Consider the following 123582-nt stretch of genomic DNA (forward strand, 5'->3'; position numbering starts at 1 on the left):
TGTAGCAGAGTACAGCATTGCAGTAATTGTTAATACAGCTGGAATCAGGTAGGCTTGAAAGGTCAAGTTGAATTTTCCTCCAATTAAAATCATGTCAAAACATGTCAAGCATAAAAAAGATATTGTACTGAGTTTTAAATGACAACTAATGGCACAATCTCACATTGGTGCATCCCTAAATGGGAGCCAAACCAGAAGAGTGATCTACAGATGCGTTGTTGTAACCTCCTGTAATCTCCTCCAGCTCTCCCATCAACACAATTAAACCAATACCCACATATATGTAAATACTTTGTTTCCAAAATGAGATATCCACCATCTGAAATACAGCAAAACCACATTTTACTTTTCAACTGAGAATCCCTGGTTTACAAAATCACACCACATTGGCATTTTGGATGAGAATACTTCATGGGTACCATATCTGTACACTCTTTTTTCCACTTTTTTCTTTCATGTTGACATGTGTTTTGTATTTGAACTGAATATAATCATCTATAGATCTATAGAAATATACAGAGGTTATAAACGCACCTACAATAATTAGGCACCTGAGACCCCCACACTTCAGTCAGGAAATGTGTGTTTAGCTTTTTGTGTATGTTTCAGACTCTGTGTGTGTGTGTGTGTGTGTGTGTGTGTGTGTGTGTGTGTGTGTGTGTGTGTGTGTGTGTGTGTGTGTGTGTGTGTGTGTGTGTGTGAGGACCCTGAGACAGCAGGAGGCTGGAGAGAGACACAGGTGTTTCTGCACTCTCTGAGTGTGCAGATACTCTTTAAGGCTTATTCCTCAGTGCCACTCAGTAAAGTCACGTCCACTCCACGACGCCCAGGGAGAGCCAGTGAGATGCGCTCTGGATCCTCCCATCCATGATGATAGCCGGTCTTACTCGTTCACAGAACATTCCAGGCTTTCTCATTCCTGAGTGGAAGAGAGCCATGTGCGACACAGTGGGAATAGCCTCCTTCAGTCCACTTCCATCTGCTTGGTTAAATTAAATCTTTCTTTTCTTTCCTATAGGACAGGAAGGAAAACCCAGAGGAAAATATGGTTGCAATGCCAGAGAATGCATACCCATATACAGTACTCTACCACTAAAAATATACTGTATATGTATACTGTATATACACACGAGACAACGCATTCAAATTACCTATAAAAACTTTTCAAGGAAGAGAAAGGAATCCGATAATGAGGTGCATAAAAATAATCCTTAGGGATTCTTCCTGGGTACATAAAAGAAAGAAGATCAGTCTGATGTCTGTATGTGTGTGTCAGGATCACTGCCTGACATGAGAGGCTACGGGCACAGATAACTGTGAGCTGCTGAGGTAGAGTGGACAAGGCCGGAGCTGACAAAGGGGGTAGGGGGCAGCCCGGCAGAGATGGCCTTCCCTGGTGCTGAAGGGCAGTGTCTCGACTCCCTGTTCTCCAGATGCTCTGACCTCAGCACAGAATGCACGGTCTTTGGGGAGTGGAAGCCATTGGTAAGCCCCATGTCCTGCTGTGGCTCTAAGTCTACGTTCAGCTGGTCTCCCATGCCTTCCAGCTCCCCGTTGTGATTAGCCACCAACTTTATTGAGGGAAGACTCAAGGGGCTTTGGGCCAGTTTTTCTAGCGTGTCCTCCTCTCCTGCTGGGTTTGGCTGGCTCAAAGGGGAATATCTATCCTCTGATAATGAGGGTCCTCTGGTGGTGTTAGAATCATTCTCCCTTTCGCTGCCCTCCTCCTCCTTCCCCCTCCCGGGGTCTGACAGCTCTGAGTGAACAATGACTTCTGCCTCGACCTGATTACTGCACAGGGATGTACACAGACGATCTTCTACGTCCTGCAACAAAGCAATGTCAATGTTATGTCATCTTGTCCTATTAGTTTGTCTACTCAGGCAAAACTAACATTCTACGATTTAAGATTAAGTACATGTACTGTGCTCAGTTGATAATGGCAGCTCCTTAGCAGACATCAGAGAGCATGATGAACACATAGATATCAGCAATAATCACAGTGGACTGTTTGCTAAACCCCTCCCCTGAACAGTTATGTAACTGCTCTGTCAACTTTGGGAATTTTCTAGATGCCCATGGTTGGTGGTGTATTTTTTTCCAAAACCAAGCCAAACTGGGTTGACAGAAAGACATAAGATCTTGATCTCACATTTTTCCTCATCATACTTTTTAATACTTGAACTCACTAGATCTACAGGAAGCTAGAAAACCTGCAAGAGGCATGCTGCTGACTGCTTGCTTGTGACCATCAACTTTAGTCTCAGTCTTAAGCACAGTGTCATTGATGCAGCTGTCACGTGCATATTTAAGAACCAATCACATTTTATTTGTTTTAACCAGTCATCTAGAAACATTAAACAGTCAGCCAGAGACAGCTTTTTCAATCAATTCAGGGAGTGAACATTAACTTAATTAGCTGGCTAGCTGCTAAAATTCGCCAATCACAGCTTTCATTTCAGAATCCAGAAATGAGAATCCTGCTTTTCTTGAACTCATTTGGAAATCAAGGACCCAGTTGTTCCACTTCAAGTGGTAAATCTTACCCAATATCACTGTAAACTCCAAATGTGCCATGCAAGAACAGAAAGCTTGACAAGCATAGCAAGGGGAGTGTGGTCTAGCAATCAGTCAATGAGCATTGCCATTTGAGGCAGTGATGCTAAAGCTAAAGTAGCTCGTCAGACACAGGTTGATGGCTAAAATAGATTAATCCTTGAATTTAGCTCATTCAATTACCGTGCCGCTATCAGTAATTAGCATGTTGAGCGCTCCATTAATGAGTGTTGGAGAGTCTTCTGTCATGGTGTCTCTGTATCTAGTGATTCTGTTGGCCCAGTTATGACTCACAGAGCCATTCCAAGCAGCCTGCAAGAATAACAGCACAGCAGATACACCAAAATTACAACTATTGTCCCTCTATCAACACATGAAAAATGGCATATCCAAGTCCCATCTGGAATAGACCCCCCCCTTGCAGGTTTTGACCTTGGGTTCAGGTGCAGGGGCATCCTCCCCTTCCCCTGGATTAGCACTTTCCATCAGGCTCTGCTCCTCTGTGGCCTCTTCTAGCAGCAGACCAGACTCTTGGCTGCCTGGGGGCATCAGTGTCTCCAGCTCGTGGCTATCGCTGCACTCTGGCACATCGGAGGGAACGGGGCTACCTCCTCTCCTGTACTGAGGGGTCACAGCTGTAGAGTCCAAGCCCCCAGACATCTCCCTATTCAGAGCAGAGAAGAGAAGGATAGTATAGGAGTTGGGCTCTATAGAAGACCGAGCGTTGCCTTTGTAACATAACAGTTGTTCAAAATAAGTAAAAGATGTAAGATGTGCATAGGTAATGACATAGGTAAGGACTGGCACTCTGCAGTTACATCACCTAGATTTGCCGTTACGAAAGCTGAAACACATGCAGAGGAGGATGCATATCAGTCCCAGACACACACCGACAATGATGCCTGTCACTGCATGGATGTCCAGCTCTGTTAAAATATCAGACACAATGGAAAAGGGAAAAAAAAGTGGATGAACTAATGTCAACAACCATCAGGACAACACAGATCTTTCAGATATATACCATATTATATACCATATTGATTTTCATATTTGATCTATTACCAGTATATATACGTGGCTCATATCTAGAATATCTTCAAAAATAAAGCATTATAATAACATATCTAGTTTGAAATACTATTTGGCTCAGGTCTGACTCTGCAAGAATGTATCGATTCCTTCATTTAGGACAAAATAATAGCAGTGAAGAGATATGAGATAAAATTCAACTCAGGAGAGCGGACCTTCATTGATATTCATTTATGCTGGGTATCTCTAGCAGACTGGACATAGAGAGGAGAGGAAACAGATGGCAGGAGCTCTCACCCACCCACCAGTCACCTCAGTCTCATTCACACGGCATACTGGCAGCACTATTACAGCCTATATGAACAAAATAAACCTGTTACTCTGTTTTTTTATTAAGGGTTTGGATAAAACAGCAAAAAAAATAAATAAATAAAAAGGTACTGCATTTGGGAAGTTTAATGTTCACATTTTCCAAATAAATGATCCTTTTGACAATCAATTCCCAAAAATTACAAATGTGAAGGGAAAAAAGAAAATTCCCACCTCGTGGTTTGTATGCCAACCAAGTTGGACTTACATCCATGTCTATCCAGACTCACATAATATATATAGGGAAGACTTGGAAGGAATAATAATAATAGTAAATGCCATGAAGTGTATTTTTTGGTGAAATGGAAGTATCACTATATTGACATGTTTAATTCCAGTGGATAATTTGAAACATGCTGTCTTCACTTAGAGACTATTTTTCCAGAGGAGTACAGAGGACTGATAGAACGCTGCATCACATGGAGCAACAACAATCACCTGAAGCTCAATATCAGCAGAATGAATAAGCTTGTGGTGAACTACAATGCTTCAAATATGGATGTTGCTGCAAAGAAGCTACAAATTCTACATGGATGCTTCACACACATCTTCACCCCAGCACCACAGATGATCTAAACTATCAGAACAGTTTTCAAGGAAACCCAAGATTACAGTCACCAATTCAGCATCCAAATTTGCATTAACTTTTTCAGAATTAGCCTATAAATAATAGAGTTATGAAAAAAAGGCCATGTGAGGTCCCAGTGACCTTTGACCAAGCAGAACGTTTATGCCAGATGTCAGGAAATTTCCCCCAGATGTTCCTGAAAGTACGTGATCACCAGAATGGGACGGACTCCAGATCACAGTCGCCTTGATCTGAAATGAATCAGTTCATCCTTGCGATCAAGTGAACGTTAGTACCAAATTTGAAGAAACACCCTCAAGGCGTTCCTGAAACACTGTTTTCACGAGAATGGGACGCCGGACAGACAATCTGTAAATGTAATGATTTTGTCCACAGCTTTCACCGACACACAGAGTGTGTAAAAGTACTCTAGGTTGGTGGATAGCATGTACACAACAATATTCCTCTTTGGTATGCATGGGAGAGAAATAAAATGCTCATGAGTATTTTCATTGATGATGGAACTGTTTGTAAGGTCGTTGTAAGGACAATACGTTTGACGGGCATGTTGGATAATACTTCACACGGAGTTAATAGCTCTAGCTGTATTTACGACTCCCTATGTTTAATGTAGTGCTGTCCAAAATATCACGTTATTAACGCATTAATGCAAATCAATTTTAATGGCGTAATTTTTTTTATAGCGCGATTAACGTTCTTTGTGACCTAATGAATTTGTAGTTTTTTATAAGCTGTGGCCACTGCTAGTACCGATTGTAAAACGGAAACAAAACAATAGGCACGCCCCACACGTGTTTGGCCTTGCTTGCTTGCTAGCTGTAAAAAAAAAAAGGCTACCGGTTTGTGTGGATGTCAAGTGCGAAACGCCGAAATGGATGCGAACAAGATTCTGAATGGAAAGTTTAGTTTCAAAAAGTTGCCAGGTGGGTCGACTGACAAGACCAAAGTTATCTGTCTATTGTCGGTGTGAATTGAGTTATCACAGTAGCTCGTCCAGTCTGAAATACCACTTGATGGCCAAACACACGGCGAATGCGAATTCTCCGCCGCCTCCTTGTCAAAACCAGGCAACTATGGATGGCTTTCAACAGAGACATATGGATACCGCAACTAAGAACAAGCTTACTGCAGCCATAGCCAAGTGATGTTCATTCTTTCTGGAGAGAAATAAGAGGCTGGGTTGATAAGCCTCTGGTGAATAAACAGAAGAGCATCATAGTCTGACTGCTTGTATGTTCAAAGGAAACTTAAGAAAGGAAAGTTTAAGCCATGGTTATAGCCATGGCTTAAACTTATACTATAGCCTGAGTCCTAGTTTACAATAATGTGCACTTCGTAACTTTATTTTGAATCACTGTGTTTTGATCCCTTAGAAAGGGTTGTTGAAGGGGCTTTTTTGTGACGAAGTATTTATTTTTTTTTGTCATCTGTTTATTGACAGTGTTAAATTGTGTGAGATTTGATTCATTCAAATATGAATGACTGCTCAAAGTGAGAATGTTAGTGTGAAATAACACTACACCTTGTTGTTTTCAATAAAAAACATTTGCACAAAGCAAGCCTATCCACTTTTCCATGTTGATTAGAGTATTAAAATGATAATTAATGGGACATTTGGAGTAGATAAAAATGTGTGATTAATTTGCGTTTAATCGCGAGTTAACTATGACATTCATGAGCTTAATCACGATTAAATATTTTAATCGATTGACAGCACTAGTTTAAAGACAAAAGGGTCATTTAATAATTACAGGTAAAGCTAAAATGCTGACCGATTGTAAAAAAAAGTGTATAATGAGAATGCATGCTTGAACCCAAAGTGGCATGAGAGTAAAAAAAGTGCTTTTCACAGCAGTTCTGCTGGGCACAGAGAGCAGTAATTCAAAGCTATCCCCTGGGGGTCGCTGATGAGGCTGCCCCTTTGATATCCACACTTAATATTATCCTCAAAATGCACCAGAATAGGAGAAGCGAAGTAACTGTGTCCTGCCGAGCTACACTTTCCCTGCTGGCAGGCACAAATTACCCAATTTAATAGGAAAAGACTGTACGTGTATGTGTGTGTGCGTGAGTATGTGTGTCTGCTTATGGAAGCAAAAATGGCCGAGATATTTTGTGGTGAAATTTAGCCACTACTGAATACTTAATGTTGAGCTATAAATACCACAGAATTTATTGCACAAACCGTCATCTATCTGAATTTATGTGGTTTGAATTCTTCTCTATGAAACTAAGCGCATACATGAATCTTAAAAAGTGGCACAATTTCAAAAACTTTTTAAAATATCTTTGTTTGGAGATTCAGATAGTTCATTCAAGTGTGATGGACTGTAATCTAAAAATATAATTTATTCTAGTCTTCTAGTTGTTTGGATGCAGCTGGTCAAATTCTGATCTGAAAAATTCAAGTCACGTTTCACCAGCTGATTGCTGAAATTCAAATTCCCAAAGTCAAGATAAAAAATCCAAACTTGAACATCTGGACAACCAGCTGATGAGACTTCAGGTTATGTTCTGTCACTTACACGATTTACATCTCATTAACCTGGAATGTGCGACCAACAGGTATCCTGGGGAGTTCCATGTTTAATTTAGATTTTTGCTATAGATCGAAATTTGATCAAGTTGAATTTGAAAAAAGGAAAGGGAGAAAAAATTCAGATAGGTGGTTAAACATTTCAGGGCTGTACTGTCAGCGTTACATCAAATTCAGAATTACATATTCAGTCATGATTAAATCTCACAAATCACTATTTGCAACCATATCTGCTTGTAAAAACATTATTGTGCAATAACAGGATGAAAATAAGAGAGAGAAAAAAAACATATTGTGTTACTTCTGTTTTCTGTACCCTAAAAGTCAAAAATAACAACTAGCAATCATGTTGCTGGAATAATAATCATCTATGAATTATGTGGTATCAATAAGTATTCATTTTAATGATTATAAAGACAAAAAAACATTAAATAATTCAAAATAAATAAGAGAGATTTTACATTTCGTCTTCATTCTGCTAGTGGTGGATTTCTCCTCTCTGAGCCCTCAGCCACAGAAATAACTCACAGTGAATTGATAAGCACTGTTTCTGTCTCATTCAGCATTTTGCAGCCTTCAACGCCCCTGACACTGTGACAGCAACTCGCCTCCTTCTCACTCCCTCTGTTGTCAGTTTCAACTCACCAAAACATACTTTCCCATACTGCCAAACTCATCTCATTATTTCTCATTTTACGTGACCCTATATCTAACCAATGATCTTACCTTCGTTAAATAAGAGTCTCTATCTTTTAGGTTTGGTAAATCTCAACTAAATCACAAAACCACAATTGCTTATTATTGCTGTCACCTATACATGTGCTGCATGACACGCACCGTATTTTGGAAGGGGGATGTGAACATCCTTTATAGGTGAATAAGGCCCTGGTCCCACCTCAGTGGACGCCCCTAACTTAAAAAAGTAACGGCTGCCACTGGACAAACCCTGGACCTCCACACTGGTAATGCTCCCTGAGAAAGAGAGAAACATTGTCAAGGCTTATTGTTAATCACACACTTTCACCCAAGCCAGAAATTTTATGAAAGCTCTTGAAAAACAGAAGATAAAGAGGTAAATTGCACATAAACTAACTAAAAATATGAGGCAAAAGTTCAGTGATTAACAGTTTTCAGTGCAGTGAGGTGACGCCAGCTAACACCCACCATCCTGAGAGAGGTTTTCCCACATGTGCTCAGACTGGCTCAGGTTGCTACTGAACATGATCCTGTAGCTGGTGATTACTCCGTTAGGCTCCAGAGGAGGGCGCCAGCTCACCAGCACAGAGGACGAGTCCAGAGCGCTCAGCTGCAGCTCCTCTGGAGGTGTGGTGGGCCCTGAAGGAGAGAGGAGGACTGGGTCAGTAATTAGAGCCCAGAAATGAGGCCTCACAGCTGCGGAATGCATATTGTCTTGGTGGGGGATTTGACACGTTGTGTGACGACCATCTGCGTCCTCCTGTCCCCGCCACCTGGGTACAGGAGAGAGCGGACAAGCAGGGCAATGGGCGAATGGGCCGGGGCTCAGGTGATGATACATGGCAGTGGAGAGCGTGACAGGGTGACTGGTGATGATAATGTCATTAAAAGCAGCCCACTCTACACTCAACATCTCTTACTTGGCTGACAGCTGCTGGCCAACATGAGAGCCACTACTACACCTGGGTATTTCATTACAGCCAGTTATCAGCTATCAGTGCCAAACCACTAATTCCCCTGTCCGCTGGCCACTGGCCAACACAATGATCCACACGAGTGAGCACGCACTCACTCGCATGCACTCAAGTGCACCTCGACATGCATACATTACAGCATCTGCAGGCGTCAGAAAGCAAAAGGCTAACACCTTTACCTCACTAGCTGGACATGAAAATAATGAAATAAAACTGGCATAATCAGCCTATCAAGAGCAGCTAATCAGACAAAAACTCTGAAAGTCTGCACTTCAAGAACAAGCTGAAATCAATTATTTATAAGGGGCATGAGGTAAAATATTCTACCAAACATAAAAAAAACATGACATATTTCAGGATCAACTGTAAATCTAAGAGCAGGGTAAAAATCATCTCATAACTGTATTTTCAGCTGAATGAATTTGAAAGGACCAAAACCATGAAATTTAAGCTCTGACTTTCTTTAACCTTTATTCAAACAGAAAAATCTTCACTGACACTGCCTCCTCCTCTGCTCAGCCTAACTCTTCAATTTCTTCCATAACTCTTCTGCTTTTTGTTTTTTTTGCCACATTGTAGTTCCCCTTGAAGTGACATGCTCGAGTGCACTGCCAGGAAAGCGAAAGGAAAGTTTTCATTCATCATTATCTACTGAGTGAAAAAAGACTGCACACCTCAGTAAGCTGAAATGTTTTCATCTTATGTCAAATTAATAATAACTTTATAAATCTGGTTTTTAACAATGCTAAATAAATAAAGTTCTTTTCACGAAACAACAAAGAATAAATGAAGAAAAATGAATAAAACATTAACGCTGACTTCAGAGCATGTTTTAAAGGCCACAAAATACTGCAGGAAAGTCTTCAGGCACTTTGATGGCCGGGTTTTTAAAAGCTACGACAGCATACAAACTGAGCTGACTACACTGATAGGAGGGACTCACGGTCAGACAGAGTCGACTCCTCCACTGTGCTGCTGAAGGGTCCCACCACGTCCTCTCCATTAGACTGCACCGCCAGCTCATAGCGGGTGAAGGGCTTCAGCGCCCCGAGCAGAATCTCCTGAGCAGAGCTGTAACACACAAACACGGCAGAGTCCTGAGTGTGTGCTGTGTGTTTTCTCTTCTGCACTGACATTATTGACTTGGTTTAATTCAGCTGGACCACTCCCGGCTACGATATGTATCACCTTTACATTGTTAACTCTGAATACCTGCCATGTCATTTACTTTATTATGCTTGCAAGACTTCATGCACCTCTTTAGCCCAAGAACTCATATCCTTACTGGAGATAACTCTTGAATAAATATGATACACCGAGAGCAGTACAGACAGGAGGGACAAAGAGTTTATTCCTTGACAAAGAGTAGTAGTAAAATCAATTCAAGGACAAAAATATGTGCTGCTGGTTGGTGGGCTCATTGACACATCATTATAAATGATGGTTAATAATGGAGCTCCTCAGAGCTGTGTGCCAACGCATTGGCTTGTTGTGTTGGACAAAAAAAGAAGTAAAGAAACGCAGAGGCCAGGGTGCTCTTAAAAAGGAAAAACTGTGCACCTAAAGAAACGCTCTACTAGGCAGAGAAAGTAGACAAGGTATGCTAAAAGCATTTGTTTAGAGGAGGAATGTAATGATTTCACACGCAAAGTGATTTTGACCTCTCTGGGATGTCTTTAGAGAAGTCCTGGTAAGAAAAAAATTATTGAATAAAAAGATATTGACCAATTGAAATAAAAAAGATAATTAACATACCATTTCTACTCGCTCTGAAAAAGGGAATGTTTCTTTTTGGTGTCTATAAGTAATTTTATGCTACTTCTAAAGGTGTACAGTACGCTGCTGATGGCCTTTCTGATATAACCATGAATCATGATGCGCTTTCAAGGCCAGTATCTCTTAGACATCATAAACATGATTAAGTTTCATATCTCCACCTCGGCTTCTGACCTGGTGTGATAGGAGACCAAGGAGGCGTTGGTGGTTCCTGTTGGGCTGCAGCGCACGGTGTAGTTGATGATCCGTACGTTGCTGAACCGTGGCTTCTCCCAGCGTAGCCAGATGGATGTGGAGCTGTTGGCCATGGCCTGGATGCTGCTTGGGGGCAATGGAGGGGGGCGCACAGGCAGTAACAATGCTGTAACATACAAACATGTTATTTTAATGCATTATTACTTTGGTTTTTCACCCATTCATTCATTTCTGCTAACACGCACACATACAAAGAGAGATCTTACTTATGTTGTGGGTCTTCTCTGTCCTTCCTTTCCATACTGCAGCTGCTCCATCTATCTGCTTGTTGAATGCCCAAACCCTCACCTCGTACTGCCGGTCAGGGACTGACACACACAAACAATGAGAGAGAGAGGGAAAAAGATGTAAATGCAACAATCAACGTGTCACTCTGCAGGGCGTGTGTGTATCCAGGAACCCACATATGACATGTTGCATTTAAATGCATTAACCTGTAAGGCAGCTTTTGAAGGGAATGTTGAAGCATTAATGAGTTTCTATCACTTATTTTCAAAAGTAGGATTGCTGTTTTGAATGAAATACAACACTGCCAGCCAAGGACAGAAAAACAGCTTTTTCCTTGCTCAGAATTGAACAAAACTGACATTTTTCTAAAGCAAAGTGGGGCATCAATTGACTTAATATTTGGTCATATTTGGCAGCTAAAGCAGGGTTAGAAAAAAGACAGAATACACTTAAAGGCACATGGCATCTGGGTTGCATTTGGAGAATCCTGAGCCAACAACTTACCTAGCCCAGTGAGGAGATGATACCTGGCCTTCTTACGGAGCCTGATGGTGTGGGTCTGTGTTGTCCTTTCTCCATCTCGACAGGACAGCTTGTAGCCAGAGACCACTGTGTGGTTGGGTGAGGGATGCCACGTCACATTGAGCGTGTTCAGTCTGGCTCTGACCTTCAGGTCAGTCGGGGCAAATATCACTGAGAAAGTTTGGAAAGGGAGAAAAAAATATGACATGACCAAGAGCTACAGTCCTGTGGTGAATATAAGGCTGACAAAATTTAGATTAGCAACCAGCAAACTATTTAGAAAACCAACTGAAGTACGAGACAGAAAGATCTGACACTGACAAAGTAATGATGTTCATGCAGCAAATGTTCACTGGAGTTCACAGACACAGTAGCAGCAAAGATGTGTGTGTTTTGTTTCTTGTGGAAAGGTTTAAGCAGCATTTCTCTTTTTCGGAACAGACGCTGACGAGAAAACAAAAGAAATGCTATTCCCTTGATGATTTTATTTCAATAGAACTGAACTTGGTGCCTTTGCTATAATGTTCCACCATGTTTCACATTTCATTTCACCTTATTGTATAGATGACTGTTAGTGACCTGTTATGTTTCCTGTATGGATTATAGCTCTCTAAAACAAAACAGGAACTTTAGGAATGAAAAGCTGCTCAGACAGCCAGTGTCTTTCCTACCCATGTTGTGGTCGCTGTGGTTGTAGTGGGCTAATGTTTGGTGCTGGGCCCACTCAGAGGGAACCCCGAAACCAACACCAGTCCCAGCTGCTATCCTCAGCCGGTAGACCTGGTTGGGCTGCAGCTCTCTTAGTGTGAACTGAGTCTCATTACCCCCCACTTCCACTGAGAACACAGTGTCTACTGTGGGAACACACAATACACACACTCACAATAAAGGACGCAAAGGACAATCTATCATGAACTCAGTTCTATACAGAGTGAAGTTCATCTCCTGTGTACTTAATGAAGTTCTTAAGAAAGAGAACAGAAACAAAATTCCATAAAGCAGACCATACTATACTTAACCTATGTGAAACCAAGTTACATGAAACTGAAAGTGATAAATCTCCTGAACAGAGGTCAACTTGCTGACCAGCAGAGGTTACTCACTCTGATCCATAGTGCTGTACTCAATGCGGTAGCGGGTGACAGCTCCTCGACTGTGCTGCAAGGACAACGGATGCCACATCAGCCTGATGTCTGTTGGGGAGGTGCTGGCTATAGACAGCTGAGGAGGAGCACTCGGCACTGCAGGAGAGAATGAAAAGACATAATGACATGTATGATGACACACATTTAAGGAAAATCCTATAGAGGGAATGTAATCTACACTTTTTAAACATTTACGTCGGCATCAAACCAACCTAAATTTCCTAAAGAAGGAGTGATGATGATGATTCTGAGCTGAATCTCCAGTGAACTTTTCAAATGACTACATAAACTGACTTGTCATAAATAAATAATACGGAGAGTTATGAGGTTGGCAAGCTAGCTGGCAAGTTTGCTGTGGCAGTTGCTGAAGCAAGACTGGCCTTATTTTAAATGTGTATTTCTGTGATTACCCACCGTCCTCCAGCATCTCCACAGTAACAGACAGGGACCGGCGACTGGCACCCATAGGAGAGTACGCTACCACAAAGAATGTGTAGGCAGTATTGGGGAGAAGCTCTTTGACATGATACTCTGTGGTGTCATTGTTCATCGCAAACTGGTACTCCACGTTATCTGAGCCTGAAAAAGATGGAAATATTCAAATCTCAGAAGTCTTTTTAAGGAAGTGTGGACATGCACACACACGAATAGAGACACACCTGCAGCACGTTGGCAGTGCACAGAGTAGCCAATGATTTGGTCTGAGTTGTACTCAGGTTTCTCCCAGGTGAGCAGGGCAGTTGTGCTGGAGTAGGGCGTGGCGGACAGGTGGCGAGGAGGGCTGGGCAGACCCTCCCTCACAATGACCGTCAGCTTGGCAGTGGCACAGGCTGTGCCCAGCCCGTTGTCCGCTATGCACTGGTAGTAGCCCGCATCCTCCAGAGCCAGCTGGTTAATGAGCAGGACTCCAGGGCTCTGACTCTTCACCCGCCTGAACGACTTGATGGGCTGGCCGTTCTTCAGCCAGTGCAACACAGGAGGAGGCTCCCCAGAGCTGTTGCACACGAATCTGGCTGTGTTTCCCCGGGAGAGGGACACTGTCTCTGGGGGCTGGAGGATCACTGGAGGGGCTGATGTAAGTAGGAAACGAAACTCTGACTTACAGGTGACACTGATTACATGTGTGCTATGAAATTAACACTCCAAAGATTTAGCATTGAGCTTCTGTACAGCTGAGGGTCTTACAAGAGAACAATTTAAAAAGGAAAGGTAAAAACCAATGCAGCACAGACCAAGATAGCCTAGTTTAATCCTACACCTCCCATAATGCAACTCGATATTGTCTTTCTTTAAAGTTTGAACTCTCAAATAATTAAAAGTCCTATCAACTATTCTAGTGAATTTCAAGAAGATAGAAGCTCAACAGTTCACTATCTGTATTCAAATTTAGCATTTTGTCACTGAGTGGCAATTATTAATGGAATCTGAAAGGATAATTCTGATTAATGCACATCGATTTATCCAATCAAATGTGACTGGGGTCACTAGCTAAACCCACCCATAAAACTGCACTTAAATGTTAGCTTATGGGTCACAGTAGCGAGCAGATCAGTTTCACAGTAAGGTGTATGTTTGGGACAAATGTTGCTGTTTTCAAAGAGGTAGGTAAGGTCTAATTTACTCCCTCATCCTCCTACTCCTGAAATACCAACAGAGGGTGGTGAAGGCTAATAATCCTCTCAGTTTCTTCAGCCAGATTCAAACAAGGGTTACAGTTGATGGTTGCTGCCTTCAAATGCCATAAAAAAGTAGCTACGTGCAGCTGAACTGGACTTTAAACTAATGATTTATCTTCTCCTTCTACTATTAAAGTAATAACACCTTCAATTACTTGGTGACTTATGGGAAGTTGGCCACAGAGACTAGTATCAGTGTAACATCTCTCACAAATGTTAAATCTGCCTTTTATATACATGACTCCTACCAGGCACATGCAGCTCAGCAGCAGCAATGACAAACTCTCTGGTTCTGGGCTTGTTGGCCCGGCAGACATAGACTCCAGCATGGTGACGCCTCGTGTCCCTAATCACCAGGTTTGTTGCGAGGACCACCACATCTGTGGAAATGGGCTTTCCATCTGATCAAAGAAGAAAGCAGCAAAGAACAACAGGACAGCCTCACATCATACAGATGAAAAAAGAGATTGGCATTGAGGAAAGTGGAGATAATTTCTCAGGGCTTTCAGTTGCTGAGAAACAGCACAAAAGAGAGAGGCTGCTCTTTGAGCTGCAGGGGATTTGACATGTAATCCCGCAAGCTGGCCAACAGGTGGCTCTGTGACTTTTCAGGCGTCTGCATTAGCACACTCCTAGGCTGTGTGTAGAATCATTCTCTGTTCACTATATAGACCATTATTTAGTTTGTCCACCATTTTGTACTGTTGCCAGATCCTCTACAGACAATGTTCATCATCTACATAGTGAGTTTCTCTCACAATGCCACATGGAAAAGTAGTGACAAAGGTACGGCTACTAACTAAGCACCTACTACTAATTTGCATTCCTGGGCTACAACTTCTGAAATACATGAAGTTGGACTATATTTCCCAGATTCCATCTCTGTAGCATGTGAGTTGTGTCCTCGGTGAGTCTATAGTGGCTGATTATAGGCCATTTCTATGACAGATGCTTTGTAAGTAATACAGTGTACTCAACAGAATAAAAGGTTGAACAGTGTAACCAGACTGTGTTTACCAGTCCAAGTGAAGCAACCAGCCAGAGCAGATTTAGAGTCTTACAAGCATTTAGCTAATAGCACAGCTGTGCATTCCCCTGCATTCAGAGGCATCCCTGTAAGTTAGAAAGATATCTACACCCTTGTTTGCATCACCCACCTAAATAGTGTAGTGCAATTTTTGACAATTGACACAACGTATAGTCATCACTAGAGTTCCCTGCGTGAGTGAAATGTTAATTGTAAGCGAAGGAAGAATTTCAGATGCAGCACTCGACTTTTTCCAAAATGTTTCACATGACATCATTCACACCGACACTACTGTGTGTGTGTTTGTGTGTGTGCGCACGTGTGTGTCAAAGCTATGGAGGTGTGAATTAATCAATGTGACAAATCATCCTATGTAAACCATGGCTCAGTGCACAATAGAACAACAGAGGAATAGTGGAGAAGAGACAGCTTTTATCAGTGAAACAACAACTTTACAGCGACAGGTACGCGAGTCTGATCCTGACACGTTGATGTTTGTTCTTGTTCGCGGTGAGTTAGAAAGCGAGACGCGGATGATAGAAAGTGCGATTGAAGCAGTAAAAAAGAAAGACAAACAGGATGAGAAGCACAGACAGAAAAGGGCACTTCCCAGTGTTACCTTGCCTGCTCCAGGACACCAGTGGCTTTGGCTGGCCTTGTGCCATACACTCCATCACAGCTGGACGGCCGAGCACGACTGTTGCATTCTGAGGTGGTGCAACAATTGCAACTCTATTCAGGGTTTCTGTAGATCCTGAAACAACAAAAGAAGTGTATACTTTGGTATCATGGGCCAGTGAATATTAGAGAAGTTTGTGATTGGAGCTGGGAAGTTTCCAGTTTGAAGCCACTGACTAGATGAGAAATGCTATTTGGCCGGTCCCGACTTCTGAACCGCTGCCCACATCTACAGTTTTTTCAGCAATCCAAATACTTCATCATTCACCAATGAAGTGAAACAAAATAGCAATTCAGTCAGATTATTGCGGTACAGTGCAATCCCATTTCTTACCAATTACTGTTGAAGTTTCTCTAACTCTTCCTGCCGTGCCAACACTACAGAAAGGGGGTTGCTAAAAGGCCTCTAGGCCCTGTTGGATGTATCTACAGAATATTTATGTGTACTAAGAGCTTATGTTGTGAACAAACACTGATCATTGTTTAGGTCAAAGAAGGGAGGTTGTCAGCCTTTCAATATTAGCCCACAACTCTTGCTTATCTCACTGAGATCTGATGATGGCTTTCAGCTATTTGAGGACAAGTTGTCAGAATTTTCCCTCTTCACACCCTTTCTGCACACTTGAAGTGAAACCCCATAACAAGACAACGGCATTAGTCGCCCAGTGTGTGGCAGCATGCACATTTTGTGCCGGCTACTGATGGCCAACGTGATGTAGTCAAAGAATATGTTTACTATTTTCTATATGGACAATGGATAAAGGAGATGCATCCCCTTTTGCGCTTTCATTTTAGTTGCTAAAAATCCTCAAAAATCGTAATCAAGTTGAAATCGTAATTAGAGATGTGTGATGTGACATAATTTGCCAGGAAACAGGGTGGAAGCCTGTAGAGGACTTATTATTTACACACAGAGGAGTACTCAGAGGATGTACAAAGAAATAACTGACAAAAGACGCTGTTAGTTTAAGGGGCTTCAGGGCACAGGAACAAGAGAAATTTCAAAAATGTGTTCGAGAAATGGCAGACCATAGAATAGTCTCAATTGTTGAACTGAAGGACTAAGGCTGCTATTCGAAGCATATTGTACATGGGTTTGAGGGGACATCTTGAGTGTCTATCAGTCTTCAAGGTGCTCCTAGTGTGAAAGGGCCTGATTTCCCTGCAGTTTCGCTCAGCCCAGGCAGTTTCTGCAGCACACAATGCTAGTGAACGCCAGAGAGAGGTCTGGCATTCAGTAAACAGTATAAATTAATCATTGAGATTACATACAGCAATCCTTGGTTATGCATAAGGCTTTAAGTGGGTCAGTCTGCCTTTGCGAGGACTGCACTGCAGGGTGCGCCTTCACAGGAGTAGGTTTGATGGGTGTGGGTGCAGTGAGAATGTAAAATACAGAAAAAGACAGAAGAAACTAGAAACTGGAGCTTGAAAGCAGCTGTTTCATATTGTCGACATCCACTCAAGTTGAGCACACAGACTTAATCAGCTCAACATCAAGCTGTCAAAGCTTGAACATGGATGCTGAGGTGTTCTAGATTCATAGAACTCTGAAGTGCAAAAAGTGAAGTGATGGCATTAGATCTGATATCTGTTCTCTTTGTCATTACAGGTGGGAAAATATTCTGAATATATTTCTACAACTCATTTCCAAAATGCTCAAATTACAATAGAAGCATGAGAACATACAAATGATTCAAATAATCAAATTTCAACATAACGGTAATGACTAAAAAATAAACTGAGGACTGAAAATGGTACAAATGCTGTATGTGACACACTTGCTTTGGCCTCATCTGTGTGGTACTCGCTCTCTCTTTCTTTTTGTCTTTCTCTCAGAGGACACAAAGCCTGGGACTCAAAAAAGGACACAATGGTTTCCACAGAGCAGCCAATTACAGTTGACTGATCTCTAGCTAGCCACGCAGGCTGATAATACGACAGGGCTTTAATGTTGGCTGCCTAATGGTGAAATCACACCTCACAATACTATTCACTGAGTCACTGCACCACATAATCCACTAATGCAAGTCCTGGTAGGTTACAGTCACCCTGTGATTTTGATCAAAGTGAGAAGGGCATATGCTGATATCAGAACAGTCAAATAAAGTACATACAATTCTGCAAAGATATGAATTTATTTTGTAAAAGGCATTACTTCTTTCACTTAATTCTAAATTTCACTAATTGAACGATAATTACACCATATTGTACACTTATCCTGTTTGTTGCCACATTATTCTGAATTGATGTACTTTATATTTAGAGAATTTGTTTTTTTCTTGTCTGTGGTGTCAACATGTGTAATAACTTTAAGCAGACTAAGTTAAGGTAAATTACAGAAAACATAAGCTATGAAGAGTCAGCCTTCTGACACAATACCCTGCTGTTTGAACAACATGATCAGTGATGCAGTGTAAGATGAACATTACCGGCAGACAATAATGTAATTCCTACATAAATACATCAGTCAGCATTTTCCCACAGCAATTAATTACAACTCTGATGCCAAAAAAGTTGGGACGCTGTGTAAAACAGAATAAAAACAGAATATGATCATTTGCTAATCCTTTCTGACATATACTCAATTATAAACAGTACAAAGACACTATGTTCAGTGTTCTACTATTTCGTTGATTTGCGCAAATACATGCTTATTCTGACGCCAGCATTGGGACAGGAGCAACAAAAGACATTTCACAGGTAATCAGGTTCATCGTTAACAGGTGATAGTATCATGATTCGGTATGAAAGGGGCAGTCATTCACAAGCGAGGTTCACCACTTTGTGAACACATGATTGTATAAAAGACATTACTACATGGGCTCAGGAACACTTTGTAAAATCATTTTTGATAAACATGGTTAATTTCTCCAATGACTGCATTCTGTTTTTCTTTGCGTTTTACACAGCGTCTTGTACTTAAATAAAGGGCTGAATTACATATTTGTCATGCTCATGTTTAGTCATTGCATTGAAACAGTTGCACCAAATGTGGATGAAAGAGAGAAACAAACAGAAAGTGCCGGACACTTAAAGGACGCTAAATTAAAAGTGTGAGCTCAGTGCCAGCAACCATATAAAAGAGACTGCTGTAAGTCAACACTCACAGAATGAACGTTTCTTGATACATGCATGTGTGGCAGCAAAGGAAATCTGAAGGACAGCCGAGGTAAATGTACAGTGTAAGTGTATAGAATGCGTGAGAGAAATGCTTTTAATGTGAAATGCAGAGGGAAAGCATAGAAATTCTGCTGCATAACAGGCAAATGGCAATGGTCACTGAATTTTTAATAGGCATATTAAATAGGCTCTTGAAAACATTAATCAAACATAAGAAAAATCTAAGACCTTCAGAAAATGTGTTGCAATTACATAACTGAATGCTGGTTTGACTGTGCTTGGTTTTAATTAAGGGAGCAATTAGCGGGGTGGCCCCCCAGTGACCTCAGTGTCAGGTTTCAATTCAAGCAAGCAATTCAGCTCTAAACCGCTGAACCTTTTCCTGGCTGTTCTCTATGAATTGAGCTGAAAAATGTTAAACAGCACTCCAAGGTCCCTATGAGCCACATCATGATACACAATGACAGCGATGACCAAGGTGCTCAAGTAGCGCTATGGGGTCATATTAATGTATTTTTTTTGATCACACTGAACCTATTCTATCCCCTTCCTCAATCTTCTATATTACAGTATAAGGGAACAAGATTGGTCTAGATGCAGCACTGGATATTCCCCTTTCACTGACGACATCTATGTGTGCAGCATCAGCTATTCCTGCAGCTGAATTGACCACAGTCCGAGGAAATTCAACTTTCACAAATGTACCATCAATGACAGCAGATCGACTGCATCCTACTGTAATTCATTCAATTATGAGGCTTCACTAAACGTTCCCCTCCACTCAAAAAATCTGTTTTGCTCATTGTTGCTCCCCTCGGATACTTGAGTTTGACTGCAGAAAACAGTGTGTGTGCAGAGTTTGACACTGGTTTACACATTCATCTCCTGAAGCTGAAACCTCCAGTGCACATGCACTGACAATGGGCTTTTCAGTGTCTAGTAATTAAGCTTTCAAATGAAAAATCAGTATCAGTGTTTTCATATTCTGCATTTTGAAATAAGGGAGAAGGAGTAGATGTTATTTGTACAAAGTTTTAACAAGGTAATCTCACTTCTTGTGGAAAAACCACATCATAAATGAATTATCAGTGAAAGCGAGTATTTCATATGTCTTAAAAACATATCTGGAGGGGATCTCTCCAGAGATTTGGAGATTGGTTTGGCAGCTCTCAGCAGGGCCTGGCTGCCTATTTTAACACCACGCAGCACTCCAGCAGACCTTACCTGTGATGACAGTGAGTCTGGCTTCATGACTGATGTCTTTTCTGGCAGAGTTCGATGCAACACAGCGGTAGGCACCCTCATCCTCCTTGGTCACCTCAAGAATCTGGAGCACCCCATTAGGAAGGGAAATGAACCTGTTGCACACAGGGCAAAACAGAGGCGAGGTGGCAGAGGGAGAGAGCGTAAGAAGGCGAACGGGCGAGACAGAAACACAAATGATAAATGGCTTAGTGCCCTGTAGCATGAAACATCCAGCTGATAAACTCTGCAGGGATCCTGCTGAGTCCTCACAGGGCTCCATCCTTCTTTATTCAGGGGAGAGGCTATTGTGTACAGCCACTACAAAGAGGCATTTACGAGTCATGCACCTCAAAAAGTGGCTTAAAGAGAAGGATATCAAGATGGAAGTTGTTTTCTGGGGTTTCACAACAAAGCAGAATACCCCAAAAAGCTGCATATATGAACATGATTCAATTTGTGTATGTGCTTTGTTTGTCTGTTTGTACTGTTGATATTTACCATTTCTATTTTAATTCTGGTCTACTTGTCTATCCCTCACGGAGGTCAGGTTGCAGACATATTGCTGCTGGCCTGCAACCAGGCCCCCTAGGACCTGGCGATGTAATGCCATCCCACAACCTCTTATCGCCTTTATCATAGACTATTAATCCCACCAAAATGTGAGCAGTAGTCTGTTAGGAGGACGAGATGGGAAGGCAGTGGAGAGAACTTAGAAAAAAAGGGAGGCAGGGAGGATAACAAGGCAGTGGATGAGGAAGAAACAAAGTACAAAAAAGAAATATAATGAGAGGAAGACATGGAGCCATGAGTGAAGAGAAAACAGGGAACTGAAATAAAGACGGAAGAGAAGTAACAGCAAACGGAAAGAGCAGGAGATGGCAGAGGGGCCAATAAGGAGCAAAAGACACATTAGAGCCGGAGAGAACAGAGAGAGAAAAAGCAAGTGATGTATCAGCCATCCCTTAGCCCATCTTTGTGAGAGGCCATTAACAGCGCCTGAGGTGGCAGAACCACATCCCACCCATAAGACCTTATAAGCAGTGAGCTGTTTATGGGTCATGCAGGGCTACAGCAGCCATTAGCACTTAGCTCTGTGCAATAAGTCTGAAAACAAATTCCAAGGCGCCGGGGCCAGAAGAGCGACAGAGAAATGTCAATATCGTTATGTGGCTCAGTTAATGAGACTATTTGTGAGGGACAGCTGACAGACACAGAGACATGGCGGGGATGTGGCAGCTTTCTGAAAATGAGCACAGAAGGTTCACAATGAAGTTTGTTTTAAACTGTGATTCTTCAATGCTCCTCTGAATGTGTCCTCTGAATATACTGTAGTTCTGCATCTAGACTTGTCATCTACACCACTCCTATACAAGTACATCACATGACAATTCAAAAAAGAGGAAACACACTCACAGTGTGAGTGCATGTTTTCTTGATTGTTACTATTATTAGTAAGGTTTACAATGTATTGCAAGGTCAAAGCAGAGTGCTTAACAATGACCGACCCCTTTGCTGAAGCTTGTAATTGAATGCTCCAGAGGAATGTACGTAGGAATAATGAGGTAATGGTGAGGCTGTAATTAAACTAAAATGATTGTATGAGAAGAAGAGCTGATCTGGATCATTTACAACTCGAAGGACTCAAAGGAAGCTTGCATTTTTCATATATTTAGGAACATTTAAACATCGAACTTCAGTCATTCTGAAATAATTTTCTACATTATGGAAGCATAAAGTTTATGAAAACTACTATTACTGAGTGAGTGACAGCTTCATGCTTGCACTGTACAACATCAATGTAGTGCTAAGCAATGAAAGGAAATTATACAAGAACACTTTTCACTTTGAAAATCACCTTGAAAATCCAGAGCAACTTATCCCCATAAAAAAGCATTTATGCAGCATACTCCGTTTGCATAGCATATGAAACTACACAAAATGATTTTGACCCACAGCCACCCTGTTATTGTTATTGACCAGTTTTTAACTGTTCTGGGACTGAATCTTTTGAAACCATGACTTTTAATTTAACCCATTTAACTAACATGTCAGTCTTACTCTTAGCACTTTGAAACATCATGAATACAGCTTCAGTTTCGAAATCCAAATGGAGGGCCACAGCCAGCCTGAGTTATATAGAACTGTAGTCACACATTATATTCATTGACTTGTGTAAAATGCACACTTGTACATATGTGTGTGTTTCACTTAAATCTGGTTTTGTTTACTTTTATAGGAAATAGTTAATCTAAAAAGTCATGTTCCACATGACAGCATCATCCATTTTAAGGACTTGATGTCATTATGTAATGGACAGTATGAGGATATTAATAGAGATGGAAAGACAAGTTTCAGGTAAGAAAGGAACATTGAATGTGAACTGAAATAATTGGGTAATCCAGAAAGAAACCTGAGAAATCACATCTTTCATTCATTGAACACTGCAAGAAAATGAGAAGAAAGACAGAAAATGACAACAGCACATAAAAGGTCACCTTGTCTCCTCCGGGACAACCACTTTGTCCTTTTCCCAGGAAATAACAGGTGTGGGTACTCCCTCAATCTGGCACTCGAACCGGGCAGCTCCCCCAGCAGGCACTGTTTGGGGTGATGGCTCCTGATAGAACTTAGACAGACCTGGGGAGTACCGAGGTGGGTATTTATCAAAGCAGAAACTGATTTCCTCATGGACAGACAGAAATAATAGCCTACATATAAAACAATGCTTGAATTGAGTACCTATTTCAATGATCTGAAACCTGTGTGGCATGTTGTCTACCTCTGGAATGATGAAAATGACCTAGTTTGTTTGATGTAGGTCACACGTGATGTGACTGACTGTACAATTATCTTGAAGTCCCTGGCCACAACTGGTCTACGGCTCCCTTTCCACATGGACACTATTATAACACATACCAACTACAATATACTGCAAAGCCAATGTGCTCACCAGGGGAAGAGCTCTATTCACCAATTGTGGGATCAAGCCTTAACACAAACCTATAAAATAAAACTGACCCTACCCCTGACCCCTTTCGCAATTTTTGTTTAAAATATCCACTTTATCACAATTTCTTTTATTTCGCTTGGTTTAATCCTAAAAGTCATCTAAAGTGAGTGCAGAATCTGTACACTAATGCAGTCTCTATTTCAGACTTCTAATTATGGCATTCAGGCCATTTTAGGGAATTTAAAGGTACTGTTTTAAATGTTGTAATTTAATTAAAGACTTGTTCAGACCATTTAAATACCCTTGAATGTCCTGATTAGGAGAAATTTGGGGATTTAATCAGGCTTGGCTAGATTATTTCTCTCTCCAGGTCTAGTCTTGGCAGGGCTCCAGGTTTCACAGCCTCAACACATTCGCGCACACATGCACAAGTGCGTGCACACACACACACACACACACACACACACACACACACACACACACACACACACACACACACACACACACACACACACACCTTCCTACTGTGCATAACACTGAGCACCAGGGGGCAGGAATGAGCACTGTCTGAGGGCCTCTAACCTCTGACTCTAACAGGCTGTTGGAGAACAGAACAAAAGTGGTTGGCTGTCCCAGCCACTTCGCCTGTAGCTCTCACTGAGGAGCAGAGAGTGGAGGGTGGATCAAAGGAGAGAGCAGAGAAAGAAGACAGAGAAGGCAGCCAAAGGCAGAAAGAAAGCAGTAAGATAACAGAAAAGAAGGAGACTCAAAACCCCAACTGTGCAAAAAAATACAAGATACATGTAGTAATGACAGAAAGCCAGCAATAGCCACATAAGAAATTGTAAATCACTGTCGGTTTCATGTGACAAAACAAAGTGAGGCATCTTAATAAATACATGCATCTTAACACAAAAACAGCCGGTAATCAGTCATTCTTTCTGGTTTCTGTATCCTCTTCCTTAAAACACTTTCTCCACATGGAGCTAATTGCAGAACTGATTCAGACCAGATCTGCACAGCATGAAAACATGTAAAGATCATGTGGCAGTGTTGCATCCATAAATCAAACTTGCAAGGAGGACAAAGTTGATTCACACATTTCAGAGAGCTGTTGGTAGAAGAGATAAAAAAAAAAAAATACTTTTTACTAAACGAGTGATTAAGTGTTTTATTTTTGCTGTTACCTCCTTTTACTAGGAGGTAACATGCAATCACAACTGCAGTTAAATTTTGCATCAGCATGGTGCTACTCATCACATTTTAAACTTTACCTTTGGCTTTTTTTTGTACCAGCAAGTCAGTTTGTGCTCAGGCTTGATCCTTAAGACAAATAACTGAGTATTTGAGAGACAGCTGTTTTCAAGTTCACTCATCTGGTGAAGTAATTTATGGCCGATTTTCATTGTCAGACCTTGACAAGCTGTGCTGCAATGAATCCATCTGACTCTGAAAGTGCTTCTACTGCCAGTGATTCTGGATGCTTTATTTTGTGTTACTCCAGTTTGGACCAAGCCAAGCACACAGCAAAATAATACCGTTCAACAAGCTACATGTCACACACCAACACCAACAACTGTAACTCTAATCTTGATTTGCTCAACTTCAGTGATGAAACAATCACACAGTCTGATGAAACTTAAAGTAAGCAAAGCTAAGAGTCTACAAAGTTTATGTATGTGAAACTGGCGTTATGTACTAAATGCTAACATCAGTATCCTATGAGGCTCCCACTGACAATGCTAACATTGCAGACGTTTAGCAGGTATTATGTTTACCATGTCCACCATCCGATTTTGGCATGCTGACATTTGCTAATTCACACTGAACAAAAAGTACAGCAGAAGTTGAGGGTAGGGCTGGGAGATATGGCTGAAAACTGTATCATGATATAAGTGTTTTATATCGGTCGATATCGATAATTATTGATATTTTTTATGACCTATTTCAAAATAAAGGCCAAGGAGAAAAATACATTAAATTTAAACATTTTTATTTTAAATTTAACCCTCCTCTGATCAGAATCCCCTCAGCTATCAAGGCAGAAAGGAAAGGAAATGTCAACACAACCAATGGAAAACACTCAAATAATAAATGTAAATTAAAGTGTAAAAATGTAAACAGAGAGAAACCTGAGAACTTTTTTTTCTGCAGGTTTAGTGCAGGAAGTTCACAAGCTGATTCACCTTCAAATATGTGCAGTGTTTTGTAAACATAGCAGAAACTGAGGTAGACTGGACATCTGTAACATACATACATACATACATACAAACAAACAAACAAACAAACAAACAAACAAACAAACAAACAAACATAATAGACAGTACAGTAAGATTGATTGAACTATAAAACCAGCCTAGACATATGAATAACCTTAGTCACTCTTCTTACTCTAAACATACATGAACTATTCAATTATATTTTTATTGCAAGTGTGTTAAAAAAAAAATAAAAAGCACGTGTAATTTTATAACCTGGCCTCTCCACAGTGCTCAGTGGAAGCATGTCTTTAGCTATATGATATGCCACTGCCTCCGTTATGTCTTTGTGCCTTTTAGATGATTTGTCATCAGGCACTGAAGCAGATACCTCTGCATGGTGGTCATCTGCTTGTGCGGTGGTGCTGTGGTTGCAGATGTTGTTGGACGTTGGCAAATACGGCTGCGCTCCAAAGAGTGAGCGCGGCTAAGGTGGTTAAATAAGTTTGTGGTATTACCGGTCTTGGTGGGGACGACAGTCTTGCATAAGTTACAGACCACATTGGTCTGACTAAGGTCCGACTTATAAAGTCCAAAAAACTCCATACTGGCGAGCTGACTTGCCCTGTTTTATCGACAATTTCTTCGCTCACTGCAGTGCTCACTTTCTATTTCTCATCTCACTCCTCGCGAAGAATCAAACACGAGACAACAAGATGGCGCAACCGAACTTGATACTGTTTCATGATTGGCGTGTTAACGTGTCGCTCCCACTGATCACTCCCTACGTTGCTTGGTAACCTGAGAGCGAGTGCCTTTGTTCATGCAACCAATCTTGCTTCACAACTTCTGCTTTCTTCTGATGAAGAAAAAAAATTATTGAATGTTTTATCGAACGCATTTTTTATTGATATTGATTACGTGTCTACCACGAGACATATCGTTATCGTTTTATCGCCCAGCCCTAGTTGAGGGAATTAAATAGTTTTTTAGGTGAAAAAACCAAAACACTGGACAAAATTTCAAATTAAGGGATATATCAATTCATCCAGAGTTGGATATGAATGTATGTACCAAATGTCATGGCAATGCGTCCAATAGTTGCTGCATGAAACACAGATGTGTGTCCCCTGGTAAAACCAGTCCTGTGCAAATAGTGCTTTGGAGGTTAAGTCAGGGAATCACCAAAGTCAGTAGCTTTCATCCTCTGGGGACCAGGAATGTCTGTACAACATTTCATGGCAATCCATGCAATAGTTGTCAAGATATTTCTGTCAGGACCAGAGTAGTGGAGCCATGTGGCTGGCTAACAAACCAATCTGGCTATCCATACAGCTGCTGCTAGCATGGCTAAAAAGCTGTCCAAGAGTGGAGACACAGCAGGATATCATCTGACTTTAGACAAACAAAAATATGGAAGAGAGGACTGAGCAGAGGCCTGAAGCTTAAAACTAACAAGAGGAGCCATTTTCTGAGATGGGTGTTTCCAAACTTGCAGCCAATCACATGGCAGCCTCAAGATTTCCAAACTCATATCCAAATTTTTGGGACTTTAGAGATTTCCTCCAAACTACTGTAAGCTCACAGACTATCGGAGATTACCCTAACGCCTAACACACCAACTGTTAGTCATGGCAACAAACTGGCCATCTGTGTTTTCCTACTGCGCTGAAGGAACAAAGTTTCTCAATGAGTACACAGAGGCTGACACCATAGCTTGGCCATAGTAGCAGAAAGCATGTGATTCATCTCAGAAAAACTCTCCATGACTGTTGCATAGCAAGCTTTGCAGGAGGAGTTGATGATTAACCCTTGCCGCTTCCAGCCATTACGCAGCATGATGCCCTCATGTAAACACACCACCTGTAACACAGCCAGAGAGTGCCTGACAGGGTGCCAGACTCACTGTGAGTGTGTGTGTGAGTGCTGCTATTTGTACTCGTGTGTGTGTGGATGCCTGTACGTGGACTGCTTGGACTGGCTCACTGTGTGCATCTATGTGCACGGGGCGGGGCGGGACAGGGGGGAGGTCTATATGTCAGTGGTGAACAACAGCTGATTAGTGAGAGTGCACATTAGCAGCCGTTAATGCAAAGCAGGGCGGGGGGTTAGTGCTCGTAGATGACACTTTGCCCATGCTGTGATGGAAGAATGGCGACTGGCTGAGTTTCCGCCTCCGCTCTGTCACAGCATAATCATGTTAGTCTTTTCCCAGGATTCCATGAGTGTCTCCTGCAATGAAATTCTACAGCGCATCCATCCGGCATCGTGCCGAATACACACTCAGAAATTTTTCTGCTCAGGTTTGTGATGATACACTTGGCAACTTTTCTGAGTAACAATCCCAGCACATGGTGACACACCAAGCCACAGGGTGAAAATGTGCGATTGCTTTCTAGTAACACGCTCTTTCTATGTTTTAAAAAAACATTTTCAGACTGCTCCTTTGGGTGTTGTTCTGTGTAATGTGTGTAACCTCTCGATGGGCAGCATAAAAAGACTCTCTCTCTCTCTCTCTCCTGCCTCTGACTTTACCCCGACTCTTTCTCTCTCTTTGTCTGTCCCTCTATCGATGCCCCACTCTGTGGCCCCACAGCTATCAGATTGCAGCGTTTTTCCCCTCCCCTTGTGCAAGCAGATAATTCCACCCATGACCTCTTTGCTACCCAGCTTTCAGACTACAAACAGTATGAAAACCCATCAAGCATGGCCACAGCTTCTAGAGATATTCATAATAGTGATTGTAAAATGTGTGCAACATGAATATATTTGTTTCCAATTTACACTCCACTGCTACTTTAAACAACTTTAGAAACATGCTCAATTCATCCAGTTGTAGGAAAGACCTGCCTGACACTTTTTTTAAAGTAAAACATTTCAGCATGGAAATTTTCTTAGAACGTTAGATGTACTTCAACTGCCATTTCTCATCGTGAAAATGATTTTCCTCACCCTCCTTTCATCTTTTCATAGGCATGCGGTGCAGAGTTGTACATTTGTTTGCATGCATTCATTTTAGGCTGCCTCAAGATAAGAATGCATTAAAACATTGTGACTCTCAGTTGAAAATAAAGAGGCAGGGGTAGCCTCCACTGAGATGAAAACAACTACTGTAAAGTAAAAAAAAAAAAAAAAACGTGCACCAGAAAATGCATTATCCACAAGTATCCATCTCTAAAGTTTGATATGAAAAGAAAATGCATTGTTCTACAGTGGCCTTTGTAAATGAAGGCCAAAAAGTAAAACTATAAGCAGCCTGTTTGTATGGAGGAGAGAGCACTCATTTCATGGTTATGACATGAGCTAAAGCTGGTGGGAATTAGGAAATATTGACATTCACCTCAGCAGTCTCATAACGAGAAAGGTTAATTGCTCTAATTAAAATTAAAAGCTGCTTTTTTTCCAGCATCATCATTTACCCATGGATGTGTTTGGGAAGTATAATGTGCACACTAATGTGTGCCGCCTCTGGCATTTTGCCAAGAGAAGAGTGAGTTTGACAATGAAATACCGTAGACCTATTTACATGTTTCATCTGCGGTTAAATAGGGAGCAGGTCTCTTTCACTGTCTCTCTCCCTCTCTGACACATTCACATGCTTTCAGACAAGGCCACATGCATCACATACTGCGACAGGGAAAGTGGAGCAGGTGGGTTTCGTAATGTGTTTTCACAGATGTGATCTCTGCTACGTTCTTTCTTCCGTCTTCTTCCTGCTGCTGAAGACACACTCGGAAATGGGAATGTCCGCTCAATGCCGAGGCAAGCTCGGCTACGACCTCCTGTGCGCCGGTCGCTTCCATCTCATAGCCACTCGTCGCCGATTTAATTCAAAAACCGCACACACACACATACAGTATATACGCATTGGCACACACGCAAACTGAGGGTCTAGCCTTTCCTTTCACCATCACCACAAAATCTCTTGAGTCTTTTCCGCCTTCCCACCATTCATCCAATACCCCCCCTCCCCTTTACTCCTTATTGTCCCTCAAACAAGAGATCCTCATAAATAAGCATGTGACAGCTGACAAAAGCGGGGGCATCCACAAAGGATACTGTCTCATTTTACACAAAGCTAATGACTAAATAAAGACTACCACTTACGAGTGTGAGAGAAAGAGGCCTCCTTGGAGGGGCGATTAAATAGCTACAGCCTGTCCTCTCATCCCTTACGCACGCATCTTCCTGTTCATTTCTTTCTTTTCCACCCACTCTTCCTCCTTTCCTCTGTGCCTTTTGGCAGACTGTTGTTTAAGAGTGCACCTGTTCCCAGGACACTTGTTAGCGTTCCACCAGAGGATAAGTCTCCAATCTGAGACCGCAAGTTCATCTCCATCCATGCAAGGAAATTCCCTTGACAAATCTGACAAATAACATTGCTCAGCATGCGTTTGTGTGTGTGGGCCTGAATACTTAACTGAATGCTTTAAAAAGAGGAATTAATCAAATCAGTACTCTTTCCATTACATCAATGATGCTGCAAAAATCCTCTTCCTGCAATTTCACAAATTTGACGAACGCACAAACTGAACTTCTAAACTTTCAATACAATGTGAAAAAATGGTGAAACATGTCCTTCACCATAACCCAAGGTGAAATCCATGAGTGTCTTTTTTCACCCGACCAAGAGTTTAAAAACCCGAAGACATGCAATTTACTATTACAGAAGCTTTGCGAATATTAACGTGAAGAGACAGGGTCGAAATGTCCAACTCCCCAGACACAAGCTCGTTCTATGTTATTTTTTTAATTTAATTTTGTTATATTCAGCTAAGCAGACTCATAATGACAAAGGTTAATTGGTCTACATTTCTCTGGAAAAACCTTAAGATATTTATGATCACATAAGACAACAAAAACCAACAAATATCCACATCGGAGAAGCTGGAACCAGTAAATTAATCACAATCTTTTTGGATCCTTTTCAGTTGATCAGCTAATTGATTAATGTACTAATAGTTTCAGCTGTACTCCATACATTGCATTATTTCTGATTCCACAGCAGCTCTACTAATAAGAAATATGTCTATCCATCTACCCATGAACCTTCTACACTTGGGGACTGGAGTGTATCCCAGCATGCATTGGATGAAACGTGGGATGCAACTTGCCAGCCTATCAGGGGTCCAGAAAGACAGAACAAACCACTCATATTAAATCTATACAGAATTTTAAGCTTCAGGCGAACCTGAGGCCCAACATTTGTAGCATGCAAGCTTTGATAGCATTCATTTTGGCACATTTCACTTATCCAAACAAACACCACAATTTGAAGTCAAACAATGAACACGCTAGAGCTCTGCAGGGATTGCAAATCTAGCTGCTGAACACCTACTTGCTAGGAGAACATTTACAGTCCGGCTGGTCAGGGCTCCAAGTGCGCTGGAACTCACACAGCTGTAGCCACCCTCCGCACTCTGGGGAGGGTGGCCATCCTTAGAGACGGGAAGCAGGAGGAGGGATCCATTGGCCAAATACCGCAGGAAGTCACCCCCCTCCAGAGGCAAAGGCTGGCCATCCTGAAGCCAGGTGACATTGAAAGGTGCATCGCTGGCCCCAAGGTTGCAGTCCAGCAAGAGGGGTAAACCTGGCTCCAACACTACATGGCTGGGCCCAGCCCCGCAGCTCAGCTCCACCGAAACAGGCTTTTCTGTGTGGGAAAAGGAAAAACGTTTGTCAACCAAGCTCTGTATGTGCAGCAGTCAAAATTGTTCTCAATTTTAGAAAAAGTTTCCATAAATGATCACTTTCTGATCTGTTTTGAGAGACGAACTTGTGCAGAACATATTCAGAACCTCACTGTAATCGTCTACAGGAACCTTTTTATTGCTGTGTGAACACATTCACAGCTCAGCTATAAATGTAATATTGCACTTGGTGGTCATTGGTCCAATTATTCATACATCTGTGCCATTTGTCATTTTTGGCTATTTTGGTCTTCATTATCAATTTCAGCCTTTGGCAATTTGTCATTTTACAGCACAACTTCAATAAAATCAATAGTGTTGGCAGCACAGATGGATAGGGGTAGTACATTCCAGAGGCAGGGTGTTCTGGGGACAGAGAGGAGGCTGGAGGAGAAGGTGGAGGAAGAGGAGGAGCTCTGAAAATGAAATGGGTGCAGGGGCCATGAAGGGATTTGTATGTCAGCAGCAGGACATTAAAGTCAGTGAGAAGGAGGGGAAGTCCTGGAGTGAGAGGTTGATTAGTTGGTGTGAAATGAGCAGCAGACAGCTCCATAAACTGCAGTCAAAGCAGATGCTGCTGTTTAACCCCCACAATTTTACCATGCTGTCATTTTTATTTTAAACTGCTTTTTCAAGTGATTAGTATTTTATTAAATGTAACATAGGAGAGCATATCCTTAACCCACATGCTTTAACATACTCCTTGCAATTTTATCTCCTATCTTTGTGTTCCTGTATCTCACCTACACTGTCAGTAACATTTCTGTGTTTTTGTCTCTACTGTACAACAGTAAGTGCAGTGAAACACAGTCTGATTTCAGTTCTGTGAAGAACAAGATGGAAGGAGAAAAGGCAGAAACATAGCAGAGGATCTTAGGAGACAAAAGAATTGTAACATTGTAAAACAGACTTTACTAAACATGCTTCTTTTAAGGCTTATGTGGAGTGGAACAAACATATTTATGCCCACATTTCACAAATCACAAAGATCGAACCTTTTAAAAGAGCTACAGTCAGACACGTAGGTACAACTGCGGTAAAACAGAGCAAAATATGCCTTCAGTCTACTGCACAGCAAATGATGAACTGCTTGTCTTGAGCGTCTCCATTATAGCACATTTCAATGTAATAACGTCACGTCAATAAAAAATGATTTAGCTTTTGTGACTGAAGCACCTCCACCAATTCAGCAGATTTGGAGCTTCAGTGAGGGACCACATATTGCTTTGAAAACCTTAATATTTGTATTGTCTGACGTCCAGTATAAACACTCCCGGCTGCCGATTTGCTCTGCGCTCTCAGGTGCAGCCATTACTGCTGCGGCGAAGTCAACACATTCACACCCACAGGGAAAGAGTGAAAGAGACGTCATCCTCTCAATCAGGTGAAGTTAATCTCTGTTAAAGTGGAAGTTCTTCACTCTCAACTCTCCCTAGTAGGGCTGGGCGATATGGCTGAAAACTGTATCACGATATAAGTGTTTTATATCGGTCGATATCGATAACTATTGATATTTTTTAACCTATTTAAAATAAGGACCAGGAGAAAAATAAATAAAATTTAAACATTTTTATTTCAAATTTAACCCTCCTCTGATTATAATCCCCTCAGCTATCAAGGCAGAAAGGAAAGGAAATGTCAACACAACCATGGAAAACACTCAAATAATAAATGGAAATAAAAGTGTAAAAATGTAAACAGAGAGAATCTTTTTTTTCCTGCAAGTTTAGTGCAGGAAGTTCACAAGCTGATTCACCTTCTAGTGAATAAAATGTTTTCAGATATGTGCAGTGTTTTGTAAACATGAGAAAACTGAGGAAGACTTGATATCTGTAATATACAAAAAAAAACAAACATGATACAGTACAGTAAGATTGACTGAACTATAAAACCAGCCTAGACATATGAATAACTTTAGTCACTCTTCTTACTCTAAACATACATGAACTATTCAATTATATTTTTATTGCGAGTGTGTTAAAAAAAAAAGCACGTGTAATTTTATAACCTGGCCTCTCCACAGTATTCAGCGGAAGCATGTCTTTAGCTATATGCCACTGCCTCCTTTATGTTTTTATGCCTTTTAGATGATTTGTCATAAGGCACTGAAGCAGATACCTCTGCATGGTGGTCTGCTGCTTGTGCGGTGGAGCTATGGTTGCAGATCAGTGGCGGCTGGTGAAAAAAATTCTTGGTGAGGCTGGTGTGCAGATTTCCCTGCCTAATCTAGGATAAGCATTCAAATGAACAGTTGGAAAATGAAAACAGTTCCACAACAATAATAATTTAATTTCACAGTTTCAAAGAAAAAGTAACAATTTACAGCTATATTAGACTTTATGCTATCAAATACTATACAATACAATCAAGGGATAAATTCACAACAAGGGTATGATTTCAGCTGAATCTATACAAATCAACAGTGTGAGTGAGTGAGTGAGTGAGTGAGTGAGTGAGTGAGTGAGTGAGTGAGTGAGTGAGTGAGTGGAGGGGGGAAGTGTCTAACGTAAGTGTGGGTTGAGTTATTATATGAAGAGAGAATGAAACAGAACATTTCCTATTAAAATGTAACATATACAAAGAATTGAGAACCAAGTTCAAAAATTAAACATAAACAGATGATTTTAATACCCTCTCTAATCAAGAAAAAATACAACATTTACTTGGAGAAAACAGCATCAGTGCCATAGAAGCAGCAAAATTTGTCATTGCATGTCACAGCCTGAGAGAAACAACAAAGCAGCCTCCAAAACTATATTATTATTACATATGGTTTTTATCTACCTCTTCATTGTGCCTTCTTACAGCAATGCGGTGCCCATCATCTAGCTGCGTTGCTATTCAATTCAATATGCCTTTATTCATCCCACGAGGGCTAATCTTTCCCAACACAGCTAGCTTTACGCAGTTCTCCGTGTGAACTTTGGATCTCCCATGCTTCTTGATCTGTTCGGAGAGGTGCTTTAAGTCAGTTAGTCCAGTCTTTGTCCAAGTCGAATCACATTTGAAACTTCTGAAGAGGATACAGGGGAAACAGAAAAGTGCATAAGCTGCACCTGCCCGCCATGTCTTACAGTTGAACCAGCTCCGACAAAAACTCAGTTTGTACAATTTATCTTTCTCCTTGGTTTGCTGGTAAATGTTGATTTCAGGCTTGTCGGGTCCCAGCTCCGTCGTCCGTCTCGCAAAAGGGTACATTAATAATAATTACACAAAATTTGGTGGAAGCTGCTCTTGACCTCCAGCTCTTACCGCCTTCGCCATCGCCTCTCTTCCTCGTCGCCGTACTTTTTTTCCCTCGTAGGACATCACTGGCTCCTCACGTAGCTCTAGCAATCCTAAACCTTCACGTATTTTATGTAGCGCTTGGGGCGACATTTCCAGCGCCCCACAGGCGTTAAATTTGGCGACGTTGATAGGCCAATTATTCATCATTTTTCCCTAGCAACCATAACCGGATTGGCTATTTAGCTGCAAGTCAGGGGCGCTTTGCCAAGTGGCCCATGAGAGAATGACACACTGTCTGTCAGTGGAAATTCACTGTTTAATGAGTGTCAGTTGGTGGAAATGTTGTTTAAAAGGTTTAAATTGCATGTAGGGACACACACACACACACACACGCTATTAAGTAAAACTGACACTGATTAAAAAAAAATGCAAAAACTATCTCTCCCCTCCACAGCTGGTGAGCCCCAGCACCCCCTATGGGCCAGTCGCTGCTGTTGCAGATGTTGTTAGACGTGGGCAAATTCAGCTGTGCTCCAAAGCGTGAGCGCGGCTAAGTAATGATGTGACAAATGATTCGACATGTCGGAGTGTCTGTCAAGTAAAAGTGGGCGTGCCAGATGAAGCCCCGATTCGAGGCTTGTATCATGCTTGTGGAAAACACGTGACCGATGACAAACGAGGCCTCGGTTTGTGTGGGCGACGTAACTCTCTTATTCCGAGTTTCGCTTCCGTATAAAGTGGGTTCAAAACGCATGCGTCTTTGTGGGTGTGTCGGCATTTATGGTAGTGTGGTGGTAGTGCTTCAGCATGTCAGTAGCAAGTTCAGTATATTACATAAATAGATTATTAGCGAGTGAAGTAGATTATATAGGTAGATCAGTACTAGTGCCATCATAACAATTGTTATCATTAGTCATAGTATTATTACTGGTATTAGCTTCTATTAGTTAGGGTACATACAATTACACCAAACCTAGCTGGAGGGTTACAGTGTTGTTTCATCCTCTCTTTCTATGGAGCCTCCAAGAAAGAGGAAGTCTTCTCCTGTCTGGGAGTATTTTGACATGGTTGCTCACAATAAGGTATATGTGAATGATTATATTTTATTTGCACATCATCACAACAGCTGAATCACAAAGTGTGATAACATTACCCACTTACTGGACCCAAGGTTTAAAAAAAACTGGGCTTCTTAAGTCAAGGGAGACTTCAAGAGGCTGTTACAAGGCTGAAGTATGAATGTGCCAACATTGTCAGGAACTCTGCAGTAAATTCTGCCAGTGGCAAACGCCTCAGCTCAGGTAGCAGCCTCTTCAGCAACATCTTAAATATCAATAACATCCATGAACAACAGTAAGTAGTTTGTTACTTTGTTTTGTCAAAATTAACATTAATTGGTACAGTAGTAATGTGAGCCACTGCTAATGTTTTTTCTTTTAACGTTTATTAGATGACCTTTGGCATCTGCTGGACACAACAGTGGATCAAAGTAGAAGAAGCTCAAGTGCTACAGCAGATGCCACAGTGGAAGCAGATCATTATTTAGCAGGGGTGAACCTGGCAAGAACAGAAGATCCCCTTGTCTACTGGAGTAGACAGAAACACTGACATCCCCACCTTTACCAGCTGGCTCTCATGTTTTTATGTTGTCCTGCATCTTCTGTTCAATGTGAAAGGGTATTTTCTAAGGCTGGAGAGATTGTTTCTAAGAAGGGGAACTGTCTTAGCCTGTTAAAAAAACAACAACATATTTTTCTTGATAAAAAACAATGAGCATTCTCATCCACCATTCAATGAAACAGTGTCTCCTGTGTAACATTCCCAGTCCCACATCCCTGCGCTAAGCACAAAAACAATGTTTTATTTGTGGTGTTCATACAGGCACCTGTAATCAAAAAATAATGTTTCCTTAATTAATTATTTTATAAATGAGCATAAACATGTGCGTGTGAGAGAACTTTGACAAAGATTTATGTTTTATTACAATCACAGAAAAAGTGTCCTCAGGTGATGAGCAAAATTAGTTTTATTTCTTTCCACAGCAGGTGTCACTAGTGAGAACTGAATGAAGCTTCGGGTAGTGAACCTTCTGGCAAATGAATGGGCTGCGAAGATTCAGTGGTTCAGGAAGCCTCAGTTTGCCATCACAACGGCTAAGGTGGTTAAACAAGTTTGTGGTATTACCGGTCTTGGTGGGGACGACAGTCTTGCATAAGTTACAGACCACATTGGTCTGACTACGGTCCGACTTATAAAATCCAAAAAAACTCCATACTGGCGAGCTGACATTCCCTGTTTTATTGGCAGTTTCTTCACTCGCTGCAACACTCAGTTCATAGTTCTAATCTCACTCCTCGCAAAACATCAAACACGAGACAACGAGATGGCGCAACCGAACTTGATACTGTTACATGATTGGCACGTTAGCGTGTCTCTCTCACTGATCTGCGATTACTCCCTACGTTGCTCGGTTACCTGAAAGCGAGTGCCTTTGTTCATGCAACCAACCTTGCTTCGCAACTGTTTCTTCCAACAAAGAAAAAATTATTGAATGTTTTATCGAACGCATTTTTTATTGATCTTGATTACATGTCTATCGCGAGACATATCGTTATCGTTTTATCGCCCAGCCCTACTCCCTAGTTTTGATACAGCCTTTTGGGAAAAAAAAAAAAAATCATTACTGCACCGCTTTCATCCAACCTCCACAGTCTGGATGAATAAGTGTCGTGTGGAGTCACTAATCAAACCCAGCAGGAATTGTAACCTTGTGACTTAAATAGTCACACTCAATTGATTTCTTGCATTGTAATCATTTAATGAAAATCAGAAACACACAACACTGTTAACATGTAGAGATATGTGAAATGATGGCTCACCATTGGCCTGTGTCAGTCCAGCGGAGCCTACTTGGTGTTGCTGAGCTCACTTCTGAAGATTTAATGGAGACTTCAAAAAGTGTGATAGATTTAATGGGAAATAGGCTTTTACTTTTAGTTATTTCCAAAGTCTCAGCTTGTAGGTGGAGCAGATAACGGCATTGTCCAGAAAAGCTATCTAACCTATTTCCATTAGTCAACATATAAAAGGTTCTCCTGGATCTCTTTGACAGATTTCTTGGCAAAAGCACTTAAGAGGCAAATTCCTTTGCACGTGTTACAGTGTTACACACAGACTTATTACTGTACCTCTGGAAATAAATAAGAACTAATGTAATTTAAACTTCCCGTCTATAGTTCAGTTGATAAATCCCTCTGTGAATTCATCTTAGAAACACTAGGCACACACACACACACACACACACACACACACACACACACACACACACACACACAGCAAGGTTCCTTTCTGCTTCTCTTTCTCCGACAGATTAATTAAGTTAATGGGAGATGAATTTTTTTCCTTGATTAAATGAGGCCTGACCCCCCACCATCACATTCTGATGAGGAGGCCGGGTAATGCTGAGAAAGGCTACATAGTGCTGTGACGCACCCACCCACCCACACACACACACACACGCACACACACACACACACACACCTGCCATGGAGACAACATAAACATGCATGAACACACATGCACTCAAACCCCATACAAACAGCGACTCACGCAGGCACACGTGAAGAACAGCAGAAAACGCTCAGAATCTTGTGCACCAACACACACTGACACAGATCACCTCCACGGCTCCTCTCTTCCTCTCTCCCATTTCAACTAATTAGGTCTCATTAAGTCATTAAAACGTTAGCAGCCATTTCCCAGCTCTCTGCCAATGAATTCACTTGGCGAGAGGTGGGGATCGTTCTACGTTGGGTATGGATGTCATTACGCCTCACAAAACTGGAGTAGAGGTGTGATGAGGAACATGCAAAAAAGAAAAAAGAAAACAGGGAAACACCAATCTTCTTGTAGCAAAGTTTACACATATTAACCTGTGTAAATTGAATTATGTAATAAGATTAAATAAAACATGTCCAACCTTGAAAATGCAGAACCAGCATGACCTACTATCCTTTGAAAAGGAGGCAATGTAAACATATCACATATTTCAAGTAGTGGCTATTTCATCTGGGAATAATACATGTTATATCCACACACACATTCACACCAGAAACCTCGACATGCCCTAGATCTGTGGCCATGTGCCGCACACACGCATAAATACACATATTTACACGCTAACATGTACGCACACACCCACTACAACCCACACAGATGCATGCACACCCACACAGTAACTTGAAGAGGAAGGATCTGTGAAGTGGCCATTTTGCCATTTTACTGTACAAATGTGTGTGTGTATGGGGGGGGGGGGAGACAGGGTGCACTCTGGGATATAGTAGCGGCTGTGCATCTTACTGAGCTGTAGTGAATGGATTGTGGTGGCACTGCGCCAAGCGGTTCATAGCTTACTCTAAGTAGAGAGGGGACAGTGGTTTACATGGGGACGAGAAGATGAAAAAAGACTGTCAGACAAGCGCAGACAAACACAGAAATAGAAGAAAGAAAGAAAGAAAGAAAGAAAGAAAGAAAGAAAGAAAGAAAGAAAGAAAGAAAGAAAGAAAGAAAGAAAGAAAGAAAGAAGCAAATGCACCACACATAAATGACAAAGTGCCCCTTCAGCCAATGATAGGATTCCCAATATTCTGTGAAATTAAATCACATGTTTGATGTACCTTCATACCACTCCTACATATGTGGAGAAATGCATAGACTGACCACTGATATGCAGTGAGCCATAAAAGGAAAGGATTGAATGTTTTTCTTCTATTTATTTAACTGCTTCTTCTCTACTGTAACTGAATTCCCTTTTGACCAGCCTAGCAGCCTTTTCCTTTCATCCTCACTGCAGTGGAGGCATGCCCAGGCAACGTATTCATTAGGCAGCCACCACCACACACTTGACCTTTGTGGAGTGCATGTGCAAACGGGCTGGCATTGCTCCGTGCTCATGCAGTGACAGCTTCATCATGGACAGACCTGAATCTCAGGTGGAGGAAGAAAACACAGTACGTGATACTAACTCCACCAAGAAAATATGTGGTTTATATTTTGCCTGTGACTGTGGTGCTTTTTGCACCTAATCGAGTACCGTTTCTTATATATGTATTATATTTTATTTAGGGCTGTCAGTTTAACGCGCTAATTAGATTAATTAAGGCGCTATAAAAATTAACGCAATTAATCATGAGTGGCAAGTCAATGCGCAAGCATTTTAAATTTGGCCCTTTGAGTGACCCGTAGGCTACAGTGGCAGGTCGCATCTTACCTGCGCCACTGGTCAAAAGCAGGGTGACAACAGACGGGGATGCGACACCGGAGAGCGAGGCAAGCCTACTTGGACCTTTGAACGGCAAGTTTATTTATAAAAAGAACAAAGACGGGACTATTAACAAGAACGCAGTGATTTGTACCTTGTGTAAAAAAGAATTTTCCTATCACCGTAGCAGCTCCAGTCTGAATTATCATTTAAACGCTAAACGTGTAGTTGCCGCTAGTGCTGCTAGTGCTACGGTGAGCTCACTCCGCCAACCCACACTTGCTGAGTTAGGAAAACGAATGAGCAAAGCCACGACAGAAAAACTGACAAACTCAATCGCAAAGTGGGTTGCTGCTGATTGCAGGCCGATTTCAATCGTGGAAGACGAGGGCCTAAAAGAGGCGTTTCAGATAGCGTCATGTGACTCTAATTTCCAGCTACCGTCGAGAACTACAGTGATGAAAAGAATTGACCAGCTGTAATGTGAATGTCAGTGAATTGTAATGTCCTAGAATTCAAATTCTTTATTTGGGGACCTTTAGCAGATATGAGATTAAAATGCGATTAATTAGATTAATTAATTACAAATCCTGTAATTAATTAGATTAATTTTTTTAATCGCCTGACAGCACTAATTTTATTATAATTTCATATCACCATAGACATTGTCTATTTGATCTTTTTTAAAGTAGTTTGAATTACTTTAGTGGCTTTAGTTAACCAAATGAGATTTCTCCCTCAAGTAGCACTCCTGTTGTTCAATTTCTTCCATTGTGAAGTAATTGGTAGCTTGGACAGATGCTTTCAAAGCAGCTTCCCCACCACTGCTGATGTACCACCCTGTTCACAATCAAATGTACAAAAAACGGACACAGAAGAGAAACAAAACACACACACACACACACACACACACACACACACACACACACACACACACAAAGAAACAGACTGAAAAACAGAGAAAAGGCTGTGGAAATGGAGACGGTAGGAGGGCAGTGCTGTCGATACCATCAACACTTACTCTGCTAGTCCATTTCTGTTAATGGATCACCTATTCACAAAACGTGTGGGAGAACAGAAGGAGAAAGAGGAGGAGTAGGAGGAGGATAGTGACCCAACACAGCGAATATTTCACCCGGCCCAGCTCACTATCAACAGAGACTGGACACCCCATGACCCGGAGGCCACAGCTCAGGTTTCCACAGCCTCTAAACTGAAGCGATACAATAGCCTACCTCAGGCCTTTCAGGAACTAGAGATCCACACAAAGGGGCTCTGCTAAAAGAGTCCAAACACTGGTGCTTTGTGTAATGAACTGAAATTTCTTTTTACCCAATGCTAATGCCCAATTATAAAACATGTTGCTATTTGTTGCTGTTTTTATGGAATTTTTGCTGCACTGCTGTTGCAACAATTCCAAGACAGATTTCACCTCACTTCAATTTACCCAGCGCAGTCATATTCATGCAGCATGTAATATTCGTTTTATAACAAAAACAAATGCTCACAGGTTTGTTGCACTGCTTTGAGCTAAATGCTAATGTCAGCTTGCTAACATGCTCTCGCCGACAACGCTACATGCTGATGTTTAGCAAGTATGACACTTACCATATTCACCATCTTAGTTTATGGTGTTAGCATGTTAATAATAGCAAATTAAACACAAAAAACAGTGTCACCCAAGGCAACTGTGATTGGTTTTTGGGAAGGGCATTTTTCAGCTGCGCCAGAATGATAGTGGGTGCAGCCAGACCTAAAAACTGGCTAAAAACTGGCATATGAGCGCAATAGTGTTGCATGAACAAGTGTCAAGTTGACTGAAAGAGGTCACAAACTTAAAAAAGTGAATGAAGAGGGATGTAAGGTGAAAAATTGAAAGAGAGGACATGAGACAAAGAAAGAGACCCAGAATAACAGAACAAAATAGAGGACTGAACAGTGCAGAAAGGATTAGGGCAGCCTTGAGACTCGACTGAAAGAGAGCAGCAAAATGTGATTACAGACACTTTTGTGAAGAGGGACCACTAAAGCTCTCAAAAGCAGTGATAACCAGATTGCCTTGTGCCTCCTGTTAGATTGACACAGCTGCAGTGGATAATTGCTAGGAGTCCTGAAGGATGTTGTAGTGTGCCATACATGTAGGTAGTACTGTACTTGGACTAAATACAGCCTGAGTGGACAGGGACAGATGGTCTGATTGATAGCACTGGGCAGTTTCCAGAAGGCAAACTCCACTGTGTGTGTGTGTGTGTGTGTGTGTGTGTGTGTGTGTGTGTGTGTGTGTGTGTGTGTGTGTGTGTGTGCGTATATGTGCGTGTGTGCACGTGTGTGTGTGTGTGTGTGTGTGTGTGTGTGTGTGTGTGTGTGTGTGTGTGTGTGTGTGTGTGTGTGTGTGTGTGTGTGTGCGTGTGTGCGTATAAATCCGGATACCACAAACGAAACCTCAAATCAAGCTTGACTAGTGCTCGCCTGCTGTTTCAGGTGGTTGTGTTAGCTAATTCAATTATTTTACATCAATAGCAATGTAATAAAAAGACAGTCCGGCCACTTTCATGTGCGTGTGGCCAAAAACTACCCAGCGTGAAAATGAATCGATAGTCAGAAGCCACAGTTGTGATAATCTGAGCAGAGAAGCAGCCAGCGATAAAGCCAGCTGGGAGGTGGGGGCTCTCAGGTTTCGGTGGCTAGGTGGAAATGCCTGTGTAATAACAAGAAATGGAAAGTCTCACTGACAGACACACGTCTCTACTGTCTAAATATTTAGGCTTCTTCTCTACCTTTCCATGTGAACACTGTTCCTTGGGCAGTGGGTTCTTTCTGTAAAGACGCAAAGAGAAACATGGTGCATATTCAAGCGTCTTTGCTTTGATGGCAAATTAAAACTCTCTATTTACGAGTTAAGCAATGGTGCATACAGTGAGCTCAACATTTCACTGAACCCATAGTGAGGTTGTGAGTCACTCCACAATCTGAACAGCTGCTGTGTCAGGTGTTAACTGTTCCAGCTGTGTTTCCTCCCATGATGATACAGCGGGTTCTTCTTGCACCCACTCATCTTAACCACACACACACACACACACACACACACACACACACACACACACACACACACACACACACACACACACACACACACACACTTTCACTGCCAGAAAGCTGATAGAATGAATCAAAGATTGTAGTGTGACTTTTGGGGATTGGAAAGTTGAATGAGGTTGTGCACATACTGACAGGGCTGCAAATTGAAGGGCTGCACCTCTTTCTCTGATGGAAAACTGTTTCAAGCTTCTTTTAAAATTACATATTATTTGGCTGCTCGCCCCTGCAGACCCCTGGGCTCTAGATCAACAAAATCTACATTATTACAATCTAATTACCTCCCAATAGCACACTATTGACATTTTAAGATGAAATGTTCAATTAATCAATTGGTCATTTGGTCTATGAAATATCAGAGAAGACTAAGAAAAATTCACATCTGAGAAGGTACAAACAGCAAACTTTGGGCATTTTTGCTTGAAAAACAACTTACACCACTCTTCATCTGTCAAAATAGTTGATTATTTTTCTGTCTATCAAGTAACTGATTAACTGCTCCAACAGCATAATGAAACCGTTCTGAAACCGTCTGTATTTGCCATCCTGTCTTTGAACCTGTCACACTGTACTTCAATGTACAAATTCTCTACTGTCCAACATCTACTACTTTTAATAATGAAAGCTGCCATGTGTTGCATACAGTAATGAACCACAAACTCGACATTTATACTTATGATCATTAAGATCATACAGTGAGCCTCTTCTCAAAGCCAGTGGAACAACAAATGGCATGAAAGCGTACAATGAAAAAATAAAAAAGAGGGGCTGTGGTGAGAGGAGCATGGCTCCTGTGTCCCACTGTGTGTACAAGAGGGAGAAAGGGAGCAGAACAGAGAACGGGGGATAGAGAATGTGAGAGGGGGCGTACCACTGCAGTCCCTCATGCCTCCTGCTCTATGTACAGTGCTCATTCATCCCAGTCTGGCTTCCTCCAATCACAGCGCAGCGTTCCTGCATGCAGGGCCTCCCAGCAGCATGGGGCCTCCACATGGCCATATCAAGTGCCAGGCCCACTTGCATGAGTCAACAAAGCGAGCAATAAAACTAACATGGGAGTAACACGGGAGATCCAAATCAGAATCTGTTCATTCAAGCAGCGGCACAGTGAATGTAGAGGAATTTATGTGGGTCACATTAGTTCATGAAAACAGACAACAGGAAGAACAGTCTAAAAACATTCTCCTCTTACCTCAGTCTGCTCTTTGAAGTGAGGCACACATACAATACTGTCTAGTGCTCATGCGCAAGGATCAGGTTGAGCATCTCACACAAGGTCAGGATGATGAATGAGACTGCTATGTGACACTACCTGGCACATGCACTGATGAAGGGCACGTCGCACTGAGGAGGCTTCACATTATGCTCACACTGGGGTGCTCAACAATGACATTTTCCATCACTGATGTGAGAGAGGTGTGCTGTGATCTTTTAGTAATATACTGCATTTGAATGAGAACTAAAGGGTGTGTGTGTGTCCTCACTGTGAATGACAAGTGCTCAAAAGATTCATAAATGTGTGTATTGTATGGTGGTTACACATACAGGTATGAAGACACACACACTCCACCGCTGCAGTCTGGAGCCTTTTATTGTATGCATGTGAATTTCGTGAACTGCTTTTCCTTCCATAGCATGTACTCATCAATATATCATCATTTTAAAGCTATTCAGTATTTAAATGCATTTATCCACGCACTCTTACCTACATGGCCACCTTCAGTGTAACTCCTCAGCTCTCATGTGACCAAGCAGATAGCAGATAGAGGAATGGAAGGAATGTGAATGCAGGATAGTTGATCATGTGAGTGCAGCCAGAACACTGTCTCTCTCTCTCTCTCTCTCTCTCTCTCTCTCTCTCTCTCTCTCTCTCACACACACACACACACACACACACACACACACAAAATGATGAAACTACACTGTGAGAATAAAAGCCAAAGTAATGAATACAAATGTGAGTGAGAAATCAAGTTGTACCAGGTATAAAGACCTTACAAGTGTATGAAATTGACTTATTAGAGACATACCATCTTCAAAAATCCCAAAGTCCACTGCTATAAGGAGCTGGGTTACTGCCTGCCTTTGATGTTAGGCAACCTCATTTCACAAAATATTGCTGCAGCTTCACTGATCGGTCTTGTTATGTTTACATGAAGATGATGTTCAAGGGTACAACCACTTTCAATTGAGTTGGGGCTATGGATAGAACAATGCTGGGATTTAAATGAGGCTATGAGTAGGCCTTGGACTGAGGTCAGTGCTGGCTAAGGAGCCAAGCTTGCTCAGATAATATACTGTACACCACCTTCACTGCAGCTGTGACCCTACTCTGAGCATCATCTCAAATGACATCATGTAAAGTTATCAATTACACTCTATGGCAAACCTCATTGACCCAGCAAGCCGACAGGATAAAATGCACAATCTATCAGACTTGCGTATCTATTTGTGCTCCTGGGATCAAGGAATTAACAGATAGTAGCATTACCACAGAGCAACTTGCACACATTTGACATCTGTGTGCAACTGAGAAGCACTTCAGTGCAAAGCTGCTTTAGGGAAATATTACTATATATTAGGTCTGGGTGGTATACTGGTTCACACCGAATACCAGTGTCTATTTTTGTTATGATATGAATTTTTAATATACCGCCACACCGGTGTATGTGATTACACAATGTCCAGAATTTTGCGCCGAGCGACACTGTTTCAGACGGGACGGTTTTCAATGTTGCGCTTCTAAATAGGCAATGTGCGGGGTGTGGTGAGGGTAAACTGTAGTGCTCTGGTGTTACGTTATGGTGAAGATGGATGGGACAGACACTGAAAGTTCCGAAATCGAAGCTGCAGAACTAGTAGAACATGATGACACAGAAGAATTTGTGCCAAAAAGAGGAGCCGTGTCTGTTTTTTTTGTTTTTTTTGGGTCAGGCTAACAGGAGCAATTTGCTCCACCACCTTAGCCGCAAGCATGTCTTGTAACAAAAAGACGAAAATAGCGTATGTCCACTTTATTTCGCCACTTCATGCAAACCACACAAGCCTGGTATCATATGAAAGCAGAGGATGGTGATCACAAAGATGTCTGCCTCCTCACTGTGTGCCGAAAACTCTGCGAGCTAGCAGCCAAAAAGTAGCAGAAAAAACACTTCGCTAAATCATACAGTATGTCTTGCCTTTGCTGTTTTGTGGTCAAAAGTTATATTCCAGCTCGAAAGAATGCTGCTAATGTCTCCCCCTATGACTCTGCGTTAGTTTGAGATCAATCACGAAGGTCCAGGTTGTTTACATAAAGAGGAGGGGGTTTCTAGAGTGGAGGGACCGCTCCTCATTCGACAACCTATCTCAGGGCTTACTTCCTTCTGGATCGTCACTGGTGTTACTATGGTGAATTTGGGCGCTGCCCCTCGAATCTCTTGACTCTAACTGGTCAATAGAGGTGTCGATCATCAAAATAGACCAATGGGTTGCTGAGCTATTGATTGGTCGCAGTTAGTTTCACCGCTCTGTCTCATTTACTCATGAATGAGGAGAGCGCTCACAGAGGACTCTGCTGAGCAGCCCATGGTGTTATTTTACCGTTTTATTTGCATTTCGTCCTTTAATAAGAGATAAGAAGAATAGCAAGCAGAAAAAAAGGCTGAAAAAGTGTTGTCATCAGAGGAGTTTCTCCATATGCTTGGACGAGATAACAGTACTCTGCCCAAATGAGCGCCTGGATATACCTGTGTTAAAACATCTGTCTTCCAGATGAAAGAAAAAAATACCATCATATACCGTGAGACCGTTGTAATTTTGAAAAATGCCGTGATATACATTTTTGGTCATACCACCCAGCACTACTATATATCCTAGAGGGCATTCTCTGTAATGTTAATGCTCTGTTGGCATCATCTGCAAAGTACTACCTTGTAACACTTTTGTAAAATCTTCTTCATGGCTCAGGTGTGAACAAAAGCAGATACATTGCAGTAAAGGCACACTCAAGATTACAGTGCTCTTACATGTGACATTGTTCACAGTGAGCAAATCACTCACAGAAGAGGTGAAGCTTTACACGCTGCAACATGTAATATTTCACCCTGAAGAGTGACTTTAAGAGATATGCAAGCTACACTATTTTTGTTTAAAAAAATAAAAAATAAAAAATACCATCAAAGCATTGCAACTATATCTGTAACTCTCCTGTCGTGACTGAAATGAGTCAAAATAGAACTTTTCAACACAATAGTTTGAAAATCCCAGGAGAGCACATCATTTGAATTCATACTTCGACAAAATCAAGCTCTAACCTTCGTCTGCTTTCATATAAACACGTCTGTGCTTAAGGTTGCCTCTCTAACAGCATGAATAGGCGCACACAGGGCACCATAAAAATCAACATATTCACTGCACAAATATACCCAGCTGAAACTCAGCCCAGGGCATCTTTAAATAATATGCATCCTAATTTAGCATGGACTCTCTGGGGAGAGGATCAAGATGCACTCACAAATCGCAGCTGACACACCCACGCTTACACACAAGCAAGCAGGCACACAGGGTAAATGTACCTCAGTAAACACTAACACGCACACACATGAAGATACTTAATTTATCGCTAATGTGAGCTATTCTCCACAGGCACTGCTGTCCGGCAAGCTCTGGATTGAAGTCTCACGGGACCTGTGTGTGTTCACAGAAATTCTAAGAGAGTGCGATGGGTTTGGGCCCAGGCAATGAGAACAACTCAAACATAGTCATTCAAAGTACAATTAACTTCAGTAATCATTTAGACGGCAAATAAATGAGAAAAGCAATTACATGGGGTCATTAAAGTGGTGCGCTCACAAAGAGATGATCTCTTCATCTGTTACTGGACATGGAAGAAGGTCCTCAAATCCCACCTGCACAGGCATATTTTCTGGTGACCTCAGAGCAGCTACACGCTGATGTTAGACACATGAGCAGTTACAGTTAAGGCCAATGCAAGTCATCCTACAGACAGCATGCATCCCTCTGCAAATTCCATGTTTAATATTCTGTAGCTGCCACTATACGGGAGGCTGAACAGCTGGCCCTCTGGTGTAGACACAACAAGCTGGAGCTGAACACACTCTAAACATTACAGATGACAGTGGAGTTCAGGAGGAGATATGGATGACAGTTCTTAGGGGACCTAAAGATGGAGACCATCACTGACTCCATCTTCCTGCCGTGGCTAAGGAGTGGCCTGTTTCTGTGGCCCCAGTTTGTTCAGTATTCAACAGCCAGCTGTATGTTAGCTAGTCTGTACAGTGAGTGCCACAGACCACCCCTTCCTTGTGCATACATACTTGGGTGAAAACTTGGCTCTGCTTCCACTTTGACACTAATTATTAAACTGTAGTATGAAGGTTAGCCTCCAAAAATGCCACTATATCACTGGTGCACTGACACCTCATGGACTGGTGCCACCAAAACCAAGACCTTAAAGCCTCTCTCAGCACCAGCACACAGTAACACAAGCCATTTGATCACTACTTGCCCAGTATGAAATGCAGCGTATGAAACACAAGGTAAACTTGTGGCTGAGGAGGCAAATCAAGCATCAATCAAGACAGAATTTTTTTCAATATTTAGGAGATCAAATCAAGGCCAACAGAGTACATTAAATGTGGTTTCAAAGGAGGGAAGGAGGACAGGAAAGGGCCTCCTGTAGTCCACAGTTGTTGCTCTATCTATGGTAATTTCAAGCCACTAAGATGACACCAGTGTTAGAGTTTGTTATCTCACAGGTTTGTGTTCGTGTCCTGTTTTAATTGTCACACAGTCAATAATTTATTAATACACAAATGTCAGCATTAGGTCTGCTCAGCTTGATGTTTTTCTGGTGCTTTGACACTGCTCGCTTGAAGGCAACGTAATAGAAGTAAACATGGAAGCAGGAGAAAATTGAAAAACAAAACATGTAACTGTGTGTTGGGATGAAATGGCTCTTAAACTTCATTCATTTCAGTGCAGTACAGGTAAGATTGTCATGCAGAACGTCAGTCAGTGAAGCAACTTTTGAGACAGTGATATGACCTTGCTGTGCTGCAAACTGAAATGCGTGCATTTTGTGCTCAAACTTTACTAATAACCTTGTTCAGACTTCTTTTTTAAAAGTGATACAAAGTTTGTAACACAGCACCCTTACTAGATTCAAAATATCTTCAGCTGACACTGTGCCAAGGTGAACATATAACCCCTTGTGTAACTTTACATCTCCATGATATTTAAGCTAGAGAATGGACTTTGCCCTGAGTACCCTGGTTGCAGTGTGTGGAATAAATGGTTGACTCAAAAAAATGCTTCCCTCCCACCACCATGCCAAACATTGCACAGGGTCACTTCAGCAGTGGGATTCCTACAGGCTCATTTTTTTTCCTTGAGTGTTCAGTCGAAACATTAACTCTGTATGAAACAAGCTGCTGAGATGACCCTGTCTGACTGGGAATTTTGGAAGAATAACTGTGTTTTTTCCCTCCGACAGTAAGTCAGGGACTAGATGTTCTGCTGCAGAGTTGTCCATCAATTTCACAATAAAGGAATGTAATTTAATCCTTGCTAGAGCTGTAATCACACAAATGTAGTCAAAGGTGAGCATGAAGCAAGCTAAAAATAAGACATCAACAGTGTGGTGATGTCAATGGGCTGGTCTACAGCCTTCACAGATGTGTCAAGAGCATGTGAGCAAATGCTGCTCGTTTGGATACCTTTATTTTGAATCAACAACCACATATATTCACTGTTTTACAGTGTGTTCACTTATTCTGCTTATTTCTGTTTAATAATAGATTAACTTTACAGTGCAGCACTTAAGCTATTCACTACGGTCCACACTGTCACCTTGTCTGTATAAAGTAACATTGCAAGCCCATACAAGGGAAATGAATGAATGTGAAGCACATTTCTCCTTAATCAAGGCATATTCCACTATGCTGTGCCAGTTGCATTGCAGTAGAACAGTGTGACTGTGTGAGTGTTACGATGGACAGAGCTGAGAAGCATCCAGTGAGCTCAATCAACACTTGGTGGTACAAATCAAATGACCAGTATGACTCAGAGGAGACGTTACATAGGAGTTACTGTGGACTGTTGGACTGTTAGTACAGACAATTTTCATGACAGCATAGACAAATGTGGTGCATCACGGTTAAAAAATCTCATGTGACACTCCGAGTCAGTGCAGCGCCAGTGCTTCATCATGCAGCTGTTGCTGTGTTTACAATTTTCATGTGCATATAAAAAGGCCAAAGGCGTTACAATAATCCCATTCATTTGCTCATAAAGTCTTGCAGGCGTGCAGATGTTTATTTTCTATTATGTGCATTAATAACCGTGTGGACTGCAAACACGCTGTGATGTGTTAAATGAAGCTGACATATTTTCATTTGATCTTTAGAATGGACAAAACAAGTTCTTTGTTTGTGGATATAGCAATGGCCCTTGACCTCAAATTCGCCCCACCAGCGCCCCCCAATTCATCCCTGTCCCAGAATCACCCCCAGCCCCCACTATCCAGTCTCAGTTCCCACAACCACCAACACCCACGACATTCATGCTCCACTTTCTAAACCCAACAAAACGCACACACAGAGAGAAGTGTGACACATCAAGCTGCCCTCAATGACTATGTTGCTCACATGTCTTGATTATTTAGTAATAAAACATGATGAAAGTCTAATCTCTTCATTTGATCATTAGGCATGATGCTGCTGTCAGTGTTTTTCGCAGAGCTCATGAATACAAATGTTGCTGCTGCTCTGAAGCAAAACACTTTTTGATGGCAACTCTTAAATATTTCAGCAGATCTTAGTAATTTTAGTGTGCTTAATGTTCTTTTAGTGATTTTAGAAATGTGTTATTTTATCAGTTCAAAGGCTTTCTAGACAGCGTCCACTTCTAAAAACTGTCTGGCACCAACTTTCAAGGACACATCTCACAGTGTAAATAAATCCATTTCCTCTTCACTCTTATCACAGACAACCACCATCACAATCGCCTTTTACCTGCAAGAGATTTCATCATGTGGATGTGATCGCCCACAGTGTGCCATTCACTCTCCTGTAAGGAGAATCCCAACAGAAGTAATTCCTTATTCTGTCGCTGCTGGAATCTGTATGGTAATCCAACTCTGTATAAATTGTATCCTCTGACCTTCTACTGCTATCTCAGTTGGAAGTCATACAGGCATACCTCCAGTCGCCTTCCTTTAAAGGCCTTTTTATGCATAATTGAACAATGAATAATGGAACTTATGTGATAAAATTACAGTGAATCTCGGGGGGGTGGTGTCTACCTGGATGTGCGTACGGTAAGTACTTCAGAGATTCTGATATATCCATTCCACCACACTTGACATGTCACCACCACACCAATCCTTATTCACAGCATTCCTTTATTTCTCATCACTGTAACGGCAGCAATCACCGCAGAGTGTATCATAATATGAAGTCGAAGCAGCAGCAACACTTGGTGCAGGCAATCTCCAGACACAAGTGGAGGATAAAATACTGATGAGTGAGACAAAGGGCAGTGGTAAGCAAAGCTCTGGCTTGTTCTTGTAAGAAAATCTGTGCTTACATGTTTGTTACAGAAACACAACATCCAAAAGCAAGATTATAGTACAAAAATGGAAATCTTTAAGCAGACAAATGTGAAAAGTGGACCAAGTGGCCAATCAACCACTACAAGATATCAGCTATAAAATCGTACATAAGAAACTACAGACATGTATAGAGATGGTGCGCCTCTTCTCTCATCGGGACTTGTAAGGAATTTGACTGACAGCAAAGTTAAATTCTGCATCAGAGGGCTCTGTTTACATGAAGCACAATCTGCTTTAGATTGTGTGTACACTCTACTGGGAGGACTTGTGTGTGTGTGGGGGGGGGGGTTTCAAAGTTGGGCTGCGATTAACGATTACTAGGTATCAATCAATAAATGTCCGAAAATTGCTGATTCATTCTCTGTAGCTGCTGGAATTCAGTATGGTTCTGACTAATTTCTATATGCTTTCAGGAGTCCTTTAAATGCGACCATTTGCCCAGCCTGGATATGAGTGCCACCTCTTGGAGAGCTGTTAAGGTGTTGATGTTTCCTACTTGAAACTCAAAGCAGTTCTGAACATATTACCTTCTGTTACTCAGCAGAGTACTACAGCTAGGTGAGAGGGTTTTCTGATGACAGCTGGTTTAATTTCAGCCCCATCCCACTCCCTAAATGTCTACAAAGATAATGTGGGAAAACATACTAATTAGACCATTTTGCTGCATCACTCTCTCTCCTGGTACCACCTCTACAGCCATGCAGAAATGTTCTGACATGAAACATCTTTGCATGCATGCTCTAATGAAAAAAAAAAGTTTTGAGTAAGGAAATGCACGATGTTTTTCTTGTCTTGCATTGAATTTTTCTGGCCCTGAAGAGCATTTAAGTGTCTAACCTCCCCTGATATTCTGCACAGGTCTTTGTCATGTAAATCTTGCAGCCACTTGTTCACCCACTCGTCGCCTGTGTGGGCCGAATTTCCTCTTTAACCAGCACGCTTCAGCCACCAGCAACTTCCACTGGGTATCTTTCACTATACCAAAACATTCTCCTTCAAAATGATCAAGATCATGCGCAGATAAAGATGACATTAACTTCCTCTTTCCTCAAAATCCTCTCACTGAACTTTCTGACCCAATGGCAAACACCAGGCGTCTCATGCGCATACCCTATTATTAAACCGTAGGGAATAAGTTCAGGGTTTATTTATTTATTTATTTATTTAAATTGGCAAAGCAATCAACGCATGTAACACATTTGTGCTTCTTCCATGGCGCTCCACTCTTGCTAAACGCCACGGCCGAGCCCACATGTCCTCATAATGAGCCACATCCCCTGCTTGATCCGAAACTTCCCCCGTCGGTTCAAAGCCGCTCTGTGGCACCATTCGGCGCTGCTCCTTGAGCAATGCGCTGCAACTTTCTAACGCCGAAGCCTTACAGCGCGTCCCGAGAGAAGCACCACAGACATGAAGTAAGAATACAACCTCAGACGCACCGGAGAGGCCACATGAGGTGAACGCAGAATACGGAGGGGACATTGCACGTACCGTGCAAGGTGCACATTCACCCAGTAGCTCTGTCGTATCTTTTATCACAGCCCACTTATGTTCTGAGTAACTGCACTTTAGTGTAATATGAGTGGCCCGCTGCCTCACACATGCACCCCACTGAAAAACATGCAGATGATTAAAGTGAGCGCTTTACCTTGCTTGGATGAACCACAAAACAGCGAAAGAAGACAGAACAGCCAAATTGTACTCTCCACCGCCATGTACAGCCTTTGATTTCCACCAGTGGGGTAGCAGCGTACGTCTATACAACCAGCTATACCGTTATAGCGACATGCATATGTTGGAATCCGCTATTGTCTCCGCCGGCGCGTAAAGGAGTCCCTGTGAATGTTTAGGTCTCTTTGGTTAACAGTCCCCTGGCCTCCTCAACAATAAGGCTGCATTAGTCGGGGGAGAGCCGTCGTGTCTCTCGGCGCTTCAACGCCATGTTGCGAACGAATGTTAAGTGTGTGTTGGCTGCTGGTCCACACACAAACGCATGGACGCACACACGCGCGCGCACTTACGCGCACACGCACGTTCACCAGACACTGGCTGGCTGGCTGGCTGGCTCGTCGCTGGGGTCCTGAAAAGCTATCGGTGATTCTAACACACCCCTTCTTCCTCCTTTTTTTCAACTCTGTGCTTCTCACTAACACTTGGAAGACTCGTTTAAAGCGGATACGCTGTGGAAACACTTGCAGTACCAAATTTCTCTAAAAATATTTTACCCCAGGCGCCCTCTCTCTGTGTCTGGAATGATGAATTCGTTAATGCTATGTTTTCTGCTGGAGCGACACGAAGTGTGGAGCATGGTCTGGCTACGCGGTCATCTGTAATGACTGCAAATGTGTTTCCCTGAATGAACCCCAATGTTGGAGACACTCATTATGTTTATGAGCACTCAGCCGTCCTGATACACGTGTTTCAGTGAAAGCCGTATGCTCTAATCGGGCTAAACCTACACTCTCTCATTCATATGATTACATCAATATATCTTAGTGTGTTTTTAGTTTTCTTCAATGTGTGCGTGTGAGCATGCCCCTTGGTTTATGCACATGCACGGACGCGTATGCATGGATGCATACATGCTTGTGTATAATAGCGCTGGTCTGGGGGAAAAAAATGGAGAGTAGGAGAGGCACATGTGCTCCCTGTGCAAGAACAGGCAAGAGGAGGAGGAGGAGGAGGAGGAGGAGGTGGGGACGAGGGGGGTGGCGTTGGTGGTGTGCATCCCAATCAATCAACCAGCTCGCCTCCTGCACTGAGTGCTGAGGGACCCACTGACTTTTGCACATAGCGGGAGCCAGCTGGAGCCCAGCCTTCCCACAGCAGACAAAGACTCTCCTCGTGCAGCACTCTCAGCATCACTGATACCAGCAGCATCCCCACATTCACCAACATGCGAGTAGAGAGCAGGAAAGGGAAACACAAAGGGTTTACAACCAGTCCGATATACAGCTGTCTACATAAATATCAAAGCTGCTACTTGTTACACAGTAATGAACAAAACTGTTGTTCTTTGAAGTCCCAAAGTGGCATCCACTTTCTGATGTGATGTCTACATATAAATTGCTTACTGGGATGAAAACAATGCCTATTAAAAACCATTATGGAGTCATCTAACATCATTTGTATTAGTGAAACATTTGTGCTTTCAAATACAGCCTCCCTTTGCTTTTCCAAAGTATAAGTGTTTTTTTTTATCTTGCCTACAACATAGAGAAGAAAGACAGGCTATGATAAAATGATGCAATGAGTTCCCATCAGTAATAATATCTTGTCCAGCCAGATGTCTCATCTGAGCATATTCATTTAATACTGATTTGAGATTGATTTGAGCTGATGAAATGAGATGGAATGGATGCATTTCCCAGGTGTCTGATTAAAGTAACTGTCTGGGCCATTGGATTATGTGATTGCATTGGAAAACTAATAGCATTGCTGGGTCCTCTGTGATTGTGGTCAAGCTGTAATTTCCCTGCTTCTCCTTTTTCCTCCCCAGCTCCCATGAAATAATGAACACAAACTACCAGCTGCTTGCAGTTCACTCTACAAAAGCACTATGATCTGAATGCACAAACTATCTACAAGGAATAGCTTTAGTTCATAAAATGTTGACACCTCACTATTTGCTGGACTTTTGGCAGTGAGCCAGACAAGCAGAAGAGAGATGACTTGTGTCCCGTCAGAACAACAAAGGCTGATCCTGTAAAGGGTACGACCTGCTCTGAGCTATGTTCTTAATTATGAGTAACCTGATTCCCTTAAACCACAATCCAACTGAACATGCTGCAGCAACAGTTGAAAGCCCATCTGCAATTTGTTACCCTCGACAGACATGGCTGGCCATGCACTCTGGTTGATAGGTATTATAAGATTGGTGGCTCTGTGATTGAGCATTGGTCTCTCATTATTACCATATTTAAAGCAGTTCTGTACAGATAAAAACAATGTGCTCTAGGAATTACAGGATGTTGTTGCAGCAGGCACAGCTTTCTTTTCACAGTCAAAGAAGGAAAGCCAGGAGAGCCAAAGATAGAGCAAGCCAATTGCTGAGAAAATTATTTACACATTTGATGGTCTGCCCACTGAGACCAATTAGGATGGTAAACTTGTCTGGCTTGAGTCAAACAGCAAGAGGTTTTAGTAGTTTCTCTTGGCATTAAGAGATAGGTTTGTGTTACTGTTCTTTGAGAACAAATTAGATTTTTTTTACTACAGATAATACTGTAATTGGTTGGCGAGGAGCTGAGCAACTCTGCTGCAGTCCAGAAAATGTCCATCTTAGTAACTCTTCCATTTTTGGTGAGATGAAAGGCTTTTGTTAAAATAACTGCATGGCATGAGATTAAACACACTTGTTTGCAGTGTACTTATGTTGCTTCCAAAATATTCTTTAAGCAACTGAAGAAATGCAATCTGCCTTTTATCAACACTCTGTCATGCTTATTGAGATTGTATTTTAATGCCAACTTTTCTGTAAAAGACAGACAAATATATCTGTTGATGTTTCCAGACACATCCATCCATCGATTTTCTATGCCGCTTATCCCTTTCAGGGTCACGGGGGGGCCGGAGCCTATCTCGGCTGTCAACGGGCGGGAGGCAGGGTACACCCTGGACCGGTCGCCAGCCGATCGCAGGGCACATACACACATCCATTCACACTCACACTCACACCTAGGGGCAATTTAGAGTCACCAATCAACCTAATGAGCATGTTTTTGGTCTGTGGGAGGAAGCCGGAGTACCTGGAGAGAACCAACGCATGCACGGGAAAAACATGCAAACTTTACACAGAAAAGCCTGACCCGGGAATCGAACCTGCGACCTTCTTGCTGTGAGGCACACGCACTACCTGCTGTGCCACCGTGCAGCCCCGTTTCCAGACACATCTTCTGTGATTTCAGCATTACACACCCAGGTGAGGCTGATCAGACCTCAGGATATGTTCTGGGGATCAATGTTTTGAGTATAGCAGGCATGTTGATATCTAAGCTTTGCCTCATCTGTGATGATATGATGGGCTGGGAAATGTGTTGTGCACTGCCTGGACAAGGAACTTGATCCAGTGGGGCTCAGTTTTTGACAGCTCAACCAATGTCACCTCACAATGTGCTCTGCTGCCCTACTGCCACCATCCTCCTCCTCTACTGCTGCTTTCACCTCCCTCTGAGCCAGCCAGCTCTTCTCCTTCTCTTTGGCATTGTCAATTTTGAGAGGTTGAAAAGATCTCCCGCTTTGCCTCGAGTCACTGCTCCCAGCAGCTTACTTTGGTGCAGTCTTGACTCTGAGTATTGAACTGCTTCCAATACTTTCCACTTTCTCCCAGTCCTTACCTTGATTGCCCAGTCCTTACCTCAATTGCCCAGTCCTTACCTTGATTGCAGCTTTAGCCACCATAGGGTCAATCAACTTCATGTACTGCAACACCTCTCTAGTTCTTGCCATCTTAAATATGTCTTTCTAGGATCTGAGCTGAAGTTGCAGCTTGTTGTTATATCCATAAAGTGCAATACTGCTCAGACTTCTCGGCAGCCTCGGCAATCCTCAGAAGGCAGAACTTCTTTTCCTCTCCTGGGCCTCAACTGTCGAAACTGTCACATTGTACACCAGAAGTGGCCACAGGATTTGGGGCAGAATACCCTGCTGGTAAAGCCTTGTTTCAAACTTTTCTGGCAATCCCAACCAGTCCACTGCTCCCAGCCAACTCTCCAGATCAATACAGGTGTTTCAGATGGACAATGTATCACTCAGGGTGCTGTCAAACATCTTGCCAAGGCCTTTTAGGGACTTTTCTGTGATGGCGGGGATAGCAGCGCTTCCACCATTGAACCAGAAGGCATTATCCACCTTTCCACTCTTCAGCACCAGTCATCTAGACTTGGCTGGTTTGAACATCATCAGTTTCTCCAGCCTCTGCTGTATCAATCTACAACCTGGTACCAAATCTGTTGGACTGATTTCATTTTGGGCGCTCCACACTCTGGCTCAGAGCAGATTTTATGAGCATGTTCATGGCCAAGGCAAACAAATCACTAAGACGCTGCACCCTGTGATTTTCCCCACTTTGATACTTTGCCAGCCTGATGTTACTGGATGCTAATGGCCACACAATGTTTTGCCCATGTGATCTGAAACAGCGTTTGTGATATGGAAGTCATAAATACGGTGGCCCGGAACGGGTGACCAGTCCAAGACGGCAGCCCCACGGCTCGTCAGTGCTGATAGGCAGTAGCGGTCAATACGGCGTCCACTCTTTATATCTCTATGGTCTGGTCCTACAGGACCGGTCCATCCCTCAGGTCAAGTCCCCCTAGTGGCCTGGGGCACTTCCGTTTTGTGGAGTGAATTTGCAGCGTTTGTCTCTTGCAGTTGTTTTAGGGTTGTGTGTGTTTTGATATTTGCAGCATTTTTCTTTCGCATTTGTTTTGTGTGTTTGTAAGTTTTTGCTATTGCTTCGTTCCTGTGTTTGCAGCATTTTGCCGTTTGCAGCGTTTGCCCTTGTTGGCCACCGTACATAAAAGCTGTAAAACACTAAAATTGAATTAGTGCTATATGTAAAAACTTGTTTTTAGGAGACACAGTATTATTTCTCTTTGATTGGAAGCATATAATGCATTCAATTATGTACATTATACAATTTTTCCACCAATTGCAAGAGACACCACATAGGGAGTCCTCCAACTAAACCAAATAATACGCTTTTCTGTTATATTTTAAGCAAATAGCACATTATGTGGGCTGTCTATTGATGAAAAGAACTCATACTATATGCTTAGTGGTACAGTACATTACAGCCATTGCTGTAAGACAAGACATTATAAGTGAAGTACCATGAATCAATCAAGTCTGTGGATGCCATTAGATGAGTGTTTTTCTGTAAGGAATAGTGAACTTTAAATAAATGTTGAAATTGATTTCGTTATGAAATTTGTCAGCCATCCGTTAAATAAATGGTCACAAGGTCATTATAAAATCTTTTTAATTGAGTCATTCAGTTTATTAGCCTTTATTTGAAGTGCATTTATGATATGATGTATTCTTTTGACCAAAATAGCATTTCAGTGATTCAAACACTCACTTTCATTGCTGTCATTCTTCCAGTGGTTAGTCCCACTGTTTGAGATTCAGCGAGGATATTATGGTAATCAGTGTGACTGTGTGGCAGTCAGTCACTGCAACAATTACAGCCCCAGTGAAATATGTAAATGATGCTTAGCTGCAATTCTGTTTCTTTGGTTACGGTATTATTTGGCCTCTTGATTAGTGAACATTTCCATGTCAAGCAGTAAGGAAACTAAACTCGTTTCCTCTATTTTTCTATTGAGCTTTGATTATCAATGTTAGTTGTCAATGCTATAAGCTAATAGCATGTGAAATGACCAAAATAATGGCCAAATCATGAATGCAGCATCAAAAGTAGGCTTTTAAGAGAGTAGTCTACAAGTAATAGGAGTTATAACCTGGTTAGAAATCAAATATGTATTTATTATTTTCTATTAGTGTCCCTGTCTCTAGGCCAAGTGTTCCAGTCTTGAACAGGGGTGCCTAAACTTTTTCCTTCGAGGGGCAAAACCAAAACTTTTGTCTTGTGTTGTACTGGTAGGATGCAAAATGGTACTAGGACCCAGTAACTGTCCCCTGTAACTGCCTGACATCCTGTGGAAAGCGTCCCTCTGCCATCCATGCTCGATTATGAAACATAATTAATAACTGAACTAAAGAGCATTTTTATGTCACAAAAATAAAAAATCATAAACAGTGACTAACATTTTTAACTTTTTCAAATAATTATTTTTTTCACTAGAAACATCTGCAGGTCAAATGGAACCTTATGGCAGGCCAACTTCGGTCCTTGGGCCCCACTTTGGGCTCTCCTGGTCTTGAGACAGCGAGGTTTGTGTATTTGAATGCTGAGTATAGTAGCCTCTGCGGTGGCTGTCTTTCATCTTCTTCAAGGTCAGAGACACACAGCTCCATCTGACAGCAGCATCTCATGAATAGGTAAGGAAATACTATAGGCTGGCTTGCAGACAGATAGAACAGTGCCCCCAGCTGGAGGTGGTGAAGAGTCACTGAATCAGGCCAAGACAGCAGCATTGGCTCAAAGCCTCACAGGGAGCAATGTTGATTAGAATGCTGAACAATCCCAGTGCACAAGGAAGATGTTTCCTACATTCTGACAGAAGAGTGGTACTTTACCGTAACTTTCTTTTTTCTTTTCTCTGTAACTTGAGAATGAACTAACCTTTCTGTTGATAAAAAATAATAATAATCATATCTGTGCTCCATTTCCAGCTGGGTTTAAGCAACTACTGTGAATGTTTAGTGAACAAACACAGTATGCCACGGTCCATGGTTCATGTTTGGATATGTAAATGAGGTTGGTGTATGACTGCCTTGCCACAATGTTATTCCACCTCCTTCCGCTGGAGGGGTGCCCTCCACATGCTTGGTCTGGAGGAAAGCGTCTCCATAGAAATCACCACAACCGTGGCACATGAGGTAGGGGTTGACTGGGCAAATGGTTTTTCTTTTGGAGAACAATGACACAAGAGTGCACTGGTGCTGGGCTGCAATTGAGAGCATCAAGCAGAGATATTGAGTGTCTAACAACAGACACTTCATTTTACCTCATTTAAACTGTATTAACACACCCAGTGATGAAGATAAATAAATGTATTCATGTATTCAATACAAAACAAGTAGAGTAACATGTGTGTCGTGCTACTGTGTGTGTGCTGATGTAGTACCTTTATGAAATTTTAACTGAAAACAAAGTTTAACTTTCTTTCATAACAATAACAGAAATCTGAATGACAAACAAAGATCATTAACAAATAATGAATTCTTTATTCAATTTAAATATGCAATCTTGTAAATCATTTATAATTATCTTGGATAACTGCCAAAAGAGGAAGCCGAGAAGGAATTCCCACTGATCCAAAGCAAACATTCAGCTCCAAAAAAACCCCCCAAAACCCCCAAAAACCAAGACGCTGTGTATCTCTGCCTCTGATGTTCAATAGGTGTCGATGCTAGAATGTCAGTCCCATCCCTCACCCTTCATTTCCTCTCTTCCTCTGACTGTCTTCTTTTTTCCTCCCTCCCACTCTCATTCTCTCCCTGTCTTACTCAACACTTAATATCCTGCCTTCTATCTACATCCCATCCAGGATAATGACAAAGCACGCAGCAAAGAGGACCCAGAAAAAAAAGGCATTGTGTTGCATCAATGCCGTGTTGGGAAAGCTCATGGGGGAAATCTGACTTTCCCATTCTAATCTATGCGGAGTGAAGCACTGTTGGTGAGCTGGAGTGGGAGGGAGATGGTGGGCTCTGTTAATAGAGAATAGGGCCATTACTGCCTAAAAGAAGCAGCCCTTATCCTAATTAGCTTTTAAAGTAGATTGTGAATCAGAATCTCAGTTGAAGATTGCGAGGTGTCGAAGAAAAGAGCTCATTTCAATGGTCCTGTCAATGGTGGCCTTGTTTGGTGTAGAGACGAGTGAGCAGAATGAGAGACGGAGTGAGAAAGACAGACAAAGAGGCAAGATAGAGAGACCACTTAGAGCCAACTCTACTGTAGATTTCTCTTATGCCATGGTGGCCTTAGAGCTAACTGTCGGAAGTTTGTCTGGACTGAAACTCTTCTTGATGAATATTAATGAAGAGACGAGCAAAAATGAGAGATAGGTGGGAGTGACAATGTGAAGTGAGGGGAGAAGGGCCAGCTTTAGCAGCTTTCCATGGCCAGCAGCAGATGATAACAGTTGATAAAAAGGTCAGCATTTATCATATATTAATTCATAGAGACACATCGGATGAAAATTCAACCATTCATTTAATCAAACAAACAATTCTGAATACTTTTTCTTGCTCGGTTGTCTGTCTGATTTTCACTATAACCAGCTCCATCAATTACTAGCTTACTTCTACATAGCATGCAGCTTAGAAAAAAGACTTCCAGCATGTCTTTCAGCATTCAGGTGCGTTGTTGAACACACACACACACACACACACACACACACACACACACACACACACACACACACACACACACACACACACACACACACACACACACACACTGCTACTGCAGTCCAGACACTGATATATGTCAGTGAAATCCTTGTACATCAAACTTGACACTTAACACAATTCCTACAGACTGTCATCAGAGTACGATTTCTTTGTTGAAATGTGAAGTGAAGTCACTGCTTACGTTGAGAATATTTTGATATCATTTGTGATTTGTATGAAAAGACTGAATATGATGAAAAGCCCTTTATCTATTGTCTTTAAATGGGCTAGTCAATATCTAAAATGAAATCTTTCGTGCGAGCTTGCCACGAGCTTCTTCTCTCAGCAATCACACATTTTCACATTTTGTTCATTGTTCATTTCAAGTGTTACTGATTATAGCTTGGGCAGAGTACTCTGCAGTTAGCTATTGATTTTTGTTTTTTTACTTTGTAAAGTACACTTAAATGTCTCCCTGTCTTGATTATTTATTTATTTCAAGTAAGTTATTCTGGCAAATAGCATAAATATCAATGTTATAATCTTGCCACTGTTTTTACAATAAAATCTGTATGTCCTTAATACACACTCTCAGACAAACTTAACATTTCTGCCAATTCATTTTATAGATTTTCCATTTCAACTAGAGGGCTGACAAAAGTTTTCAAAGAAGTGATGAAAGCATTTAGAATTTAAGAAATTATTAAGAGGCTGTTCAGTTACAATTTTAATTCGGTTAGAGAAAAAATGCCTTATTGGGAAAACCAATACTATGATAGCTGAATTATACAATAATGAGCTAAGACTTTTTCCTTATTATGTAATATTACACTCATATTGCTATTCAGTTTTATTGACACATGAACATTATCAATGAATTTCTACCAAACAGATGACAGTGAGCAAATTGCTTTGCTCTGGCTCAGCTGCTGAGTGGCAACAGAACGTGGATGATGGAAAATTTAAATTGACATTACAGCAGGTTGCCTTGTCTTGCTTTATAACTACAGCCATGCTAATCTATTTGTACCAATTAACTTATAGTGCAGAAAGTATCTATGATGGAGAATAAGGTTGCTGAGAGCCAACCACAATCCAAATTGCCTGGGTAGGGGCACCTGTGTGGGGGCACCTTGCAGTTACACTTGATTTCATCATGCGAGTCAGTTATTCCCATGAGAATAACTTCATTAATTGGTATTTTTTAGTGGAGCAGAGAAAATGATGGCTTCATGTGAGCAATGTGAATCCTCTGTTTCAGGTCTATACTCATCTGGACATGCATGGAATGAATAAAACCTACATAGTTTCAAAGAAAACAACTCTGAGAGCACTGGTGGTATATCATCTTATTTACAAAGATGACAAAATTACAGGATATGACTAATGTCTGTAATTTATGCCCATTGTTTTACTTTTGTTGTGAAGCACTTTCTGTTGTTAGGGTAAGGATCGCTGTTTGCAGTAATGTGTTACTGTGGCTCTACAAGCTTCTGCAGAAACAAGAACCATAACTAATTACTTTGTCAAACCTAATTGTACAATTACAATTACTGAAATCCAAATTTTGATTGCAGATACACCCTGTCTATTACAATAGTATATAACATCATTCAGTAAGATGAGAATAATGTCTAAACATAGTTGCAAATTAGAGCTGGGATTAAGAAATGTAACAAGCATCTCATCAATGGTTAAAACTATGTGCCAACATAAATCACCGTGTTCTGAACAGACACATTACCAACACTGACAATAAATAACATTTGCATTTTGGAACATAAAACAGCAAACTGAGCAAACTTCTCCGGCATGCATGATGGGAAATGTTACATCAGCTGGACACTTTGCATTCTTCTGCAGGACATGGACACAAGCAGGAAAGTCACGTGGACATTGGGAATTATGCCACAGATCTGTCCCCACAGCAGACTCACACCACTGGCCTCTTTTACCACCTTTACAACAATCATGGCAAACAGCAAAGAGAGAGTCTACGGAGGAAAGCAGCACAGCACAGTCGAGTGATCGAAACAAGCCCAGACTCAAACGTTGGGTCATTATGTTTGCAACTATAGCTGAAGTGTTCTCTTCACACCTTTTCATATTTTAAACATAAATATTTCCTTTTTCGTTTCATACTAATCAGAAAATTTGCACAAAGATTCGAAATAAAAGACGAAAAATAAACAAATATGAGCATATCAGCACGGTTATGGATGGCAGCATTTCAAAGTCGTCATGTGTGGAATAATTCTGGATCTAATATTCTCTATGACAAATCAAATCATCAGATATATGTCAGAAACCAGCAGCAAGATAGAGGGCAGTACAGTATAATATCAATATTATCAAATCAAATATTATCAAATTATTAGTGAGAGCTCAAGTGATGTGATTAGTGAAAGCCAGCGGGCCTTGACATTATTGATTCAAAATCAGGAAAAAGTTTTCTATCCATCCTCTCTGAGAAAATTCTCATGGCTGACTTGATACTGTGTGAGTGTGGCAACATAGAATGTACCACAAGTTCATTCAATCTACCAACTACACGAAAAAAAAAGTCCTTTTTAGTTAACAAAGCACAAGATCAAGTGTGTTAACTGTCAAAAGAATGTTTCCTATGGCATCAACAGTTACAGCAAGTTACACTTTTAATATCCAGTTTCTCACTGAAGTGAAACAGCAACCCCTGCTGGAGAGCTGGAGTCAACTTTGTATTTAGGTCAGAAACAAAATTAAGTCTCACACTCAAGTTCAAGGAGCTGATTTGACGACATATATTAGACAGCTGCCTGGCCAAGTCTGTGACTGAACGAGGGTTACCATATATTTCTAATACTGCAGCTACTCTGAATACAACATACAATATACACTTTACATATTGTGTATGCATTTTATTCCTCTTATTTATTTTTATTTAAGCCCTCTTATTTATTTCTGCAAAGCAGATACATAGCTTGTCAACAGCACAACTGCCAAGTTGCAGTTTGGATGTGTGACAGCATCGCTCAGGTGAGTTGTAGATGCACGCTGTCTGTCAGCAAAGTGAAAAGCTCAGCTGTGAGGCTGGTAGTTGAACGCCACACGGTTTCCCTCGGTCGGTGAGCCACATTCAGCACCATGGACAGAGAGCTGAGCGGTGATTGGGTCACAACACAACATCAAGGATTAGAGTAAAGTGCCTATTGGTCGGAATCAATGTGACAGCAGGCTCGAGCGCGGTGATTGGTCGAGAATCAGGCTAGATAGGATTTATAGCCGTGGTCGTACTGCACAGAAGAAAGTAATATAATAGTGTGATAGTTTCTTTGCAGACTTCGTTGCATTCGTAGTGCTGCTCTGTTGAACACACAGACAGACGCGTGCTCTGCAGACTGTGCGCTTCTCTCTCTCTCTCTCACACACACGGCGGCTGCTTGAAGGAGGTAAGCAGATTATGTGTCCTCTGAAATCCGTAGTTCCTGTCTATAATCATGGCCGGCTCTGTGTGAAAACATCCAACTATCTCCGTACACATACACCGAATAACGCTGCCTTCGTTTCATCCAACGGACTGCAGCTTGCATGTGATTGTAACAGGCGTGTGTGTGTGTGTGTGTGTGTGTGTGTGTGTGTGTGCACCGGATCTACTGGTGTGTATGAGCGCGCGCGCGCGCGTGTGAACATTTTCTGGTGGCTTCACTAAAACCGGAAGGATTCAGTCGTTAAAATCTTATCAGCAGCACTGTCGGTGCCTGGAGGGCTCACACATTAAATCCCCCTGCAGAACGTGTCGACGCTCACTTCATAGCACCTTCTGTTAAACGCCTTCTTCCCGTAAAGTATGTCGTTCTGGTAATAGTCCAATAATCTCCGCTCTCACACCTGTGAAATGCATATGAAAGTAACTGGAAATGGCCACATAGGCTGTAGAAATGAATCAGCACCAACAGCCAAGTCCTAACCTCTAGTTTCTCCATATTTGACAGGCTCAAGAGACTGAAGGAGGAGGAATCTGAGCAGAGACACACTTCATCCACATGGCAGGTCAGTTATTATCAAGTCATATAAACTGTTTACAACCCGTTCAAATCTCAGTGTATATATACCCGTTTATACCTATACACAGCACAGTAGCAGTAGTTTATTAATTCAACCTTTTTATATGCAGTTTAACCATTACAGTAATTATATATTTACATGCATATCTGTCACCTGTTCTTATTATGTCTACATTTACCACATCACTGCACAACCTGTTATTATCACATTATACTATTACTCACCTGTCTCCCACAAAATTTTATTTTCGATAAAATGACATTCCATATTTTAGCTGCTATACTATTTTATGTCTTACATTGTATTGAGATGTTGTTCTGGGATATTTCTTTATACATATTTTTTTTATATGTAACTGTAAGAGCAGGGCTGGAGGTATGTGACAATAAAGAACTTGTAACTTGAAGATTTGAAGCCATATGCAAACTAAATGCTATGAAACTGTGTCTCAGAGCCCAACTTCCCCCCACTGCCGGGATTCATCCCACTCAAGCCATGCTTCTACCAGGACTTTGATGAGATCCCTGAACAGCACCGCAGCATGTGCAAGAAAATGTACCACCTGTGGATGTGTGAGTGCCCCAGAGTGCTGATGTATTGTTGTCAGAGTGGAACGTGACCTTATCCTCGCATCAGGCTACTATATAAGCTATATAAGCTGCTGACTTTTCTGCAGAGGCTACCCGACTCCAATACGTCAGAAGGTTCCTCGAGGTCCCATAAACAGGCTTCTCCTCTTTTGTTAACTCATGTTAAGAAGTATGTGACAGAAGGGCGATGGTTTACAAGGGTCCCTTTGGTCCAAAAATATTTCTTTAATTATATTATTGGCTGTTACCCTGACTGGTTTATTTGCTAATGAGTCAGAGCGCTGACCAGATGGCCTTGGTTTGAGCAGAGCAGTTAGCATTGAAATTGTGTTCAACAATTTTTGCCAGAAGCACTTTAATCAAAGTTTATTACACCATAAACAAGCAGCACAATGATGTTTGTGATACTGCCCGGTTCTGGAAACTCCCTGCCCGTCCATGAAGGCATGCAACATTTACATAGCTGCAATGACTCTAGCGTAGCAATGAGGAAGAAGGCAATGAGCCAATTAACAGTAAAGTAACGTGAAAATTAGAGAAAACAAAGGTGAAGCTAGGTGGTCAATGCATGTCTGCAACTGACTTTGCCAAATGAAATAAGTCCACACTTCCTCTCCACTCTAATAAACCTGCTGCAAAGCACGACCTGATTTTCATTGTGTTTGCAGCAAACAATCAACAAAACAAAAGATGTTTTCCATTCGAATTAATCATTTCTGTGAAATATGTATTGAAACTATCTATAATTGCGACTAAACCCCTTTCTTTCTACAGGCATCTTCTTTTCCACTAAATGATGAGCAGGTATTCAAAGTCTCAATCTGCTTTTGGTTTTGCTATTATTTCTTTCCCTCTGTAGCAATTTTCTGTATCTGTCTTTCTTGTGTTATGATTTTCCATATGCAGCAAGGTGCGGGTATGGAATGAACATTGCTTTTTATACTTGTGTGCTATTCAATTTGTAAATGTTTTAAAACTGATAAATTTTTTTCTCACTTCATGTGAGAAAACCACTTGAAGTCACAGCTTTTTTCCTCTGTCGTGTATGAAACCGATCCTCAATAGCTGTCATGTTGCAGCTGTGTTTGGCCTCATAATTCTCTTGTAAAGCACCCAGCATTTTCTCTATAGACTGACATTTGAAGCTGATTGGCCTTCTCTGCTAGTTTAGAGGAGAAAGATGGGACCGAAACGCAGAGCTTCAATTAGAATGAGGCGCAACTTAAGTGAGGAGTACTGTAGCCTCATAATATGACTGAGAATGAGTCGAAAAGGATGCCCGCAAAAAGATTATTCAGGGAACACATGCCATCTCTTGAGTCAAGCATTGCAATTACATGTGTCACATCATGTTAATGTGGCTGCCTTCATATCCACTTTCCAGTTTTTTCTGTGCATGTGCATGTCTGTGTACTTGTAACTGATACTTTGCATTAGATAGATACAGTATGTCTGTTTTGGTCTTACAGTGAATAGTGCTACTCTTGCGGTGAATCTCATTGGCTGCTTTGCGTGGATGTTTGGTGGAGGTGGTGTGACTAACTTTGGACTGGCTATCATCTGGCTCCTCATGTTCACTCCCTGCTCTTACGTTTGTTGGTTCAGGCCCATCTACAAGGCCTTCAAGTAAGTCAAATATGACGTATGAGTAACTCATTATACGGTTGTGTTTGTGTAGCTGTGTAGTTTTGGCACAGTTGTTGAAAAGTATAAAGCAACACAGTATTAGCATGTTAGAAATAGCTCCTGTACTGTAATACTATTGAACTAATGTGTTATATAGCAGTATACATAAGGTTTGTAGGAATGAAGAGACAATAACTGTGTATCATATACAATATAATCTATAATATGTTATCAAGTAACATTGAATGATAGACAAGTAACTGTAACTATGGTAACAGTACTTGGTGTAGCCTTTTGATGAGGCTCTTTGGGTTTGGCCTCCCCTAAATGTGCCCATGCTAAAAATATGTGTTTGAATTCAACTTTTCTTTTCTTTACTTTTCTCTTTTGTTGAATCATTTTCATCACACAGTTTTGTCTATAGTCACTCTATAGTATACATAAGATATACTCATCCAGCAGAATGGTCCATTGTGGATGGTGGTGTTAAGATAAGTTTTCTTCCATGGTCATAAAGTGTTGAGCGGCAGCAGAGATTAATGATCCAACCCATCCAGCTGGAGACAGGAGGGCACCCAGAGCATCCTCTCTCCCCCTCCACTAGAGGGCAGTCCAATTAAAAGGACCGCTACAAGAAATATTTTCATAAATCATTCCTTTATCTTCTGCGCTTCAGCACGGACAGTTCTGAGGCATTGTCTGGTACAGTAGATCATACCCTGATGCAAAATGTGGGTCTTGGTGAGGATCAAGGCATCATCTCATAGAAGCATGTAACCAGCAGGAGTGGCACACAGTCAGACGAAGACGAAGACAGCTGCTGCCACACTCTGGGGAGGGTGCTGGCACAGCCTGGCCGCCCCTCAATGCCTGGGCTGACAAAGCCCTGCTACTGTGGACCGACCAAAGAACACGGCAGGCCCACAGAACAGCACAGTCCTCTGACAAGGCTAGAGTCTGAGCTGTTGTTACTACAGAATTACTCATCATGGTGCAGAGTCAGGACACACTGCACTAGATTTATAGATAAGATGAATAACATCACTCAAGATGTAACATGCAAAATAGTGGTGATACATTTTCTATGCATGTGTAATTATTTCTTGATCTTCATGTTTTTTTCCTCAGGAGTGACAGCTCCTTCAACTTCATGCTGTTCTTTTTTGTGTTCATGGCCCAAGTTGGCATCAGCATCATCCAAAGCATCGGCATCCCTGGATGGGGAGTATGGTAAGAGTCCGAGATTTTAGTCACAAAATACAGAATATCGAGAGCATAAGATTCAGAACCTGATTCTTATATTTGCATGTAAGTCTGTCATTCAAATTTTTTTTTTTTTCCTGTTGAGTCCTTGAAAAATGATCATGCTTTTGAAGGATTTGGAGAAATTTGCTCACATAAAACAAGTTTGATGTTAATTATGTCAAGGGCAACTCTTTATCCTACAATGCTAGATCTACCTGTATTCATCCATGTGGAAAGAAAAATGTGCTAAAGTAAGAGAAACTGAATTCCAACCAGCCAGAAATCCAACTCAAGCAACACAAGCAAACATAAAGAACCAGAAGTTTGAATGGAGTGTTTTGAGCTCAGACAGTCAGTCCAGGCAGATAGTATTTTTTCTTAAAGACCTTGTTTGCTGCTTTCGTTACAGTGACAGTAATGCAAGATCAGAAATTAGCCTAATATAACTTTCACGATAGTCCTGTTATTAGATTTTAAGAGGCTGTTAAAGAGATCCTCAAAATGTCACCTGACTCAGGCTGATGATCATAAATTAATATTATTACGGCCTCCATAAAGTTTATAAATGCCACCATGTGCAATTGGACATCCTCATGTATGAGCTGTAAAACTTTTAAACTTTATATCAAAGCACTTAAAGTCCACAAAATCACTGGCGGGCTGCACGGTGGCGCAGCAGGTAGTGCGGGTGCCTCACAGCAAGAAGGTTGCCGGTTCGATCCCCGGGTCAGGCGGGGCCTTTCTGTGTGAAGTTTGCATGTTCTTCCCGTGCATGCGTGGGTTCTCTCGGGTACTCTGGCTTCCTCCCACAGACAAAAAACATGCTCATTAGGTTAATTGATGACTCTAAATTGTCCGTAGGTGTGAGTGTGAGTGTGAATGTTTGTCTGCCTTTGCATGTGGCCCTGCAATCGGCTGGCGACCGGTTCAGGGTGTACCCCGCCTCTCGCCCATTGTAGCTGGGATAGGCTCCAGCCCCCCGCAACCCCGAAAGGGATAGGCGGTATAGATAATGGATGGATGGAAATCACTGGCATTTAACATCCAGATGTTTGGCAGCGATATCGTGACAATCCAGTAACAGATATTTGTGGTTCATGTTGTGTTCATCGTCTAAAGTTAATCACATTTTTGATGAAAGTATGTTAATGGTCATCTGTGTCTTTTCCAGCGGTTGGTTGGCTACCATCTCCTTCTTCAGCTATAATATTTTCATTGCGCTGATCATGTTGGTCCCGACTATCATGTTCACTGCAGTGGCCTCACTGTCCTTCATTGCCCTCACCAGGGTAAGAGTTATATCCTATATAGGGGACTGTAGACAGACAATCTATTTGAATCTGTTTGCTGCCATTGTGTCTAACTGTCTTTAGCCAGAAGACACAGATTATCTGTTTCATTGTTGTAGAAAATATTGTTACAGCCCTTAATCACTCCAGCATTGTTATACTTACAATTATAAATGCTGAATTCCATTGAGTCCTTTGCTGTACCTACAGCACTGTCTTCTCTAAACAGACTTACTTATAAAGGATTATAGCTGCTTAAGTCTTGAACTCTACATGATAACATTAACTAACTTCATTAAAACCACTTACCTTCTGCACATGAAGACTTCTTGGTCATAACTGGTGATACCACTTTGTCTGCAGATCCATAATTTCTACCGTGGCAGCGAGGCCAGCATGTCCAAAGCTCAGGAGGAATGGACCACGGGAGCCTGGAAGAACCCTCACGTCCAAGCAGCAGCCCAGCAGGCCGCCATGGGGGCAGCTGCAGGAGCCATGCAGGATCAGTACTCCAGCCCGCAATACAACGATAACCAGATGTAGCCTCTTTAAGACGGAGGTGTCAAAGAAATGATGTGACAGTTATGCCAAAGCTTGACTAGGAGGGTGAGGAAGATTTAACCGTTTCCTACAGTATTGTTGATTATTAAGTGAAACTGGAAGTGACACCTGCATATTTAACATTTTCAGTTTTTACAGTCTGGTCAAATTGCTGATTTGGAAGCAGAATTGTCATTGACAAGCAGTTTCATCATCTGGAAAACAAATAGCTCTGAGCATCTTTGGGAATCTGGTTTGTACCTTCCTGTATTCAAGGGCATGCTGATTATTTGTAGTGTTTTATATTACTTCATGTGTTTTGTTTTCTGTTTGTGAGGTTGAAATGAAACTAGTCTTGAATGTGCATTACTTTAGTGGCTCCATGAGAGCTGTGTGCTGATATACTCTTTGTGTTGATCTGCAGGTCTAGCAATTTTTACAAAAGATAGCAAAAAGGTCTTTTTTTTTCTTCAAAAAAAAAAACAATCTTTGACTTTAGTTGTGGTGGAGATTGAATTATTTAGCATTATCTTATTTGAAGGGACAGTTCACCCCCAAATCAAAAATCCTCTTCCCTGTAGTGCTGCTTATCCACTCAATTCTGGAGGTATTGGCTGTGCAGGTGTTTGTCTTTTCTTGAATATAATAGATGCGCACTTGGCGCAGTGATACAGTTTGGCGGGTGTCATGATTTCTGGAAAGAGACTGCTGTTGATTTTTCGCATGTATTTTTTTGGTCATCTACTTCCATTATATTTGATACAATGCAGACATGTTTAATGTCTATGGAATTTGGAAACTCCACCAAAACAATCTAGATGAATAAACAGCACTACAGATAAAAGGGGGGGGGTGGGTGCATTTTTGAGGCAAACTGTCCCTTTAATTTATTAACCAATGCACTGCTAGAATGATGAACTGGTTTGGTTATAAAGTTATTTTATTTTTTCTTGCATTTTAAATTCAGTTAAAGTGAAACCAAAGATCTAATGTAATAGTCTAACCTTATTTCAAACTGTGCTACTTTATGTGACCTCAGCAAAATGTCATATTTTTATGCAGTTCATCAATGATTGCATTGTGAAATGAAAGGATGTTGAAGCTTCTGCTGACAGGAAGTCTGTCAGCATTACAATAACAAACCGTATTATGACAAGACTTCAGCTGGATTTAAATAGAAACAGAAAACGTAAACTTACTTGAAGCTGACTCTATGATGTTCTCGAAGCTTCCTCTTGACACGTCTACCTTACACTTTGTAATTTCTATGCAAAAAAAAAAAAAGACAAGTGAATATGTGACCCATGTGCTGTAGTCAACTCTAGTTTTTCAGACATGTGACCGTTTTGTACTGAATTTCAACTTAGCATGTGCTGTTGTACAAACCATGTCAAATGCAGTGTTGAAAAGGCAACTTTTCTCCTGCTGTGCAGCCATTTGACCACAGAGGGGCGCTGATGGTTTGAGTATGAAATAAAAAGGTTCCAACATGTACAGATTACCTTCATTCATCCTTCACAGATCATAGTCTGCATTTATGGTAGGCCCTTCTATTTCCTGCTTCTCTCTTGTTCTCTGTCCGTCTTCTTTTGTGTCTCTCCCTCCCCTCTGCCCTCTCATTCTCCCTCCTCCATCACACAGAATGAGGGCTGTGGAAATCAAGGAGGAGTATGGAAATCACACACACCCACTCATGGCAACAAATATCAAATACAGTGTTATTTTGTGTGCTCTATTTTAGCAGTAATCTGCATGACACTGACACAGTTACACATAGCGTATGGTCACTGGGAGCGGATGCCTATGTTGGAGACCTGATGGGTGCAAAGCATCTCTGTGGGAGCAGACAGGGGGTTAGAAACCTTGGTCAAAGACACCTCAAGGACAGCTGCTAGTGAATGGCTGATCACTCTCTCCTCCCACCAAGCTGGGTTTTATAGTTTCTCTCTGACCTCTGGTCACCACATTTTACTGCTGATCCCATACCCAATGAGGAGTATTGGTTAAAAGACAACAACATGAAATATGCCTTGCTTATATTTCTTTTAGTATTTGGAGAAGCTAATACAGCAGCAATCTCCAATTGCAATTGCACAATCACAACCTTGGGCTGAAATCAAGAATTTTACAGTATTAAAATAAAGGTCTGAGATGAGCTACAACATGTAATCTCCACAGACTGCAAAAAGTTATTTATAGGTTTTGTTTTATAGTTTTCTGCAGTTATTCTATCTTTGCATAGAGTTTCTTTGTTTCTTCTTCATGAGTTATACTTGCCCCATTTAATCAAGACATTGTACTCAATCATTAAAACGTGATTTGAAATCGTTTCCAATACATTACACATAGCAAATGGTAGTTCAGCCACATTTAAACACTGTTAAAATGGGAAATTAAAAATAGGAAGCACAATCTTTGCCTTCAGGTGGTAGTATTGGTTCTTTATGGCTGTCGACCAGTCACACTGACTGTCCACCGGGGGCACTATGTGACTTCTATTTTTCCTCTTAGTGATCTATTTATAGTCTGTACTAGTGCATGAGAAATCTGAGATAGTTAGAGTGACTGATACTACTTGCCAAGTTGACAAGAAATTGTATTTTTTTTTTAACATGAGGGCAAATGCAATTTCTCTCTTGACATCCTGTGAGCAGGTGACCATCATGGATTAGATTCAAAATACACTTTAAATGGATTTATCTGTGGATGTGCTCTTGCCTACTGTCTGCCTTTCCTTGTGTTGTGAGAGTGATAGAATTACTCTGCGGAGAGGGGGATGAAATTATACAGCGATATAGACACCCAGAGGACCCACCAGCAGCCACCAACAAACACTGTAATTGCTATACATATGGAAATCTCTTGTGACAAGTGGTGACAGCAAAGACTTCAGGTAAACAGGACTGGCTGTCATTGATTCATAACAAATAGAGACTGTACAAATGCTTTATCCTTTTAAAATTCAATCCTGCCCCCTGTAAAACATGGGTGGAAAAACATCCGACTGTATGCCTCATATCATTTCATTCTGGCTTGTAAAAAAAATGCAGATCTGACCCAAATTCCAGCTGTGTCTTAACATGGGTTTACAGGGCAGTTGGTTGTTTCAGCCATATGACAACCAGAGGGCTGGATTTCAACTTGTAATTCCTACACAAGCCAAAAAACTCAACATCCTTCATAGCCCCTACCTGTGTTAGGAGTGCTGCAGTGGCTTGTTTGTGGCTCTCTTTTTTGGTAAAGGGGGAGACATTTGACAGTAAAGAAAGCAATAGTCTTACCCCACTTTTGTTTACACAGGGTTTGTTTTTAAGCTTCTTTCTTGTTGGCATCCAACAGCTGAGTCTTTCACATAAGGGCATGACTATTAGCTGCAGCAGAAACAAGCTGTAAATACAACACTTGTTAGTAAGTAATTGCTTATTAATACATCCAGCAAATATGGAGCAACATTAGCATTAATTTGGAGTCGTGTTTATGGCCACCTGATGAATGTAAGTCCAATATTTACTTTGCCTTTTGCTCTGTTTTTGGTCTACACGAACTCCTGAGGAAAATGGTTCTTCAGCTGCTAAATACTCCACAATGTTCAACAGCTAGTTGCTAACTGTAGCTGCTCAGTGGGTAGCCTAGAGGGTTATCTTTTTTTTTTTTTTTTTTTTTTTAGAGCTTTTTCAGTGAAAATACAGCAGCTGCCTGCTGTGTCTGGACGGTGAAACAAACCAATAAAGTTGCGCACCTCAAAAGCACAACAGTGAGCTGAAAGACGCTGAAACGCTATAGCTGAGCAAACATTCTGTGTGGATATGTCACTACAATCGACCTTTTTCACCTATAAAATATTAATTATAGCAGCCCTAAGTCACCAACTTAAGACAATGTAGTTGAATTTTGGATGGTGAATTTTGTGAATGTGACTCTTGCTGCTACTTTTTTTTTACTTCTTCATTATCAATCATACCAACATGAGAGAACAGCAAGGATGGAAACAGGAAGGAGGCGGTGAGGTCCACATAAAGGCCACTGTATGACCCAAGTTGACAGAGCACAGAGGGCCTTTTTGTTTTATCTCTCAGGAGAGATGGAGATAGAGTGCCCTTTCATACTGTTAAACACACACACACACACACACACACACACACACACACACACACACACACGCACACACACACACACACACACACACACACACACACACACACACACATGCACATGCACATTACTCTCTGGACAACAGTGTACAGATGCAATTTCATCTGCTCACACAGGCATGCCTTTATGTTTGCGTAACGCACACAGATACTGCAGCCTGAGGTTCTGTAAACTGGGCAATTTAAGATCAAGCTGGCATAAAATAGAATAAAAACTAACAGGGAGGAAAAAAAATTCACAATCGTCCATTTGTATCTCCCTGAAGTGGTTGCTGATACTGTAATTATGGCCCTTAAGGCTGGTGCCCCCCCCCCCCCCCCCCCCCCAAAAAAAAAAGAATCGTAGTATCGTTTCACACATCAGTTTGCTGTGATATTTGAAATACTTATATGCATCAGACTATTGAAAGGTTGGTAAATGAACATGCCAAATGGTGATCTTAAAGCAGCGTCACTTAGGATTATCAGCGTGTGATTGTGAACAGGCCCGGAGTGGCTAATCGGGAGGACCGGGACAATTCCCGGTGGGCCGGTCTGATGATGGCCGGTGTTCACTTTTTTTTTTCTTTTTTTTTTTGGCCGGTGTTCAGTCATGGCACTGGGTTGATCATGTATTCTGCTACCGCTCTCCCTGGGCCACCTTCACCTCCATTGGTAGCAGTTTTTTTTTTCTTTTTCTTTTTGTTTTTCTTTTCTTTTCTTTTTTTTTTTTTGCAGACGCACCCTGACGTAACACTTACGTGCACTCTCTCAGTGGTGTTTGAAAGATGGAAAATAGGAAGAGCAAGGGTGGCACGGAGAAGGCAAGAATTAAAAAGAGGAAAGCTTTGGAAACAGACGCAGCGAAATGTGCTAAAATTGGCAACTTTTTCAATAAAATGAGCTCGCGGTTGGAAACGACAAATGAGGACGATGAAACGGGCACGGCAAGATGTTGAAGTTTGCCTGCAAACCACCGTTCAAGTTAATTAATTATCATGTCAATGAATTGTGTAGCGTTGTGGCATATAACATAACGTTATTTAAATTATAGTATGATGCGACGCCACATAAGTGGGAAACTTTGTCTTGTAGCCCCTCAGAGTCAGAAGCAAGATCCAGCACCAAGCACCAGCCATGAGCCCACAAGTCCAGAGTGGGCAGGTAGGATTGCTCATTGAGTGAATATTATTATAATTAATAGAATGAAGAGTATAGTGTAGACCTGCTCTATGAAAAGTGCCCTGAGATGCTCGATGATTCAGCACTACATTAATGAAACTGACCTGAATTGATCAGAAGGCTTTGTAAAAAGGGGAGATTTGTGCTGAGAATTATGACCATTTTTAAAATGTGATTTAGTGTCAGAAGCAGAGCCAGGAGCCAGCAGTGATGAGGGGATTACTCCTGTCAGTATGGAAGGAACAGGTGAGCTGTTGTAACAGTGTGTGAACAAGCAAGAATTAGCTCCAATAAACCACTTTCTATGCCAGACGAACACTTGTTTGAACAGAGTATAGATTCAGATATTGTTGAAAAGCATGTGTTGTAAAGAATAAGGTTGAGGTTGTGCACTCATGTTGACGTAAATCTACTTTGTGAAGCAACTCTTACTTGCACTGAATTGGAAATATTTTAGAAAAATACACTGAATTACAAGGCTTTACATAACAGTGTGCTATTTTAGACTTTAAATATAAGGTTGTAATTACATGATTTTAATATTAATAGGTCGTGATCTAAAGTGGGCCGGTCGGAGGCATGAAACTCCAGGGCTGAAAATGAGTCCCACTCCGGTCCTGATTGTGAATATAGCTTAACTTTGAAGAAGAAGAAGAATTTCCTTTATTCGTCACATTTTACACACAACATGCAGTTGAGGAGGAAACTGTACACGCCATGCATTCCATCCCGCTATTTGACCCATCCATGGTCAGTCCTTCCTCCATGGCAGACCAGGAGTGGTGGGCTGCCAGTCGACCAGCCCCCATCACCATTGGTCAGGTGGTGATCTTCTTGCATGTTTTTAGTGGGGGTATTTTTATGGAGGATACCCCAAGTGAACACGGGGAGAACATGCAAACCCTTATTTTTCCTCAAGCAGCAGGCACCAAAGGCATGGTGGAGGACATGCCCAGCGCCCACAGCGAGATTCGAACTGGGGACCTTCTAGCTGTGAGGCCACAGTGTTACCACTAGAAAACACACACAAATCCAGTCCCAGCTGGACGTATTGATTTCTACAATAATACATGATTGTAGTGCAACACTGAAAATAAATAGGTGTTCTTGTTAACCTAACTTATGCACTTAGGGAAATATGCTAATGTGATTTCTTGTCGACTGTCAGAGGAGATCAATACCAATCTCATTTCTATCTGCTAAATGCAACCAGTTAGCTTAGCTTAGCAGCAGGAAACAGTTAGCCTGGCTCTGTCCAAAGGTAACATCTGCCTACCGGCACCCCTAAAACTCACTAATTAACATAATATATCTTGTCTGTTTAAATTGTTCAAACACTGAAGCAGCAGGGGTTATGTGTCAGACTACTGGCTGACACAGTGACTGTCTGGAGTCTCTGCTGGTTGCCTGATAACCTGATGGTGACATGACTTGACATGACTGCTCCAGGCCAATGAACAGTCATGATTTTGTTACTTTTGGACAGAGAAATACTGGCTGCTTACCCATAATTCCTGTATTTAAACTACACTAAGATAACTAGCTGCAGGCTGTAGCTTCATATCTATTGGACAGATATGAAAGTAGTATTGATCTCCTCATCTAACTCCCCAAAGAAAGTGAATAAGTGTATTTCTTACATGTCAAACTATCCCTTTAAGAGCAAAGCGACTTCTGACTTTGTCCTGACTGCACCCTTGTTGTTTTTCCAAAGACTCTGATATTTGTGTAGACACAAATTCAATCAAATACAGCAGCTCCAAAAAGCTATTGGGACCATGCAACAAACATTCCCACCCTAGATCATCTTTACATGCAGATGATGAGAGGAATCAGAGCATCCAGCCAGCTACTAAGGAGGGGTCACCCAGCTGTCTGGAGCGAGGCCATGTTAGTCAGCTCCAGTGAGGGAGTGCTGCTGCCACCAGCCTGTGAAATCACTGATGTGATGATGGGAGTCGTCCCCCTGACAGCACAGGAAACGGTGACAGTGGAGGTTGGAGAATGAGTCTGGTGAAATATGGGCCTGTCAGAGGGGAGAGAGGCAGAGCACAGCGGAGCAGGGCCGTCGCTCCCCGTGGCTGACTTCATCATTGACACTCCCCATGGAGCCAGTGGAGGGGTGGGATGGTGGGTGGGGGACCCGATTAAGGCTGGAAGCCTATCTTCCCTCCACAAGATCTCCTCATTTGTTCCAATTGCCTGGGACTATAAACACGAACATCCCAACTTCAATTTCTGCCTTTCAAGGAAGGAAAGCCTTAATGAGAATTTATTGCCCTGTTGTTGTAACCATGTGGACTCCTCGGGATGCTGGAGGAACTGTCCATTTGCATACTCCTTAAAATTGATGAGTGGGGAAAGTGAGGGAACTAAGTTGTAAGAAAGAGTGCTTTTTTTTTTTTGAGCCGACACCAAATACAAGCCAGATGTTTCAGTGATGAGGCAGGCGGTATTTAGGCAGGCAGTGCACTCGAGTGTGTCTTGTGTCTATGACACAAGCTGCTTCTTTGCCTCGTATAACGCCCATCGCTTTCGATGTGGAGTGTTAACACAAGAAGTGAAATGTTTGTTAACTCAGATATATATGGTAGAGTGCATAAAGTGTGTGCAGGATGAGCTATTATCAAAACAAATGAGCCAGCAACTACAGCTGCATGTAAATCAGAGCACTGTTTTTCCCTTCACTATTCAAATGTCTTCAGCCATTCACTATCTCCCAGCCAGTGGTTTCCTCATCTGCCTCTATTCTTCTTTTACAAAGCCAGCCTTTCCTCTTACCTTTCCCATGCAGCAATGTGTTTATCCCTACGGAAATGAAGATTTCTTCACATCTTTATTCATTTAATTAGGTCGCAAAGCAGTGCTAGAGCCAGAAGATGAATTACCTGTGGCCTTGATATTGTGCCACAGAATCTCTACACAGTAGGCTCTGCAGAAATTAGACCTCAAGTCTGGAGGTGGGCTTTTTGGCAATGTCAGCTCACAGACTAGTCCCTATTCTCTCTTTCCACTAAATTCAATTATCCTCACATAAACCTGCTGAAGTGAAAAATGGAGGTCTCAAGTCATGTCTTTTAGCCCTGTCTCATTGTAAGCAAGCTGGTCAAATTAGGGTGGTTTGGTGGCATGGTTTTAGTCTTTGTCAATAGTTAGTCTTTTCATTGATATGGGGGAAAACCTAAGAAATGAGTATGAAAATGCTGTAAATGTGCTGCACAGAGAGGATGTAAGTCACTCTGCTCTAGAAGGACATGTATATAAGATATGTATGTATGTATGTATGTATGTATGTATGTATGTATGTATGTATGTATGTATGTATATAAGATTACATATATGACTCTTGCAAATTACCATTGACAATACAAAGCTGACTGAGAGCTATGGTCCAAGACTATTAAATAAAGATGTATGCATTTAGGACAAACTTAATTAAGATCTTGCACGTGCTACATGTGGATAATCAAGGCAAAGCACCCCAAACTAAAATGTCTGATTAAAAACAAATAATTATTCTAAGTTGAGCACAAACATGGCCTTATGATGTGACCTCACCGTGAACTAATAATATACACACTGTGGCTCAATGGGACAGGTGTGGGGAGGGTGTGCTCAGGGAGAGCAAATTACTGAAGCTGAATGTCGTCACCTTGTCATCAGTGTCACCACAAACTTATGATTATGTGCTGTATGAGTGAAATAAATGTCAGATCAACTAAAGTATCGGGTGCACAGGGGAGGAAAAAAAGGAGGAAGAGAAAATAGGAGATTGCAGCAGGAATGACATTTTGTCATTTTCAAAGTGAAGGACAAGATTACAAGAGAACTGGGAGGACATGTTTGTTTTATTTATTCACTTCATTTATTTTATTCAATTAATTATTTGGTGCCATTTTCACAACTCGCCCTAAGGTGCTGCTTAGGCTACACTGTGATCCTGGCTTAGCAGGGATGTGATGGATGTTGGACAGAGCAGTCTCAGTAGATGATGATAGGTCAAAGTTGTCATCACAGGCATAACAGCCTCCACAATCTGCCTGCATTCATCACAGATCCCCAGGGTTCCACCTCTTTCAAGCTCTATCACTGTGCAGGCAGCACAGCTGTAACAGCCCACTGTCATCCTGCTTCAGCGGCAAAGCCAGACATTTAAGCCAAAGGCCATTCACGATATCCGGCCCTCATTTGGCCGTGACTGACAACCTCAAACCCTGAAAAAGGTGTTTCCTCGTGTTTTTCCGGTTTCAACATGGCTTACGTTACTGTGGGGGGTTTGTGTATTCAGTGACGTCTCGCCACAGAGAATGCTGAAAGATCTAATCAGTCCTGCTTCACTTGATCTGTTTCCTCAATGAGGTTGCAAGCTTGCAGCTGCAAAATGCTTGTTGCTTTACATAGGCTGCCTTGTAAAGTAATTGCAGCTTCTTGTAAGGGGAAATATTTGTCTTGGGGCCTTTTATACCTTTCCCTATAGTTCTTCTGCATATTGGCAATCAGACATAACATTTTGCTGCCCAAAGCGGAGCATTTACATGTGTAATTTATTAGCTGTTATCATAGTGTAACCTCATCTGTGTAGAGTCTTTCCTTTTCTCAGGATACCACTACCACATGTTCCTTTGATCAGGTGCCAGCATGTTTGCAGAGCACTGATAGACGGGACCTGCAACATTCAAGAAGAATTACGACATGCTAGTTAGAAAATGTAATATTAAGAAGGTCATTTCAAGGTCTTTTTATGCATTGAGTTCCCTTGGGATGGAGCTCCATATGCAGAATGTTTTATGCCACATAGAATATCTTACCCTGCTTTAACTCTTGAATCAGGAAGAGCAATGACACTGCACATCAGCTGATCAGTGTCAGATGACTCCTACAAACAATGGTATAATCTGACAAATTATTCCGACCACATATACAAAAACTTTCTCTTGCTACATGCAGCTATTGGTACTAATTTGTCCCCTCAGTCTCCTCCTGTTCTAGTTTCTCACTACCATGCTTTCGTTGGCATCTCTGGCATTGTGCATCATGTATATTCCATATCTCAGTGATACAGTATGTGTCTGCTGGATTTTGTTATGTACACCCCTTGGGATATTTTTATGTGCTCCACTCAGAATCTCACACTCTTTGGATTCACTTGGGAAACACCCTCTAGCACATTTCTGATAAATACAATTGCATATTCATTTGTAGCAAGAAATGGTCCTAAATCATTTACGAAACGCAAATGCTTTGACAGCCATTGCAGACACTGCTGTAGTATGTCCTTTTCATTACCAATAACAAGAACATGAAGCCAGCACTATAAAGAGGCTCCTGGTGGACATTGTGCATTACAGCCTATACCCTGCAGAGGAATATAATGCTTCATTTAAGCTACTTAACCAGCAGCTGCATGAGAATACATGGAAGCATAAACGGCTTGCTTATGAAAAATGGATGTATAACAAAATCTGTTCAGTTCTTTTGGAAAAGCAATACCTCTAAGTAAAACAATTCATTGCATCATTTGGCTTCTCTCTCCCTCATTTGGAGTTAACCATCTCTCTCTATATATATATTTCTCTCACTCCCTCTCACACACACAATTATACACAGACACACACAAACACATTTAAATAGACGTACGGTCAAAGTCGAGTACATGTCAGCACGTACTGCTGCAGCACTTTCACAAACAGCATAATGTGGCATAGAGAGCTGGAATGGGATGATTTTGTGTGAACTGCCTGAACAAACAGCCCATACCAAGAGGAAGTCCCATCACGGGGGTCAGGGTTTTGTTAGCACAGACCAAATATGAGAGTGAGACCAGTGTATCAAAACAACCAGACAATGGATTCTCATTCTTCTGGGAGACAGGAAATATTTCTGTGAGGAAAGTCTGTGTGTTTTCCAAACAACCACCTTATTTCACAAATGAAACTGAAACTGTTTCCTGCAGTTTATTAGGTACGAGCACACTCGAATGCAATCAAATACCATGGTCCTGCAATAAATGTTATCCTTGTGAAGCTTTTCAGATCCAGTTGGTGAATTTTTAGAGAACTGATTAACCTTTATTGTCATCTTTCAGGCTGTTGGCAAAATAACCTCATGACATTACTCAGCAGATGAAGTTGGCCAAGCTGTCGAGGAATTAGATGTCAAATGTCTATCTTTTGAACATATTAAGGATTTCTCGTTCATGTTGGCTTAAAAGCTGAGTTTCAAAGTTAATTTTTTTATCTTCGTATCTATTCATCCTTGTGATTATGATTTATTCTATTTTTGGTAGGTTATAAGCGTCCAACCCCTATATTATGGTACTATATTATACTGTGGTGAAGGTGGGTCATGACTTTACCATAGTAGGATTCGTAATTTTGTGACCAGGTCTTGTACAAAACTGGCAACGTTGAGTCTGTGGGGAGACTATGGGAGTGTTGGATTAATGTAGCAGTGACCTCCACAGTACAGTGTGATGTCTCTATTCCTCAATTAAAGTGGACATTAATGTGTAAACATGTAAATGCGGACAAAATGCATAGAAAAGCTACTTTTTGAAATACCACCGGGTACACTTGGGGGACCCCTACAAAGACTCAGCTGTGCCACATCCACGCTGCTAGATTGTAGACTCCGCTACCAGTTAATGTGGCCATGCTTCCAGTCAGTTATTTACCACTTTCACTATTCTGCATCTAGTTATTGTTGTCTGTTCTCCGAGACTAATCCTATTTCTCCTCTCCCTGCAGTCCCATCTGCTTTGCTTTGGTCCTCCATCTCCCATCCCTTCGTTTCGTCTGCCTTGCTCCCCTGCCTCAGACTGCAGCTCAGCCCAGCAAACTCCCAGATTCCACTCTGGACCTGCTTGGCTCTGCTATCCGTTCCTTTGCAATTAAAATACTTCAAATCTCATACCTGCATCGGTGTGTCTGTGTCTGCACTTGGGTTCAACAGTTAGCCTCTTAACAATTTGATACCATTATAAGATCCTCTCTCACTGCAGCATGGTGTTGTGTTCCATCTAATGACTGGTCATGCATGATGTGACTGGTTTCGTTTGCCGCCGTAAGAAGTAAGATGAAATGTCACATGTTCATTGGCAACAAAAAACTTTCTGAAGAGAGTGAACTTGTAGAAATGAATCTTTGTCTCTCTGGAAACATGTGCGTAAATGATTGAAATATGATCCAATCAGATTATTTGCCAACATGCCAGATTATGGAAATCCAACTACAACTTTAAAACTGATTTATTCACAACACCAGTGCCACCACCGAGATGTTGCATTCACTGTTGGCAGGCATCTCGTATGCAGAGTGTTTTTTCTGTGTTTGTAAATGTCAGATTTTCCTCTCCGCCTGAATCATACATGAGGAAATAACACAGAACCCAAGAAAATACCCTAATGCATTAAACATATCACAACAAATCATTTATAAAGGGGGGTGATTTCACTAACTTGTCACACAGCATTTCCTTTGAATCTACTGATAGATATTCTGTGTAAACCTACAGATGTGCACTCATGTGAAGCTCATTGATCCATTGATGTATGAGTGGTGCATAGCATTCATATTTCATGACGTGCACACAGAAAATATGTAAATGTATTTATTGTATATGACATTTTTGACAGGTGATCACTGTTAGAAAAATACAAATTTCATCACCACATGTCAAAGATGCTGTATAACTGTCACCTACTCTTGTGCTGTCGTTCCACTGAATGTCAGAATCATGTGTTGTCGCATTTTTTCAGTGAGCATACAGTATGATCATGTGCTACCAAAGTAAAATGCAGGTCAAAGAACTGACTATTTACAGTAAAATATGAAGGACCTGTGTGCTATGGGCAATAAACTGTATTCCAGAGACAAGGCATATTCTGCATTTAAAACAATCTGTTAAAAAGAAAACCTGAAATAAAAATTGAGCCAAATTTAACTAAAACAAACTAATTTTGGTGCACTGTCATACTTTGATCAGTACAAAGAGACAAGATTGTTACATCAACTTAACTAAGTTTAACAGAAATCACATTTATAATCCTTAAGATTTTTATGTCACCAATTTTGATACAATTTATGGTCAACACTAATTCTGCAAATGCCATTCAGTATATTTACAATCAGTAATTACCTCTCCCTATCATGGTTCTAATTGTCAGAGGTGGGGTCCGCCAGTCCTGCTATGGATTAATATCGCTGTATTTATGTACGGCAGTTCAGGACAGCAGATCAGTTTTAAACATCGCAAGGATTAATGAAACAAGAAGGCCCAGTCACAGTGAGCTTTTGATGAGGAGCTGCAGGCTGCACAACTACAGCCTCTCAGCAATGTAACCAACTCTTGTTACTGTGCCCTGCTGTTGTGTGGAAAATTACTGGCCCTGTGTTCAGCATGAATGGATTTTCATTTTGTTTAATTCTTTATTAAAATGTGAGTTTGTTTTGTTGTACTGCAAAAACAGATACGCCAGTTGCTCTTGTACTGTAATGCTGCTGACAAAGTATCTGCTCGAGCCTTGTTGTGACATAGTATTAAACCAACCAAGAGTGAAATCTTAAGGATTATAACTGTAAGTCTTTTGGAATATTACTATGTTATTCATGTATCCCAGACTGTGTGTTCTTCAATATATTCAATAGATTTGAGGGATTTATCAATGTGCTGCAACAGAGTGGTTGGAGGCCAGAGTGAAACACTGCAGGACTATCCAATGGAAACAAACACTTAACAGGAAACAACAGCTCACTCAGTTGGAGAGGTAGGTAGAGACGGCTCTCTGACGCTCTGCAATATAATACTAAGTCTGTAGCACTGAATTTCACAAATTACAGTAACAGGTCAAACTGAATAAACAAAGTACAATCAGTTACAATAAAATAATCTCCATCATTAAAGTCATGCATCAGTGGAATATCTGTATGTACATTCTTCAAAAGGTGACATAGATGACCTATGTGCCATCTGACCAGTGTTGGTAGTTGAAGAAGTGAACCCAAGACAGTGTAAACATACAGCTTACATACTGTGAGTCTTGTTTTCTGGAAAGCACGCTTTTCTGCCAGTTGAGCTTCCTGTTCCTGTTTTACTGAAATAAGAAAGGACAAATGGGGACACAATACGAATATGCAAGGAGTTAGAGGAGTACAGCTCCCAGTACTGACAGTCTGTCTTTATCTTGACTTATAATTTGATGGAGCTGGCAAATGCAGATATGACCTGCTGTCTTCCTTTTGCTGTTAACACAACATTAAACAGGATGTGCTCAGAGAATCACAGTATCCCAGCCTGATCCACTGAGGCAATGAAGAGGAGAAAAAACAAAACAAAAAAACTAACACATTGTAGTTCTTCTGAGTCACTGGGCACCTCTGTCTGTCCCGACACTGCATGGATGAATGCACCTGGGAAGACTTTCTCCCTTAATTTTATTTGTTGGATTGCAGCTGAACTCTGACTTGTCTAGAACCACTCATTTCAGCACTGGCGCAGTTTCACGCTTTATTTATAATTCAAACAGCTACTCTGCTGGGGGTGTGCAAAGATTTTTTTGTGTGTAGATACAGCAAACATATCTTTTGAAAGTCATTGATCTGTCCTAACTTTAACCACACTGGACTGGTACCGCTGGAATATAAGAAATGTAGTTGGTGGGACGATATTATAACGCAGATTGCAGGGATATGAACCAATTAATTACTGGGATATCATTGTGCAATACGCATTATGCAACTGTGCGTGTGTGTATGTGTGTTAGTGTGTTGTCTACTTTAAACCCCCCACATTCTTCTCAGTGCCAGTGGAATCCTTGTTTGCCATGGGTCCAGCATACCAGGACAGCAAAAAGCATTAGAGACAAACAATATCAACAATGAACCAACAACAAATGGATTCCATTCACATTTCAATGGAATAGCAATCAGGGTCACTCTAGCGTGGCAGCCTTCCAGTGCCTGATCAAGACCTGTAAAATAAACAGACAGCAAATAAGGCTTTTGTCAGAGGAAGTGTAATACTCCAGACTCAGTGAAGACTTTCAATGTAATATGTGCTACGACACATAATGAGTGATTAACTGGGCTCAAGCAATATAACTGCTGATATAAAGTTAGAAGCATCTTGGCTCCATGAATTACAAAGCTCTTTATGTATATCCAAAATGGCATTCTTGTGAAATATGTTTTCTGTTCACATTTTCTTTTCAGTTTTTACAGGAGCTTAATGTCCACCTGACCCTTTTGCTTAGCCTACAACTCTGTGAGTGCTCATTTCCTGAGTCAAAATAGTCGTACAAGACAGGTGCCCCTTTATTTACTGCTGCTGTGCCTGTCAGGCTTTATGTTCTCGCACAGTATGTAATGCAATTTACTGTGAGAGTGGCAAATTTGACACTTGAAATCAATTTTCAAAATAAAGAAATATGCGCTTGATTTCAGGCAGAGGTAACCAGTTTCTTTTGTCCAGCTGCATGGGCACAATCAACGTCATATCTCGACAAAGCATGTGATAGACCAGCCAGTCCACCGTGTCAGTGCCATGTTTGGCCTCGCCTAGACATGAAAAGTTAGCAATAACTGCCAGTGGAGTTAGCAATAATAAAAGTGCAACATCCGTATAGACTTTCAAAATAAAGCTTTATTAGAAACACTTCACCTTATGTTCGCAGTTAAGTCAGGTTTAGACACTGTAACTACTACTACGAAAAATTAATGGTTTGGCTTAAAAGAAGTACCTTAGTTACCCAAGTTCATGCCAGGATAGGTGCATTATGGAAGTTAACTTACATATTAAGTTAAAACAAGTCAGTGTTCACTTTTTAGTATCACATGGGACACAAACCCCAGGTGAAGATCCTGTGTTTGATTCATCCATCCGTCACGACCTCTTTTCTATGCAGACTTCGCATACATCTAGTCTAAGTAAAACTTAACACTGACACATGATCCTCTTGTGGATCGGTGGGTCTATTACACACTTTGTAGTCCAAATCCAGAGCCGGACAGATGCATCATGCCAAGTTACTGATTCTGATTGGGCAATCGCTGTTCAGGGGAGGCAACAGGGTTCAGGCTGTTGCACTGAGACCTTTAATCAAATTGCTTTTTCATATTTGTGGCATTATTTTACAGGAGAAATAGAAACTTATGTCATTAAAACCTGTTTTATAATCAACTACACTACATTGACACACAATACATAAAACAGTTTTCAAATCTATAATTACAGTATATTACATCCTAATTTTATTTGAAGCCAGTTTTTAAAATCAAAATGTAATTTTATTAACGTGTGTTATTTTATTTCAATGTATTTGATTTATATATGAGGACGCTTTTTATTTCTTTTTATTTTTTATTTATGAATACTCACCACTCATTCCACATTTGTCAGAATAAAGACATTGTTCCAATATGAGACTTGATTGATGGAAATAGAGCTCATGGCATCTGCTAATGTCGTTATTTTATTAGAATCAGAGCCTTACAATTGTAGCCAGCCATAAAACCATTTAACTAACTCTGGAAATGCTGTGGCAAACATATTTTTAAGTGTACGTTTCACTGTAATAGTAAAACTATGGGAGACCAGTGAAAGCACTTGAACCAGATGCTTTGTTCACATATATCTGCTCTCTATATTAAGTCTTTTCAAGAGGGTATGATAGTAATTCTGAGTGCAATGATACACTTCCTAATGGCGCTTTTTGAAAGTTCAACTCTCCTACATCTCCCTTTGAGGGAAGATATGAAAGTTTCAGAGGCTATTAATCTTAGCGGGAGAATGAGAACATCATTCATTAAATCATCAAATATTTCAGCCAGGAAATCATTAAGTCCACTAAGTAATTCAAAACACTGTTAGGCTCTTCATAAAACTGCATTTAGCTGCCACTCTGTGACGTGGTTCAGTGTAACTCAGTGGTGGGAACATGACTCAATTCCTGATTTACAGTTTAGCTCCCATTCCACAAAAGCACAACAGCTTCAAATTGCCCAGGTTTTAGTTGAACAAAGAAGGAGCAGATTTTGAGAACATTGCAAATGAATGTAACACTCTCCCAATAAATGATTAATAATCAATCACCATCACTATGTCATGGAGGTGTGTGTGTTATGTCTTACTTACTGTGCTATCTTGCAGTTGGTTGTTGTAACAAACCGTCCTGTGTAGTGTATATTACACCTGACCACATTGTTGGTAAAGTCTGATTCCAGCACCAAGAATTTGGGATTAACCTGGAGCTGAGAGATGAAGGACAGAAGGCCCGTTACAGTTCACCATAACCACTACATTTCAACAGTTAATGGGCCCGATTATGCTTCAGAGAAGAATAATAACACCAAACAGAATCATGCACATCATTCCATGTCAAATCAGTTACAGGTTTTTGTTTGTGTCTTGCTCACCCCCCCACCCCGCCCCCCAAACTGTACAGTATATGGTTTTTGAGGGCATATGGACGTTTCAATATTTCTTGCTAAAAATACAGTAACTGGTTGATGCTGTGCCAAATTTTAGGGGCTCTAACATTATCAGAATTGGAGATATGGCAACTATGCCAAGCCAAGGTTACAATGTGCTGACATTTTGAGATGCCATAATAGCGTGTGGACTCATTCCCAGGACAATGAAAATTTGTTTGGAAAAGGGTCTGTATGTGAACATTTTGTGAATAAAGTTACAAGTTTCTTCCATGATGACTTCAGGTTTAAATTAAATTTGATATTAATTTAAAAAAAAGAAAAGAGGCTTATCATGCCCAATTAACGAGCCATGCCTAGATCTGTATTGAGGAAATGAAATGACAACTCGCAATAAACTTAATGTTTAATTTGATGCATCATGGCGCTCTAATAATATGGCCAGTGAGGCAGAGATTAAAGCTGCACTACAAGTAAAGGAAAATGGTGCAAAAGGAGATTATTCCACAACTGACTGTACATTTACTTTTTTACAGAAAGTAGATGACACTGAGTAAATTAACATTTTGTGTGTACCAAATAAAAAAAATATTAGACATTAAGATAAAAGGGAAACATGAAGCCATGAAGGGGAGCAACCTATAAAACTCCAGATGAGTATATTCTAAATAATTTGTTAAGAACCCAGATTATTTGTTTTGGTGGCCTCGACCATCCCTTTCTTCAATATGTGGGCCTGTGCTGTCGACAAACTTGCCATGACCACGCACACCAGATTCTCATTGAACTCCTACCTTAAGTATGTAGTTTCCAGGCTTGATGTCCGTGATATCGATCCACTGGCAGTCAATGTCAGCGTTGTATGTGTCATAGCAGCCTGGGCTCAGACCCTGAAGAAGCAGAGGGGTGGAGAGACACTCATAAGAAACACTGAGTTTTAAAAAATTAAAGTTATAAAAACAGCTGCAATTTTTAGGTAGCGGTCAAAAAGTTAACATAATATGTTGCAATGAACATAAGCAGGCCAGTGAATAAAAGACAGATGTTAATGTGACAACCAGGGCTCACGTCTGTTCACTGCTTACATCTGTTCACTGCTTGGCTTAGTAATAAACAAAAATAAACATATAAATTAGCCTGTAATAGCAGAACTCCAGTGGATGTTTATTGCCCCGGTGGTTGATAAGATATGTGGTGTGAAGGTGAAAATTAATTGTCAAGATTTCAGACTTGTGTTTGCTTTGTTACCTGAGTGTGAGCTGTGCAGGCGTAACGCTTCAGGTGACCAAAGTCACAGGTGGTGTCCTCCAGACAGAAGCTAGCCTTGTGTCCTTCTGCCACTTTACGGCCAGTGCTGACCTCCAGTAAATCATAATGGCTGAACTCATCCATACTGTGATAATGCCTGTTGGAACAAGTGAAAATAGTAGTAGAGTAGTACTCAGGTAATTAAGGTGGGCAATCAAGGAGTTTCGGTTCAAGTGTCATTTTTTATGCCATGTGCCTTGGAAACAGTACTTCTGCAGAAGTTTATCATGTTTTTTAAAGCTTCTGTTGTAATTACATGACCACTTAGTTTAAATTGGCCAATCCAAGTTAGAGTTTTGAGAAGACAAGTAGTGAATTTATAGGCTGTATATTCCACCTGTTGACCTCATCTGCTCACATCTTTGTAAGTGATGTTGTACCTTGACTGAACACATCATACAGTATCAAAGGACAATGGATACTAATTAATGACAACAATAAAATATTGCTGAAGCACAACATTAACACCCTAATGATGTATGAATGTTGTTAATTAGCTCCTATCAGTCTGCAAGATCGAAGGTGTTGTGCGTGTGCGTTGGTGTGTGTGTGGGGGGGGGGGGGGGGGGGGGGGGGTTATTTTTATATGTATGTACATGTTGTAAACTTGTGTGTGTTGGTTGCAGTGAGTTTGTGTTTGTTTGCACAGCTTTAGCAGCTTAGGAAAGCCTCGATGCACATGGCCACTGATCATTTCAACTGAATCCGAAAATGAACCAAGTGACTCAAAGTGAGTGTCTCTGTCAATGAGCTGGTAGTATTAACTGCTCTATGGCTTGGACCTCTCCCAAATGTCAAAGTGACCCAGGATGCTATTCACATTTTACAAGCCTGCCATTCACATAATTGCGGTACATGCTAACAGGAGCATATTGACATGGAGAAGCATAACAACATTATTAAATGTTTGTAGAAAAAATCCTTATTTTCTTAGGCATTTATGCACAACACTGGTAACATACTGCAAACATACCTAAAATAGTAAGCAAAAAATGCTTCCTGTCTAGAACCCTGATTCCAGCGAAGCTGGGAGGCTGTGTAAAACAGAAAAACAGAATGTGGTAATTGTCTTGTAGTTTGACCTCATCAAATTCATTAATTTTGTAAATATCTGCTTATTCTGAATTTGATGCAACAGAACACTTCAAACAGGTTGGGACAGGAGCAGCTAAAGACTGTGGAATGCTCCAAAAACACCTGTTTGGAACATTCCACAGGTAAACAGGTTGATTGGTAACAGCTGACAGTATCACGTTTGGGCATGAAAGGGGCATTCTGGAAAGGCTCAGTCATTCACAAGCAAGGATGGAGCGAGGTTCACCCCTTTGTGAACACATGATTGTATGAAGGAGATTTCTGCATAGACCCAGGAACACCGCTGTCAATAACACAGTTTGGTTGCAAATGACTGCACTCTGTTTTTAGTTATGTTTTACACAGCGTCCCAACTTTTTTGGAGTCAGAAGTCAGCATATGGCAAAAACTTCCCTTGCAATAACATGAGTAATCATTAACACAAGGAAGTGCTGAGAATCTGCTTTAAGCTTGCTTGTATTGGTGGAGCAATTAAGAGCAGAGAAGTTATGGAATCGTGTGACTGCAGCTGTGGAACACTGCTCATAATGAAGCATGGCTGTCAGGACATTACATCACTCATCACAGGTGTTAGCAGCTAGCATTCAGGTCTATATTAATAAGATAGCAAAGCTCCTAAAGTCTGTACAGTTTTCTATGTACACATTGTTCAACATGTATTAGCTACACAGCTCAAGGCAGCAGCTTAGCAATGAATCCTGAGAGGTCTTGGGCTCAGGGCTCATTTTGAAGAATGTGGCTGGTGTGCTGTTGTCTTGTACCATATGCAGTACAAGAATATTTTGTTCAACCCATACTGACAAAAAACTTGTACTAGTGTCTACAACATGATACAACTACTATAATAGTGCAATTCAGTTCTACAGTACATCCTCCAAGAGTTGAATCACCTCTGGCACAATGTCAACAACAGCTGAACATTTTAAGTCTTACAAAGTTTGCCTAATTAAGTGGGAGTCAGTGAAGATAGCAACATACAGTATCTCAGTGGTAGGAACAAGCAAGTCTTGAGCTGATAAATGTCCTCATTTGTGATACATGAACACGCTATTTGGACATATGTTTTTGATGAATAACCACAGATATGAAAGTAAATTTCCAGTTAATGATTAGGAAGTTGTGAAAAACAACTATAAAGAAAAAAACATCTTGAGGTTTCTGAGGACTTGAATTCATGTTACATTCAGTGAGCAGTGAAGGCATAGATTAGCCACATAACTTTTCCTAACGTTCTGACAACAGAGAGAAAGGGAGCTGATGAGATATAAATGTTTTCAATCCATCACACTAATGATTAGATTAGAAGGCAAAACCTTTTGAAACTGTTTATCCCATTAGCTGCACTTTGTTTTGAATATTCTTTTCTGAAAACAGCCTACAGCAATATGGCAATGTTCCTACAGGGGACAACTAACTGAAATGATACATTACAGGATTTAAATACACCTTCTAGCAAAGTATTTATTTCAAGGATACTTTGATTCTTCAATTCCCCCATATAGCATACTTAGGCGATGTTGTCTTTAGCTGTTGTAGCAGGTGAGGTAAGCACTGGATCTCTTACAGTCAGACATACTCAGACTATATAAATATTGCCCCTTCGCCTTACTTCATGGCCAATGTTTCAACATAGCAACAGCTTTTACTGGAACAGTCATTAAAGATTGAGGGATGTCTTGGAAGGAAAAGTGGGTACTTTCCACTGATGGAGCAAGTGACCGTTCAAGGACTCATTCTTTCCATAGAAGAGGCAATCAATTACGAGGTGCCTGCAGGTAGAAACCTGTCTGTTGTTCTCACTATCTTTATTGGGACCATTGGAATAAGTTCTTCTTCTGTCTCTGTTAACTTGCAAATGTACATGCCTGTGTGGGTTTACAGGCTTGTTTTACATGGGGCATCATGGGCACACATGCATTTTGAGCAATACATGTGTGAGTGTCAAATATGTGCAGAAAGTAGGGCTGGAACTACAGGGCCTGGAAGGCTGAAACACAGTTTTAGTTTGTTTTCCCGAAAATGGCATTCATTACAGTGGCAGTCTTGAGATGGTTATCTACAGTATATGTGTGTTTGTGTGTGAAATAGAAAGAAAGAATGCGGGAAGTAGAGAAACGATTGGGAGTGGGAGGCACTGGACTATGAAGTGCCTGGAAGGGTCCCCTGCCTCCTCGGATTCCTGGATCCCCTCACTGACTATGTCAACTATAGAGAATGTAGTGCTGGAAGGATACATACAGTAGAGGATTTAACAAGAATAACTTGTAATCGTAACATACAAAACATTCCAATCCCTCTTCAAAGTCATGAGTCATTTTCCACTCGTGTTGCTGCAAACAAGACTTTGTAGGTTTCTCAGATCACAGCTGGGGTTGTAAAACACAAAGAACTACACTAGGTTCTTTGAGAACTATTTAGCAGTGGCCTGACATTTGCCTCCCTCAAAGTGCAACCAGGATATGAATACATAACGTCCAAGCACCTGCACAAATAGCAGCCATGATCTTTGACCACACGTCACATGGTTTAATTAAGTTGTACCACAAGAGACTGAGATAAATAAAGCACAAATTGAAGAAGTCTATTATTAAGTTTAAGTTCTCCCAAATAAGAAGAACATTTTAATGACTTCCACATGTTTCTCACACTGATTGGTATAGAGAACATGGAATTCTGTGTCCTCATTTGTGTAAAAAGCATACACAATTCCAACATTTTCACAGCCCATGATGCTGAAGAGGATGCTGCTGCCTTCTCTTCTTCTGATACTCAAGTGAGACAGATAGGGGTGAATGTAATGAAAAGCAAAACCGCCAACTAAACAGCATATTCAACTGAAATGTAGGGCAGGGAAGTTTACTGTGAGAATCTGGGCTGGAGAATTTCTTCCCCTAAAGAGATTTCTTTGTTAACAAACACTCTGTCCCAGTAACCCATATCCACGCCATCATACTTTAGCAGCTGTGTGATCTGGTGTCACAGACTGACAAGAAAAATGGATTGATTTGTCATTCTGATCACACAGCCAGTGGAATGATTGCCTTGGCTTTCTGCCTCCTGGGAACCACTGTGCAAATGCAGACTGATGTCAGACAGCAACAACACTGCCAATCTCCTAACGGCCAGTCAACATTCCTCTAAGATGAGGATAGTAAAGCATAGCCTGGCGCTGGCGTTGACGGGTGGACTTGCTGAAGCTGAGATAAAGGAGAGTCCACGTGGAATATCACGTCATAAAACAATGACATTACCCCAAAACCACGTCAGCAGTCGAGTCCAGAAATATGCCACCACTGGCTTGTTAAATCAGCTAAAATCTATCTCTCCACTGGGAGAGACACAATATGAAACCTGCTTCCTAAACAGATCAAGCCCACAAGCTACACACCATTATCTTTTTATGTAATGTGGAATTTTGAGTATATTGTCAGTTTCCCTTGGGGCTGGCTTTCTACGGGACTCCATAGGTTTGGTCCCTCTCTCCTCTTAAGATCATGAAACTGAAACATACTGTATGTGGAACTTTTTGGCAAATGGGGGGAAATCTTGTCCCCTCTTGTAGGATGATTGTGTAGGGCACAATACAGATACTAGACAAGACAGACACCTAATCTGCTTTCATCGTAAAGATAATGACAGTGACATGAGCCAATTCTTACTAGAAATGGACTCTTCAACACTTTCAGCTGTTGCTAAGCAGTAAAGGTGTGCTGGTATTGACCAATGACTATACAGTTTTACTTCAACAAAGAAATGGCAACTGCACCCTAATGATTGGGTGAAGTCTGTTCTGTATTAAATACTTACTGATGACAGCTATGCCACTCCCAGGTATGACGTGGCCTGTTGGGCATGAAGTCAGCAGTCCCCTTGTTCTTCACCCTCTGTGGGAAACGCAGCAGGACCCTTACATCATAGTCGGTGGTCTCAGGGCCATAGGCAGTGCTGAATGGTGGACACATGCATTAAGATGAAAAATGGTGGTGAAACTGTACAAGTGGCTGTACAGAGAATGTCAGCGTGTCTGTTTCTAATAACTAAGACAAGGAAGGACAAAAAAAGAGCAAGACTGGAAAGGCTCAGAGGCAGGAGCATATCTACTAAATAATTCATTCCACAGATTACAACCATCTCTCCAAACACACAGTTTCAGCACAGGGAGGGGGAACATTCTGTTGCACGATTCACTTTTTTTGTATGAAAGAGGAGGCACAACCTCAAGTTCACAACACCACTGAAGATCTAAGCCATTCGTCTTGCGGCTGTTGTTGACAATGGAGTGTATGGCAAATTACAACAGCCCATCTGTCTGTGATTGCTGCAAACTCAGACAGGATATGAAAGGGCTTTGAGGGATGGCTGTGCTTGTGATGGGAGGAGGGCAAATAGAGCAGCCATGGGGACAGCACACTTTCATCATTTCAATAATGTCCTTAGTGCAGAGGCAGTCAAAGGGCCCAGGCCCAGGGCTCAGGGAGTGCTCTTCACCAACACAGAGAAATGAAACTAACGATAGCCTAATTCCCGCAGGTGACCAGGATTTAGATCACTTGTTCTGCTGTTTGTCAACTTTTTTCTTTTTTCTTTTTTTTTTTCTTTCAGATATTGTTGCACAGGACTGGTATAATCCTGAGAGCTAGAGAACTGTGGATGGTTCACTTGTTGATCAATGCTTCCCAAAGGATCAGCAGCATATAAACAATGTTAACCTTAGACAGAAATTAGCATTTTGTTGTTAATGCATGATTGAAAGCAGGGCACAACCTGGACTATCAGAGGGCAACATTAAGGCAAGAAACAATTTATTTGCTTCGCATTTACATCAGCTGAATGTTTAACAGAGTGTGCTCACCCCTCAGCCACGAAGTTACCCTTAAGATAACCATTCAAATGAGGACATCTGTCACTAAAATGAAAACCGAGCCCACAGGGGCAAGGAGATTTGAAAAAAGAAAGAAATACATGAATAAATAAACATAAGCCAGAAGAGGACATCCAGAGTTGGGTTTACCTTGACAGACATTTTTCTTCAGCAGCACAGCGGAGAGAATACATGTGGGCTCTCTGGATGTATGTGGAAGCCTGGACATAGTTGGGATCAGGAACCAAGTCAGGCAAACCTGAAGCGACAGACACACTGCTCACCCTATATTGCCATTCATCTTTGTTTCAAGAAGAAGTAAACAAAACTGCTGCAGATAGTAGAAACAAAAGAATAATTATTGGATTAGTCAAGGTGAAATTTTTAACTTAAACATGACAATATACATCATATTTAAACAATGTTATTAAGTGTAGTTAAAGATGACAAACTACATTCAGAATACTGTTAATATGATTTTATTTAGCGATCCAAATGTCAGTGATTGGTAATCTGTAACTGGTCATCTTTTGATTTCTTTTAAAATCCAGACCATCCCAGCACTGCCAGTCAACACAGAAAGAGAACCCTGCTGCAAATCTATCATCAATTTCTTATTACCTTGTATTTTTGTCAGTTTGTAAGGAGCATATGATGGGCAACAATGCAGCAAAGGGGGTCCACAGTTCAAGACTGGGTCACTCTAGAGAGAGCCACTGGCCCCTAATTACTGTGCATTCCAGATTATTATCATGGTTTTCTAATGAGAATAGGCTTCTGAGACAGGGGTGAGCTTGGGGTGAGAGAACAGTTACATTTGGGCCTCTAGTGTGCAAAATCACAAAGATCTGAGACGTATATAGCTGCACTTGCAATATATTAACTTCCAGTGTTGAGTATAATTTAACCCAGACCAAATCCATCTTGTCTTTAGGGAAAAAAAATGTTTTTACCAATAATTCCTTGCCTTCTTGGGTAATGTGATGTGATCTTCCATGACGCTAATCTTAATATGAACATGTCACTTCATCTTAAACTTAAGTGCAGAAGGATGACTAGTCATATCTGTTGGGGATAAGGCTAAACTTGGAAAAATGTGAACTACACTATCACACAGGAGTCATCATTGCAGTGCAGCCTGTGTTTTTCATACTTTGGTTTCTGAAAACAAGTGACAGAGATGAAGAGATGTGGGAAAGCATAGGTGCTCATAGATAGAGCAAGGGAGCCAGCCAGAGACACAGAGAGGGAGAGTGTGTGTGTGCCAGGGCAAAACAACAGTGATCTCACACCACTGCTGTTTTTAAAGTGGGCCACTGATGAGGTTTTCTGACAGGCCTGACTTCTCAGAGTGAATGTCTGTCTGTCCCGTTCCCAGTATAGGCCATGCCAGCAAGGGTCTCTGGTGTAGCTTATTAGCCATCTCTGTTTAGCTCACAGAGGCCAGACACATTTTAATGTGAGCTTGTCCAAGCAGCAGAAAGTCAAGCCATCTGAACTCTAAGCCTGAAAGCATTCATAAAATCACAAAAATGATGTACAACCTTTAATTTCTCCTGCGACAAGATTAAATCATGGAAAGGCATATACTGTAGATGATGAAATAACACACTGTTATCTTTTGATTTTGGACGAACATTAAGGGCTTTAGTTAGGGTCTGTTTATGGAAACCAGATAGGACGTTTCCTATTTTATATTTGCCCAGCGTTTAACATCCAGGTGAGTCCTCCCTCTCCAGCTGCAAGTAGGGCTTTACCTTTGCAGGCCCTCTGTAAACATCCCATCTGACAGCCCTCTCTGAGGCAGATGTATAGGACATGGGGAAGCTTCCTGGGGCAGACCATGTAAACATTGTAAGACCGGTGTGAAACGCTGAGGTTTTCCAGCAGCACTCTCAACCCCCCCTTTTTTCCCCCCTCACCCCAGAAAGGCTTTGTTCTCTGTCCTCTAATCTTTTGAAATGTGAAATTGGGTCTCTTTCAGAGGGATAAAGTGTATTGAGAAGCCAAAGCTGATCAGCCCTCGACAGCATGTGACAAAGCCACACATTACACTCTAAGTGGGGCATGGAGCAAAGAAACTGAATCTTGCCATGCTTTTTATATCATCTCATATCGCATAATAAAAGACACGATGACTGCCTCTCTAGATATTCTATAAGCTATAGGCTGCTAACTGCAGAGGACTGACAGATTGAAATACTTGAAATTAATTGAGGTCATTTGAAAAAAATCAAAAAAAGCATTTGGTGATTAAGTATATGGTTACTTTACTTTCACTGCTTCTTTAATCTGGTAGTTTTACTCTCTGTGCTCTCTTGTTATTATATCTTTCCTAATTCCATGATTATCAATCATTTTACTTTCGGTGGTCAGTTGATATATTGCAGATTAATTACAGCAATAGTGAGATGCTGAAAGCTTTTCCTTTAACTTGAAGATATCATGCTTAAACTAAAGAGAGAAATAACTGCAGCTCTGCCTTGCAGCTGCCTTAATGAATTAATCTTCACCAGTTACGGTCTAATTATTCTCACCTAAGACTGCTTGTGTCTTTGTCTGGGAATAGAAGAGTAAGGAAGGGTGAGAAGAAATGACAATGAGCAGCAACATGTAAAGCTGCAACAATATGCAGACTTCTTTGCCACCATACTTGATTAAGGACAATTTATTATTCATAAAAATACTGAAACATTGGGACTGTCAGAACTACACTGAACGCATATCTTCACCAAGGCTGCAAACTCCAGGTTAGATTCCTTCCAACAGCAGCTGGCTAAGAGTATTGCTAATGTAAGCTGCCCTTATGCTTGATTTGATTCATCCCCATGAATTTTAAGCAAATTTAAAAGAAAATTGGCAAAAGAAAATGCGAACTAATGCGCATTTCCATCCACTGCCATGATGACATTATTAGGAGTTGGTTTGTCAAGATAAACTGGTGGCAGTCAGCTGCCATCGACCCACTGCAGAAGAAGAGGGTGCAACAAGGTGATAGAAGTAAATAACCAGTCAAATCTCAAATAATGAAACTAACAATGTAGAAAACACAATGGAAATATGGCATTTAGCTTCCTTATCGCTTAATCAGTTTGTCTCCTTAAACTTCAAATCATTTCATATTTCAGTATATGAGTATGATTCCAAAAAAGTTGGGACACTGTGTAAAACAAATAAACAGAATGTGATCATTTTGCGAGTCCTTTTTGACATATACTCAATTGAAAACAATACAAAGGTGATATATTTAATGTTTGACCTTATCAGTTTCATTGGTTTTTGTAAATATTTGCTTATTCTGAATTTGATGTCACAACACTTTTGGATAGGAGCAACAAAAGACTGGGAAAGCTGCAAAAACACCTGTTTGGAACATTCCACAGGTGAACAAGTTCATTGGTAACAGGTGATAGTATCATGATTGGGTAAGAAAGGAGGGAAAGCAAGGATGGAGCGAGGGTCACCACTTTGTGAAACACATGACTGCATAAAGGATATTACTTAATGTGCTCGGGAACACTTCATAAAACTGTTGTTGATGAACAGGTTGTTTGCATAAGATCAGATCCAATTTTTAATCATGTTTTACATAGCCTTCCAACTTTTTTGGAACCAGAGTTGTACTTAATGCTAATGCTTGACAGCAGCACACACAGTAAACCTTTCTTCAGGTGCTTCTGCTGAGCTGTGTTTCTATGCAGTGACCTTCGTAGGCCACATATTACATGAAAGATTGAATTTATTTGTAATATTTAATGGGCTGCCTGGCCATTGAAATATACTATATATTTATTTTGATATATCAATGTGTCTTATGTACTTTACTGCCTTTGATAAGACGCATCATTGCCTTAAACAAGTGTTATAAATATGTTTGTCTGATGACTTTGATTTTAAGCAAATTTTAAACTTAAATCATAATAGTTATCACAATACTGAAACAGCTCATTGCTGTGCCATGTGGCAGTTGCTGAGAGCACTAAGGCATCTGCACACATGTTGGTATTCTGTGCTGTAGAAATGTTCCCCAGCTCTAGAGTGTCTAATGAATGATGGTCACAGGGCACACAGCACACCAGAGAGACTGCTGCACAGTAAGACAGATCAGTGAGTAAAACGAATCTAAAAAAAATCTGCATTATTAAGAGGCTGAGAATCTCCTCAGAGGTCCTCATCTTCTCTCAGCTCAGACCAGATGCAACCTCTCAAAGTCAGAACAGAGAAAACTTCTCTCAGCATTGACGAGTCATCGTGACGTGTTATAAAAATAAACTGTCTGCTACGTAACGTATTGCACATTTGAACACTCTTCTTTCATCCCGTAAGAACTCTGATATTTCTTTGACTTCTTGTGGTTGAGGCAATGGAGCCCATGTGTTACGGGGACTTTCCACGCTCTCCCTCCCCCTCAGGGAGTGATGAAATACTGTATCCCCCTCCCTTGTTTCCTCTCTCCTGTCCTCAAGCTCAGGAGGCAGCCCCTGCACACCAACACCCTCTGTCACCAGCCCCCCTATGAGGTCACTACCACCATTACCAAACCCCACATGCCTCATGAACCAGTCTACTTTCCTGTAGCACAGAACTCCCCACACAGAAACACAAAGGTTCTTGTGTGTGTTCTCTGTGCATTGGCAGGTCTTGCTCAACACCTGGTTTCAATAACTGCACAAGTGGGGAAAGATGAACCTTACGTCCATTTTTCTTTGTTTGTAAACTGAAAAAGAGGCTGAATTTCTAGCAGCTGTTTTATTCTGATTACTTCAGATCTTCAACTCATCTGACAAACATGAAAGAAGAAGAAAAACATGACTGTGTACTTGAGGTAGTGGTGAACTCTTTACTCCCCTGGGTTTGACATATTTCAAATTCATATGCCCAGCAATAACTGAAATCACATGGAAACCTTTTCTTTTTTTCTCTCTCTTTCTGCCTCAAAGACAGAAATACCTTGGGTGAATGCCTCCGAGTGAACATGTTCCCGGTTTTCACTGAAAATGTGAAATATTTGAATTTTCTTGAAAAGCACATTATTTCAAATCTGTATCTATTATCGGCCCGCCCATGTGTCACAGCTGCAAATATTATCAAGATTTGGTCAAACTTCCTGAACAACATGAAAAATAAAGGGTACATTGTGTTGGTTCACAAAATCCAAACAAAAAGTTTACTGTACCTCTCTGTTCTGGTCGGTACACACTCCCGACATTTAGATTGGGGTTCTCAAGGGCAGAGTTTGGAGAATTTCTGCCTGGAGGAATGGGCTGCAGGAATGGAGGCTGGGGTCTTCCAAATGGAGGAAACTGCTCATACTGAGGGCTCCTGACTGGTGGTTGACCAGCTGGTCCTGTCCTGTCTACTATCACAGGAGCAGCTTGGTTGGCATCAGGGGCAGGGACAGCAGGAGCTGAGTCCTCGTTGTAGAGACTGTGGGTGTATCTGTGGTCCAGACCGTCTGCAAACGGTGGTTGGGCAGCACGTGCAGGCACCACAGGATTGGGCCCGTAGCCATAAGACTGGTAGTAACGGTAGCCATCGTCAGTAAAATCTGAGGGAGTGCCTGGCAACACTGGAGCCAGACCACCTCCATACCCCCCTCCAATATACCCCCGTCCAGCACTTTGCCCTCCACCTCCATATCCTCCACCGACAACAGGCTGAAAAGGTGGCTCGTAGCTCCTGACTGGTCCCTCCACAAAACTAGAATCGTAAGGTTGGAAGGGAGTCTGTTGAGGCAACGGGTACTGTGGGTAAGAGGGTATACTATAAGAAGATGAAGAAAAGGATGATGATGATGATGATGAGGAGGAGGAGGATGAGGATCCTGTAGATGGCCTGAAGCGAGTGCTAGAGGATCCTTGGAACTGACCACCACCAGTGCTGCCTGAAGTTTGTCTCCAGTTATCAGGGACTTGCCCAAAGCCAAAAGGATGCCTTGCCTGCCCACGGACAGTCTCAGAGGATCCTCTTGATGGAGCCTGTCGGCGGACATTTCCTCCCTGAGGTCTACGTGAGGATCGTAGACGAGCATCTGCCACAACTACCCTTGGACCTCTGTCCTGGGCTCCCACCCCAGCAGGGACATATTCAGCTCCACTGTTCAACAGGCTAAACACCCGGCCATTGTTCTCCCACTGAATCACCTGTCTCCAAGGGGTGCCAGAGCTGTCCTGCCCCTGGCCCGCACTGTGGCTCTGCCCCTGAGTGTGTGTAGCAATCTGAGCCTGCCCCGAGCCCAGCAGGATGAATACCAAACATGCCACAACAGTAGGCAGCATACTTTCTCCAAAGACGCCACAGCTCACCATCAGGAAAAAACCCTCCAGTCCACCAGTAGCTCAAACTCAAACCACCTGTAGCTCTGTCAATAAAACATGTGTATCCTCCTCCTGCTGGTACAGCTTTGCTGTGAGTGTTGAGACAGATGCAGGGTTGAAAAGCAAGCTTGTGGTTGAGTGCATCTGCAGGTCTTCACTGTCAGCAATAGAGGAGGCTGAATGTGCATTCAGGAGCAATCACACCCAGGAGAGTGAAAGTGGGCTTCAGGAGACCCACTGGTTGTGTTACCGTCTGTTAGTGCTATGAGAATATGTCCAGGCTTCTTGTTGGTCTGCTGGCTCGTCTGTCAGTAGACTGAGCATTGCTCTCTGCCTTCTGGAAAGAAGTGCCTGTGCACTGCACAACTGCAAGCTTCTATTTGCCTGATTGCTTACAATGGGCTGTGAAAAAATCTCAAACTTTTTTTCTTTTTTTTTTTTAAGGAGAGGTCCCACATGGCCCTAGTGCTAGTGATGTTTCCTGGCCTGCAGCAGCCAGGGCTCCATGAGGCTGCCAGAGTCAACATTACCATCTGTAAAGGCATTCAGACATCGGACACATCTCACTTTCAATGGATTGAATCCTTTTCCCATCTTGTACAAGCATAGATAGGGACAACATGACATTGTTTTTTCCACGGGTGTTTCAAGGGCTTGATATGTTGTTGCTTTGCCTTTAAACATTTAACGTTGCAACAACCAAGTGCAGATAGGAAATTACCTAACTGGTAGCAGGGGCATCCTGTTTAAAAAAAAACTGGTGATGCAATCCACACAATAAACAACAAGTTAATTTTGATTGAATCCTACTCTAAAATATAACAGAAAAGCACTGCTGAGGTACAATAAGTCATTGTGAGTGTTGTTAAGTGCACAATGAGCAAATGATTACAATATACTGTCTGGTAATAGGCAATATGACCTCATATGAATGAAAAAAACATCACCCCTTCAGGACAATTCTCTGTTTATGTTGTGGATATGTTGGGAAAGTGCTTTGTATACCCCACCCTAAGAAATATCAAACTGAAGTCAATTAGGAACGTGTTCAAAAACCCCCTCCCACCAAACACACACACACACACACACACACACACACGCACACGCACACGCACGCGCACGCACACGCACACACACACACACACACACACACACACACACACACACACACACACACACACACATAAACATAAACCACCACCTCTCTCCACCCCTCATTCCCCTTGTTGCCTGTAGTACATTGAATGCACAAAAGACATGCATCCATGCAGAGCTCCCCAGCAAGACAACACTGTGTGCACTGTTGTCTGTGAGTTCTATCAAAACACTGTTGCAGTCTGAGACCCTCATTTACACAAACGTTCTGAGAGACAAGTCATTAGGAAACACATTCATGTGGGATTTGAGACAGCATGGTTAGTGCCTGGTAGAGTGCAGCCACCCCCCCCCCCCCCCCCCCAGTATCAAAGTCAGAAGTTTGGAAGGAATTTTCCTTGGCATGGTTTGCATGGACAATGATGTGCCACAGAGCAAAGAAAGGACAACATTCCTACAGGGGTGGAGCAGTCAACACTCACTTTGCCTCTCTGCAAAAGGATCCAAAAAAACAACCTGATTGCATGTTGATTTCAATTTATGTCCTCTCCCACAAACAGGCAAATGCACTGGAAAGAAAAGCTCCATCATCAATGACTGGCCATGACAGTGAAGCAACATGCATCATAACAATGTATATACAGTATGAATATGAGTATGAGGTCAACAAGACCACGTCTATTCTTGTATTGGGTATTCAGCATTATATTTTACCATCAGTACACCACCACTTTCATCTGCTCCTCCTTGTTCAGATCTTTTTTCTCTGATATCTGAGGAGTTTTATCTCAAAGTGACACAAAATGGAGAAATTCCTTGTGGAAGGAGTCAGATTCCTCTGAGCTTACACTGTCACATTGTTTAGTGCTTTTTAAAGCCTGGGTTCTTTCTATCTGTTGGATCAGTCTTGTTTTCATCTATTACGCCTGCATTGTGTATCATTGTTGTCAGGCTTTATTTTCCCCTTTTTTTTGGATTATTCAGCTTGAGGGTCTGTTTTTTTAATTACAGATTGATCCCAGGGGATTTTCCTCTGAGACAGAAATTGCTGCATTAAACAGGCAGAGCAGCATCGAGCCTCAGAGTGCATTTAAATTCTGTCACTGAGACATTCCACAGAGATTAGACGAAGTTATGAGGCAAGGTTGGTTGTTTTTGTGTGACTGCTGTGTGCATTTCCTGTCTGCTGGAAACACCATGTACTCTGTGAAGTTTGGTGAAAGAATGTATTGATCTGAGTGACTATGCAGCAAGGGAGGAAGGCCCAGGGAGTAGGCATCCTGCTGAGAGCAACCTTTAGCTACACATAGTCAGAGCTAGGGATCCTTACATACTTAGGACTATATTCATCCTTTAAGTCAATGTAGTTAGTTGATAGAAGTCCTCTAACAACAACAAACTTAGGTGTTCCGAAAAAAGGATTTGGGGAAATGATAAGTACAAACAAAAACAATATGTTCCATGTGTCCTGGTTCTGTGACCTATAAAGGGAAGCTCAATGCGTAGTGTCAGGTCCAGCTTGGCTGAATAAATGTTTTCTTGAACATAGGGACCAATGACAGATCAAACTGGTTTGATTAAAGCTTCTTAATCAGGTCAGATAGCAGCTTTTTATGTCAAAAGAAATACCTGTTCTCCATTTCAGCAGGTTTCGTGCAGTGCAAATTGCAAGCTAATTCTGACAGCTGACAACACAAGATCACATAAAGAGATCTCATAATTACGGGGAAAAAATTCTTCCTTACAAGAAAAAAAATCTTTCAACTTTGCAGCTGTCAGATGTTGCAAGAGTTGCATCTTGCATTATACGTATTTGATCCTTCCTTCCAAAAGGAAATTTTTGATATACAAATGAAGAATAGATGAAAAACATGAAGAAAAACTGCCAAAAACACATTGTAGGCCAGAGCAGAACAGCTTCTCTCCAGCACATTCCAAACAGACTCTGCATTTACAGTGTACGTTAAAAGGTTGAGACTGGAACAATGCAGCTACAGCTCAGGAAATATGTTGCTTAAAAATTTAAACTTCTGTGATTGCTAAATTTGTGTATTCAGTGTCAGACGTGATGATAAACCACTTCCTGAAGCCAGTTAAGAATTTGACACATTCAGCATTTGTTGTCCTTCAGCTTCCTTTTCCATTTGTAATCTTCTAGAGAAACATTAAAAGATTGCTGTGGCTGCATTTTTGTGGAACATTTCCAACTATTTTGAAAGAAAAAAAAAAGGGTCATGATCTGTATATATATATATATATATATATATATATATATATATATATATATATATATATATATATATATATATATATATATATATATATATATATATATATATATATATATATATGAAGTGTTGTTTAGGAGCATTGATTTGATTTGTCATGTAGGTGCTAAAATAGGTCAGTTAAATTATTCAAACACTGTTGTGGTAAAATGAGTTCATTAGTGCATTGAAAGCAGTGAAGTGAAACAACACAGTGGCACTATAGCTATGTTATAAAATCACAAACATGGATGCAAAAAGACAATACACAGCCCAAAGAGATGGGCACACAGTCATAAAGAGACACTGGTGGCAAAACTGAACAACAAAATGTATCTATAGACTGACTCCGTAATAAGTGTCGATTCCAAAGCAACACATCAGATTCCCCATTTTTCATCTGCTTCACTCTGCCCTCTCTAAGTAATTACTTCCATTCATAATCCTAACTTCCACGTCGCCGTGGCAGAGACAACAGCTGAGTTTGGCGATTGCATGCACATTTGGTCATACTGTTGGAGCAGTCAGCCTTTGAAGTACCCACCTGCTTTCCATTAATTCAATTTTCATTCAAGGAGAGTCATCAGGCACCTGCACTCTGTTCATGGCTCAGTATCACATACCATGAGACAGAAATAATAGAAATGCCTTCAATCATAACATGATTTAAATATTTTTTTCTTCTTAGCACAACATGAAAATGAACCTTGCGATCTTCTTTTTAAAAAGACACAGAATGATTATTATATGGTGCTATGCTATCATATTAATATCTGTACTACAGCAAGGTATACTGTTTCTTGGAATTTTCAGTTTTCATTTGTAATGTCTTAAAATGTGCTAACACAACAGGACTCGGTTATGAGGCCCTAAATGCATCCTGTGAAGATCACCGCTTGTTTCATAGTGCACATTAAACCAACACATATAATTTTGCCCCCCCCCCCCCCCCCCGTGTTCTATGCTATTCTCATGTTTAAGTAAATTAAATAGGGACTCTAACTCCCTCAGTACGTATTAAAATTGTAAGTGCCAAGATTGTCTTGATTGTTCCCAGAGGGCTCGTTTTGGACACAATAGAGGTGCTTACGTCGTTGGGATTCTTCTTGTAATCGATTGGATCATCAAGGAGGAGAAAATGTAGGAGAAAGACTACATGAATGTGTGGGAACATGGCCAAAAATAATAGGGAAGTTATATAGAAAGCTCTCTACTATTCTTCTTAAATAGGCAACACCAAATTCAAAGAACCTTCAAAATACAGTTTTCCAAGGAGATGGGAGGTGGATATCAGGGGGTAAGAGGGGGTGGGGTGGGGGGTAGGGGGGTGAGGGTGTTGATGTGATTAATGTTAAACTCTGGTTGAGGATAGCCAAGGCAACCAGCTGTGGGAGATATCTGTGCTTGTCTGTTTCTGATGAGTATATTGCAATGATGAAAAATCCACCAGAGCGTAGCAGAGAAAAACAAGCCATTGAGCAAAGCAATGGCATGTAACGCATGCATGTACGTAGATGCTGATGCATCCATACATGAACAATACAGTAGATATGCTATACGCTTTGAAAATTATCCCAAAGCTTTATAATTCTTCTCATGCTGCTACCATAAATAAGCTGGAGTTATGAGCACTTTCACTTCCCTCGTTACCATACAAATGTCCAGATGGACCTTTACGGTGTAGATGGTGTTCACTCCTCATACATTGTGACAGAAGTTAGGGTGAGAATAATCTGCTCGTCTGATGCGTCTGTTTAAGTGTGAGTTCATGACCTGTGCCCCTCATCTCAGATGCAAACTTCAGAGGCAGGGGCTAATTTCAGCACAGATCCCCTACAACGGTGGCCTTTTGCACACACAGCTCAACCTCGAGGGAAGGACACGGAGGCAGCACACAATCTAATCAGAGATTATAATGCAAACAGCCCTGTGGGGCTCACTAATGACTAAGGTGAGCCTGAGATGCTGTTCCAACTCTGCTTTGGAATATCAATTAGGTCTCTCAGGGACAAGAAGATGGAAGGAAGTGACTGGCATAGTAAATGCCTCCCGCTTGTCTGTGGGCACCTTGAGCACACTCTATGCACCACGACTACTGCCAGGAGATCTCAAGCAAAGAGGAAAAAGGAGGGAAAAAAAAGTCCAGATGGGTAAGGTGATGTGGGTGGGGGCAAGTGATGCAAGAGGGAGAATTCCATTGTCATGTGTTTCCCAAAGAAAGAGGAGCCTGTAAATTTGTTGGAGCAGCCTATTCAATTAGCTCCAGAAATCCACAGCTGGTCCCCAGAGAGTCATCTCCACAGATGTGTGCTGTTGTCTCCACATCCCAGAGAACTACCCTCCCTCTGCTCACTCTCTCTTCCTCTCAACTCTCTCCTCCGCTCTTTGTTACATTCTCTAGACAACACAACAAGGTCCTGGTAATCAGATGCTGGCTGAGCCGGGATACAGAGCATAGAGACAGACAACAGGCTGAATCTGAAATCATCCCACACCTCCGCTTGATATTGTTCAAGGAGAAAGAGTCATCAAAGGCCCTCCTCTGTACAGACACAAAGGAAGGAGCACTCAAACACACCCACATTCAGAATAGTGTACAAAAATAATGGAAAAGCCTGGGTTCAGTGGATCTGTGAAGATGTGAAGTGAATTATCTCTTGGAAGGCACGGTAACGTTATTATGGCATTAGTGTGATTCTGTGCCAGGGCGAAGACCAGATGAACCACTGGAAATTTTTGGTAACTTTGGAAACAAAGGGTGCCTGCCTTCGAACAGGGGTAGTCATACTCATTTAGCCTGCAACTGCTGATTTTGCTGGCTGAAATAACAGAGCTCATCAGCTAGCTATGTAACAAAGCACACTTTAGCTCCATGAATAAACTGTGTCTCTGTGACTTTTTAATGTTTCTAGCTGACTTATTTCATTCTAATTAAACCCTATTTTCACTTTAAATGTTAAAGGGAAAGCTTTTTGGAACTAACAGATGTGTTTGACAAATTAGGTACAATCTTTGTTTGGGTAGCCTTTCCCAAATCCCAAAAGATCAGGACAGAGCTGCTGATGTTAGCCTAAATGCTAATATAATCTATTAGCTTCCACACAGTACTCTGTCACTTCACAAACGAATGTCGTTAATTCATGCACACTAACTGATGGAATAAAAGTAACGCTTCCTATTGTGGTAGTTAGCTGGACATGCTAACAAGTGCATCTTACACAGTTTAATCCATTCCTTGTTTAGCCAAAGGTAAATAAACTGACAAACTATTTTCATTGGAGCATTTCACCTACATTATGCACTATTCCTCAGGTTGACCATATCATCCCCAAACCAAGAGCCTGAATTACATTTCATCAGGATGGGGGACAGTCATTTCACCATTTAGCACATCTACACAGTGCACCTTTCAACACCATGGACACCACGAACGCAGCAATATTGTTGCCGAATACTTTACGGAGGAAGGAGTAAGCGTCATGGAGCTCTTTAGAAAAGACTGGCTTCCTCTCCAGTCTGACAGCTAACCCTGAGCATACTGTCTGTTAGAAAGAGCTGCAAGCTTGCCATTGACTTATAGGCTAGCAATGGCTTTGACACTGATTAGCTGACACACATGCAGGCAAATGTATGCTGAGTTCAGATGTGGTGCATTGTTTGTGTTTTTATATTGTGTTAGATAGGCTAATAATGGTCAGAGCAGATCATGATAAATGTCTGTAAGCGCTGAGTATTATAATTCTACTTTTAATTGTGGTGAAAACTAGGGCAATTTAGCGTTTTACAGATATATATCTATTACTTAGATTTTCTCTCTTATGCTGCCAGACAATTTGATTCCATACAAACCCTGTGTACTGCGGGATTGTAGGGTATGCAAAAGGAAATAAATTAAAGCATTATATTTTGTTATATCAAATACTAACAAGGAGGAGGGAAATACAGGCATATCTTCATTCAAAAGAGTTACAGATTATTACTTTTTACTGGAGCAAAGTTTTTTCTCTTTCTCCCTCCTTCTCTCTCCCCGACTCCCTCCTCACCCAGACAGAGTGATTGATCTGATACGCCATTGAGTCAGATTACATTATGCAGTTCTCACTGATAAGAGAATAGCGAAACAACTATTTTTTTTCCCCTTATCTCATCCAAGAGGCTGTGTTTCTAAAAGGAGAACTAGCCTCCCTGGCCAGATATCATTATTCATTTTGATCCAAGGCCTTCAGTACTGATTATTTTTTATAGACTCAGAAATTTCACCCCAATGGTCAGCAGCAAGACTATTGTTTTTTTTCTTTCTTTCTTTCTTTTCTTTTTCTCTGAAGGATAAAATCCAAAATATCTCATGAGTTACACAAGGAGAGAATTTGCTCAGAAATTTAAAGCATCTTAATCATTTCAGTCAGGTGTTGAATGTAGAGCTTCTTCCTGAAATTCCACCTTTGAAACCGTGTCTTGTTTAAAGTCAGGGGTTTGGATGGTTAGTGTGGGAATTTAAACCTCATCACACCCTCTCACCCTTTGGGAAGAACCCAAATCCTCATCCTGACACTCCCTGGAGGAACTGAAGGCATCTAATGTTTATCGTTCAGAATTATTACGGCAAAGAAAGAAACTTCGCCACAAACACAAGCCATATCTGAGATTATCTACTGAAGTTACTACTTAATATTACAATCACATTTCACATTGATTTAAGACCCAAAATAAGAACATGTGGAATCAATCTTAAACTAATAGATGCTGGATAGTCCCAACAGAATGACAGAATATCTCTCTTACATATACTGCAGTCAGAGGCCAATGCTTAAGTGTGTTTTTTTTAACCTTTATTTATCCTGGGAGGGTTGTGCTGAGAACATGTGCTTTTTTGCAATAACGCCCTGCTTCACAGTCACATGCAGTCATACCTAAAAGCTGCTCAATCCAAACACAGTCTTCTACTGTTGGCCCCACTGCAGCTTCAATGAAGGGTTAGGTGCCTTGCTCCAGAGCACTACAGAGATGTGCTTCTCATTGTAGAATGCGTGCAATAAATATTTCACAAACACATGCTGCCTTGACCCAGTAGACCAGCAGAGTATTTCTGTAATGTATGCTTCTATGCGGGGTCAATGCCAAAGTGCTTCAGTGAAAAGAAAGCGAGTGAGAGTACTGTGCAAACCCACCGCAGAGGCCAAGCCAAAAACAACTGGAATATTTGCTCTGGGCTGCCTGATTTAGTGTTCTGGCATTTTGGATTAAGGTGGGCAGGTTAAAACACTTCCCAGGCATTTCCTGATTATCACATTGTAGACGGATAAAATGTTGGCTGCCAGACAAAACCATGCACACAACCTGATAGTGGTGAAGATATGAAGGCATGCTCTCTCCTTCTCTCACTTCCACTGTTGTCTTATATATGACAAATCAATGAAAAACATGTCTGGCCTAATGGTCAGCCTTTAATGTTCTTACATGGTTTCTTGTTTTTACCCATTACTGGTGCAGTGGAATGGGCCTCAACTTACCCTCAGAGAAACTTACAAGAGCATCAACAAATTACTGCCCCCTTGTGGGTCTATTTATGGGCAAATGAACGTTGAGGCACTAATGGTCCCTTGACATCTGCCAGAAACCTTTGACAGTGCAAAGTTGCCTGAATAATATTGATTTCAACCTTTGTTTTATGGAGCAGAATGGGGTCTAGCAGCTTTTATTGTTACCCAGAATTGTTACATTAGACCTGCCAACACACATCCACATCCACATCCACATGTAATCCTTTCACACATTTATTTATCTTGCTTGTGTCAGCTGTTGTCATGGAATGGAAAATCCTCTTTGTTATCAGAAAGATAATCTCAAATAAGTGATAGGATAATTGGCATTATTCTCACTTTAAAGTCCTGATAATGCAGAGGTGTTATCTGTTGCTATATATGATAAATTATGCTGAATGTGTGAGGACAATAAAAAGCTCACATTTTGCTTTTGTTGTAGAAAGATAAGCGCATAGTTATGATGAGGTGATAGCATGCTGCCTAATGTCGCTCCTGTGGGGGTGAGGGTGACAGAACACACTAAGGCTTTTTAATGACACTGCACCCTCTGATTTTATGTGATAGCTACTAAATGTAGTTCACATACTACAGTATGTAAACACTTCAGCATGGAGATGCACTTGTCAACACCTCTATCTTTAAAGTTTTATTGTATACGAGCCTCCCTTGGTAGGCATAATAGCCCTGAAATGCTGACTTGGGATCTGCTTTGCCAGACCTTTCTTCTCTTGTTAGTTATTTTGAGTCCAGGTCTGAATTAAAAAGCAGTTTCAGTCTTTTTTTGTTTGTTTGTTTGTTTGTTTTTTTAAAGTAAGGCCAATTCGGTAACACTGATTCACATCAGAATAAATTATCTGGTGTTTTTCCAATTTGTGAAATGCTCATGAACTATAAAGGTCCCCAATGTTTTTTGATGACATGCTGGTGCAAAAGCATTATCTCAGTTTCCAAAAGAGAGAAGGATACGAAAGCTTTATTTTGAACATTTCAAGTAAGAAGGAGCAACTGCACATGTTTGGTGCAAAATCAAGATTATTTTTATATCTTCAGTGTGCCCTTTGCAGGAGGTGGGGATCCTTAAGCAAATAATAAATATACATACAAAGGAATCAATGACAGGAACAACTTATTATTCTTGCCATGGTGCACTTCTCCAGTCTTTATCAAGCTGCAACCTCCCACCCCTATTTTCCAATGCCGTACCTCTCACCCCTTTCAGCCCAGGCGTCTGGATTCACCTTTTCTTGCCAGATAAGCAGACTGCCCTTTCTTCACTGGGGAAATGCGAGAATGAGAATGCAGGATTTGTCCTCTGCGTTAAAAAGAAAAAAAACAAGCCAAAAAAAAAAGGAAAGAAAAAAGGAAAAAAAAACCAAACAAACAGGACCCTGGCTCCTTGTCCCGCAGCTGAAAATGTCATCCTGGCCCTGCAATAAATCACATGAGGTTGTGATGTGTTTACTTATTACAGTGAGGTGCATCGCTGTCATCCACACTCTTATTTACTCCCCTGGCTCTCTGCATGCCCCCCAAACATACACAGCCGTTTCTGCTATATCGCTCTCCCTCTCTTCTACCTTACCTTTCCTCTGTTTATGTCTATCTCATTCATTGCAGACAGGATGTGTGCATCAATCCATACACAGAGCATATAATCCCAAGCATTTGTCTAAATCAAACACACACAACAGTAATTTGTCTGGCAAAGTCATAATGACTTTCAAACATCAGACAATGACATTGAAAGCCTTTACCTACAATACCCCAACAAGCACTGTGTAAGTGTCTTAACAAAATGGCACCAGACACCAAAGCCAATTCACTGTATAGATATAATGAGGCAGTCTCTCTTTATGTGGAGATAGAAGCTCTTGTCAGAGGAACACAACACAAAATTGGTAGTAATAAGCACAAAGCCACATTTGCAAATGAGCAAAATCTATTGAAACTCCACTTTGTTTCACAGATCAATGTGAGTTAGAGGTGAGCCAATTGAATATTAAAACGACTTTCAAAACATGAATGGAAAACACAGTTTCCACAGTCTCTCATTAGTCTCTCTGCAAAGGTTCCCCCCAAACCTCATTATGTAAAATAATAACTAATGCTCTCTCCTGTTGAGCTGTCTTTAAGCAAGCCATCTACCCTCTTGTACACTGAAGGCTCTCAGCAGTCAGTAGTAAGGAGCACAGGCTTGCACGAGGCAACTATAAGACATGAATGTTTCTCAATTTGTGAGTGTGAGACATGACACGTGATGCTGCCTCGCAAACTCTTTCCCGGGTAAGAAAAGACAAAAAACTGCATTGTTCATGAAATGTCTGTTTACTCTGAAGAGGTTCCCGGGGGTTAGAGTAGGGCAGGGAAAGGAGCCACGACATGAAAGTGGCAGGAGCTTTGTAACAGCAACAGCAGGCAATTACATTTGAGCAACTCACCAGAGAATTGGAGGCTGTAACCTGTTGTTGGGACAGAGCCATCACTAAATCTGTGGTGACGGACAAAACTGCCTGATCTGTGATTTGCCGTGTCTTGCTTTTTCCTTCAAATTTTCACAACTCGAAGTACAGGTTGTGGTTTTCTCAAGTATCTTCAAACACTATAGCAACCCCAGAACTCAAGTCTACCTGGGACACACTTTCTCTCCTGTCAACATTTCTAGGTTGCTGTTATTCCCACATCCCACAGTTTGCAACACATTTTTAAAAAGTATTATGTTTTCTGATGGGGCATCTGCAAAGCCTCTCTTGGTGTTATTTGGAGAACAGAGGACAGTTAGCCATAGCTGAAACCAAGGTGGTCACAGATTCTGAATGTATTTCTCTAGTATTTTGTTTTCCCAATTTGCATCTGTATCTTAGGCATCCATTGGGTAGCACGGTGGGACAAGTGGTAACACTGTCGCCTGACAGCTAGAAGGGCGTTGTGGGCGCTGGTGGCGTGTCCTCCACCATACCTTCGGTGCCTGCTGCTCGAGGAAAAAGGGGGCCTTTCTGTGTGGAGTTTGCATGTTCACCCGGGGTTTCCTCCTTAAATAACCCCCACTAAAAACATGCAAGAAGATCACCACCTGACCAATGGTGACGAAAAAGGATGGGTCCCTGGGCACCGCTGTCGGCTGGCAGCCCACCGCTCCTGGTCTGTCATGGAGGAACGACAGACCAAGATGGGTCAAACACGGAGAATTAATTTCACAATAGCATGACGTGTGCATGTAGTGTGCATGTAACGTGTGATTAATAAAGTACAGTTTCTTCTTCTTCTTCATTTGCATCTGTTCTATGAATGTTAAGACCTTAAGAAGCAGCTGATGGCTCCTGGGTATTTGAGGAGCAGTGAAAGATCTGTGTGACTCTGTGGGGTCGACATGGATTAATTGGCAGCTTGCTGAAAAACATTAGTATCTAGGGTCCATATTCTCTGGAGGGTGAGGTGAAAGTGAGGGGCAGGAGAAAATAAGGGGAGAATGTTCTGCTCTCTCTAATTACTGAAACAGCTTCCTTTAGGGAGTTATGTTGTGTCTGATAAGCAATAACAAAATGAGGTAATGGTTGTACACAAAGCTCTGTAAGACAATTCTGTAAAACAAACCACTAGTTTAAAGGATGATTTATGCATTTTTTGGGCAGTGCAGTAAGGCCTATTTGAGAGTCCCATGACAATAAAGAGTAAGGTAAACACTGCAGTGATACCCGATGAGCTGTACTTAGCTTGAACGTACGTGGATGACACAGCTCACCAGCGTGACCTATATGAAGAAAATATACGGTTACTACAGTCATTTAGGTCATTTCCTGATTGCCTTATAAAATCCTTACCACAATAATATATTGTTTCTCAGTTTGCAGAAAGTTCATTTTCAGCAGGTTGAACAGAATGAACTCATGAAATCAGAGGATGCTAAACTCAGTAAGGTACAAAAACTCCAATATGTGCAATTAAAGCAGGGCAACACTCATTTTTCAATCCAGTCACGCATATCAGATTGATCATGCCTCTTTCAATTTCGTATATATTTTAAGTTGTTCTTTTTTTCTTCTCATATATAAAACATGTGGGTCAGCAGTTTCTGTGTACCTTCCCTGGCTTGAGCTTGGTGTTTCCAGATTATGATGTAGTGCTGCCAGCAGATGGGAGACTGGAGGAGTGGAGCAGGGACCTCAGCCCTACTCGATGGTTACATTGTGTGTGTCAGCAAGATACAACAAATGCCCAGGACATACAAACCTGTCTTTTAGACGATGCCTTGTCAAGAGGAAGGTCAGATGAATGCGGAAGGTAGACAAATTACACATCACCACCGACAAAGGAGCAGGAGAGCAGGAGAGCAGCAGAGCAGTGCTGTGGGTCCCAGAGCCTGGATACGTCTCACATGACTAATGATAGAGGCCGAGGCTGGATCATACATGTCATCAGTGTTCAAAAGCCTCAAATCCATTCCCTGAAAGCACTGTTAGTTTTCCTCAGCCCCTGGCCCTCTCCCCTGGGTGGTCATTAGTGGTGGTTAAAATCCCTCCACCTATCCACCAGTAGATGGCGTGGGCGATCTGACTGTTCTGCCAGAGGTAGTGGCTAAAGATGGAGGCTCTCTGCCTTCTCTGACTGGCTTCGTAATGTTGTTGCTGAGTTACATAAGAGTGCAGTATCTGTCAGCAGGCTCTCCATAAGAAATTATGCGTTAGATCTCAAACCAAACTCCCTGTTTTTATTTCTTTTTGTTGCTGTGTAGAGCTGTAGTGGAGAGCCAGCAAAATGTATTTTTTCCTCCTCTCCCGAGTGATAGAGAAATCCTGCTTTGATCACTGACCTAATTAATGAAGCAATTAATGAATGTAAATACCAGATTAGTTATGTAAATGATCACACACTGAAAAAAGGGAAAAAAAGGAAAAACAAAACAAAACAAAAAAACATTGGCCCCGTTAGGAAGTTCTGAGGGTGCAGAAATTATGAATGCGTGAGACAAGATCTTGCTCATGATAAATTAAGAAAAAATATGGATAAACAAAAAATATAGCTGTGGATTAGAGGCAGAGGGGTTTTGGGGTATAAGTGATCTGAATGAGGATGCAGGATGAGGGGCTTTGCACTTGCTCTCACTTCTTTTTTTAAGATGTGTAATGAATCCACTTTGTTAAAATAATCTCTGACATTTCATTCCTGAGTAAAAAAGTTTGTGTTACAGATCAGCACTCATGATAGCCAACATGTTGCTAACATGTGAGTCCAACTAAATACGAGGTTACCTGGACACACTCTACAGCACATGGTGTATGAAGGAGAAATTAAAGCAATGGTATGACAGACCAGAGTATTCGCCAACAAAGAACCGACAAAGCTAGCATAAGCAGATGAAAATGGCTGAAATCTGGGACTGGGGAGTTGGGGTGGGTGTGGCCTCCAGTAAAACCGACAGTAAAACATGTAAAAGTCAAAACTTCATGCTAAAATTAATTATTTTTGCTCAGAAATGCAGCTGTCTGTCGATATGAAAAAGAAAAACAATGCCAAACTCTTTCCTGCTTTGCAAAATGTTTTGTTTGGATCTCTTTTGGCGGCAATCATCCTCCCAGCAGTAACGTTTTTTGCTTTTTTAGCTGGAGGTTCAGTAGGTTCTGGGACAGCAGGCTCCATGTCAGCGATGGATGATTTAATTTCCGTCTGATCTGTTTTAATTCAACAGCATCATATCAAAGCATTTCCTTCATGAGTAGTTGTTTATCAATTGAAGGCACTACTTTACACAGCTGAAAAACAAACCAAAAAAAAAAAAAAAACCCAACAACTACAAAAGCCATTATTCATGCAGGCTACAGACTTTAAAAAAAGGCTACCCTGCAGTCTCTGCTGTAGCCAATGGAGAGATGGAACACAGATCAGCATTTAATTCAACACATTAGGCTATAACAAATCAAAATTTGGTTTAATCTAATTATTGGGACAAACAGGACAGGGTCTAGGATTCAGGGAAACTGTTCGGAATTCAGGACTGTCCCAAACTTTTCAGGACGTCATCCTAAACAAAAAACGTATGTAGTATATACAGTTGTGTGCGAAAGTCAGGGCACCCATTTAAAAACAGCATATTTTATATATTAAAAAAATAATATTCATATTTATAGTCTCTCTGGTATATGGGGAAAAAAGACAATATTATCAGGAAACATTAATGAATAGTTACATTTTATTTTATAAATTGAACAAAATTACAAAAATAAAAAACATCATTTTGGCATGTGCAACTGTTAAATATGGGGGTGGATCCATCATGCTTTGGGGTTGTGTTGCAGCTAGTGGGACAGGAAGCATAACTCGGGTGGAGGGAAGAATGGATTCCATTAAATACCAGCAAATTCTGGAGGCAAATATCACAGCATCTGTAAAAAAAACTGAAGCTGAAAAGTGGATGGCTTCTACTACAGGATAATGATCCTAAATATACCTCAAAATCCACCATGGACTACTTCAAGAAACGCAAGCTGAAGGTTTTGGAATGTCCTTCACAGTCTCCAGACTGAAACCTCATTGAAAATCTGTGGGTAGATCTTAAAAGAGCTGTGCATGCAGGACGACCCAAGAATATTGCAGAACTGGAAGCCTTTTGCAAGAAAATCACAAATAATAGAATCCAGAGACTTGTAGTTGGCTATAAAAAGCATTTACAAGCTGTGATATCTGCCAGAGGGGGTCTTACTAAGTGCTGAAGGTACTGACACTGTAGGGTGCCCTGACTTTTGCACATGCCAAAATGATGTTTTTTATTTTTTTAACTTTGTTCAATTTATAAAATAAAATGTAATGATGCATTAATGTTTCCTGATAATATTGTCTTTTTTTCCCCATATGCCAGAGAGACTATAAATATGAATATTCATTTTTTAATATATAAAATATACTGTTTTTAAAGGGGTGCCCTGACTTTCGCACACAAGTGTATGTATTCAGCTTCCTGCATGATAGATGATGAAGATGCACCTTCCAACTCCTTTCTGAGTCACAGATTAGGCATCTCCATTCAGTATTTGGGACAAATGGCTCTGTGGTCATCTCTGACAGCTGAATGTGCATCAGGCCTGAGAGAAAAGTATGCAACAGATAAGATCTGTAATTGTGTTTTATTATGATGAGACGTGAGAACCCTGTTAAAGGAGACAATTTAACCACCTTGTTGATGTTGGAGGAACAATCTGAATTGCTTGTATTTACTATTTGGACCAAGTCATAGACAGAGGACATTGCCAAGTGATTTCCTGCTTGTTTTAAGAGCATCAAACCTCTCGCAGCAGAGTGTCTGTCAAGCTGCAAGGTGGCCTCATATTACTGAAGAATGGTGCACATTGTTGTGTTGCCAAAATGGTGGAGGTCTTGCATTTCCTATGACCAAGTTAAAGGTCCCTGTCAGCACCCTTCTTGAACCACTCTGTTCTCGCTAACTTCAGGCCCATTTCTCAGCTACCTTTTCTGACAAAAACTTTCAAGTGAGTAGTTGTTTTTTAAGAAACATAATATTTCTGTCCATTAAAAACAAATGGTAAAGATTCAGTGGAGACTTTGATCAACTGCTTTGGATGCTGTTAAACTTCCTCAATCTTAATTAAACCAAGACTGAGATTATTATGTTTAGAGGACCTCCTAGGACCTATTGGATGATTTTGCTGGTGCTCTTAGCCTGTTAGCTTCTGAAAATGATCTTCTGTTAAGAATCTTGGTGTGATTTTTTTTTTTTTTTTTTAGCCCTCATTCAAATTAGGTAAACAGATTTAAGATAAAAAACTTCTAACCAAGGTAAAGGCATATCTCCCTCCTAAACATTTTGGTTAGTAGTTTAGCACAAAATATAGCTGCTTGCCTTCCAACTGAAAAAATTAAGGCATGATCACATAACACCTGTACCGGTCTTCACTGACTTTCGGCCCATTTCAGGAGTTTAAGATTCCATTGCTTATCTTTAAGATCTTAAATGGGCCGGTCCCACCTTACTTAGCAAAGCTCTAGCATCGTCATACTTCAATCAGAGCACTGAGATCACTGCCGCGGCTGTCACTCATCTTTGGAACAGTTTATCTATTAATATAAGAACTACTCAGACCTTCCAAACTTTTGAATTTTTGCCCCACCTCTTCCTGATGGCAGTTGAGCTTGACACATTGATTTAATCAATTATGGAACAATAGTTTTATTTTATTATTTTTATGGTTTGTTCTTTATTCTAATTTGTTATTTATTTTAGATTCACATTTTAAGTCTGTACAGCACTTTCATCAACTGTGGTTGTTTTAAATGTGCTACACAAATAAACTTTGACTTGACTTGACTTCCTGTGGCCCTCACCATTAAGTGAAAGTATGAGCTGTCCAATCGCCACCATGAGTTTATCTTTACACTGTCCAATTTATTGTGAACACAATGAATAGACTCTGGTGCTTAGACCCTGGCAGGAAGGAGATCATCATGGGAAGTGGTCCTATGAATTAGATGCCTAAACCCTGATGGTGGTAATGAGAAAAGGAGCTGGAGATTGGGATGACTTCATGAGAGGGATTTCTGATTTAAGGTTTGATTGGAGATGGCCAGGCATCCACAGTTATGGTGGTGAAGGACTGGAGGTGGGTCACAAAATCTCACGGTCCTGATATGCTGTTGAATGACAGCAGAGCAAGGGAACACATTTAGAAATTGGCAGCTTACATATGACTGGCTAACTGTGGGCAAACTGTGCAGGGTGAAGAAGAAAAAGAAGAAGAAATGTATTTTATTTATCACACATAGTTAGTTGCACACTACATGCACACACACCATGCTTCCGTGAAATTATTTTCTCCGCCTTTAACCCATCCTTAGTCCGTCCTTCCTCCGCGGCAGACCAGGAGCGGTGGGCTGCCAGCTGACAGCGGTGCCCGGGGACCCAACTCTGTTCATCACCACTGGTCAGGTGGTGATCTTCTTGCATGTTTTTAGTGGGGGGTTTTAAGGAGGAAACCCCGGGTGAACACGGCGAGAACATGCAAACTCCACACAGAAAGGCCCCCTTTTTCCTCGAGCAGGCACTGAAGGCATGGTGGAGGACGTGCCACCAGCGCCCACAGCAGGATTCGAACCGGGACCTTCTAGCTGTGAGGCAACAGTGTTACCACTTGTCCCACCGTGCCACCCAGGCATGCTTAGAAGGCATGCTGAGGAGATAGTCTTCCTAACTGAGCTTGCACCAAGCTTTGTGGTCCAGTCATCAAAGCCTGCATCATGGAAGAGCTTCACAAGTTAATCCGTTATGGCCTGTGCAGTTTGGTCAGCACCAATTCAATCATTCCAAGGAAGTCCAAGGTAAACTCTCTGATGCTAGGCACAGAAACAATGCAAACAATCTCTTGTACAATTTTCTCTTCCAGATACACAAAGGTGTGGTTTGAAACAACTGACATTGTGCATTTCTGATTTTTGTCCCACATGCCTACCTACATGTAAGTGTACATGTATGTTATGTGCACCCCTGCACATAAAGCTAAATTTCTTTAAGTCTGACAATTAGGCATGCTGTGGCAAGTTGATGACAAGTAATATTGTTTTGGTTAATGTCAAGTTGTCATAACAAAGACATCTCAAACAATGTCAACTTTGTATTAAAAATGACAAACTTGACTGAATGACACATAAACACAAAGGAATAAAGACTCCTTCTTCTTCATGACAAGTGCCATGTCAGTCTTATGCTTTAAAAAAGCCAAAAATATGAACCTTATCTTGGCACTGAAGGAAAATTTGAACTTCTATCTCAAGCTGTCTTCTTTTGGGGAGGCAGTTTGGTTGGACTGTAACAAAGGAGGGACAGCTCTATAAATGCAAAAGGTTTTCCTTGACTTGATGTGTGAGTGATGAAGTACACCATTGGCCAGTGTGTACACGATGCACAATGCGTTAATAGCAGCACGCAGGAACTGGGACGAAGGCTTTCCTTGCACAGATGACCGCATAGTGCGTATTCTTTTGCGAACACTACACCAGTTAGTTTTTTGGGGGTTTGATGAATGATAGTTATGCAAATGTTTGCAAAATCTTTGCTTTATTTTGCAAAACACCCTTAATTCTAAGATGCTGGGTTAGGGTTAGGGTTATTTAGGGATTTGAATCAAGTCTGAGTGGTTTTAGTTGGGATTATTGTAAACAGATTTAGAGTTTATTTTTGGTGATGTGGTCTTATTGTCAATATTCAGTCTATGACTGGGAGAGTTGCATTCATCCAGTATGGTAAATCATGGTCTATTGTTTTGAGAAGTGGGGTGACGTTAAGGTTAAACTAGTCTGACAGCTTGGGACAAATGCTAACAGCTAAATATGTGATGTTGCCAGTACACTGAGAGATAGGTGGTGTTTAGGCTGCTGCATGCCATCCACTCAGACAGAGTGGAGGGATTTATTCCAGACGATGGAGTAATTTGCGATTTGGGAGAATGCCTCACTAAGCTGGATGGTCTCTTGTTTCAGATTTTTACAGCTACTTCATTATATGCCTGAGGAAGTCAAATCATGGACCGAACTGAAAATGGATGGCAGCAAATGTTTGCCTGGATGGTTGCTGGGTCAAAAATCTGCACCAGCACTAAAATCTTGGCTTTGAAAGTGAATGAATAATCCCCTTTTCCTAACCCCAACAGCTTAAGTGGAGCTATTTAGAGACCTGCAGTCGAAGACTGTGGTCTTAGTGGGCAGCTCTAACACATGAATGAGCAGTAAGTGTAAAGTAGGGCATTTCTGCAGAGAACACACACACACACACACACACACACACACACACACACACACACACACAAAAAGAATCTGAACAAATATGATAGATTGTCACATCTTAACTCTAAATCTTAAGGGAAATGTGAGGTAAATATGTATCTTATCTCTTTTTTAACCCTCTGAACAAACTGTTCACTGGTAGAAGTTTTTACAAAAGAGGGAAGGAAGCTTCATGGGCCATGATGTGAGGAGAAATAATGATAAAACCAGAAAGGCTTAACAAAAGTCCTGCTCTCTAAAATTACCTGAATTTTTCCGGCTGTCTGTGCCATGTACTAATAAGGATCAGAGGCCCTCCATATGCTCCTCATGTCCCTTTCTACGCTAGAGACTCCAGGGATTAAGAGGCTTGTGCTGCAAATGAAGCCAAACTGGCCTCGGCTTTACCAGGGCATATAGACAGAGACTGAGAGAGCATGAGAGAGGCAGAATGATGCTTGCTTACACCACTGTGCTTTCACTTCTTGTTTGAAAGCACACAGGCTTATGGCCACCTGATCGCTTCCTTCACCAAATACAGTGTGTGAGACAATTTTCAGTTACTATACAGAAGATATGCATACCGCAGCATTTACATACTGTTACCTCCAGGATATAAAGTGATGGCTTCTTCTCCCGTCAGGTTTGTTTATGAAGCAGTATGTAATCCTTCCAACCTCTGTTTAAGCATGTGGATCTTAAACCTTTTAGTAGAGATCTTCTCTTTCCCCCTATTTCAGTGTACAGAGTTTTCAGGGTTATCAAGGTAGCACAGAAACTGTTGTGCCTGTAGGTGCAGCCATTAATACTATTATCAGGGCAGATTTGCATGGGTAAGTGGTAGCTTTCTTATGTAGCGGAGGTGCTGCACAGGAGGATCTGACCTGAGGCAAAGAAAATGAGACACGAGTGGTCTACCCGTCCGCTGAGACAGGACCCTAAGGCATACTCTCCCTGTTTGCACTATTCCGTTGTGCTCAAGAGCCTGCAATCATCTTGTTCTGCCAGAGAAGCAAATAAATATTCAGTGTTTCCACTTTAATAATTGATGACACAGTGTTAACAAGGATATTAATGATTAAAAAAGACTGTTTTAAAACTCATATTGATTTTTTTTTCATGCTACACTAATCAATATTTTTAGAAAAAGAATCGATCAAATGATTGTGTAATGTCAAAGGGGTCCCTCATAGTGACGATAGTTATCTGACTGCAGTTCCCGTCAGTGATGGACCATCTTCAAACTCATTGTTTTGGTTTTCATGTTCTTTGCTTTTTTTGGTTCAGTCTCGCTGCTCTCAACAACCCTGTTTGTAGCAGACAAAGTGAGCGACAAGCTGGTGAACAGGACAGAGCTTTTAACGAGCCAGACATATCAAAAAGGAGAGTGAATATTGGACTTACATTTTTTTAGGTGGTCAGAAACACAACTCCTGCTGAATGATAAAGTAGCAGCTGGATGTGTAAATTGTTTGCTAACATTTGCGAGATGCTTGCAGGCAGTGTTGCCAGCCCCATAACTGCTCAAAATATGATCAGATGATAATTGCAATAAACATCAAAATATTATTTCTGAAAAACAGCCCTATTCATATACAATAGCATCAGTATTGTGGTTCATCACAATTTTGTGATATGACAATAATAAAACAATTCAAGTGTTCACAAGTGCACTGGAACGCAGACAGGAGGCTACATCACACAATGCAATTTTCAAACTATTTTCCACGTCTGCCCTCTGCCTTAAAAGTAAAGAGGAAAAAAGGAACAGCAAATAACAA

At 41.3% G+C, this 123582-nt stretch overlaps 3 protein-coding genes across 5 annotated transcripts; 1 reads left to right on the forward strand and 2 right to left on the reverse strand.

The window, feature by feature from the left end:
- Window positions 1–651: 651 nt before the first annotated feature.
- On the reverse strand, window positions 652–53181 carry igdcc4 (immunoglobulin superfamily, DCC subclass, member 4). The gene is made up of 20 exons (XM_070964632.1): window positions 53109–53181; window positions 30911–31225; window positions 22920–23061; window positions 20404–20537; window positions 15998–16132; window positions 14600–14752; window positions 13335–13745; window positions 13090–13254; window positions 12634–12771; window positions 12202–12384; window positions 11513–11701; window positions 10987–11088; window positions 10700–10886; window positions 9693–9820; window positions 8244–8414; window positions 7917–8051; window positions 3380–3482; window positions 2989–3220; window positions 2740–2868; window positions 652–1826 (listed from the first exon to the last, which is right to left on the reverse strand). Exons 1-20 carry the CDS (start codon window positions 53173–53175, stop codon window positions 1299–1301), a joined length of 3747 nt encoding a protein of 1248 aa, XP_070820733.1. The 5' UTR covers window positions 53176–53181; the 3' UTR covers window positions 652–1298.
- Window positions 53182–64728: 11547 nt separating this feature from the next.
- On the forward strand, window positions 64729–71663 carry LOC139336303 (secretory carrier-associated membrane protein 5-like). 2 transcript variants are annotated; one of them, XM_070970365.1, is made up of 7 exons: window positions 64729–64911; window positions 65455–65512; window positions 65980–66099; window positions 67587–67743; window positions 68872–68973; window positions 70160–70277; window positions 70641–71663. In XM_070970365.1, the coding sequence occupies exons 2-7, from the start codon at window positions 65506–65508 to the stop codon at window positions 70818–70820; spliced, it is 684 nt and encodes a 227-aa protein (XP_070826466.1). In that variant the 5' UTR covers window positions 64729–64911; window positions 65455–65505; the 3' UTR covers window positions 70821–71663. The 2 variants fall into 2 exon arrangements, with proteins under 2 accessions (XP_070826466.1, XP_070826473.1); XM_070970372.1 differs by lacking the exon at window positions 64729–64911 and adding an exon at window positions 65191–65307.
- Window positions 71664–83723: 12060 nt separating this feature from the next.
- loxl1 (lysyl oxidase-like 1) lies at window positions 83724–102491 on the reverse strand. Of its 2 annotated transcripts, XM_070967698.1 has the most exons (7): window positions 100995–102491; window positions 95969–96077; window positions 94765–94902; window positions 89803–89959; window positions 89349–89444; window positions 88259–88374; window positions 83724–86096 (listed from the first exon to the last, which is right to left on the reverse strand). In XM_070967698.1, the coding sequence occupies exons 1-7, from the start codon at window positions 102124–102126 to the stop codon at window positions 86090–86092; spliced, it is 1755 nt and encodes a 584-aa protein (XP_070823799.1). In that variant the 5' UTR covers window positions 102127–102491; the 3' UTR covers window positions 83724–86089. The 2 variants fall into 2 exon arrangements, with proteins under 2 accessions (XP_070823799.1, XP_070823806.1); XM_070967705.1 differs by lacking the exon at window positions 83724–86096 and having other exon boundaries at window positions 88255–88374.
- Window positions 102492–123582: the final 21091 nt, after the last annotated feature.

This window comes from Chaetodon trifascialis, chromosome 1, assembly GCF_039877785.1.
Source record: "Chaetodon trifascialis isolate fChaTrf1 chromosome 1, fChaTrf1.hap1, whole genome shotgun sequence".
NCBI lineage: Eukaryota > Metazoa > Chordata > Actinopteri > Chaetodontiformes > Chaetodontidae > Chaetodon > Chaetodon trifascialis.

Bases quoted from the DNA above. Each gene is read 5' to 3' on its own strand.
- LOC139336303 (XM_070970365.1), top strand. The intron at 66,100-67,586 runs GTGAGTGCCCCA...TTGGTCTTACAG, and splicing joins AATGTACCACCTGTGGATGT to TGAATAGTGCTACTCTTGCG. The intron at 68,974-70,159 runs GTAAGAGTCCGA...TGTCTTTTCCAG, and splicing joins ATCCCTGGATGGGGAGTATG to CGGTTGGTTGGCTACCATCT.
- loxl1 (XM_070967698.1), bottom strand. From the start codon at position 102,126: ATGGTGAGCTGTGGCGTCTTTGGAGAAAGTATGCTGCCTACTGTTGTG. The intron at 94,903-95,968 runs GTAAACCCAACT...TCCACCATTCAG, and splicing joins GAAGAAAAATGTCTGTCAAG to CACTGCCTATGGCCCTGAGA. The intron at 88,375-89,348 runs GTAGGAGTTCAA...TTCATCTCTCAG, and splicing joins CTGGAAACTACATACTTAAG to CTCCAGGTTAATCCCAAATT.
- igdcc4 (XM_070964632.1), bottom strand. From the start codon at position 53,175: ATGGCGGTGGAGAGTACAATTTGGCTGTTCTGTCTTCTTTCGCTGTTT. The intron at 23,062-30,910 runs GTAGGTGTTCAG...GGTACTCCCCAG, and splicing joins TGTAAATGTTCTCCTAGCAA to GTCTGTCTAAGTTCTATCAG. The intron at 8,415-9,692 runs GTGAGTCCCTCC...TCTCTCCTTCAG, and splicing joins GGAGTCGACTCTGTCTGACC to GGCCCACCACACCTCCAGAG.